Source organism: Ictidomys tridecemlineatus, chromosome 2 (genome assembly GCF_052094955.1).
Source record: "Ictidomys tridecemlineatus isolate mIctTri1 chromosome 2, mIctTri1.hap1, whole genome shotgun sequence".
Lineage (NCBI taxonomy): Eukaryota > Metazoa > Chordata > Mammalia > Rodentia > Sciuridae > Ictidomys > Ictidomys tridecemlineatus.
Genome location: NC_135478.1, coordinates 10,632,003 through 10,751,573, shown reverse-complemented (window position 1 = coordinate 10,751,573; position 119,571 = coordinate 10,632,003). Strand labels below are relative to the sequence as shown.

At 54.8% G+C, this 119,571-nt stretch overlaps 7 protein-coding genes, 1 long non-coding RNA gene and 1 other non-coding gene across 25 annotated transcripts; 5 read left to right on the top strand and 4 right to left on the bottom strand.

Moving 5' to 3' along the window:
• Positions 1-1,666: 1,666 nt before the first annotated feature.
• Positions 1,667-14,906, bottom strand: Clec17a (C-type lectin domain containing 17A). 4 transcript variants are annotated; one of them, XM_078037503.1, is made up of 10 exons: positions 14,070-14,906; positions 12,790-12,951; positions 12,666-12,707; positions 12,376-12,417; positions 11,826-11,969; positions 11,679-11,741; positions 10,492-10,587; positions 10,139-10,290; positions 8,201-8,310; positions 1,667-5,249 (listed from the first exon to the last, which is right to left on the bottom strand). In XM_078037503.1, exons 1-10 carry the CDS (start codon positions 14,104-14,106, stop codon positions 5,117-5,119), a joined length of 981 nt encoding a protein of 326 aa, XP_077893629.1. In that variant the 5' UTR covers positions 14,107-14,906; the 3' UTR covers positions 1,667-5,116. The 4 variants fall into 4 exon arrangements, 3 of the variants coding, with proteins under 3 accessions (XP_077893629.1, XP_040146290.2, XP_077893627.1); XM_040290356.2 differs by having other exon boundaries at positions 11,679-11,969; positions 12,790-12,840; positions 12,919-12,951; XM_078037501.1 differs by having other exon boundaries at positions 11,679-11,969.
• Positions 11,761-15,318, top strand: LOC144374802 (uncharacterized). The gene is made up of 2 exons (XR_013434090.1): positions 11,761-11,895; positions 14,903-15,318. It is a non-coding gene; the product is annotated as an uncharacterized LOC144374802 (long non-coding RNA).
• Positions 15,319-25,659: 10,341 nt separating this feature from the next.
• Positions 25,660-29,394, top strand: Ndufb7 (NADH:ubiquinone oxidoreductase subunit B7). The gene is made up of 3 exons (XM_005336260.5): positions 25,660-25,848; positions 28,821-28,989; positions 29,218-29,394. The coding sequence occupies exons 1-3, from the start codon at positions 25,737-25,739 to the stop codon at positions 29,339-29,341; spliced, it is 405 nt and encodes a 134-aa protein (XP_005336317.1). The 5' UTR covers positions 25,660-25,736; the 3' UTR covers positions 29,342-29,394.
• Positions 29,395-29,455: 61 nt separating this feature from the next.
• Positions 29,456-57,187, bottom strand: Tecr (trans-2,3-enoyl-CoA reductase). 2 transcript variants are annotated; one of them, XM_005336258.5, is made up of 13 exons: positions 57,028-57,187; positions 32,331-32,381; positions 31,764-31,815; positions 31,339-31,383; positions 31,140-31,243; positions 30,947-31,062; positions 30,762-30,867; positions 30,551-30,623; positions 30,408-30,451; positions 30,277-30,334; positions 30,110-30,198; positions 29,775-29,820; positions 29,456-29,691 (listed from the first exon to the last, which is right to left on the bottom strand). In XM_005336258.5, the coding sequence occupies exons 1-13, from the start codon at positions 57,040-57,042 to the stop codon at positions 29,564-29,566; spliced, it is 927 nt and encodes a 308-aa protein (XP_005336315.1). In that variant the 5' UTR covers positions 57,043-57,187; the 3' UTR covers positions 29,456-29,563. The 2 variants fall into 2 exon arrangements, with proteins under 2 accessions (XP_005336315.1, XP_077893640.1); XM_078037514.1 differs by lacking the exon at positions 57,028-57,187 and having other exon boundaries at positions 32,331-32,525.
• Positions 55,971-56,043, bottom strand: Trnav-cac (transfer RNA valine (anticodon CAC)). The gene has a single exon. It is a non-coding gene; the product is annotated as a tRNA-Val (tRNA).
• A 210-nt stretch (positions 57,188-57,397) lies between the features above and the next one.
• On the top strand, positions 57,398-69,523 carry Dnajb1 (DnaJ heat shock protein family (Hsp40) member B1). 3 transcript variants are annotated; one of them, XM_040290361.2, is made up of 5 exons: positions 57,514-57,531; positions 59,249-59,334; positions 66,139-66,268; positions 67,259-67,839; positions 68,122-69,523. In XM_040290361.2, the coding sequence occupies exons 4-5, from the start codon at positions 67,348-67,350 to the stop codon at positions 68,350-68,352; spliced, it is 723 nt and encodes a 240-aa protein (XP_040146295.1). In that variant the 5' UTR covers positions 57,514-57,531; positions 59,249-59,334; positions 66,139-66,268; positions 67,259-67,347; the 3' UTR covers positions 68,353-69,523. The 3 variants fall into 3 exon arrangements, with proteins under 3 accessions (XP_021589595.1, XP_040146295.1, XP_005336314.1); XM_021733920.3 differs by lacking the exon at positions 66,139-66,268 and having other exon boundaries at positions 57,398-57,531; XM_005336257.5 differs by lacking the exons at positions 57,514-57,531; positions 59,249-59,334 and having other exon boundaries at positions 63,983-66,268.
• An 8,940-nt stretch (positions 69,524-78,463) lies between these two features.
• On the top strand, positions 78,464-88,943 carry Gipc1 (GIPC PDZ domain containing family member 1). 3 transcript variants are annotated; one of them, XM_005336256.5, is made up of 9 exons: positions 78,464-78,591; positions 80,956-81,010; positions 82,181-82,258; positions 85,730-86,050; positions 86,483-86,668; positions 86,763-86,943; positions 87,623-87,735; positions 88,014-88,095; positions 88,194-88,943. In XM_005336256.5, exons 4-9 carry the CDS (start codon positions 85,763-85,765, stop codon positions 88,343-88,345), a joined length of 1,002 nt encoding a protein of 333 aa, XP_005336313.1. In that variant the 5' UTR covers positions 78,464-78,591; positions 80,956-81,010; positions 82,181-82,258; positions 85,730-85,762; the 3' UTR covers positions 88,346-88,943. The 3 variants fall into 3 exon arrangements, with proteins under 3 accessions (XP_005336313.1, XP_013218802.1, XP_077893626.1); XM_078037500.1 differs by lacking the exon at positions 80,956-81,010 and having other exon boundaries at positions 78,541-78,591; XM_013363348.4 differs by lacking the exons at positions 80,956-81,010; positions 82,181-82,258 and having other exon boundaries at positions 78,484-78,591.
• Positions 88,944-89,066: 123 nt separating this feature from the next.
• Ptger1 (prostaglandin E receptor 1) lies at positions 89,067-96,766 on the top strand. 2 transcript variants are annotated; one of them, XM_078037463.1, is made up of 3 exons: positions 89,067-90,860; positions 91,918-92,885; positions 93,385-96,766. In XM_078037463.1, exons 2-3 carry the CDS (start codon positions 91,935-91,937, stop codon positions 93,649-93,651), a joined length of 1,218 nt encoding a protein of 405 aa, XP_077893589.1. In that variant the 5' UTR covers positions 89,067-90,860; positions 91,918-91,934; the 3' UTR covers positions 93,652-96,766. The 2 variants fall into 2 exon arrangements, with proteins under 2 accessions (XP_077893589.1, XP_005336305.2); XM_005336248.5 differs by having other exon boundaries at positions 89,067-92,885.
• Pkn1 (protein kinase N1) lies at positions 94,227-118,983 on the bottom strand. 8 transcript variants are annotated; one of them, XM_040290358.2, is made up of 23 exons: positions 118,586-118,983; positions 117,890-118,018; positions 112,816-113,110; positions 111,977-112,128; positions 110,296-110,431; positions 107,397-107,542; positions 106,767-106,980; positions 105,807-106,001; positions 102,499-102,608; positions 102,273-102,416; positions 98,719-98,794; positions 98,506-98,647; positions 98,324-98,420; positions 97,657-97,736; positions 97,496-97,571; positions 97,320-97,411; positions 95,924-96,100; positions 95,720-95,782; positions 95,557-95,633; positions 95,309-95,451; positions 94,967-95,074; positions 94,754-94,834; positions 94,227-94,490 (listed from the first exon to the last, which is right to left on the bottom strand). In XM_040290358.2, exons 2-23 carry the CDS (start codon positions 117,935-117,937, stop codon positions 94,287-94,289), a joined length of 2,856 nt encoding a protein of 951 aa, XP_040146292.2. In that variant the 5' UTR covers positions 117,938-118,018; positions 118,586-118,983; the 3' UTR covers positions 94,227-94,286. The 8 variants fall into 8 exon arrangements, with proteins under 8 accessions (XP_040146292.2, XP_040146293.2, XP_005336311.2 ...); XM_040290359.2 differs by lacking the exon at positions 118,586-118,983 and adding an exon at positions 118,221-118,528; XM_005336254.4 differs by lacking the exons at positions 117,890-118,018; positions 118,586-118,983 and adding an exon at positions 117,526-117,748 and having other exon boundaries at positions 98,324-98,417.
• Between the last annotated feature and the right edge of the window lie 588 nt (positions 118,984-119,571).

The window sequence follows — 119,571 nt, the reverse complement described above, 5'->3', positions numbered from 1 at the left end:
CCCCCTTCTCCTGAGTCTCACTTCTCCCCCACCCCGGGGCCTGGTGGCGCTGAGATATGCTAAAGAGAGGTCAGTCGGCTTTCTCTGTAAAGGGCAAGATCAATATTCTAGGCTTTTCAGGACACAGGTTCACACGTAGGTGCACACATAGCTTATGGTGTTCAGTCATCCTCGGTATCTGCAGGGGGTGACCCCAGTACACCCCACGGACGCCAAAATCTGCAGAGGCCCAAATTCCTTGTGACAAATGGCATTGTGTTTGCATAGAACCTATAACTTAAATCATCTCTAGATTATTTTTAATACCTAATGCAAAATAAATTCTGTGAAGGAGTTCTTGTGCTGCGTTGTTAAGGGAACAATGATAAGATTTAAAAGTCTTCGTGTTCGTGTGGCTGTCACTTTTTTTCTGAATGGTGTTGATCAGCAGTTGGTCGGATCCATGGATGCAGAACTGGTGAATGTGGAGGGCTGCGTGTGAAGAGACGGGTGTACGTAGCCCTTCAGAAACTGACAGACTACTCCTAGCTCATTGAGGGGGAAAAAAAAAAAACAGGCTACAGGAAGGTTTGGGCTGTGTGTTAAACAAAGAGAAATGAGAGAGTCTGGGAGATGGCCGGCCAGCTTAGCATGAGTCCTTTCCCTCCACTCCCCAGCCTCACGTAGCTCCCCTTGAACCAAAGTCAGCTGGGACACAGGGCAGCTCGGTGGGAGTGGGGTTGGCGTCTCTGGGAGAAACCACAAAGGGAATCTGGGGGTTGAAATGTTTCCCCCATGCACCAGGAGCAGAGTCTTGAGTTAGGGTGAAGAGTATTCTGGGGTGAAGGTCCAGTACACTGCATTCTGGAAGCATCTGGCCTCAGGGATCCTAGAGTAAAGCGAACACCGTGTGTGTGTGTGTGTGTGTGTGTGTGTGTGTGTGTGTGTGTGTGTGTGTGTGTGTGCGTGCATTCTCTCTGGTCCCCAGGAACCTCAAGGAGATCCCTGCTCCTAAATGTAGGAGGAAGTAAAGAAGTTGTGCAAGGAGAGGCACCTCTACCCACCTGCCTGGTGCACACACCTGTCTGGTGGCACTGGGACAGAGAACCCATCTCCCTCCATCACCAGGGAAGCCGCTAGTACTGAATGCTCTCAGGCACCAGATCTGACCCCGAGAGGAACAGGATGACACAGGAGAAGCCCAGCAGCTGAAGGGAACTGTCCAACACACTCATGTAGACACAGAAAACAGGACCCTGGTTACCAGGGGCTGGGTTGGGAGATGTTGGTCCTGTGATACACAGTTTCAGTTTGGCAGGAGGAATCAGTTCAAGAAATCTGTTCTACCACATGGTAGCTATAGTTATAGTTATGTACTTTTTTTTCCTAACCCAGAGACACTTAACCACTGAGCTATATCCCTAATCATTTTTAGTTTTTATTTTGAGACAAGGTCTTGCTAAGATGCTGAGGCTGGTCTTGAACTCTTGATCCTCCTGCCTCCTGGATCGCTGGGAGTACAGGTGTGTGCCACTGCACCCAGCTGTATGTGGACTTAAAAATTGCTGGAATAATAGATTTTGCCTCTTCTCACCACAAAAATAATGGTAATAAACATCTGAGGTAATGCACCTGTATTTAGATCCATGCAGCCATCCCACAACATGTACATATTTCAAAACGTCTGTTGTACATGATAAATACATACACTTTTATTTTCTTTATTTAATATATGCAATTTTACATCAATTTAAAATAAATAAGTTAATAGTTTCCAAATATATATGAGATCTGGGACCCTAAATTATTTTGTACCTCCAATAAAATCTTAAGAAAAGGTAAAAAGACTATAAGGAGACTTCAGTCCAGCACCCACAAGTTCTAGTCAACTAAATTCGAAATCCAGCTTCTACCAACGTGTGCGTCACTTTCACACCAAGGAGAGGTTGACACACTGGTCAGTGGAGCCGCCGCCCATCGAGTGGTGGTTGGTTCGGAGGTGCTGGCGGGAGGAAGGGGGTAGGGAAACCAAGGAGCCTGGTAGGACCCGGGGTACAAGGCGTGGTTTTGAGCAAACTACAGCTTACTCCCTCCAGAGACCTCCAGGACCTATCTAGAGCTCGCTCTTTGGAGGTGATTCTCCTGGGAGGTGAGGGAGCCCGGGTAGGTATAGAGCAAGTCCAGGCTTTGGTTGAAAGCTGTTCCTGGGAGCATTTTTCCACCCTGAAAATTCCTCCTGGCCACGTGGCCAGTCAGGGGACGCTCATGGCAGATGCCGGCTACTAGAAGTCACTGAAAAAGTGAGGATCGAGGAGATCCACAGGGCACGACCTCATTCCCTAAGCACGCGACTCCATTCCTGAGCGGGGAGCAGCAGCGCAGGCCGGTCATCCCAGCGGCTCAGGAGGCTGAGGCAGGAGGATGGCGAGTTCAAAGCCAGCCTCAGCAATGGCAAGGTGCTAAGCAACTCAGTGAGACCCTGTCTCTAAGTAAAATACAAAATAGGGCTGGGGGTGTGGCTCAGTGGTCAAGTGCCCCTGAGTTCAGTCCCTGGTACCCCCCACCACCACCAAAAAAAAAAAAAAAAAAAAAGATTCCATTCTTGGGCTGAGGATGTAGCTCAGGGGTAGAGCACCTGCCTAGCATGTGAGAGACCCTGGTTTCCATTCTCACACACACACACACACACACACACACACACACACACACACACACACGATTCCATTCCTGACCCACCACTTACCAGATAAGAGAAGTTCTAAGAACTTCAGCAGAAGTTCATGGACTACCTCAATGCAGGCGGAGTTCCTAAGCATCTTTTCTTCCCCGTCATTGATAATTCCTGTTGCTCAGACTGAGAATCTAGGAGTCATTCTTTCCTCTTTCTCTCACCCTCCACCCCCGACTTCTAATCCATCAGCACATCCCAAAGGCTCTCTCTTCAAAATCCATCCAGAAGTCTCCAGACCGTCACAGGTGGCTCCCCGGTCCTCATCATTGTCAATGCAACAACCCCACAAAAGCCACAAAAACAACCATCACCTCACCCAGAATTCAACCCCTAGTCTCCTCTCCCGTCCCAGGGTGTCAGTTTCCAACCACATCACGCTGTTCAGTTTTCCCAAAATAACCAGCTGAGATGGGAGCTCCAAGGTCACGGTCCTCGAGGATAATTCAAGTTCACAGACAATCCCTTTGAAAGCTGCAGACGCTGCCGTTGGGTAAAATCCCGACTGTGTCATTTACCCAACGAAGGGTGAGCCACAAGACCCCTCTGGGTTCAGTTTTCCCCACTATCACGTGGGGTTGCTGACTATCCTGACCTCACAGTCACGGTGAGGCTTAAATACAAACGACTGATTCATGCTTGATAAACTATGACTATTATTATTTTAAATTCACCCAATCTTTGCTCCCCTGGACCCAAAATGGTAAAAGGAAACCTCTCTTCCATTTGTGTGTCTTCAACTAGAGAGTCATGAGAGTTGTGGAAGGGCCAGCACCCCCGTGGGCCCCCACACCCCCGAGCCACTCAAGAGATGTGACCACAGCCCCCTGCTTCTTCTTTTCTTAACACAATATTTTGGAGGAAACTCAAGTTTCCTCTTCTGAGATACGGGAACTTCCCCTGACCCCCAGATAGACAGTCACTGGGACCCAGGGTCCCCTGGGAGAAGGGCTGAGGACAGGACACCCGCCCACTCTGCAGGCTGTGGACTGTGCGGGGAGCCGGTGGGAGGGTGACAGGAGGAGACCAGAACAGAGGGACAGGAAGTGAAGCGGACCCCACCTCCCCCACTTCCTGCTCTCCTCAAAGCCACCTCTCTGCTCTCAACGCAAACAGGAAGGACTTTGCTACTAGGTAGGGGCACTCGGCGACCAAGAATTTGATCCATTCCATTACAATTCATGGGTTGTCCCAAAGGACCCCCGTGTTGAGTTCCTTGTGCTCAGACGGGGACAGCCCCAGGCCTCAGAGTGGTGTGTGTTGGGATGTCAGAATGACCAAAGGTACTTCTGGTACCTGATGGGTGATTTGCTTTCCCAAAAGATACATAGGTTGAAATCCTAAATCCTAGTTCCTCAGAATGGGATCGTGTTTGGAGGTTAAACAGGTGACTAAAAAGGTAATCGGGGTAAAACGAGGTCCTTAGGTGGACCTTAGGGCAACATGACTGGTGTCCTTCTAAGAAGAGGAGACTGGGACATAGACACCCATGCAAGGGAGACCCATCAAAGACACAGGGAGAAGGCGATCATCCTCAGGACAAGGAGAGAAACCAACCTAACTGACACCCTTGATCTTGGACGTACAGCCTGCAGAACTGTAAGAAAATAAATTTCTGTTTTTTAAGCTGCCCAGCCTCTGGTATTTGGTGACTGCAGCCCTGTGAACCCAACACCACGGGCCAGGACTACACAGTGAAGTCACGTTTTGAGAAAAGCACTAACTTTGCCAGAGTGAATAGCCCAGGAAAGTCCACCCATATGTGAGTGAACCCCTGCACCACCAAAGACCTTTGCAACCCACAAACAGCCTCCGGCAGAGGTAGACAGACCGTGCCATCACTGTGCTGTGGGTCTGACCAGGTCACGGAGTGGCCCAGCTGCACTACGTGGAGGTGGTCTTGTCTTTCTAGAAGTTCTATGGGCCAGGTCTTGCCAGAGATCCGATTCTGCCACGGAGCTTGTGCAAAATGACACCCAAGACGTTGAGCAAGTGAACGGTCAAGGCTCCCCGTGCCCCACGGCTTCCCAGAAGCGGGTCTGCATCAGCCAGGCAGTCAAGGAGCCCGGAGCCAGCTCACCCTGGTTCAGGGGAGCCGGGGTGTTTTACCCTGGGCTCAGCATCATGCTCTGAGCCCCCCAGGTTCAATGTCAGACTCGGCATCGCTTCTCAAGATCAGGAAATGGATGAACGTCCTCCACCTCTCAGAAATGGGAGGGCACCTACCACCAAGTCCCCGGCGTCCCTCCGGCTCACCCCTCTGCTTGAACCGGAAGGCCTGGCCTGCACCCCAGGGAAATGGCCACGTCCAGCTGTCAATCACGTCTTCGGCATACCCCCCGGTGACCGGGAATTCTCACCCCCAGCAGGGAGGCGCTGGGCCACGCACCTCTAGCTTCAGCCCCGGGTTCAACAGGAACATTTCCGCTCACAAATCCAATACGTAGTTTTGGCACAAGAGAGATCGTTCCAGGTGCCGCCGTTGTTCATGCTGGCGCAGTCCTCCTCGTAGATGTTGTTGGGCTCCTGTGGGGCCCAGAAACTGGAGGGAAGAAACAGTGGGCAGAGAGAGGCATGAGCCAAGGGACCCCAGGGGATTTTGCGGGTGCTGAGACTATGCCGCGAGGCTCTGCGGTGCCAAACACACGCCCCCCCCCCCCCCCCCCGGGCAGTGGCCACAACCCACAGGACGGCCAGTCACGGACGGGGACACACGCCTGGGATCCCTCCCGGAAACCCAGGAGGCTGAGCAGGGAGGAGCACAAGTTCAAGTCCAGGCTGGGAAATGTAGCAAGACCTTGTCTCAAAAAAAAAAAGTAAAAAAAGGTGGGGAAGGGGAGTGGAGGAGCAGGTCGGGGAGGAGAGGAAAGGGAAGCTACTGGGCGAATAGAATAGAATCATGTGACACGCAGGTGTGACGATACTGAAGCCCTCAGGGATGAATCATCAAAGTGCACCAATAGATATTTTTTTAAAAAGAGAAAAAAAGGAATAGATCAGAAGAGGGGGTAGAGCTCCGTGGTAGGGTGTCCCTGGGTTCAATCCCCAGGACCCACAAGACAGAAGAGCTATTGACTTTAAAGAAAGGAACGTGGTGGGAGAGGAAAGGCCATCGTGGTCCGAGGGTCCTTCCATCTGAATCGCTCCTTGCCTTCCAGATGACGCCGCATCATCCCTCCCCCCCAGCTCACCTGTCCTACCCAGCCCCGCTGGCCACGGGCAGCCTCTCCCACCTCCACCGCCCACCCCGAGCCTCCTGAACCAGCCTCCTCTGCCTCCTCCACTTCCCAGGACCCCTCCCTCTGCACACCCCAGTCGGATCCTCCCCACCTTGCAGGAAGTGCGCTATTTGGGGTCACACTCTTAAAGCAGGGTCTGACCCGGGGACTCGGGTGCATGGGGTACGTGAAGGGAGGTTCTACAGAAAGGAGAAGGAGCGGGAGCCGGCGGTGGACCAGGAAGGAGGAGCTGAGCCAGGCTGTGAGCTCCGCTGCGCACGGCTTCCTCCTGACCTGGAGATCGGGATGCCCCCTAGGGTCACCCCCACGGAAGCCATCTCTTAGGATGTCATTGGCCCTGGGCTGATCCCCGTGGGAGTAGGGGTAACCTCTTAGATGAGCAGCCTCCCATTCAGCTGAGGACACATTTCCAGAAACATCATGACTGTGAGCCCTTGGCAGCCAGTGCCTCCCGCTGGGGAATGCAGGCACACCAGGACCTGAGCTGTCCCCACAGTGCCATGCCACGCCACATCATTTCTTTGAGAGCCACGCCTCCTATCAAGAATCTCTAGCTAAAAAAAAAAAATCCTGCTCATCATTTTGAGAACTCCAAATCTTCCTCTCAAACCTGTGGCCAGTCTCTTTATTTTTCCAGCCATTGACCTAGAGGCTTGATAGAGTTGCAAAGTTGCGCTAAGTGGTTGAGATGTTGCAATGGAGGAAACCTCAAAGCCACATGTTAGGATTTGTCTGAAAGGTCCCCCAGAGTCTCACACGGTCAGAGGTGACGTGATCGGGTCACAGGGGTCTGATGGCATTGGCGGATCAGTAACTTGAGGGGGTTATTGGGAGGTGGTGGAAACGGTAGGAGGCGGCACCTAGCTGGAGGACGTAGGTCCCTGGAAGCAGATCCTGAGAGGACTTGGCTTGTCCCTGGCCCCGCCTGCCCCCTCCCTCCTTCCTGGCCACCGTGAGCTGACCCCTTTCCTCTTCCGTGGGCTCAGCCCCAGAGCAATGGAGCCGGCAGACAGGGACCTAACCCTCTGCAACCGAGCCAAAATAAATCCTGCCTCTTCCAAGTTCTCCCCAGGCGTTTGTCACAGCGACAAAAAGCTAACCCAGTTCAGGGACCAGAAGCCCTGCCATCATTAAAAAAAAAAAAATCACCCTTGTAGACCAGCCTGGAATTCCAGAGAACTAGGGTCCCAGGCCCCAAGGACAACACCACGCAGGGAAGAGGGCCTTCCCAGAGGGGGCACCAAAAAGATGACCAGGACCCGACATACCCCTCCATTCAGGGTCCTCAGGTCCCTCTGTGCCAGGCAGCAACCTTCAGTTAGGTGCTGTGGAGACCCTCGGGGGGTTAATGACAATTTACCAACCCAAAGAGAAATTTTTCTGTATTTAAAATCAGGATCCCTGTACCAGGAAGAGCCAAAGGCTTCAGCCATAAAAATATAAAATAGAATAATAGAGCCCTATCGTTTGTAGCAACATGGGTGGAACTGGAGGACATCGTGCTAAGTGGGATAAGCCGGGCACAGACAGAGTACAGCACGTCCACGTCCCTTATGGGGAAACTAAAAAGTCTATTCTAAGAGAAGAAGTGCCCACCAGGACCTGGGAAGGGGGACGGGGAGGGAGGGACGGAGAAGGGATGGTCACTGGTACAGGGGGGAAGCTGGATAGAAGGAATGGTTTCTAATGTTTTCTACCACGAGGGACTAACTGTGCTTGACAATAATTAATTGTGTATTTCAAAATAGCTAGTACAGCCGGGCGCGGTGGCCCACACCTGTCATCCCAGAGGCTTGGGAGGCTGAGGCAGGAGGACCACGAGTTCAAAGCCAGCCTCAGCAACCTATGGAGGCACTAAGCAAATCAGTCTCCAAATAAAATTCAAAATAGGGCTGGGGATGGGGCTCAGTGGTCGAGCGCCCCTGAGTTTAATCCCCAGTGCCAAAAAAAAAAAAAAAAACACACACACAAAGAAACAATGAATATTTGAGGTGACAGATTTGCCTGCTATCCTGATCTGATCCTCACACGTTATATATGGTGTTGAAATATAACACCGCGCCCCATAAATATGTATGATTACATAACAGTGTAACCAAATATATTGTATCAATTAAAAATAAAAGTGTATTTTTTGAAATTTTAAAAAAGAACCAGGACCTGACACCCTCAGCCATGCTCCCCACCTTCTCCTCTCCCCATGCTCAGGGCCCACAGAAGAGACAGACAGACCCCAGGAGCCACGGACACTTGCCTTAACGTGACAGGGGACCCATCCAGCCACCTCCAGTCCCCTTCTCGGTTCTTGTCATTCAGCCCCAACCAGTACACCCGTGGAGAGCCGTGCGCCTTGGCCACGAAATTCTGCAAATACAAACTGCATTCAGCCATCAGTCCTCCTAATGGCCTCTTTCCTTTATAAAATACCCAGCTTCCCGTATTTTGTTACAGCAACTGAAAATGGATTAATGCACATCTTGTGCCTCATTTTCTCCATTTGTAAAATGGGATGATAACAGGAGCTACCTCCTCGCAGGATAGGATTTGCATGAGGATAAAATAGGTTGATGTTCTTAAAGTGCCAACACAGTGACCGGCACCTAACAACGACCGTGACATCTTAGCATTTAATATTACAACATTTGAATAACGTTTTTTTAGCAATAGGAAACGATAGGAGGTTTTTCCCCTGGTGTTTTTCCACCCACTCCTAATCTGCATCTAGGCAGAGAAGTTCATGAAGAAAAAAAATGAAGGAGGAAGAGAAGCAGGGGAAGGAGCCTCCTGGTGCTGGTATATCTGGGCTTTGGGAAGAAAGGGAAGGGTTTATGTGGAAGACAGAAGCTTGGGAAGAACTATGGTTAAAAGCAACTGTTCTCCAGAAAAACTAATCCGTGGTTGCAGATGGTGGAAGGATCAACTAGACAAGGGATAAGAGAGGACTTTTCAGGGTGGTAGAACGTTATGAGTCTTGTTTGATTGGCAGTGACGTTGGTCAAAACACAGGCTTCAAATATGTGCCTCTTACTGTATGCAAATCACACTCCCACCTCGAGTCTCCAATATGCAGGCAGGGGAGATGGCAGTGGAAAGAAGTTTTGAATACGCAGACAAGGTCTGGAGGGAGAGGAGCCCTCCACCTCATCCCCAAGGACCCCTGGGAGGTGACAAAAAAAAATTGGGGGACTCTAAAGAGCAAAAGCTACCTGGACAGTATTTCCTAGTAAAAGCTCCAGGGAGGTTTCAAGAAACCAGAGCCAGGGGTGGTGGTGCACACCTGTGATCCCATGACTCGGGAAGCCGAGGCCGGAGGATGGCGCATTAGAGGCCAACCTCAGTAACTTAGCAAGACCCTGTCTCAAAACTTAAAATTTAGAAAGGTCTGGGGATGTAGCTCAGTGGTAGAGCACAGCTGGGTTCAATCCAGGATCACGCAAAAACATAATGCTCTGATGCTTATGATCAAGGTCATGGGCTTCGAAGACAGCTACCTGAGCCCAAATCCCAGCTCTGGAAGTAGTTTTGAGTGACCACAAGTGAGTTGCTTAGACGTGCTATGCTTCAGTGTCTTCAACCGTGAAGTGCATAAATCGTAATTTTACCTAATTGTAGTAGTATCGGGGCTCAGAGTGGGTGGGAAAATACCATTAAAGTTGTTTACAAACATTCCAACTTTCCTTCTGGATACACACAGGTGAGACCTTCTTTCCCCATCACCTCCAAGGGTAGGAGTGCTCATGTGACTTGCTTTGTGAGCATAAGCGAAAACTCGGAGATGATTTGCCTCCTGCGTGATCACTGCTGAGCTATGCAGGCTCTCTGTTACTGCAGCAAAACCTATCCTCTCCTGGCTGATACACGGATCTGTAGAGTCGTGACGACTGCATATGCTAATACATGCAAGACGTAAGGTGTTTGGAAGACAGGCACTATCTTAGAGAGAGTCATTCAGTTTCCATGGAAGAGATAAAACTGAGATTTGCAGAGGTTGAATAAACACCATCAGCACTTGATCTCAAATAAAACACATCTTCTTCCCTTTCACATTGAGAGTGTCTCAGCAAGAGCCTGCTATTAAGTTTAAATAACTCAAAAGGAATTACAAGTTCTCTCTATCCTGGTAAGAAAAAGGAGGGGTGAATCCTGCAAGCAATGCACAGTGGTTCTCAAGGGTTCGGCAGGGACAACTCACGTGCTCAGCAAAGGAATTGATGATGACCAAGTGAGAGTAATTCTCCTGGCAGAACTTCCGGGCTTCGTCCCATGACTTGGTGCTGGGAGAGAAGTAGTAACACCTGCCCTCAAAGGGGAGCCAGCCCTCGGGGCAGGTGATCCTGGTACAGTCTGGGGACAAGAGAGATGCTGTCAGAAGGCTCCAGAGTCTGTGTACCTAGTGTGCCACGGACAGTTGTTCAGGCTATGCGCTTCTCAGCTCCAGTCAGCACCGTTCTCATAACTTCACTAAAAATCATTTCCATGAAGTCCTGCAACCTGCTGCTCCGGCCATGTCCCCCATCTCGGGGTGGTTCCCCAAACCCCACTCACCTAACAAACCCCGAAGTTCCACCAGGGACTGGTTGGTGTCTGCTCTGACACGGTCAATGTCCTTCTTCAGGCCAGCCAGCCCCGCCATGCCAGTCACTGTCAGGAGAGAACAAGGGCTGGGAACCCAGAACCACACCCTCCTGCCCACCCACTACCCCCCACTGACTGCTCCTCACTGCATCCCGGGTCTCCTGGGAAACGGCAGAATTCAAAACCCACGTTCTCGGGGTCCAGGGGTCCTGGGGTGGCTTAGAGGGGGACTCACCCCTGGGGACTTGAGGCTAAAGGGAGAGGTGGGCTTCCTGGAGATGCGTTGGACATGAGGATGGGATTGGGGTAGGGGGTGGAGACGGGGCTCAGGAAGAGGGTGACCTGGCACTTGCCAGGGGAGGAGGGAAAACAGGCCGGCAGGGGGCGTCCCTCTTCCTTTAGACTCTGCTGTGACGTCCAAAACTCTGTATTCACTGGTAATGTGTGACTCATGACCCCCTGCCTGCGCTGTCCAAGGGAAAGTCAAAGTGAACCAAGCCACGTGGTTTTTTTTTTTTTTAGTTGTAGATGGACACAGTATCTGTATTTTATTTATTTTTCTGTGGTGCTGAGCATCGAACCCAGTGCCTCCTGCGTGTGAGGCGAGCGCTCTGCCACCAAGCGACAGCCCCAGCCCAAGCCACGTTTTTAAGCCAAAAAGAAACCGGTAAAATCAACCTGGATACTGTTTTCACTCGTCCCTCTGTATCCACGCTTACATTACCATTTCAATCTGCAGCCGGCGTTTTCAAAGTGTGGGTGGGATAGGTTCCATTCGATGTGGGAACAAGTCTTTGAAGTCAGTGTGTGAGTCACGGTGACAACACACACCCCATTTCAGGCCGGTCGCATTTTAAGTGCTCAACAGCCACCTGTAGCTGGTGGCTGCCATAATGTCCAGTGGAAGTCTGGACACGCACATGCACACGCACACACGCGCGCACACACACACACACACGCTCGCGCACGCACTCGCACGCACACGCCCTCCACAGGGAAAAGCACGTGACAAGGGTCCTGTCTGATGTGCTCTCGGTGCTGCACCCAGCACAGCGACTGGCAAAGGGGGCCCGGGGCCGGGGTCGGGGTCGGGGCCGGGGTCGGGGTCGGGGTCGGGTGTGGGGATGGTGCGGAGCTCAGCGTGGGGAGGCACTCACCGTTCACCTGCCAGGCCGCCTGCTGAGAGGTCAGCGCCCCCAGCCTCTCCACCACCTCCTGGTCTGTGAGGAAGATCCAGCCTGACCCCAGGTCCTCCCGGGCCCCGCCCCCAGCCTCTCCCCGCGGCCCGGCCCCGCCCTCCTCACACTTCGTCAGGGTCACAGTCAGACTGAGGCAGCTCAGGATCAGGGACGTCCCCAGCAGCAGCAGATACAGGTACACCTTTAGCCTCTCCTCCTGGTGACACCCAGGACTCTTGGACTTCGGATGGAGCCAGGGCACTGGAGTGGCTGGGGGGGCGGGGGAGGGGGGTGGGTGGGGACAGAGAGTCTCATCCCGGTGCTTCAGAGTGAGAGGAAGGGACCCTGAGCCTTTCTCCAGGAGCACAGGACAGAGGTGTGTCACCCTGTCTACAGGACGGTCCAGTGACAGACAGACAGACAGGGTCGGGGATGAGCCTCCAGCAGCTCCTGCCCACGCCCCTCCCACTCAAGGCGGCCTGCGGACCCCTGGGACATACAACAGTGTCTCCTCCGAGTCCAAAGGGACTTGCTGAAGAGTCCCCTGCAGACACCCTGGGTCCCCGGGGGCCCTGGCCGGGACTCCCCGGGAGGCCTCACCGTGGACCTGACTCAGATGCACTGTCCGCCCCGAGAGGGGAGGAAGGGAGCCGCCCGCCCGGGGAGGGGGACTCACTGGTTAGGGACGGCAGGACAGGAGGAGGCTCCCGATCAACGCCTGGGAGAAAGGGGGAGAGAGGTCTGTGCAGAAGTTGCCGGAAGATCCTGTCTTCCGCGATCAACAAGCGCAGTCGGGACCGACGGGTTGGTTGGAAACCCCCTCGCCTTCCCCCTCAGGATTCCTCTCTTCCCACATTTTTCATTGTGCACGCGGTTGTGCAAATGGCGGGATCCGCTGTCGTGTCGCAGGCGCACACGGCAGGACCCATGATCTGGCCGACACCCCCCAGCCCCCCCACTGCTCACCCAACTGATGAGACTTGCGGGGCACAGGCGGGAGGCCCAGGGCTGGAAGGACCAGAAAGACAAGGGTCATTCCCAGGAGAGTCTCCACCGGGAGCAGGAAGACCCCGCCCGCCCGCGGCCTCACCTGTCATCCTCAGGGGCTTGCTGGGGAGAGGAGGGGTCTCCGGTTTCTTTCCTGGGGAAGGAGGAAGGTTGCTCAGGCCCAGGTGGTGCAAAGGCACAGGGGGGGCTCTGGACCCCCAGCCCCACTCACCTGCCCTGGGAGGCCGCGGGGGAGCCATGGAATCTGAAGGAGAGAAGGTCAGAGTCAGGGTGGCATGACTCGGGAATGAGATCAAAGGAAGTGACCAAAACAGGGTGAGGGACAAAGCAGGGGCTGAGCAGGACTGGAGCTGGAGCTGGATGTGAGAATGGAACCGGGCTACAGGGAGGGGACAGGGTCACGGTGCAGAGACCAACCACCCCAACCGCCCAGAATTCCTCGTATTAAAACGGAGAAGTCCGTGTCCTGGAAACCCCTCCGTCCTGTGAGCCGGGACAGTTGGTGGCCTCGGAGTCACAGGGAGAGCTGAAGTGAGGACGGAGTTAGGTGGGGTTGGGGCTGGCTCTGGGATTGGACGAGGGCGAAGCTGGGGTGATCGTGGCGAAGGGTGTGGGAGCAGCGTGGTCACTCAGGACAGGGTCAGGGTACCGCAGAGTCCTTGCCGGGTTTGGGAACAGGTTGAAGGTCACGTTGTGGTTGGGCGGGGATGAGGGGATGCTGCGTTTGGGAGTGGAGTTGCAGGGATGAGGAGGGGCCATGTTGGAGGGAGGGGTGGCCCTGAAGGCGGGAATGCAGCTGGTCTTGGAGGAGGGGGGGGTTGAGGACCGTGGGGGCACAGCGCTGGCGTCAGAGACGAGACCGTCCCACGGTACAACCCAGCCCACCTCCTGCCTCACACGGAGCCACTCATGTCCCTAGACCTCAGAAACCGGGGATAGAGAGGCCCATTTTGCATAGGACGACCACTGCCCAAGGACACCGGGGTGGCACTACCAACCCCAGAAACCTCTCACGGCCTCCAGTTCCCTGGAGGGACTTCACTCAGGGACACCTCCCAAGCTCCCACGTTTCTGTCCACTCATCAGCCCCTCCAGGCTGGTCACCCACCACACCCAGGTGCCCTCATCGACTCCACCCCCTGCCATGGGGCAGAGCCCCCAGGTCCCCTGGGATTTCTCCGCTGCTTCGTCCCTTCCCTCTCGGTCGAGCTGGTGCCCAGAGCTCCAGGGCACAGTCCCAGTGCGCCTGTCATCGTGTCACCTGGCCTGGGGTGGGTCAACCCGAGAATGACCGGGTGGCTACAGTGTCCAGCGACCACCCCCTGGGGCCCTGCTGCCTCATTCCTGAGAGAGCCGTCTCACCTGGCTTGGGAGGAAGGTCCTTGTAGGGTGGCGCCATGTTTTCGTAGTCGTCACCGTCACCATCAGACTCCTCCACTGTGGTCCCTCCCAGAGAGAAGGCGAGTCAGAGTCCAGCCACCCTCCCCTCCTCCCCGGGGCCTGGTCTCTGGCTCCAGGTGGCCCCAGGATGGGGATGCGGGGTCCCCACCCCAAGCCCAGGCCTGGCGAGGGCCCTACCTGGTGGGTAGTGGCGCCCGGTGTTAGTGTACAGGGTGCTCATGGCTGCAGAGGACACCAGGACCCGGAGAGGGACGCCCGGTGCCCGGCAGTGCCTGACCTGTGTGCCTTCTGCTCAGGCCCCTCTCAGTTCCCTTTCTTTAGAAGTCAAATGCATGCAAATCCGTCTTGAGAGGAGCCCCTGCGACCCGCCTAAGCTGCTCTCTCTCCCCAGTTCAGATCTCCCACAGCTGGGCGCCAAGGCCAGGTGGAAAGTGGCCAATCTCCTCCCTCCTTGCACCTCTGACCTAAACAGGAGGGGCAATAAGCCAGTCAGGGGACACCGGGATGAGCCAGAAAAGGCTTGTCACACTTTATTCTCCATAGTGACCGCATCGTCACTCCATAGTGACCTGGAGGTGGTGACGTTTGCAGCCAGACGTGGAAATGGGGGGCCAAGTGCTCCCACATTCCATAACGAAGTGCTAGGACCCGGCACCAGTCATCTGCAGCTGTGTCCTAAGTCACCCCAAAACTTAGTGACTTAAGGCAACCGTATGCATGTGTCATCTAGGTTTCTGCGACTTGGGGATCCAGCGCAGCTCAGCTGGGTGGCCCTGACTTGTCGTCTTTTGCAGGATGCAGTCTAAACGTTGCCCAGATGCCCGTGTTCCTTAGGTGCTGAGAGGTGGGATCAGCCGAGGTGCCCCCTCCCCGGCAGATGGACGCACAAAGACAAGACCGAAGGCTGCGTGGAGAAGAAAGGGACTCAGACATTTGCAGAAAAATGTGTGGACCTGGAAGATCTCCCAGCAGAAGGAACAAGCCAGACACAGAAGGAGGAGCACCTCTCCTTCTCTCTCAAAGGCAGAAGCTAAAAAAGTCAACCCGAAAGTGGCCCAGTGATTTCTAGAGATGGGGAAGGTGTGGGGCGAGGGGAGGGTGGAAAGGAGGCGGGGTGTGCTCAGCGGGTGCTGGGTGCAGGCGCGGAAATACCAGGCGGAACCTCAGCCCCATACACAATTCATACGTCTTAATAAATTTTTTTCAAAAATTTTGAATCTAAAAATAAATGAACAGATACTTTGAAAGGGCCTCTAAGATAAAGCCTTAGTTGGGATCCCTGGGAAAAAGGCATGATGTGACATTCCATAAAACTTTCTTATAATGTTCAATGAATTTGTGGTATATATTCTAGAGTCGATAACTAGCACTAGTTCCTTTTTTTTTTTTTTTTTTTCCTGTGCTGGGAATGGAGGAGGGCCTTGTGCATGCTAAGCAAGCACACACTACCACTGAGCTGCAGCCTCAGCCCCAATAAATAGAACTTTAAATAGGACTTTTAATTAAAAACAAAAGTTGTCTCCTGGAGCAGCCTTTACCTGAAAGCCTGGCAGTACTGGAGATCTGCCTCTCTCTAGGACCGTGCACCCACCTGGCTCTGGACAGGAGACCTCCATCCTTCCCACAAGTCTCTCCAAAGGGATGACTGGGTGTCCCCACAGCAGGGTGGAGGCTCAGGTGGAAGCCACAAGCCTAGCCTCACAAGTCACACACTGTGTCTAGTCTGCGCTCAGTTCACCATGTGGACCAGACGTGGGTCATTGTGGGATGAGACTACACAAGGGCACAAATGCCGGGATGTAGGGGTCACTGGGTCATCTTGAAGCCTGGTACCACAATCATACCAGCTGAGTCTGCAAAGCCTGTAAGTTGTGTGTGAGTCCCGATGCACAGCCTGGACAGGACGGAAACAGAAAGGATTTTAGTTTCTTTTTCTTGTTTTTGTTTTGCAGTACTGGGGATTGAACCCAAGCACACTCTACCCTTGAGCTACATCCCCAGCTTTTTTTTTTTTTTAGACAAGAGTTAGTTTTTTTAGACTAAGTTGCTGAGGCTGGCCTCAAACTCGTGATCCTCCTGCCTCGGCCTCCTAAGTAGCTGGGATTATAGCTATGTGACACCATGCCCAGCTAAAAGTCCCCCAGAGTCTCCTGTTAAAGCCTTGGACCCCAGGTGGTGGAAGCCACGGGAGGTGGTGGAAGCCGTAGGAGGTGGGGCCTGGGTGAGGGAGTGGGTTCTTTGTCCCCCACCCTTGATTCCTCAAGGAAGTGGATTCCCACACAGACTCAAAGGACTCGCTCACAGGTTGCATTTTTAATTAGGAGGAAAGCTTCCTTATACAGATGGTTGCTGACACGGGGGTCCCCGATCCCATCTTAGACGCTTCTCTTACTGACTTCAGCAAAGTCCCTTTTGCCCAGATGAGGTCGGTTCCACCTCCTCGGGGTCGGGACTCAGACGGTTGAGCAGGGGGAGACACAATTCAACCCTCTACGAGGTCCCAGGACCGAATGCTCGGGCGCACGGGGATCCGAGTCGACCCTGGAGATGACGCCAGGAGCACAAGGAGTGCAGAGAAAGTGGTTCTAGAAGCTGGAAAAAACTGGAGAACAGGGCCCCCCCCCCCCCCCCCGCAGCGGCCAGGGGAACCGATTTGGGTCTTTTGAACTCCAGAACTGGAAGGAACCCAATCCTGTGGTTTAAACCATGGAATTCATGAGACGTGATTTCCGTTCATCTTAGGAAACTAAAACACACCCCCAAAAGCTAAGACCCCCCGCCGGACCCCTCTTTCGGGGCTTTCCACTAGGAATAAAAGGAAACGCAACTCAAAGTGGCTTAAACAAGGAGGAAAATCCTGCAGACGTGGGTCCGAGCTAGAGTTGAGTTTCGGAGCCTCAAAACAAGAGCAGCCCAGGAGGCCGAGGCAGGAGGATCCCAAGTTCAAAGCCAGCCTCGGCAAGGGTGAGGCGCTAAGCAACTCCGTGAGACTCTATCTCCAAAAAAAGTACAAAATAGGGCTGGGATGTGGCTCAGTGGGCGAGTGGCCCTGAGCTCAATCCCCGGTACCGCCCCCCCCCAAAAAAAAAGTGGCTTAGACACAATGGAATTTATGTTCCACTAAGAGTCTCCACCTAAACAACCTGGTCTCCGGATGGAAAGTCTTCCCCAGCACGTGGGGACGGGGTGGCCCCAGAGGGCAGCAGATCAGCTCTGCTTTCCACCGACAGCGCACCCCAGGGGCTGGGCTTCCCCCCGGGGGTGGGCCTAATGCCACAGGCCTCCCCACCTGCCTCAGGGGTGCATGTGCCCATTTCGGGGGGAAGGAGAGGCTTGTCTGAGACGGGAGAGCCTATCTGCTCGGCCAACCTGCTAAGCACCGCAGAGCAGCAGGCTCCAGATGGACGTGGACATGTCCAGGGGTCAGGCAAGCGGGTGAGAAGGACGGGCTGATGGCATCTCCGCACATCAACGGAGCTCACTGACGCGGCTGGGCCTGGAGCAAGGCAAGCCCAAGAAAGGCCAGTGGTCAAGACGGTGGACACATGGCCAATGCCATCCCTCTGGACCTGGCGCACAGTAGGTATTCGGGGACTGGTAGTGGAATCCAGGCACATCCCCTGAGTCTAAAATAAGGCTTTGGACCCTGGAGAACCCCAGCTCTGCCCCATGCATGCTGTGTGACCTCCGAGGAATAGAACAACATCTCTGATTGTTGGTCTCCTAACATGTCCAATTTGTTCATTCATCCATTCAACAGTTATGTGTCGACCACCTACTAAGTATTAAGCTGTGTGCTAGGCACCAAGGATTCATCCCTAAACAACAACGAAATCCCTACCGTCAGAGCGGTCACCGGTGGAAAGAAAGTGAGTAAAATGAATCACTACATAGTTCGGTGAGGTAGCGTTTTTCTCACACGCACAAGGCTGCGTTCAATCCTCAGCACTGCAAATAAACGAATAAACAAAAGGAGAGCCAGATACCTTCAGAAAGTCATACATAGAAGAAGAAGAAGAAAGAAGAAAGCAGGAGAAGGAAATCGGGGTACACGGGGGTCTCGATAAAAAGAACAACCACAGAATCGAAGTCCTGACGAGCGTAACTTCACAAACAAAAATAACTGGGAATCAGGGAGAGCCTGGGGAGGGGCTATGGGGAAGGAAAGACGGTGGATCCGGACGGACATCATCTCCCTAGGCACGGGGGTGACCGCCCGGGTGGCGCGTGTCTACCCCGTGTCCAGCCAGAGCATCGAAATGCCGCGCTCCACTCGGGTGCGATGCATTGAAGTGCCTTCTGCTGTCTCGGGCAACTAAGTAGAAAGAATGAAAAATCTTTAAAAACCTGGAGACCAGTGACAGTGGTAGCTGGGAACCCCCCACTGTGTGCAGATTGAATGACACCCACGGGTCCCAGAGAGTTCAGAAGTGGAATCGAAGAGACACTGAACTGAACGAAAGTGAAAACGTCCCAAAATCCGCGGACGGCCAGGCTGGGTGGTGGGTCGGGGGGGTCCTGGGTGCGTTGGTGCAGATACCTCGCAGCTCGAGCGGCACCAGCAGGAGAGGGATGCCGTGGCTGTGGTCTGAAGGTGCGTCCCTCCATGTGTCCCTTGCTGGGAACGCCATCCTCTTTGTGGTGATGCTAAGAGGTGGGGCTTCTGGGGACGTGACCAGGCCATGAGGGCTCTGGGCTCATGGACGGCCTTAATGCCCTTATGGACGAGGGTGCGGAGAGCGGCCTGGCCTGCCACCTCTGTGGCCCTGGGAGGGCGAAGCACTGATCCCTCTGCGGGGTGGAGACAGGGCGCCGCACTGGAAGCAGGGAAGTTGCCCTCCCCAGACCCGAGTCAAACTTCCTGTGCCTCCCGCTGGGATTCCCAGGCTCCAGAACCGTGGGAAAGAAATCTCCTTGTTGTGAATGATCCAATCTCAGGCATTTTGTTATAGCAGCATGAATGGACTAAGACGATCGTTAGATGCTTACATTTATAAAAGCTTCAGGCGCCATGGCCACAGTCTCCCCAGGGTGGGGAGGCGCAGAGCTATGGGTGGCTCCTGTCTCCCGTAGCATGCGGGCACCGCAAACATAAGAATAAAATTTTTAAGCACCCAAAATGGGTCCCAGTGGCAGACGCCAGCATTGGCCGGCCCCAGGGTAGCCCACATCCGTCAATTTAGGTTTTTGAAAGGGCAGAATATGCTGGCGGTGGGCTCTAGTTACAGACCCCATAGGGAATAGTGTCCAAAGCCTGGCCTTCGTCCCCAAAGAGCAGGTGAGTCACGGCCCACCCCATCTGAATATTTGATAAGGATGCGGAGAGAGGCTCAGCCCTCAGTTAAAATCGCCCAAACAGTTTCAGAAAGTAATAATAAAAACAAAAACAAAAATTTAAATGACACTTTACCTTTCAGAAGCAGAACCCTTCTGGAATCTCACCGTCCACATTAGCTTCACGGTAAGTCATAAGGAGCGTGCTCATGCGACCCTGGGACCCTACACACTTTATCAACTACCCTAAAACAGCCCAGCGCGGCCCCCATTTAGGGCCCCCTGTCCTAGCTGGAGCCCTGCCTGGGTTCCCAAATCTGACCATTCCAACAACCTAAGAAAAACAGCAAAGAGGGCGCGCACCCAGAGGTGCCTTTTCAAACTCCCCTAAGCGCCCGTGGAAGGAGAGCGAGCCCCTGGAATTCTCCATCCTTATCTAGGGGACCCACAGGGGGGGTTCCATGGAACATTCTATCCCCAAAGGGCAAAGGGGGGGGTGGATTACAAAGGGACAGGTGAGTGTCACTCAGCCCCAGCGGATGATGCCTGCGCCTGGAGCCACGCCCTGCCATCCCAGCTGGGGTGACGCCCAGGTGACTGCGATCTGGGCCAGGCTGAAGGCAGGAGTCGCTCAGAACCTGGTGCATCAGGACTCAAAGGCACTGCATCCAGGGCAGCTCCCGACAGTGGGGAAATTCTTGCTGGAAAGGAGGCCTCTAAAGACACAGGGGAAGCGGAGGAAGGGACTTGGAGGCTGTGCCCAGCCCCGTGGAGAGCACCCGCTGGTCTTGCGTCCAGAATCATCAGTGAGACTTTCCAGAACAGCCCCATTTAGAATTTCAAGATGTCCCTTCTCATATTCCCGAACCCAATTTTTCCTTCTTAACAGTGACCACCGTTTGGTTGCCACCAGACATTCTGTTTAGGTCACTTCTTAATCATTATTATTTTTTTGGGGGGGTGGGGGGACTCACTGGGGATTGAACCCAGGGGTGCTTGACCACTGAGCCCCATCCCCAGCCCTTTTTATATTTTATTTAGAGACAGGGTCTCGCTAAGTTGCTGAGGCTGGTCTTGAACTTGAGATCCTCCTGCCTTCAGCCTCCCGTGTTGCTGGGATGACAGGGGTGGCTACCACACCTGGCTTTCCCGATTTTATTCACTGCCCGTCTCCCCGCCGTTAGGAGCTCTGCTCTGCGAAGGCAGGGATCTGTGTCTGTCCTGTTCGCTGTGTGTTACTGCCTGCCATGTGGGAATGTGGTGCTCAGAGAAGGAATGAGTGACCGTCCTGCCTGCCAAGTCCTGGTTAAGACCACCCCCAAAGTCAGACCCCTTCAGGCTCACGAGTCTTTCAAATGCCAGCCGGGCTGGGTGCGGTGGTGCACATCTGTAACCCCATGACTCAGGAGGCCGAGGCAGGAGGATCGAAAATTCAAGACCAGCCTCAGCAACTTGGCAAGACCGGGTCTCAGCTTGGAATTTTTAGAAGGCTGGGATGTAGTTGGGTGGCACAGCCCTCGTCCAGCTGCTGTGAGATGCCGGGTTCAACCCCCCATACCACAAAATCAGTATCAAAATGCCACCAGCCACTCTCCAGGAGACCGCAATCCCCAGGCATTCTCAGAGCCTGGATTAGAGGCCAGAGTTCACCCCTTAGGCAGAAGCCAATTTCCCCCAGGGGCTTACCCAGAGCATCCCATCCCCCACCCAGCAGACCGTGCAGAGGGGCCGACACCACCCAGAATTTCCATCCCCACCCCGGGGGCCAGCTGAGGTCCTGGGGCTTTGGCCACAGAATACTAATAGACCCGGGGACGGCGGCAGAGGAGGAAGGAGGGGCCGGGAGCCCCAGGCAAGAAACCAGGCCCCGGGGAGCAGCGTGGGCGCAGGAAGCTCTCCTTGTCGGGTGACTGACAGAGGAAGACACAGGAAGAGCGTGTCTCATGGGTGACAGAGCCCCGACCCCTTCCCACGGGCGCACACACTGCTTTATGTCACCCTACCACAACAGCGTCACCTTCTCATCCCCAACCCTGGGTAAGCATGCGCTGGCTGAAACCCTGGAGCCCTGGGGCCTCGGGAACAAGGACCCCAGGCCCGCCCCCAGGGTCTTCCTGGCTGGGACCCCTTACATCTCCATGGCGGGGGCTGCTCACCCTGTTTGGCTTTCCAGTTAGACAATGTCTACTCGGAGAGTGACCTTCTAGTTACATGGTGACAGTAAGAGCGAGCACATATTGGGCACCTACTAGGTGCCAGGCAGAGGGAACTTTTCATGCAACCATCCGACTGATCCCCCCAAACGCCCTCTTCAATTATTCATTGGGGGTTTGTTTGACAAATATTCAGCCCCTTGAATCTGTCTGGTTTTTTTTTGTTGTTGTTGCTATAACAGAGTACCTGAGACCATGTAGCTTATAAAGTAGAAAGTTTTATTTAGATCATGGTTTCAGAGGCCAGAGGCTGGGGTGTCCAAGGGCATGATACCCACATCTGGGGAGGGCTTTTGGGCTCCATCATATCATGGCAGAGGGTACCCATGGTGAGATGAGCCAGCTCACCAGAGAGAGCTTGTTTTTCCAAACAAAGTCATTCCCTCCATTCACGAGGGTTCCTCCCCAAAACCAAATCACCTCTAGCTGAGTGTGGGTGGCCCCCGCCTGTCATCCCAGCAGCTCTGGAGGCTGAGGCAGGAGGATGGCAAGTGCAAGGCCAGCCTCAGCAACTTAATGAGGCCCGAAGCAACTGGGTGAGACTCTGTCTCAAAATAAGAAACAAAAAGGGCTGGGGACGGGGCTCAGTGGTCGAGAGCCCCTGAGTTCAATGCCAGGTTTCCCCCCCCAAAAAGAAAAAATTATTTTAAGTCACCTGTAAAGGTTTCCTTCCGTCTCTTCACCACCGTTAACATGACGTTGGGGTTCAAGTTCCCAACACATGAAATTTGGGGACACACTTAAACCCCAGCCTGCGTCTGTGGGCCTGCCCCATGCCAGGCGAGGAAGGAACACGTCAGTCAACCAGACGGACCACATCTGCTCCTGAGGCTGACAAAACCACACAAGGTCAACGAGTGAGATGGGTCCCCTTTAGACGGTGATGAATGTTAAGAAGAAAAATAAGACCATGAACAGGGTGGGGGCGCCGGGGGTTCCGGTCCCGGAACACTAGGGGGTGGGTACTACTGATTTCATTTCACAAGTGAAGGAGCAGAGTTTCTAAGAGAGGAAGTCACTTCTGGCAGTGGCAAAGGAAGTGGGACCTTAATTTGCCTTTGTGGATTTCCTTTCAGCTTTGATCTCTGGATGATCCACTAAAGCACAGGGAAAAAGAAGTCAGCGGGGAGGGGGGACACCCAGGACCCGGCAGGGCTGCCTGGGGCAGCTGTGCAACCCGTGCACTGCACAACTCCAGGAGTGCGGTCCACAAAGACCGCGCAAGGTATGGAGGCTGCACCCCCGGGGTCAGGAAGATCTAGCCCAGCGATTCTCGTGAAGTGGTCCCCAGTCCAGCAACCTCACCATTACCTGAGACTACGCCAGAAACACAGATTCTGGGGGGCCACCCCTGACCTCCGGATGGACCAAGTCCAGCTCTTGTTCCACATGAAACAGAACCATGGGAGGGTTCTGTTTCACGTTGGCAAGAGGTGATGGTGCCTCCGATGGGCTGGTGGCCAAGGAGAGGACAGGGAGAGTCACATTCTACACAGAAGTTAACAGTGCAGCCAATTTGCTGATGGCTCCTGCTATGATGGACAACGTCACCACTGTCCCAAAGCAATGGGGCCGAGTGACCACAGACTGAAACCAGGAAGAAAAATAAGGCTTTCCTCTTTATAAGCTGATTGCCTCAGGCATTTTGTCAGAGTGACACAAAGCTGACCCACACAGTAGGTACGAAGAAGAATGCACTTAACTGATGTCACCAGCCCAGCACTGTTATAAGTACTTAACACGCTTTGTCCAACACTGTTGTGACCGAGCTACGCCATTAACAGACCAAACACCTCTGTGTCCTTCCAGAGTCAGATGTATTGAATGACAACAAATCCGCCGAGTACACCTCTTTCAGCAGTTGCCATTCACCGAATACTTGTGGGTCCCCTGTTGTCATAGCGGAGCAATTACCAGTTCTTTTATTCCTGCCTGAACTACTAATATCTGTAAGGCTCAAGTCACACAGACAAATATGATACAGGAAACTCACAGGTTCCAGAGACTGAACAGAGAGCAAAGGCACAGAGCAGATACACATGCAAAGACTCAGTGTAGGTGATCTAGAAAGATCAGGAACCAGCCCAAGAACTGCGCAGAGCTGTCAAAGTGCAGGAACTTGTGGGGTGTGGTGGTGCAGGCCTGTCATCCCAGCAGCTGGGGAGGCTGAGGCAGGAGGATTGCAAGTTCAAAGCCAGCCTCAGCGACAGCAAGGCCCTAAGCAACTCAGTGAGAAACGTGTCTCTAAATAAAAGGGCTCCGTGGTTGAGCGCCCTTGGGTTCAATTTCCAATACAAAACAAAACCAAAAAAACAAGTGCAGGAACCCAATCTAGTCTAGGCCAAGGCCCTGATGGGTGGCAGTGTCAGGGAGCCAGCCTGAAGGGCCAGCTTGGAGTGGACCGGTGTGGTCATCACCAGTAGGAGAAACCGCACTCTGCTGAAGCCCAAAGACAGAGAATCAGAGGCGCATCGCTGTGGTGACTGTTGGGCAAGGCTCCTGACAAGTGACCAGGTGACCAGGTCAGGGTGCCCATCCCGTCTTGGGGTACGCCTCCTGTTATGGGTCTCGGGAGAGGGGTTGCTTCATTGGGTGGCCTGGATGTGGGTCTGACGTGTCCACGCATCTGCGTGCTTCTGATTAACTGGCTAAGTCACAGGTGGTCATTTTGTTAGGACATTTCATTTACCCCTTCGTGGGTGCCCTATGATGGGGCCGGGCAGATGGTGGCTGTCCCCTTGCGCAGACACAGCGCGGGGTCACCCCCCCTCAGCACTTAGGCTCAGAACGGAGCAACTGGCGCCGACTGCGCGCCTTGGGGACTACGGGCGGCCTCCCCACCACTCTCCCGCGGTCTCCTCCAGCATCCAAATGTCGCCAACCTGGCTGTGCCGCTGCCCAGGACCAAGCCCCAAGCCTGGACGCTGCTTTGGAGGGTAGAGGATTGACCCACGGGAGTTGAAGTAGGAAAAAGGACAAATGCCCTTGCGTGTTAGTTCACTGGTGTCACCCAGCGCCCCAACCAGGTGGCTGTTAAAAAACCAGATGCCTGGTGTGACAGTTCTGGGTGTTGGCGGCGCCCCCTGTGAGAAGGCTCTGGGGGAGCCGCCCTCGCCTCCCCAGCCTCTGGTGGCTTGTACACCCGCTGGGCCTCGGCCAACCTTGCGCCTCTGCTAAGGACCCGCCGCTGGACCAGGACGACCGCCGCGTGGGCATGACCTCGTTTTACCCTCATTACTCCGTGCAAAGACCCTGTTTCCAAAGAAGGTCACCATTCAGGGGCTGCTTCCTAAGGGGTCAGGGCTTCATCTGTGTTTTGGAGGACACGATTCCGTCCGCGGTGCCTCGTGAAATAAGATCTTTCCCTGCTTTCGTCGTTGATTGGTTTGGCAGCGCTGGAATGGAACCCAGCACCAGGGTGACTTGTGCTCATTTTAATTTGACTTTCTTTCATTAACAAATTTCTCTTAAATAACTTGATTTAGATTTTTTATATTCTGCCGGGCGCCATGGCATCTGCCTGTCATCCCAGCAGCTCGGGAGGCTGAGGCAGGAGGATGGCGAATTGCAAGCAGCCTCAGCAACAGCGAGGCGCTAAGCAACCCAGTGAAACACAGTGGTCAAGTGACCCTGAATTCAATCCCTGGTACCAAATAAAATGAAATAAAATAAAATTTTGACATTCTGGGCGGCTGTGCAGCTCCGTGGCAGAGCACGGTACCCAGCCTGGGCAAGACCCTAGGTTCCAACTCCAGCACCACAAAACAACAAAAGTCATATTTTTTATATTCACTAATGATATAATCAGTATGATTACTTCTTGATACAAAGAGAAATTCTAATGTTTTAAAATAAAAGCTTCTTTCTGGAAAATATGAAATGCAATTTTCATTTATGCTCCAGAATCAGGCTCAACCGCCCCTCCAGGGTACGACCATGTCCAGCGAGCCGGAGCCGCCCCGTCCTGCCTCTTTCAGGCCGCCAGGTGGCGCTCGCCAGTCAGGAAGTCCTCCGAGGGTTCCTCTCTATGATCCCCGCTGCGGCCTGGGCGACCCGGAAGTCCTGGGTGGGGAAGAAGGCAGTGCTTCCGGGTAGGAGTGAGGTGACCCCGGCCGGCGCTGGAATCTGCGGCGGAGCAGACATGGGGGCGCACCTGGCCCGGCGCTACCTGGGCGATGCCTCGGTGGAGCCCGACCCTCTGCAGATGCCCACCTTCCCGCCCCAGTACGGCTTCCCGGAGCGCAAGGAGCGCGGTAAGGCCCAGTGCGCAGGCGCGGCTGGCGGGAGTGGGGCGCGGACGCGGGACCCAGGCAACTCGGAATCCTCTGCGCGGACCTGGCCTCCGTGCGAGGAAGTCCCAGGCGCCGGCGACCCTGCCGAGTGTCGGGCATTCCAGGAAGGGGACCGACTCGAGCAAAGGCCCGGGGACAAGAGAGGCTGCCAGAGCTGGCCTTTGTCCTGGGGGCAGCGGGGAGCCTTGAGAAGGCTTGTCAGGGAAGGGACACGGTCTTTGTACCCCCGTGCAGGTGTCTCCTGTTCAGGTTTGCACAGGCGACGCAGGGCCGGCTCGCGCCGCGCATCAGGGACTAGAGATGCAGGCGCCGTGTTCAGTGACCTCCCCGCCCGGGAGGGAAGACGGCGGGACCAGGGGGATCTTGGGGGGCACAGTTGGCAGGTATCAGAGCAGCCTTAGGAGGCAGTGGGTAGAAGATGAGAAGGGGATGAGTAGGAGGTGACCGGGGGAGAGTCACGGAGAGGACAGAGCCCATGCTACTAACCAGAGGAGGGACACAGATTGGTGTGTCTAGAGGTTGCTGTGACTGCTCGGTGGACGTGGACTTGGGGTCAGAGAACCTCCAAGTAGTAGGGGTAAAGAAAGGTCTGTGTCTGAGAGCATGTTGGAGGATGTCCCCTCTCCAGATGGTCCTAAAGTCGCATCTGAGCCTGCATTCCCCGTGCACCTGCTTCCCAAACACCAGGGCCCCCTGTGCCTTTCTCTTGCTGGCCAAAACCGTGGTGGGGGGCCGCGGCCCCCTTTCCTTGGCATCTACCCCTGTGCCGGCAGAACATGATTGGGTGGGGGCTGCTGACGGCCTCCTGGGTGCTCCTCCAGTGGCTCGTTGATGTTGCCTGGCATTCCTGACACATCCCCAGACCGTCACTGTCTCTTCCTCCCTCCTCTTATTGAGAAAACAAGCCACCAAAAAGGGGCTCTCTTGGGCTCCCTGCCCCCATTTGCCCTCAGGCTCCTCCTCACCTAAGCCTCTGCTACAGATGAGCCCTTTATGGCCCCCATTCCATCTGCCCAGTCTCCTTCAGCCAGCCTCCCTCTCTGACACTAGTTTTCCCTTCATTGTTCCCCATTGTTGTACAACCCCCTGGCCCCACCTCCCCCTCTCCCCCTGCCACTTCACTTAAAGGGCTGTCACCGAGCCCCATTGTCGTGGGTGCCCACTTCTTACCTAACCTTCACCACTGACACCTCCTGAAAGACCCTCCTCACCTGGCCTCCAAGACTCAACCTCGCTTGGGGCTTCTACGCTAAATTCCTCTTGGCCTCTGGTGCCCCAAGGCTCAGGCCTTGTCCACCACTGCCTGGGAGGAAGTGTGGGTCTCCACCAGTGTCTTGGCTTCAAGCGTCTTCTGCATGCCAGGGCTCCTGAGTTTTGTCTCCAGGGGCTTTAGCCTACCCTCCCCCTCACAGCCCACTGCTGATGTTGATGGCGTCCTGCCACCTGGCCTCTCACCGCAAGCCCTTTACACCTGTTTTCTGAACACTCTGCTCCTGTACCCAACACTCCCTCTCCTTCATCCTTACCATTGCCAGACAGTCTGTGACACTGTGTCCCACCTGTCTGTTCTAACTCCCTCCAAGGGCAGGGACTTGTCTGTCATGTCCCCTGCTGTGTAGCCATGAATACACCATGCATGCAGCAGGTACCCCATAAGGCCTTGCTGGCTGATTATAAGTTCCAAACACAGGAGGAGTCAGATTGCTCTCTAAGCCCCAAGTGTAGGTGTCTCGGCGGGGGGGGATATAAGTGGATAGCTGAGCCTGGGGCTAGAAGATGTGTGCAGTTGGGGGACCAGATGGGGTTCCTTAACATAAAGGATGGAAGTTGCAGCCATGGATAAGGACCCACTCTAATCCATGAATGGCTCTCAGGAAACAAACAGTTAATGTTTGGGTTTGGGGCAGCCTAGAAATGGGCAGAAGCCCGGGGAAGGTGCCGCCTGGCATGATGGAGTAAAAGCCAAAAGAGGCAGAATGCAGGACAGGAGACGAGAAGCTGGCTGAGGGAGAGAGAATCGTGGCTGGGAAGCAGAGGGAGAAGCCAGCCTGAACTTGATACGTGGCCACATTGTGGTGTGGGTGGAGGGAGCCAAGCCCCAGACAGGCAGAGGTGAGGAGGGGAAGGCTTGGTCCCACCGATTTGGCAGGGTGCTCAGCAAGGAGGCCAGGGACACAGGGTCACCAGCCACTGTGAGCACAGGCTAGGGTGCACAGCCACAATTCCTCTTGGCCCCCGTCAGCCTCCTGAAGGTTGAATTCCCCTGGGGTCAGTTTTGCCAAGGGAGTGGGATACCACGACCACAGGATAGTCCAGCTTTCCTGAGGCCTGAGCCTAAGTACCATTCGTTATAAGCAGCTCCAGTCACCACAGACCATGTGACAGTGTGAAGCTCCATCACCTGTTGCTGTCTTAGTTTGTATAGTACATTCTGATGTTCACACAGTGATGAAATCACCTAATGACGCATTTCTGAGAACTGTCCTTGTCATTGAATGATATGGCTAGTCATTGGCTCAGGGAACTTCCATGCTGGAGGCTGTAAATCCTTCGTGTAGGAGGAAGGTGACAGTGGCCTGGCCAATGCAGAGCTGGGATTCCACCCTGCAGCCCTACCCCATACTGGGAAGGGGCCAGGGGAGCGCTGGGGGAAGCTTTTCTGAGCCCCAGACTGCAGTGGGGGCTGTTTGAAGGGTTATGACATCACTGGGGAGGGGAGGCAGGACCCGGTGCTGTTGATGAGGAGGTGGAGACCCGTCTCCTGGCGGGCCTCAGTGTCAGGGTTACCTTTGGACACACAGGGAAAAGACACTTCAAGGGATGGCTGTAATCCTTCTCCATCAGCATGCCACCATGTCCTCAGTGGGGACTGTCCCTGGAGTAGGGGCTTGGGCGGGCTGTCCACCCGTGCTGAGCCCTGCCGCTCCCCTCAGTGATGGTGGCCACGCAGCAGGAGATGAACGAGGCACAGCTGACGCTGCAGCAGCGTGACTACTGCGCCCACTACCTCATCAAGCTGCTCAAGTGCAAGCGCGACAGCTTCCCCAACTTCCTGGGCTGCAAGCACGAGCAGCACGACTGGGACTACTGCGAGCACCTCGAGTGAGCCCCCGACCCCACGCACGGCAGGCACCACTGGCCCACGCCTCAGCTGGCCCGGGCCAGCAGGGGGAAACGGGAGGGCTCCAGGTTGGGCAGGTGGCTGGAACCACCTGGGGTGTCACCGCCCAGCACCAGTCAAACAGAGGAATGGGCTCCCTCCTGAGATCAGAACCAGGGGCAGTGGACAGGGGAGTCCCGCCCAGAGCTGAGACCCTTCTCTCCCCTCAGCTACGTGAAGCGCATGAAGGAGTTTGAACGGGAGCGGCGGCTGCTCCAGCGGAAGAAGCGGCGGGAACAGAGGGAGGCCCGTCTGGCCAAAGCCCAGGAATCTACAGTGGACCCGGCTCTGTAGGTCACCCACCATCCTCTGGACCAGTCCAAGAAATAAAGCCTCCAGGCCCCTGAGCCACGCCTCACAGTGTGTCTGGTGTCCCCAAGCCCCATAAAGGAACAGTCCGAGTCCAGCTGGGGCAGACAGGTTTTAATCCAGATGCAGAGCTGCAGCCACCCCAGAATGATACTGGGGTGGGGATGAGAGCCCGGCCTGACTGAGCCCGGGTGGAGCGGAAGTGGCTCAGAGCAAGAAGGGGATGATGGGCATGCGCAGGGGTGGGTAGTCGCGGAACTCCTTTAGGTAGCTGCGGTGCTTGCCCTTGGCCCAGATGGTCATCTGAGTGAAGCCCACCAGGGAAAAGAGGGCCACTGTGGGACAGAGCAGGGGGTGTCAAGATGGGGCTGCTCAGCAGGATGGCAGGACACCACCAAGGGAGGGGTGACGGGCTCACCTGGGAGACACTGTGTCATGATGGCAAAGCCAATCCAGGACCCCACCTGTGGGCAGCACAGGTGGAGGTGAGGGCAAGCAGGCGGGCCACACAGGCTGTTCTGCCACCTCCCCTGTCAACCCTCTTCAGAGACAGTGACCAAGCTCCAATGTGGAGGGACCCCAGGTAAAGGAAGTGCTGTACAACAGGCCAGGCCACACGCCTCCCAGCCCCAGAACAGGAACAGCAGTCTCCATCTCCAGACCTCAAGCTTGAAAGTACCTTCCCCACCAGGCTGCCCCTCCACAAGGGACCCTAAACCCAGGAAGGAGTGGGGAGAAAAGGTCGGCCCTCACCTCGTAGGTATAGTTGGGACAGGACACCAGCAGGAAGAGCCACGTGAAGGGGTTCTTGGTAGGGTACGGGATCTTCCTGGTCTTGGACCCTGGGGGACAGGACAGGAGGAGCAGGTGAGATTCTCCCACCTGGCCCAACTACTCCCAAACCCCAGTAGACCACTCACCAGCTGGCCGCAGGTCCCGCAGAGCCATGTGGATGGAGAAGTTACCAAGCTGGCAGATCTGTCCGAGGAGGAGCAGGGTCAGCCCAGAGCCCCCAGGCCCCCCGCCCCCCAGCACTGTCCAGACTCCTTACCACAAAGATGGCCAGCGCCAGTTTAACCTGCTGAGCTCCATAGGCTGAGGAGGAAGCAGGGAGGGGAGGCCGTGAGGGGAGGACACTAGGGCTAGTGCCCCAAGGGCTCGCTCGAGGGTGGGGGTCAGGCTGAAGCCACTTACTGGGGGGCGTGTAGAGAGGGTGGTTGATGTAATAGGCCATCCATGCTGCGAAGCCCCAGTAGTAGGTGCAGTTCTGAAAGGAAGAGGGCAGGGATGGGCCGAGGGGTGAGAACCGGGGACGCAGGGCCAGACGGGTTTCCCGGGCAGACTCGGGGCCAGACGGGTTTCCCGGGCAGACTCAGGGCCAGGAGGGTGCGTGGCGGGCGCCCACCTTGAAGATGTTGCGCAGGGGCATGGTGCCATGGGAGAAGCGGTGCACGAACAGCGTCTCCAGCAGGCGCTTGACATAGTGCAGAGAGTGGCAGGTGCAGGCGAGGCTGGTGGGGAAGCAGGGGCTGGTCCAACAGGCCTCCTGTCCTTTGTCCTCCCCCCTCCCACCCACCTGACCCCACTCACTGCACCACTGTGTGCCGACTGGACGTGAAGTCATATTTGTGGCCATAGATGAAGGGCACCCGGAAGTAGAAGAGCAGGTAGATGAAAAGGGGCCCAGCATACTCTGTCAGGAAGACCTGAGGGCCCAGGGAGCAAAGTGAGTCTCCCGATGTGGCTGGTGGCAAAGGCGAATGGTGGAGGGGTCAGGACTCACCGTCACCCAGCTGATCTGGGCCCCCAGGTCCCGGAAGTAGAGTGTGGCTGTGGTACCCACAGGCAACTTCTGCAGCACATCCTCGTCCTTCAGGGACTTGCCCTCTGCAGAGAGGTGGGCCAGGACTCAGGGGCTGCCCCAGCTTTTCCCACTGCCACCCGGAAGCCACAGGGTGAGCCCAGCGGACAGCTGTACTCACTGGGGTCCAGGCGGAGGGACTGGCGGGCGGGGTACCACTGTGGATCTGTGGGGAGAATAGTGTCACAACCCTCAGCCTGGCAGGACCTAGCCTGCAAGCTTCCCACCCACTGTGCCAGCTTCTCAGTGTTGCCAGGGCTCAAGGACCCCCCAACTCCCAGGCAAGGCCTCTGAGCCTGTGTTGTTCCAGGACACAGGCCAGGATAGCACTGCCAGAGCAGGATTTTGTCCCTCCGAAAGCCAACAAGGGCACTCCTCCTGATGGCCATGTGGGGGCGCTGCTGCAGTCAGTCCCAGAGAGGTCTGGGTCACACGGAGGCATTTCTACATGTCTCCCTCAAGGGAGAAACACACAGGACCTGGTCCCACCCAGAGGACCCTGCCCAAAGGAGTGGCCATGCTCATTGTGGCACTCCTTGGACTCACGAGTCTTGGTGAAGAGGTTCTTAATCTCTGCAATGGTGGCCTGGGGCTCCACCTGGGGAAAGACCAGCAAGGAGGCATCAGCCCCAGGATGGAGAGGGGTCAGGAGAAAGGACTGGGCCGCGGCTACGGGCACAGGAGAAGAATGGGGTCCAGGCCCCCACCTACTGATCAAGGCAGGTACAGCAAAGGCTCTGCCAGTGTGAACTCAGCAGGGGTCTCCAGTGCCACCAGGAAGCCAGGATGGCCCCCAGCCCAGCAAGGCCAACAAGGCAAGTGGGGCCTGCTCCCCTGCTGCCCCTCTCTGCCCAGGATTGGTGGGGTCCAAACCCCTGCCCGGGGACTGGCCTCAGAGGAACAGGTCTCAGTGCAGACCATGGGCTCCACTGAGGTTGCCTTGCTTCCTCCCCTAGCCAGGAGACCAGCTCCCAGGCACACCCAGGGGCCACGACTGCCCACTCTGTCCCACACATCACAGCATTCCTCCTGGGCCCTCTGAAGGGAAGGGGTAGAGGAAAGAGCTGGAAGGAGCTGGGGCCTGTGGCCGTGTCACGGGCACTGCGGTCCTACCTTGTCCAGGAAACACAGCTTCTCCCGCGTCTTTGCATCTAGAATCTCCACCTCAAAAAAGAGAACAGCCTTTTTAGGTTTCTTGGTTGTCTTGGGAGGTGCAGGCCGGGGGAAGCCGTTGAGGCCAGGGCTCAGCCCCTGGCTGGCCTCCCGGGCCACCAGGCTCAAGCTGATATCCATACTGCCCGCCACCAGCCCGGCTGCTCTGCTCTGCCACCCAGGCTGCCACCCCAGCTGCCGGCCGTCAGCCCCCACCACGGACCTCCCCACGAGGAGCAGCTCTGGGCCGGGCTGGCGCGATCAAATTCTGCCGCGATGCTGGAAGAGATCCCGCGCCTGCCCTGGCTCTGCCGACTTGTGTGCCAGATGTAACCCGAGTGGCACCAGAGCCACAGCACAGCTAAATATAAAACTGTCCCAGACTGAGCCCACTAAGGAGTCATGCCACAGTCCCCTTGCAGCGGGGGCAAGGGGGTCCTGAGGGCAGCCCCTAGGAACCAGGTTGTCCTGAAGGAGGCTTTGGAGTAGACACAGTCCCCCAACAGCACCAGGGCAGCCAAGGCAATCCCTAGAGGCAGACGCCCGTCAGCCCCTCCCTGACCTGAGCAGAGTAGGGGCCTCCGGCCAGTGGCCAGAAGAGGGTGAGAAGCCGGCCCAGGCCCCAGCACCCAACTCAGGCATAAGCAGTTCATTGCGCTTGGAGAAACCCCAGCTATTTTGAGAATCCGTGAGATAGATCATCCATTTCCCCTTCTGAGCTGTAAAAGACACTCGGATTATTTTCCTTGTGCATTTGTGTTCCCAGGAAGGTGACAGATTCCACAGTTATTGGTGCAGAAAGCCTCTCTAAGCGGAAATGACCCGGAACAGGAAGTTGCAGGCAAGTTACAAGGTCCCGACCCCCTGCCTCCCGAGCCTCCCTCTCCACCCATTGCTCACCAGTTCCCCCCAAGCCTTGCTCAAGGCCACCAGTAGGTAGTCTTCCCATGGTTCAGCCAGCACACCCTCATCCAGGCCGGAAGCTCACACACAGCCCGGTGCAGAGGGGCTGCCCTGGGCAGGAGGGAGCACCAGGGACCAGCAGTTCAGAGAAGGCTGCTGGAGCAGGGGTGGGCAGTGCCCAGACTGGTCAGGAAAGACCTGAATGCCCCAGGGGGCAAAGTCATGGTGAGCAAAGCTGGAGGTCACCCCGAGCTGGCCCCTGCCGGCCCCTGCTGTGGACCCTCCCCACTCAGAGCTCCAAGGCCCCCAGTTACTTGCTGCCTGAGAAAAAGGGACTAGACACACTGCTGCAGGACCTGAGGCCCAGAGCAGGCCCATCAGGGCCGCTGAGGGGGTGTCCACCCACCCAGAGCCCACCTGAGGAAGGGGCTCACCTCACACACTCCTGACCACAGTGGCAGGGACAGGGCACACTGTGAGCTGTACCCAGCCCTGCCCTGCAGCCCAAGTGCCCTGGGCATGGCACGTCCCTGTGCCTCAGCTCAGGGGCAGGCAGGGTCTCCTGGGCCAGGGCACAGGAAGCACCAGCATGTCTGACAGACGGGAAGCAGCCATGACAATGGGTCCTGGGGACGGGAATGAGAGGTCCCCCAGGAGGGAGCCCTGCCCAGTAAGGCAGCATGGTGGCAAAGGGCAGCAGCCTGTGTTCATATCCTGGCTTCCAGCTGACCAGCAGGTCCAAGCAGCACTTGGGCCAGCCTGCCCGTCCCCGACATGCCTACCCCACGGCCTGGACCTGAGGGGAGGAGGGGACAGAGCCCAGGAAGTCCTGGCCAGTGCTGCCTAGTTGAACCGAATCAGAGACATCACCTGCTATCATCTCTGGGCTCTGCTTAGTCCTGTGGCCTTGGGGGGCAGGTTACTGAACCCCCACAGGGACAAAAATGGCCAGAGAGCAGCTGGCATATGGAGAGGCCTAAAAAAGGGAGCTGGTCATACCCCTCGGGGCCCACCAGAGACACGAGGAGAGGACAGCACTGGCAAGGGCTGGAATGGCAGGGCGCAGGCGGGCACAGCGCCAGCCCCGTGGCTGCAGTATATTAATAGTTCCTGGGCCCCTGGCGGTCAGTGCCCACATGCCTTCAAGCCGGTGTGGCCCACAGGAGAGCGGCAGTGTCCACCAGGACAGGAGGTCTCCGAGTTCCTGCTGAACCACTCAACAGCTTAAAATACAACCAGCCCCTCTCCCTGCCGGCCAGCTGCCGGGGGAGGGCTGAAACCCTACCTCTCCCCCCCACCCCCACCCCCAGCACCAGACCACAGCCTCGGAGGGGGGGCACCAGCCAGGCTGTTGGGACCCCAGCTGGCTGCTGGGAAAGGAAGCCAGGTGGCAGGAGGGGGCAGCTGGGAGAGGGGCCACAGTCACCGCAGCCACAGCAGCAGCGCCCAAGCCGGTGCTCGGCACCCAGAGGAGCTGCCACACTACAGAGAGGTAAGCCAGAGCCACAGGGCAGCACCCAGTGCTGGCCAGGGTGGGAGCTGCCCCAGTTCAGAGCCACCATAGCACGATCTGTCCTCAAGGGATGGCTGTGGCTTTGCATGTCCTGCCCGCACGCCCACGCCCAGCAGCCATCTTCTCCCACAAAGAGAACTGGGAGGCTCTGGTGGGTGCACGGGTGGGGGGTGGGGGACAACCGCCTCTACACTCTTTACCAGACAGAAAGTAAAATATGTTGTGTTACACAAGGGGGTCGGGCCGGTAAAAGCAGCCGGACACCGAGTTCCATATGCATATGAAATGCTCAGGGTAGACAGCAGACTGGGGTGGCCGGGGCTGGGGGCTGGGGTAGGTGGGCATGACTGCCCAGGGCTATCTGGTCCCCTCCTGGGGTGATGAAAAGGTCGTGGAACCAGGCAGCGGTGGTGGCTGCACAGCACTGAGCACGCACTGAATGCCACTGGACTCTGCATTTTTTCTTGAGACTGGGTCTCACTGTTGTCCAGGTTGGCCCCAAACTCAGGAGAAAGTCCCGCCTCAGCCTCCCAAGGGCTGGGACTACAGGCAGGCGCCCCACTGCACCCAGCTTGGATCCTACGCTTGTAAATGGTTCATTTTATTTTATGTGAATTTCACTTCAACAAAGAACTTTTTTTGTTGCTGAGACTGGAAGCCAGGCTCAGCAGCTCCACCTGACTGACCCGTAGGCAGCTGCAACATTTATTTTTTCCACAGAGGGTAACAAACTGGTCACACCTACCCATCAAAATGAGAAGCCCCCACCCTCTACCCTGAAACTGAGGCCTAATATGGGGAGCTCACCTCACTCTTCCCATCCCCCACCCCACTGCACCCCACCCCACTCACATGGCCTGCCCAGGCCTGAGGCCACCCTGGGCTGGTGGTTACCTAAGGGGCACAGGGCACAGGTGTCTGCTGAGCAGGGCCCCAGGCAGAGGATCCTGAGCACAGAGAGGCTCCAGGCTCAGACCCAGCCCTGGGGGGCAGCAGGGAGGGGAGGGAGACATTCCACGGATAGACAGGGACACAGGGAGGCTGCGAGGGGGATCACTGACAAGATCCCCACTCTGGTGGCAGGCAGGGGGTGTGGCCCTGTGTGGCAGGCACAATGGACAGGCAGAGGACAAGGACGAGGGCAGGAGCCCTGGCATGGGATGCAGGAGTGTGGCTCTGTGATGACAATTCCACTAGCCTGGGAGGCATTCTCACCCAGAGGCCCCAGATTCCAGGAGCCAGCCAACAGCATCCCGTGCTTCCACAAGGTCAGGGCACGGCCAAGGGCTGGCTTGGGGGGGGGGGCTGAAGCCCACCCTGCAGCTGTGTGGTGAGGTAGGAGGAGTAAATAGAGGCTCCCATCTTCCATCTGCTTGTTATGAGCTAGCACCAGTGCCTAGAGCCACCAAAGAAGCAGAGCTGCAGGGCTGTCCCCATCTGGCACTTGAGGAAACCAGAGTGGCAGAAAAGCACAGCAGTGCGATTACGGGAGGAGCAGGGTCTTTGCACTGGCCGCCCCCTCTGCCTTAGCTCTGAACCAGACCCCAGGCTCCACCTCCACAGGCCCTCAGAGAGCCTCTGGGCCTGGCCATCTATTTAGAGGACTGACCCCAGACATTTCCTAAACGTCTCCACTGAAGTGTGTGGAACTGCCCCCTCTGCACCCCACCCTCAGCCCGCCAAGCCCAGGCTCTTCCTCAGTTCCTCCTTCCCCATGCTGCAGAGGTACTGCCCAGCACCCTGCCCCAGGGCACAGGAGCTGCCTGCAGGAGACCACACTCCACAGCGCAATCCTGTGGGGCCCAGCACTCTGGCTACCCGGCCCTCCTTCATCTGCAAAGTTAGCTGCCCCTACATGTCATCTCATAGGGTTATTTTAAAAATTACAGAGAAAACAGTATCCAAAAAACTACGTTAACATTTCCAATCTAGAATAAATCTTATTAAGAATAAATATTATTGGTCAGGTGCAGTAGTACATGCTTGTACTCCCAGCCACTCGGGAGGCTGAGGCAGGAGGATCATAAGTTCCAGGCCAGTGTCAGCCATTTAGCAAGACCCTGTCTCAAAATGAAAAGGTCTGAGGGAGCGGGTGGTGGTAGAGCACTCCCGGGTGCAACCCAGGGCCACAATAAATGGATAAATGAGTTCTAGCAAAACAATTGTGGCAGTTGCAGAAAACAGTCAAGGCCCTGGCTGAGCACTCAGGCCCTTTCTCCAGAAATCCTGACCATGGCTGTGAGGGGGCCCAAGGTCAGAGAGCTTACGCCATGATGCCCCACCCACCTAGTGGCCTCCAGTCTAAACCCTAGCAACAGCAGGACACCTGTGTGTGGGAGAGACTAAGCGGTGGCCGCCTGCAGAGGCTGAGGCACTCTTCACTGCCCCCTTGTGGCATGACTGGAAAGGTACCCACTGCAACCAGCCCAAAGCCATCAAGGAGGTGGCTGGAGTGTAAAATGTCACAGAGTGAGTTCTAACCCTGACTCTCCAACTGACCAGTCAGAGACCTTGGGAAGCCACCGCCCCGCACTCATTTGCTCCTCCCTCCGTCCCCAATATCTCAGGCACAGCTCTCGGTCCTAGGACACAGCAGTGCACAAAGCCAAGCCTCTCCCTACCTTCATGGGGCTTGCACCCTAGTTAGGGAGGTGAGCAGAGGCGGACAACAGTGGCTTGACTTGTTTTGACACCAAGAATAGTGGAGAATAACAAGCTGAGAGAGTGGACAAGAGCGAGGGGATGGGCATTTTAAACAGTGGTCAGGGAAGGCCTCCCTGGGAAAGGGTGTCGGAGCAAAGGCTGGTGGGAAGGGAGGAAACCGCCTCGTGCAGCCGGGGGCCGGGGTGTCCAGGCAGAGGGAGCAGCAGTGCAGAGGCTGCAGGGCCGGGCTCTTCGGGGCCTGTCAGGAGCGAAAGGAAGCCAGAGCACAGCGCCCAAGGGGAGGGAGGTGACAGGTGACAGGAATAGACTGAGAAGGGCCATGGGCCTTGAGGGGGCCTTGGCTTCATGGGGGTAGGGGGGGCGCTGGGCAGGGTTCTCAAGCAGGAGAGGTGGCTTGACTCTTGTGTCAACAGCTGGCTGCTGCCAGGGGAGTAAATGGGAGCAGTGGGACAGACACTGGGAGGCCAGGGCGGGGTCACAGGAACGCGGGCAGCGACCACCTGGACAGGGCGAAAGAGGTGCAAAGAGTGAGGTTTCTGACTCAACACCAGCAGGGAGCACAGGCCCTGCCAGGCCCAGGCTGAAGAGCCGAGTGAGTGAGTGACACCGGGTGCCGCAGCAGCCAGCAGGCAGGCTCACTTGCAGGCCTCCCGGGCCAGGGTGTCCTCTTCACAGACAGCTGGGCTGGCGCTCCCCAGGCTCCTCCCTCTGTAAACAAGACTGGGTGGCCTTGCTAGCTGAGGAGCCCCCACCATGAGGCCAGACCCCCACCATGAGGCTGAGGGCCAGTGATGTTGTGGACCCCCGCCAGCCCATGAACCTGGAACTTCTGTGTGTCCTAAAACCCGCCCCATGGTTGCAGTGGGGACAGCAGCCAAGATTGCCTCTGAGCCCAGACCACAGCAGACTCCCAGACGCTTCTCACCCATGCCCATGGTGGCCCCAGGGAACAGGACAGGGGCCATCAGCTCCATTTCACAGACAAGGAAGCTGAGGTCCAAGGCTGAGGAGCGCAACCAGGTCACCTGGCAGTAAATGCCTCAGAGCCCCGACATTCTCATGTGCAAGGCCCCCACACCCCAGGCCTCCCTCTGGAGGCCCCACACGACACTGGTCAGTACCCAGCACACACAGCCTTCAGACAGGCAGCTCCAGCAGGCTCTTGGGCCTTGACAGCCTGGCCAGCACCTGCCTGGATGGAGATGGCGTGCTCCCTGCTCCGTGCCAGCCTCTCCGAGCAACCAGGGCCCAGGCAAGTATACAGACAGTCCAAAAGGTCCTTCCACCTACCAGCCCGGGAAACAGGTCCTCACATGGGACACAAGGGCTGGTGCACCCACAGCCTGAACTCCTTGGGGACACTGCCCAGCCCCAGGGTGGAGGCCTGGCCTGAGCAGCACAGACAGACACACCCCATCACCAAGGCAAAGAGGAGGGTGTCACCTGACGCAGTCAGCATTTTCGGCTCCCTTCCCTTTTACTTTCCAGAAATATCAAGTCACAACCCTGATGCCAGGATGGCTGAAAAGACCCGGGGCCCAGCGGCCAGGAAGCCAACAGGCCGCACCTGCTGGGACAGAAATACTTCCTTCCCTAGTGGCCTCAGCTGTGACCTCCTTTCTCCATGGTGCGGGAGTGGGGGAGTGGGTTGTGCCAGCCTCCCCCAGGGGCCATGTGGGAACAGAACATCACCCAGGGTGGGAAAGGTGAAGACGAGGACCTGGTCCTTGACCAAGCCACTCCCATCTGCCCTCTGCTAGCAAGATGAGGAGCCAGGGTCCAAAAGACCATGTCCATGCGGCTCTCAGATCTGGGGCCAGGGCCAGGTGCAGAGGCAGAGTAGGCCCAGGGCCAGAAGAAACTGGGTTGCTGTCCCAACCTGGCAGAGGCCAGGGCAGAGGCCCTGGCAAGCCGGCAGCACCTGCCTCAGAGGAGCTCAGCCGAGTGCTCACAAGCTCCTGAGCTGGTTGACGCAACCACTGAGATGTTAGAGGAGGGAGACACTGGATGGACGTGGCAGGGACTTGGGGGCCCCTTGGCCACAAGCCCCCTGGGCATTCCCAGGTGCAGGAGGCGCTGGCCTACCCAGGGCAGCTCTGCCCAGGCTGCTTCATCCAGGCGTGCGGCGGTGGAGACTCACTCTCCCAGGCAGCACCTTCGCCCCTGCACTGTGCAGAGGCTGCGCCTGTGGGGCTGGCCCCGCCTCCCCCGGCTCTGGTGTCAAGGACTGGGACCCGCTGGGCAGCTCAGAAAACTGGGGCTTGAAAATAAGGTCAACTTAACCCAAGGCCAGGAGCGAGCAGTGCCAGCGCTGAGACTGCCCCACAGGCCCACAGCCCCTGCAGCCCCCGGCTGCCCACTGCCTCTCCCGATGAGAGGGTCGAATGCCCGCAGAGCACGGGAAGGACAATCCCCAGACAACCAGAAGCCGGCTCACTGGCACAGCCTCAGACCCTGCTATCTGGGAGCCTGGGGCAGGAGGATCCCTTGAGCCCAGGGGTTCAAGGTCATCACCGGAAGACCCCATCTAAAAGGGGCCAGGTGTCTCTCCGTCGTGGAGTGCTTGCCTCGCACACACCACATGCGGGGTCCACCCCCAGCACCACACACACAAAATAAAACCCTGGATGTGTTCAGAGGAACCCCACCCACTCACACACCAACCCCAGCTCACCACCTGCACGTGTTCCAGGACACTGCTGGGGACCCCGAGGGCTAAGCCTCTCTTCTTGTCACCAGGAACCCCCATGCCTCGGCCTCTGCCCACTCAGCCTGGCACAATCAGGCCATACCCAGAGCAGAAGGTCTGTCACCTCCTGACACCATCCAAGGGACCTGGATAGGGTGGGACAATGCTTCCTGCAGGCTTCCCTGACACAGACGAAGGCAGCTAAGGCAGTGCTGCAGGGGGCAGTGTCAAGCGTCCTGCCCGTCCTGCCGGAGCCTCTGCTCCGCCCTGGGGTAAATGTCCCCAGGGGTTCCTACCTCTCAGGGATGCTTGGGAATTAGAGACAACCATTGAGGCCAGTCAATGGCTCTAAGCCGCCTGTCAGGCTCACCCAGAGTCCTGACCTAGAGCCCAGATCAAACACCCAGAGCAGGCGTGGGAGGCGCGGCTTCAGAGCTCCCAGGAGGGGGGTGTGGCCCAGGGGTAGAGTGTGCTTCGTGTGCCTGAGGACTCGGGTCCAAGCCCAGCACCAATAAATAAATAAATAAAAGTTTCCAGGGACAGATGGAGGTCCCTGTCCTTTGGACGAAGGGAAAGCCCTTATCTCTCCTGACAGGCCTCCGTCGACCCCAGGCCATCCTTGTTCCCTGTCCTTCCGCCCACTCTCACTCAGTGAGACACCTAGCTCACTGGCACCCAGGCTCATTTGAGTGGCACTGTTAACCCACTTTAAACATAAGAGTCCAAGGCTCAGGGAACACAAGTCACCCACCTGAGGACACACAGGCTACAAGTTCCAGGGGACAGAACCCACTTGCTTTTATTCCTTAGGACAGAATGCTCAGGGCCGCACCTCGGCGTTCTGCCTGTCACTCTCCTTCCATGCCCCGGGCCCCTGGGGGCAGCCCAGAGCTGCACCCCCACCCCTGCTGCCCTGTTGCAATGGTGACCACACATGGGTCTCTCTCCATCTCTGGGCAGGAAGGTGCAGTTAAGCCAAGAAGCTGGCAGAGGGCCAGAGACCCTGGACATGCTGACCGGAGGAGCAGTTCATCCAGCTGACGCCCGCCGTGCCCACTGCTCCTGGCCCAAGGGCAGCAGGCAGGTGAGTCCACCCCTGAGCTCAGTGTGCCACTAGCCCCAGCTGGGATCCCCACAGCGGGCTTTATCCTCCCACCGAGCCCGTCCTTAACACTGACTCCTGTCCTATAGATGAAGAACACCCAGGCACTCTAAGGGCTCTGAGGACTCGGCTGTGGAAGGAGAGACAAAAGTCCTTGCCAGGGGCTGGGTGTGTGGCTCAGCAGCAGAGCACTCGCCTAGCATGTGCCAGGCCCCAGCACCACTTCAAAACATATACGTTTTCTTGCATATGTGGGGCTGCCATTTGACTAGACAATGAAATTAATATTTTTACACAATATATTAGAAGGTGACATGTGGCAGGGAAAAAAACAAAAGGGGATGGGGAGTGGCTGGTGCACAGAACAGGTGCAGTTGTATACAAATTAATCAAGAAAGATCTTCCCAGGGGCCTTGAAGCCAAGGCCTGAAGGAATAAAGACCTGTCAGTTGTCTAGGGAGAGCATCTCAGGGAGAACAACCTGTGCAAAGGCCCTGAGGTATAGCATGGTCAGTGTGCTGCAGCCCATGTGGCAGGAGGGAGTGCACAATGGGAGGTAGGAGGAGATGCCAGCAGGTAGGTGAGGAGGACTTCAGCTTCCACTGAGTGAGGTGGGAAGCCAGGAAAGACTGTGGGCAGCGCAGGATGTGGCTGACGACTTTTTCTCTTTTTTTTTTTTTTTTTTTTGGCAGGACTGGGGATTAAACCCAGGGTGCTTTACCACTGAGGCACTCCCCAGCCCCCTACCTTTTTCTTTTTTGAGACAGGGTCTTATTAAGTTGCCCAAATGGCCTCAAACTTGGGATTCCCCTGCCTGAGCCTGCGAGTCCCTGGGATCCCAGGTGTGCACCACCACTCCCACCCTGACTTGAGTCCCCAAAGGTTTCCCTTGGACTAAAAGGAATAAGGGTAGAAACGGGCCCAACTGGAAGTTGAGGATACAACCCCAGAGTGGCCATGGCTTTCACGGTGCCTTTGTCCCCTTTGGAAGGCTGGCATTCTGTCTTTGTTGTGAAGCACTAGTACTAAGTTTGGTTTTGGTTTTGGTCTTTTGTGTGTTTGTCTCCACAAATATCCCCCACGGAGGCAGGCATGGTGGCACACATGACTTGGGAGGCCGAGTCAGGAGGACTGCAAGTTCAAGGGCAGCCTGGGCAAATGCAGCAAGATCTCCCCCAACCCCATCTCAAAAAACAAAAAACCCACAAAGATTTTAGACTAGATCTCAATTAAAGTCCTACAAATACATGTGTATGTTCTTAAAACTGCTCCTGGGCTGGGGGGGTGGAGCTCAGTGGTAGAGCCCGCCCAGCACAAAAAGAGGACACCTTTGACAAAGGGGTCTTTGACACAGGGGTCAGCGCCTTCCAGCCTCAGGCCATCTCTGTCCACCTCCTATCTTCATACAGCCCAAGCATGGCTTTTCTATGTTAAAATGGTTGTGGGGAAAGAAATCAAGGAATCCCATTTCATGACCCCTGAAAATGACATGAAATGCTAATGCCAGCATTTCATGTTAAGCAAAGCCTTATTGCAGGTGGCTGTACTCCTGGTGGCACATGGGTGGTCTTGTGCCACAATGGCAGAGTGGAGGAGGAGCTGCCGGGTCCCAGGCCCACAAAACCTGAAAAGCCTGGAGACTTACCGGCGGCCCTTTCCCGGCTTAGGCCTGGTGATGGGGTGAGACTGATGAGCAGGGGTTCAATTCCAAGTGTTCTCAAGGCTAAGCCCAGGGATTTGCTGACTTTGGGACATAAGAGAAAAAAACAATTAAACAACTTAGGGCACGGGTGACAGGGAGGCTGGAACTGCCGTTAAGCGGGCAGGATGGGTGTCTGGATGCAGGTGGGTGTCTGGAGCCAAGTTTGGGACACATTAAATCTGAAATGCCCACTAACCATCCAGCTGTCTGGGAGACTGGGGAGGAGGCGCAGTGGTCAGGCCCTGGCCCACCCTCCACCTGAATCACATGGAAGCATCTGCAAGTGACCAACTTATTCTCTGCATCATACTTTGTCATTTCACAAATGTTATGCATGTTTTGGTGGTGGTGGCATTGGACCCCTGGGCTCAAGCAATCCTCCTGCTTCAGCCTCCTGAGTAGCCGGGGCTACAAGCATGGGCCCCCTCACCCAGCTCCCCCAGCATTTCTTGTTCTGTTTATTTTTGGCTTTCGAAGAGTCTCTTTATTGCCCAGGCTGGCTCCATACTCCTAGCTCAAGGGATCCTCCTGCCTTAACCTCCCATGTAGACAAGACTGCAGGAGCTCACCACCAAACACAGCAGACCCTCAACTTCTTTTTTAATTTTTTAGTTGCAATATCTTTATTTTGTTTGTTATTTAGTTTATTTATTTTTATGCGATGCTGAGGATCAAACCCAGTGCCTCACATGTGCAAGGCAAGCGCTCTGCCACTGAGCCCCTGCCCCAGCCCAGCCCCCCAACATTTTCAAGCTGGCATCTAATATTTTTTACCTAAGCTTGAATAGTTAGCTTTTTTTTTTTTTTTTGTGGTGCTGCTGGGAATTGAACCCAAAGCCTTGTGCATGTGAGGCAACCACTCTACCAAATGAGCTATGTGCCCATGTCCCCAGCCCAAGAAGAGTTAGTTTTAAATGATGCAATTTCTGACCTATTGTAGATTACTGAAACTTTTATATCAAGGTTATGGGGCTCTATTTACAGTCTAAATACTTCAGTATGTCTACAGTTGGAGGCAGTGGCACAGTCTCCAGTCCCACCTACTCAGGAGATTGTGCAGGGGCATCACTAGAGCCCAGGAGTTCAAGGCCAGGGGCAACAGAGGAACTCTGCTGAGAAGGGGTGGGGAGAGAGGGGGAGAGGGAGGGAGAGCATGGAACAACTCTAACACTGGCTCCTTTTTGGCTGGAAGTTGAATTCTGCCCCCCTCCGCACAGCATCTAACCCTAACACATGCTTAGGTAGTTGTTACTAGTCTTCCTACCATATTGATCAAATTGAATTTTTTTTTCTTTTTTTTTAGGAGCTGGGGGTGGAACGCAGGACCTCCTGCATGTTAGGCAAGTGCTCTACCACTGAGCTCCATCCTCAGCCCTGAAGTTTGATTTTTAAAACACATTTCAGGGCCCTAAGGCTCTATATGTACAAAGAAAAATCCTTTAAGTTATTGCTACAGTATCAGCATAGATCATAAATCAACAGCATAGATCTATAGCAAACATTAATGAGTATCAAACCATAAACAGAAGGTTACAGTCACCACCTCTCCCAATGGGACCTTTCTTTCCCAATTAGTTAATATCCCTAAAATGAATATTTCTTTTTTTTAATATTTTTTTAGTTATAGATGGACACAATGTCTTAATTTCTTTACTTGAGGATAGAACCCAGTTCCTCACACGTGCAAGGCAGGCACTCTACCACTGAGCTACAGCCCCAGCCCTGAGACAAATATTTCTTATTGCTAGAATGGGACAGGGTTCAGCATCACTTTTATTCTGCCATTTCTTTATTATTCCATTTTTTATTTATTTGCTTGTTTCTTCGGGCGGTGCTGGGATCCAACCCCGGGGTGCCACGCATGGGAGGTAAGCACACTCCCTTCCGCTCCAGCCCAGCCTCTGTTATTCTCTTTTTTAATATAAACACTAAGAAGTGGTGTTCACATAAAAAAAGCAGATGGAAAATAGGTTGAGTTTTGTTAGAGCAAAAACCATCCAATGCTACAAACCTCCTCTGCTTGTACCGATCTTCCAGCTGACTAGGTCATGAGCCCCCAGCCCCCACTATTCTTCTTCTTTTTTTTTTTTAAAGAGAGAGAGAGAGAGAGAATTTTTTAATATTTATTTTTTAGTTATTGGCAGACACAACATCTTTGTTTGTATGTGGTGCTGAGGATCGAACACGGGCCGCATGCATGCCAGGCGAGTGCGCTACCGCTTGAGCCACATCCCCAGCCCCCACTATTCTTCTGAAAGCTAAGACTTGTCACCACCTGAGGTGCAAAAGGATGCTCACTTCCTCACCACCCACTAGCTGGTCACCAAGAGCCAAATAGCACAGTGGGCATTACCCAGCCAGGGTGGCCCTTCTGGGTCCCAACTCCTGATCGCCTCCCCAGAGTTCTGTGTAGCCCAGAGGAGTTCCAACCAAGTCCATCAAACTGTATTCAACACTGCACGGCTCAGCCAGCCATGACCCAGTTTCCAATTCTCCTTGGGGATGGCAGGTTAAGGCTGGAAAACCCTCAGGGCCCAGGAAGCCACTCGCTTCCTCCACAGAGCCCAGAGGCACTGCACCTGCAGCAGAGACCACGCAGCACTCAGCAGTGTGCAGGGTGCCTGCACTCCGCCAAAGCCTCTTCTACCAACTAGGCAGTTCTCATTCTTCATGTGCTCAGCAAACACTCACTGGGCTCCTCAATGTGCTGGATCTGTCCTAGGTGCTAGGCTCAGCGATAATTAGGACTTGGTCCCCAGTCAGAAAAAGTCTGAGTGACTGCAAGATGACAGGCAGTGTTTGAGGTGCTGGGATACGACAGAGAGTACAACATGCCCAGCCTCCTGAACTTGCTCATACTCAAGGGCAAAGCACCAATTACATACCACTAGGATGCACCCAATGCCATGAAGAAAAGCAAGGTAGCCGGGCACGGTGGTGCACACCTATAATCCCAGCAGCTTGGGAGACTAAGGCAGGAGGATCACGAAGTCAAAGCCAGCCTCAGCAAATTAGTGAGGCCTTAAGCAACTCACTGAGACCCTGTCTCTAAATAAAATATAAGAAAGGATTGGGGATGTGGGTCAGTGATTAAATGCCTCTGGGTTCAATGCCCAGTACTACTACTACTAATAATAATAATAAATAAAAATAATAAAATTCCAAAAGACATAAAAAAGAGTGTAGATGGCACAGAGCGGGTGGTCAGGAAAGGCACTGCAAGGGAAATGATGTCTGAGGCATGAGGGCCAGCACAAGACTCCTTAGGGATATGCAAAGGTCCTGAACATTCGGTGCTTGGCAGGTTCTCATCTGTAGTCAGGGGTCTGTAACTGACACACGATCACCGGTTCCACAAACACCCACTGAAACTGACCAGGGACCTGGCTGCAGTGCTCCATCAGAGGGTGCAGAGTGTTACACAGAAAAGTAAACAAAAGAAGTTACTTTGGTTAGAGGGAGATTATGAAAAGATGAAGATCTAGCTGAGACTTAATGGCAGAATTACCAGATAATCAGGGTGAGGTGGCACACACCGGTAATTCCAGCAGCTCGGGAGGCTGAGGCAGAGGACCATTGCTCAGGCCAGCCTGGGCAATGTGGAGAACTGCTGTCTCTAAATAAGAAATAAAGTCTGGAGAGGTAGATCACCAGTAGAGTGTCCATGGCACAGGGACTCCCCACCCAGGTCCACTGCCAGCTAGGCACCCAGGTTAAACTCCATTCTCTGCAACAAGTAGTATTCAAGCCACATACAGCAGCCCTCTGTATCTGTGGTTCCACATCTGCAGAGTTGACCAACATGGATCAAAAAACTTTTTGAAAACCACATCTAGGAGGCTGGGGTTGTGGCTCAGCGGTAGAGCACTAGCCTACCACACGCAAGGCACTGTGTTCAATCCTCAGCACCACATAAAAATTTAAAAAATAAAGGTATTGTGTCCAACTACAACTAAAAAGAGAACTTTAAAAAAACAAAAAACCACACACACACATCTGGAGCTGGGGCTGTAGCTCAGTGGCAAAGCACTTGCCTTGCATGTGTGAGGCACTGGGTTCAATTTTCAACACCCTATATAAGCAAATAAATAAATAAAGTTCCATCAATAACTAATACAAATATTTAAAACACACACACACACACATCTGGCCAGGTGTGGTGGTGCACACCTGTAATCCGAGTGGCTCAGGAGGCTGAGGCAGGAGGATGGCAAGCTCAAAGCCAGCCTCAGCAATGGTAAGGCACTAAGCAACTCAGTGAGACCCTGTCTCTAAATAAAATACAAAATAGGGCTGGGGAGGTGGCTCAGTGGCCGAGTGCCCCTGAGTTCAATCCCCAGAACCAAAAACACAAAAACAAAACCATCTGTATGAACCCATCCAGTCTCTTCACTGATCCCTCAGCAATACACTGTAACAGCCATCTGCACGGTGCCCTCGAGGACCTAAGTCTAGGGGAGGACTCTGTCGATCCTCTGTAACCACAGCTGTCTCTCTATAGAAGGGAGACCTTGAGCAGCCAGGGATTTTGGTGTCCTTGTTCTAGAGCCAATCCCCTGTGACACCAAGGGACAACAGTTCTCTTTTAGACTACATTTATGCCCCCAAAAGCGGCCACGTTCCCGCAGCCTTCCTCCCGAGAAGCACCAATGTGGCAGCTCTGCCCCCCCAGCCCACCTCCTCCTCCCCTCCTGTGAGCAGTTTCTCCTCCCCCTGGCCCTGGGGGCTCCAGCCCTGTGAGCCCCCAAGCTGCAGCCTGTTCCCTGGTGTTCAAAAGCCCAACGCCTGTGTCACCCTCCTCCCTCGACTTGGCAGGCCCACCCTGGGGACAGGCATCATTCCCATGCACCCCCCGAAAGGCTGCCCCAGGAGCCAGCACAAAGCCCTGAAGGCTGAGGGCTGTCTTGAATGGCAGTGGGTTGTGCTTACATAAGGGCCTGGTTGGAGCAGAGACAGGGAGGAACGGGAGTATGGCAGCCTGGCACAGCTCCTGAGAGGGCTTTGTCCCCAGTGGGACTAGGAAATGCTCAGGGCCATCTCCAACTAACCACGTGGCTGTGGACAGGGGAGTCCCAATCCTCCCACAGAGCCCCTCACCATCCAGAGCCCCTCTCAGAACAGGAAAACTGCCCTCTATATTTCTATTACTAATTTATAAGGCGAGTACCCTTCCTCTCAGATTTAAAAATACAACCCCCTCTGATAGTTAAACTTTTAGGTCAAAGCAACAGAAAAAGGGATTTTATTTCCCCCCCACCTAGGTCCTCTGGGTAGCTACAAAGCCCTGCCAGCCAGCTTCATTTTTTTTTTCGTTGTCAATGGACTTTATTTATATTTATGTGGTGCTGAGAATCAAACCCAGTGCCTCACACATGCTAGGCAAGCGCTCTACCACTGAGCCCCAGCCACAGCTCCATCTTTTTTTTTTAATTATTTTTCAGCTGTAGTTGGACAGAATACCTTCCTTCCTTTCTTTCTTTCTTTCTTTCTTTCTTTATTTTTATGTGGTGCTGAGGATGGAACCCAGGGCCCCACACGTGCTAGACACACGCTGAGCCACAGCCCCAACCCCTAGCTTCATCTCTTGACATGGGACACCCACAAAGCCTGGCTCTCAGACCTCTGTGCACACCACATGGTTCCCTCTGCCTAGAAGACTGTTCCCCTCGCCTTCCCCAAGTACTTCCTGCTTCAGCTTAGATGAAACAGCCTGGAGGGCAGAGGCCTGGTCCCTCGTCCTGGTAACCCTTGCATGATTGGTGTAGAGAAAAAAGTGTGGAACAAATCCAGGAATGGGTAAGTGATGGGCTGGACTGGCAAACAGGCAGAGCTCTGTGATAAGAACCCTGGCCAGCAAAACCTGTGTGGCGAGGGGTGGCCTAGAGCTGTGACAGCAGTCCCTTGTCAGCAGGCCACAGAGGAAGGAGCAGGGAGCAACACAGCCAGGGACAAGGTGGGCCCACAGCTTGTGGACCAAGGGCCACAAGCAGCCAGCCTCCCTGTCAAGACCGCTAAGGACTGGCCCCAGGCAGCCACAGCCCAAGGTGCAAGGCACAGGGCTCACCCAGGGGCTTGCCCAGTCCCTAGTGCGGCCCCCACTGGCCCTGCAGCTCCAGGGAGCCTGACGCAGGGAGGAAACGCACTGGCTCTTGTCCCAGACCAACACCAGGAGCCACAGAACAAGGCTCAGTCCCTGTGCTCACGGGCTCAGTCTGACTAGGTACCCAAAAGACGGGCCAGGGAGGGCACGACTGGGAGCTGCTGGGACGGGGCGGGCCATGCTGCAGGCAGAGGGTCAGGAAGGCCTCTGGGGTGACACTGAAGCTGAGCAGCATGTGAAAACTGAGGGCGGAGCATCCAGGCCTAGCACGGCATGTGCCCAGGGCAGGAGCCTCACTGTGGTGTCTGAACAATGGCAGTGTACTGGAACAGCAAGGGACAGATGAGGACGCCTCTGAGGGAGGGTTTGAGTGGGGGAGTGCGGAGATCCTCCCACTCGGTGGGAAAGGCCCTTAGGCTGCAGCCGGTGACAGCCTGGAGGGGGCAAGGACAGTGCTGAAGCGGCTGCACTGGGCACCAAGGTCCAGGCTGAATCCAAGGATCTGCTTCCTGGGGGGTTCTTTGTTACAAGAAGTTAAAAGTTGGCTGAGTGAATTGTGGGTGCTTGTTTTCCCCTTTTTCAATACTAGGGGTGAACCCCAGAGCTTCAGGCATGCTAAGCACAACTCTGCCACTGAGCCACCTCCCCAGCACCATGTGAGGTTCAACTCTGCCAAGGGTCTACCCATGAGGAAGCAGAGCTGACCGTCCCAAAATGTGACTTCCTGATGAATGACAGTATGTCAAAACCGTTAAATGGCATCTGGACTTCTCCCTCCATCTCCTGGGCTAATTAGCTAGCATGAGTCCATCTCTTGGAAGCTAAGGAGCCCTGGGGACTAACAACTTTTGAGGCCTTCAAGAGGGACTGAGTGTCCTCCCGAAGCATTCCAGATGTCCTGGAATGTGAATCTGTTCTTACCCACAATCTGTCCTTATCTGCCTAATGACTTAGACCTTCACTGGGTTCCAGGAAGCAATCTGGGGTACCTTATACTACCTTGTGGCCCACGGAGACAGGTGTCTTTATCCTGGTTTCACAAGTGATAAAATTCTAGCAAGTTAGTAACTGTCCCAAGGATGGGCCACATGGCCTCCAAAGGCCAAGTCCCTCACCACCGTCCTTGATTCCTTCTTGGTGCATGACCCCCTGGACCCACCCACAGGGAACCCACTATGCAGCTGAGAGAATCCCAGCTCCGTCACTTACTAGCTGTGGGCAGGTTGTTTCACTTTCCTTTGCCTCAGTTTCCCCACCTGTCAAGTAGGAATAAGAACAGTACCTACTTCACATGTTTATTACAAAGATTAAAGCACTTAAGGGGGGGTGGGGGTAGCTCAGTGGTAGAGGACTTGCCTAGCATGTATGAAGTCCTGGGTTCCACCCACAGCCAGACACACACACACACACACACACACATACACACACACACACACATGCAGTTAGGATAAGCATTAAGTATTATATTAGCAGTAGCTTTACTATGATTACTACTGTGCTCTGACTGTAGGGGAAAATGTCCCCAAATGTTAAAGCATTCTCAGCTGTCAATGTCAATGTCAGCAAGAGGGCATTAAGAAACAGCCTGGGGAAGGGAACATAGCTCAGTTGGTAGAGTGCTTGCTTCACATGCACAAGGCCCTGGGTTCAATCCCCAGCACCACAAAAAAAAAAAAAAAAAAAAAACAGTCTGGTGGGGTACGAGATATACACCTGTCATCCCAGCAGCTCAGGAGGCTGAGGCAGGAGGACCACAAGTTCAAAGCCAGCCTCAGCAACTTAGCAAGACCTTAAGCAACTTAGCAAGATCCTGTCTCTAAATAAAATGTAAAAAAAAGGACTGGGGATGTGGCTCAGTGGTTAGGTGGCCCTGGGTTCAATTGCTAGTACCAAAAAAAAAGAAAAGAACCAGCCTGACCTTGATCAAGCCCAAGGTCTCTGGCCTTTCTCACCCAGCCAAGCCTGCTGGTGAAACCCAACAACTTTATCAGAGCCAAGATCCTTCCAAGCAGGCTCCCACTCAGAGCTTCCTTTCTTTCTCCTCAGGAGCCAGTGAGTCAAGAGGCTCTGCTGGGCTCAGAGGGCCTCTATTCCTCATCGTTAGGCTGAAATGATGCCCAACTGATACCCAGAACCTACCTCTCAGCCAAGCTTGGTGGCACATGCCTGTAATCCCAGCAACTCCTAAGAGGATCACAAGTTTGAGGCCAGCCTCTGCAACTTAGTGACACCTTGTCTCAAAATAAAAAAGGGCTTAAGAGCTGCTCAGTGGCAGAGTGCCCCTGAACTCAATCCTACTGGAGAAAAGTAAATAAAACACCACTTACAGCCCCTCCTGCCCTCCTTCTCCACCTTGGCCCTGCCTCCTCCAGAGGCCTGGCTGCCTCCCGCCAGCGAAGAGGTCTGCAGTATTTGTTAAAGGTCTGCTCTGTGGTGCCTGGCATGGTGCTGATGCTAGCCACCAGCTCCAGCTCACACCTGTGTGTCATCTTAGGGAGGAGGAAACTGGCTCCAGAGGTTAAAGGACCTGCTCGTGCACCTGGCCCAGCCACACATGACTGTAATCCCAGCTACTCAGGGAGGCCCAGGAAGAGGCTCGCCAAGTTCCAGCCCAAGCTGAGAACTTAGGGAGACCCTGTCTCAAAATAAAAAATACAAACAGCTGGAGGTGAGACCTACTATGTGTGAGGCCCTGAGTTCAGTCCCTAGTGCTGCAAAAAATAAAAATAAAAAAATAAGAGAAGAGTCTTAATCAAAAGAATCTGCCAGCTATTACAATCTGCTCAGTACAAGAAGCTGAAAAGCCTGACACCCCCTCCCCACAAACATGGGCCTGGCCTAAGGCATGCTGGCATGGGCCGGGGTTCAAGCTCACCAGATCTCGGCTCTCACCTCCAGGACTCAGGGGCAGTCCTTCCAATTGAGGCCACCACAACCCACAACTCCCCACCCTCTGAAAAGAGAAGCTCTGAGCTTGGGAGCAGCTCAGCCACCAGCCACCTCAGTGCAGCCTCCACAGAGAAGACAGTGACAGGGACAAAACTGGAGCCAGATAAGCCAAAGAGCAGGCTCAGCTCCACGGCTTCCTGACACTATGACCTGGAGCAACTGAACCTGACTCTCTGGGCCACGTCTGCCCATCTGTAGAGCAGAAGCAGCCCAGGTTTCCACCTCATCAGGTGCTCACAGGGCTCATGGACGGCCAGCTGCCACCAGCAGCAACCTCTTCCCCCTCTGTGGCCCAGGCTCTTCTACCCACCGGGCACAGAGACCTGGTCGGATCCCACGAGGAGACCTCGGGGAAGTTCCTCGCCCTTCTGGGCCTCAGGTTCCTATGAACAAAGCGTACTGAAATCTCAGGGTCCTCGGAAGACACAATAAATGGGATCTGTCCTTGATATTATTTGCCAACAACAAAACAAAAGGACGGTCCTGGGGTGGAGGGGGCTCAGTGGTAGAGTACTTCCTCATGCGCTCACCACCAGTTTGGGAAAAAAAAAACAGAAGCAATTCCAACTCCCAGGTTTAACAGATATTTACATTTTCCTTCAGATTTACTTCAGATTCCTTAAAAAAAAAAAACAAATGAGTTAAAGCTCCCCCACTACTTCCTGCTCAAATAAGCAACAGCCCCTCTAACTACTATGCTATGACCATAAATTTATAAATTATTACAATTTATGCTTTTTTTATATATGACCATAAAGAATAGAAATCTCATTTGGTAGGATTTTAATTTGGGGGGGAGGGTATGGATGAACTCAAGGGCACCTGGCCACTGAGCCACATCTCCTGTCCTATTTTGTATTTAGAGACAAGGTCTCACTGAGTTGCTTAGCCCTTCGCTTTTTTTTTTTCCCCACAAAAAAATAAAAAATAAGAGAAAGGTCTCAACCAGGAGAATCTGCCAACTGAGTTACCATCTGCTCAGTACAAGAAGCTAAAAAGCCTGAGACCCCCCTCCAACAAACTGTGATCCTGGTAGGAGGCATGCTAGCATCGGAGGGGCATTCAAAGCTCACCAGATCACAGCTCTCCAGGCCCAATGCTGCTCTCACCTCCAGGACTCCAGGACTTGTGAACTGGAGATCCTCCTGCCTCAGCCTCCTGAGCCATTGGGATTACAGGCAGGCACCCATGCTGAGGGATTTTAAATTTTTTAAGTTTACAGGATCTTGGGTTGAGTGTGTATCTCAGTGGTAGAGTACTTGCCTAGCACGTGTGAGGTCTTAGATTCAACCCCCAGCAAAAAAAAAAAATACACACACACACACACACATATTTATATTTATAGGATCTTTTGCGACTTGCTTTTTTCCCATTCAACATGAAAACATGATATTTGGGGATTTATTAAAGGATTGTGTACTTTCAGGATTTTCTTCTTAGAGTGGATGTGCACAGCAGTTGAAATGGATGAACCTCTTTCTTCCTTTACACATAACCTTTACACATAGATATGTCTAGCCATTTCATAATGTTCTGCTGCTGCTTTCACAATCAAGTGAGTTTCAACCACAGAAAGGCATAGAGAGGTTAATTAATCTGAGTCAAATAACTATTTAATTAACACAATGCCAGGATTCAGCCCCAGGCCTGTCCAAAGTGCACACACCTATGAGACCATTATGTACAAGTTGTCTACTTTCTCCTTAACTGTCACCTTCCTACCCAATTTTCTGACTCCAAACAATTGCCCCTTGACCAGAACTCTGCTTCTAGAACTTTCATACTTATTTTCATGGAGAAAATTAAAGCAAGAACTTGCCTGAGGTAAGATATTAAACTGGTCTAGGATGACTTGCAAGATGGGTACCAAAAGCACTACCCTTGTCGGGAGATGGAAGATTCTAAATAAGGGCTTCCTAGCCTCCAGGTTCTGGGCTGCAGGAAATGGATGGTAACCTGAGCTCCCACAGGCTAAAGATGGATTGATTTCCCAGAATTTATAGGCTCATTTGTCAGATGCAACATCTGTTTTCCTAGCTGCTACTGGGATCATCTTTGCCTATAGTGGTGAAAAACAGCAAAAAAAAAAAAAAAAAAAAACTCCCATAGCCTAGGATAAGCAGTTCTCACCCATGCTCTGACCCCAAATAATCCCAAGGTCGGCTCTGCCTTTCCAAGGAGCTGGCTGCAGCTAAGGCCCAAGGGTGACCTGTGCTACGAGCTTCATCTCAACTAGGCCACACAAGGAACATTTTTTTTCCTCCTAGATGAGATTGGCAAGTGATATGAAATTTAGCAAAACAGCCAGGTATGGTGAGCACACCTGTAATGCCAGCAACTCAGGAAGCTGAGGCAGGAGGATCGAAAGTCCCAAGCCAGCCTCAGCAACTTAGTGAGGCCTTAAGAAACTTAGCAAGACCCTGTCTCAAAATAAAAACAGGCTGGGGATGTGACTGAGTAGTTAAGAAAGAAGAAATTTAGCAAACCAGCTACCAATCTCTCCTCCAGTTGAGACACTAACTGCCATGCATCAAATCCTGACCTGACACAGACTAGCTATAGGACAGTGAAGGAGTCCTGCACTCTGCTGAGCATCACTTCTATCACATGTACACAGCACTTCGGAGGTGTAGCTTAATGGTAGAGTGCTTGCCCAGCACACATGAGGCGAGGGGTTCCATCCCCAGTACCACAAACAGTAAAAAATAAATTACACTTCATATTCTCCAAGTTCTCTCCAGGGGCCAACCTGTCAGTGGACTGGAGGATGAAGGACAGACTTAGTCCCAAGCAGAAATATATTCTTTCACGTGGAAAACTGAAACCTCTTCTCAAACTGCTAAGTATGAGTGAAAGCCTCTCCTCTATTTTCATTGCTGTGAAGAAACACTTGGGAGTAAAACTAATCTGCCTGCCCAGAGAACTGGGCTGCAAGACAACAGCTCCTCAGAAACCTGTTTAGCTATCACCTCAGTAGGTTATTGGGCAATGTTAACAGAGAATGATAACAAGAACAACTGCCCCTCACCAGGTCATTGATTTTTATTTTGCTGGGGAATGAAAACAAGGGTCCTCCTGGCAGAGAAAAGTTTAAGTAGAGTCTAACATGTTTTCAAGTTCAATCTATGTGCTCAAGCTGCACCCAGCTTCCTGGAAAAAAAGTGCCCAAGCATCCTGACAGGCCTGCTTTAGCAGATTCCCATCTGCGTTTTTCCTACTGAACATGGCTTTTTCTCCTGGGTTAGACAGAGGGTTTGAGAGGGGAACCTACATGAGAAGAACTTTATTCTGGAATCCTAAAGATGAATAGGGCATAAGAGATTATCCACTCCTACCTCTTTGTTCTTGACATCATGTCAAAAATGAGGATTTCAATCAAAGGTTCCAAAGGATACTGGGCAAATTACCAAAAATAATAATAAAGGGAATGGGTAGAGGTAGTGATATCCTTGTATAAAAAACAAAAAGGCCAGATGTAATAGAGCATGCCTATAATCCCAGAGACTCAGGAGGCTGAGGTAGGGGGATCAAAAGTTCAAAGTCAGCCTCAGAAACCCAGCAAGACCCTGTCTCAAAATCAAAAACAAAGAAGGCTGTGGATGTGGCTCAGTGGTCAAGTGGTTCAATTCCCGGTAGCAAAAAGAAAACAACAATAAAAAAAGATCTCTTCTTCTTATTCCAGGTTCATTAGAGACAAGAATAGTGGGTGCCACAGGCTGGGGGAGCAGGGAATAGGGACTTATTGTTAATGGGTACAGAGTTTCAATCTTGAAAATAAAAAAAGTTTGGGAGATAGCTCATAGGGGCAGCTGCACAATAATGTGAATGTACTTGATACCACTGAACTGTATACTTAAAAAGGTTGAGGGTAAATTTTATCACAATTTTAACATTTGAGGAGGAGCGAGAACAAGAAATCTCTCAATTTGATACTTTTCATTTAACAATTTGTAACTGAACATCTTTTTTTCCTTTGTTTTGGTGGTACTGGGGATTGAACCCAGGGCCTTGTGCATGTGAGGCAAGCACTCTACTAACTGAGCTATATCCCCAGCTTCATTTAACAATTTGTATGGCAATTTGTAGCAAGGAATTATGACCCTGAACTCCTGATTTCTTCTGTTGGCATTTACTAGCTGGAGATCTTTGGACAAGTCACTTCTGAGACTTTCTTCTTCTACATGAGGGGAAAATAATCTTCTACCTCATAGGACTGTGAGGATGAGAACAGTGTAACAGAATCTCACTAGCACAAGAGTAAGCACTTGCAAAATTATTCTTCCTATGATGCATAATACAGTAGTTTATTATTTATGATAATTACTTAAGTCAGCAATAAATTATTAATATATTATCAGCTAGATCGATAAACACATCAGACGATTCGTTTTAAGAGAAAACGAAACCTAAAATTAAGAGTCAGATGACTTGGGCTTCAAGAGCGGCTTCGGGCATAAGATTTCTCCTTGGTGACAAGCAGGGATTGTCAGAAATGATCTCTTAGGTCACCAGAAAGTCCGATCTGCTTTGCTGCTCGGCAGGAACGGGCCGTGGAGTTGCATCTCCCTCACTGCCTAGGCTCTCAGGGAACTTGCCGGGTGAAGGATGGGGTCCAAGGTCATACAGGAGAGGACTGATTGCAGAGCCCCTTCCTGAACCCCAGGCGGTAGCACGGTGCAAGGTTTGGGCGAGACTCCGGGATTGAAAGCAAGGGTTCGCCACCTTCGCTCTTTCCTGGACAAACTCTAGAACTCGGCCCGCTGGCGAAGCTTCAAGGAAGCTTTTCCCACGCTCTATACAGACCCCAAGAGAAGGCACCCCCAAAACAGCCTGGGTTGCAGATTTATAAATACCATGCCCGCACATGCGCTCTGGGTTTTACGAGCAGCCTCGGTCGCAGCGCTCGCCCACTGCGCCTGCGCGTCCGTCCGGCTCTCGCCGAGGCAGCAGACGAGAAAGCGGGGATACCGTGGCCCCGCAAAGTAGAAAAAAGAATAGGTCTACGGGGCACTTCGGTACGTTTCCTCGTTTCTTACCTCATAATGCTTCATGGTTCCCTCACAGTGTGGCTCCTGCTTCTACTACTGCGGATACGGCTTTCTATCTCCGCGAAACACAGAGAACAGCCCCTCACACGCTCGCGACCGCGGCGCGAGACTGCGGCTCCTCAGCCGCCCCGCCCTTCCCTGCCGCGCGCGCCCTGTCCACCAATCAGTGAGAAGGGAGCACACCATGGCCCCCACCTCTCAGCCACAGTCCGAGCGAAAACCAGACACTCGTACCACAGGCCTGGCCAATCAGCTGGCGGGACCCACTGAGGCGGGGCGGAGCAAGGGCAGGAGTGGCTAAAAGAAGGGGCTTGGCCACCCACCAATCAAAAGAGAGTGACGGCGCCGCGCGCGCCCTTGACCCGCCCCTTAGTGGCGTAGCTGTGGAAACCGAGCGAAGCGACGGTTACGGCGAGGCTGGGGGCGGGAGAAGTTGAGTGACAGGGAGGGCAGCGTCCACATGGCGGACGGCGCAGCTAGGTGAATTCCAAGGTGGGCGGCCCTGGGGTACTGGGGCGCTTCTGGAGAGGCCTGGGGGAGTGAGGGCGCGGGCAGGAGAGCCGGGGTGGCACGGCCGCCGTGGTGAGGGGATTCCATCTGTCCTGAGTGGGAGGGAAGGAAAGGAGAAATGGAGGGGCTTAAATCTACCTCGAGTCCCCCAACCTGCAACTTGAACCCCAGCCCCGTTTCGGGGTTGTGTTCATTGCCCTTTTCAGTAACAGCCCCCGTCCCACCTTGCTCGGTCGTTTGTCCCTACCTGCGCAGTTGTCCAGTGTGGTTACTACTGGTCACGTTGGCTTCTGAGCTCCCAAACTGTGCCGTTAATGTTAGAATACAGATCTCAAACAGGATGACAGGGTGAATGTAGAGAAAATGTTTCATAATGGCTGTTTTGTTTAATGAAAAGATGGTTTTTATTTCCATCTTGAATGACTACCCTACCATTATTTAAATACATCTGAAAAAATCCTGAAAGAAATTAAACTGAAGGCAAAGGGCAAGTAAAAAATATTTAACTGTAAAATAAATGAGGGGCTGGGGCTGGGGCTCAGCGGTAGAGCACTCGCCTAGCACGTGCAAAAGGCCCTGGGTTCGGTCCTCAGCGCTACATAAAAATAAATAAACAAAATAAAGGTATTGTGTACAACTAAAAAAATAAATATTTTTTAAAAAATGATTAATTAAATAAATAAAATAATTGAGAAAATGCAAATATTTCCACTGTAGCAATAAACTATGAATGTTTCCATCACTAAGTCATAACATTTTATGATGATTACAGGTTGAAGTGATATTATTTTTGCTGCACTGGATTAAAATAAATGAGTAACCCATGATGTCCCATTGTCCTATGTAAAATTGAAAACTTGGGACTTAATGGATTAAAATTAAATTCCTTTTTTTTTTTTTTTGGTACTGGGGAGTGAATCCAGGGGTGCTGAACCACTGACCCACATCCTTGGCTGTTTTTGTATTTTATTTAGAAACAGGGTCTCACTGAGTTACTTAGGGCCTCCTTAAGTTGTGATAAAGTTGCTGAGACTGGATTTGAACTTATGATCCTCCTGCCTCAGCTTCCCAAACTGCTGGGATTACAGGTGTCCACCACCATGCCAGGCCCCTTGTTTCTTTTTACTTTTTTAAAACTAGCGTCCCCTTCCCAACTGAGAACTGAACCCAGGGACACATTACCCCTGACCTCATCTCCAGCCTTTTTATTGTTCTATTTTTGAGCCAGAGTCTTGCTAAACTGCCCATCCTCAAATTTGCAATCCTCCTGCCTCAGCTTCTCTAGTCACTGAAATTACAGCATAAGCCATTGCACCCAATTCTTTAATTTTTTTCTTACTTCTTTTTACTTTAATGATGTGCCTATTCTAACTTTTTTTCCCCTTAATCTTGTGGTGCTGGATTGAATCCAGGGCCTTGAGCATACTAGGCAAGTACTACCGCCGAACACCCCCATCCTCCTATTCAAGCATTTTAAATACCAGCTAGTGTTTGGTCTTCTCATAGTCTTTCTACTGGCGTTGCTAGTCTGGGGCCAATGGCATGCTTTTGTTCCCTTGATCATGCTGTCAGGAGCTACCAGGGAGATTGAGTACCAACACAACGGGACTCATGCACACACTGAAACCTTCAAGACAGGCTGAGGAGCAAACAGGACTTGTCTCGATTCACTTTTTCTCCTCCTTACTCCTGTCTCCAGATCCTACCCTTGAGCCTTCATCCACTGTTGAACCAACCCTTCAGAACTCAGGCCTGGCATCAGGGGAACAACAGGAGTCCTTACAGGTAGATCTCTGATTCACAGGGGAAGGGGTTGGGACCAGGGTGAGTCAGTGCTTGGAATTTAGTCATCCACATTCCATTCTGGAAACTTGTGAAACTATAGCCTTTGGGGATTCTCTTCTCCAGAGCAAAGGAAACCAGTGCTGTGGTCTTCAAAAACTCATCACTTTTTCACTGGGGTTAGCTGGTCAAAAACAGGTGAAAATGTTACCGCTGTTGACCGGTGACGAGTCCTTGCTTCCCCAATGTTGAAGAATAATACCAGAGAAGCACGCCAAGGCAAGGTCAGAGTAGAGATTAGAAGTTTATTAAAGGACAGCAGAAAAGACTTCTCCCGGAGGAAGAAGGGGACCCAAGAGGTGGAATCCGTGGAAGTACGCTGTCTCCCCTTTTTATAGTTCTTTCAGTGATGGAATGTAGGTGGGAAGGGGTGGGACACAGGTGAGCCAAAGAAGTCATCTGGGCAGGAAGGACTTCATTAACACTTCTCTGGGATGGGCTATCTCCAAATCTGTTGGGGGCTGTTTCCTGGGCTCCATTAACATTCCTCTGGGATGGACTTTGGGCCTAGGGCCTTTTCGGGACTTCGTTAACACTCCATGAGTTGTCCTGCGTTTCCCGGAATCATTCTCAGCATGGCCTCCATTTTAGATTTCACTCCATATTATACCCGATTTACCTAACTACACTGACTACCTAATTTTAAATCTGGCTCCAAAAACACAAAATTGTTTTATAATTGTGCTTTCAAAAGCAAAGATCTTTTTTTTTTTTCCCCCTGTTGGCAGTGGTAGGATCCACAGTATTGAGGCCCTTTGTGTCCCGACCTGAAAGCCTCTCAGCCCTTCTGGGGACAGGGAGGGGGTAATTTACTCAAAGGTTACCAGATATAACCTACCAAGTTGAGTTATCAAGGCTTTAACTGTGGAAGGCCAAGGAGGCAGGATCAAAACCCCTAAAATCTAGCCACATTTTGCCACTTCCCTTTTCTGCCAATTCCCTGCTTCTCTGATGTGATCTGAGTAGGTTAGTCTGTATATCTGGGTTCCAGTTAGGCAAAGCATTATGGTGTTCAAACAGATGTCATTTTGTGGAAATCTCACACCTAGTCCCATGAACTCAGAATGTTCTGGAAATTCCCTTTGGTGACTGCTTTTATGAACCCCACACTTACTCAGCAGGCAACAAATCTTTGTTGTGCCACCTACATGCTGGGCGCCAGCTAGGCATACAAATAATTTCCACCCCCTCATCACCCCCAAGAAGCTCATATCATAGAAGGGCAGAAGCAGCCTTGAGAAATAGAATTTTTTTGTTGTTGTTGTTTGGTTTTGGTTGGGGTGGGGGCTGTATGTGGTTCTGGGCAACAAACCCAGGGCCTTCTACAGTCTAAAGACATAGTCTCCCTCTGAGCTGCAGCCCCAGTGCCCCCTCTTTTTTGGGTTTTGAGATGTTGCTCAGGCTGCCCCTGGAACTCCTGTGCTCAAGTAATCCTCCTGCTCAGCCGCTTAGTAGCTGAGGCTTCAGCACCCCCACCATGCCACGCTTGCCCTGTTTTTGATGAGTGTTGCAAGCATGAGGAACCCCTTGTTTGCCTCATCTGGATTCCAGTAACCAATCTGTCAGCAGAAATCCAATTCACCCTCAGAAAAGAGGACTGGCCACTTTGTTCAAACCCCTGATGACACTGTCCTGTGGCCCTGACCATAGGGACAGTTAGACTCTAATTGTGTCTTCACATCCCTAGCACAGTGGCTGATGCATTCCTGATGGTAACTGGTGAAGGACCTGTTTAGTGTAGGCTTAGCCAGTTGTAGCAAAATTCCTACTTAAAGATTTTCAAGAGGGAAACTGCAGAGAGGTCTTAAGCTCTAGCATGGAAGGCTGATCAGAGCCTCAGGTTTGGGGAACCCAGGGTCATTCCGATGGCCAGGATCTAATGTGTTTGGTGATGTCTGTTTCACAAGCTCTTTCTGTATTTCCCGCATGCAGGTAAGGTAGGATGTGGATTTTCCCAGAACCTGACTTGGCTTGTTTTGGGGTGTGTGCCCCTGCTGGTTCTGAGCCTGTGAAGGAAGGCGAGGCCAGCCAGGGCAGGCCAGGACTGGTTAGCAACTTTCCGCTGTGTCAGGAACCCCAGATGAGGTTCCCAAGCTCTATCCTATCTTACCTGGCATGTTTGGGGTTTTTTATTTTTCTTTTCTTTCTTTTTTTGTTGTATTTTATTGAGCTATAATTTACACGCAGTAAAATCCTCCCTTTTAGTGTACAGTTCTGAACATATACAGTTATGTAACGTCCCCCACAATCAAGATATAGAACATTTCCATCATAAAAAATTCTCCTGCTCCATTTGCCAACCCCTGGCAACAACTAATCTGCTTTCTGTTCCAATACTTTTGTCTTTTCCAGAAGGTCACAGAAAATGGAATCACACAGCCTTTTGAGTCTGGCTTCTTTCACTAACATAATGCATTTGAAGTGCATCTGTATTGTTTGCTGTGCCCATAGTTCACTCCTTTTTATGTCTGAATAATATTCCATTGTATAGATGGATCAGTTTGTTTATCCATTCACCCATGGAAGGACATTTAAGTTTGTCGGGAATTTCTCATGTAGCCCTATTTGTTTCCTGGGCAGTTCTTTTCATCGCATAAGGGTATCCCACTAGGAGTGGAATTGCTGGCTCAGGTGGCCATTATGCTTTTGAAGATTTTTTTGATGGACTGGTAGAGTTGAAGAAGGGTATTTTTTAAATTAAGGCTTCATAATCATTTATGTCACATTATGAACAGGCTGAGTGTTTACCATAAACGCTCAGTGTGCTAAACACTTCAGCATTTTACTCATTGGGTGACCTTGAGCAAGTCACATGACTTCTTAGAGCCTCAGTTTCCCTGACTGTAAAATACGTGTAATGACAGTCCAACCTCTTTGGGTTGTTGTGATGATTAAATGAGTTAATAGGAGCTGGGGGTAGCCAGGCACAGTGGCACAGGCCTGTGATCCCAGCAGCACAGGAAGCTGAGATAGGAAGATCGTGGGTTCAAAGCCAGCCTCAGCAAAATTGAGGTGCTAAGTAACTCAGTGAGACCCTGTCTCCAAATAAAATACAAAATAGGGCTAGGGTTGTGGCTCAATGGTCGAGCAGCCCTGAGTTCAATCCCAGGTACCAAAAAAAAAAGAGAGAGAGAGAGAGAGAAAGAAAGAATAGGAGCTGGGGGTGTAGCTCAGTGGTAGAGCACTTGCCTAGGATACACAAGGCCTGGGTGCCATTCCCAGCACCACGGAAAAAGAAAATTAAAAAGAGTTAATATATGTTGAGCACTTAGAATAAGCTTTGCCATGTCAATGTTAGCTATTCTTTTTTAAAATAGTTTTAAATTGTAGATAGATATAATACCTATATTATTTATTTTTATGTGGTGCTATGGATCCAACCCAGTGCCTCAATTGTGCCAGGCAAGCGCTCTAACACTAAGCCACAACCACAGCCCAGTGTTAGCTATTCTTTTTTTGGGGGGAGAGGGGGCGTACCAGGGATTGAACTCAGGGTCACTTGACCACTGAACCACATTCCCAGCCCTATTTTGTATTTTATTTAGAGACAGGGTCTCACTGATTTGCTTAGCACCTCACCATAAGGCTGGCTTTGAACTAGCGATTCTCCTGCCTCAGCCTCACAAATTTCTGGGATTACAGGTATGTGACACCATGTCCAACTAAAGTCTACTCTTAGAGTATAGACGTACCAGGGATCAAGCAATTGTGTAATATCACACAGTGAATAAGTAAGTAGTGGGTATAGGGTTTGAACTGAGGCAAGTCACACCACACTCACCTGCTTATTCCAATATCAACAGAATTTTACCAAAGAAACAGAGTAAATGTCATGGGAGGGCAGAGAGGCAATTTATTTCAGGAGCTAGGGATGTAGCTCAGTGCTTCCCTAGCATGAACAAGGCCCTGGGTTCCATCCCCAGCACTGCAAAAAAAGAGAGGAGATTGATTTCAGTGAATTAGCTTGCATGATTACTGTAGAGACTGACTAAACAAGTTTGAAATCTGCAAGCCAGCAGGCTGGGAACTCTTGAAAAGAAGCTGTTGGCTTCTTCTGTGGGGATCCCTGATGTTTGCTTTTAAGGCCTCTTGACTGACTGAGTACGGCTCAATCACATCATCAAGGGTCATCTCCTATACTTACAGTCAGCTGATCATAGGTGTTAACCTAACCACATCTACAAAACTACCTTCACAGCAACACTAGATTCATGTTTAATTGAATAGATTCTAGAGCCTAACCAAGCTGATGCACTAACGCAACTTCTCAGAGTTGACAGTCCATATTTGTTGAGGTTTCTGAAAAGGCCATGTTCCCAGTCTGAAGTACCCAGTTCTTACCAGGTCAAAGCACCATAAGGGCCAGTGCGGTGGCACATGCCTGTAATCCCAGTGGCTTGGGTGCCTGAGGCAGGAGGATTGCAAATTCAAAGCCAGCCTCAGCAACTTAGCAAGGCTTTCAGCAACTTGGACCTTGTCTCTATATTTTAAGAATTAAATATAAAGGGCTTTGGTATGGCTCAGTGGTTAAGTTCCCCTGGGCTCAATCCCTGGTATTTAAAAAAAAAAAAAAAAACATAAACAGAGTCATTGAGTTGGCTTGGTGTTTTGGTAGTGGTGGTGGCAGTAGTGGTGGTGGTTGTTTGGTGCTGGGGATCAAACCCAGGGCCTTGCACATGCTAATAAATACACACTCACCCACTGAATACATTTCCACAGGCTTGGGAATTAACAGTTGAAATTTCCCAAATATGATCCGGACTTACTCAAGAAGAAGGGAGTACCAGCCCTAAGGTTGCCCCCAAATATGAGGATATCCCTTTTAGTAAGATGTTGCCCTCCAGTGTTACAAGAAATTTTACTACAACCAGATAGGCCCATCTAGAGCCCTTTCTGTAATTCTAAATTAAAGCTGTGCTATGAAATACTAGAGTAATCAGATGAGGAAGTCCACAGACTCTGGGTTTTCCCCCATGATGATGACTCTCTTGCTTTTTATTAATGTAACTTTAAATATTATCCTCTGTCCCTTGAGATTGGTCCAGGACCCCTCTACTATGCTGGGCTCCTGGGCACCCAGCCCCAGCTGGCCCCATGGTCCCGGTGGGCCTGTGTGCATCCATCCTAGTTCAGAGTCCTGACTGATTCTGTTTCCTCAGTGGGTAGGGAGAGCCAGAATTCCCCAGCTGGACAGCAGGAAAAGGCCATGATCCTCTTTCTCAGTAGTCCCATCCTGCTAAGGGCAGTGGTCACCAGAATCTTTCTACTATGGAGCTGCCAGAAAGGGTGTGGCTCAGCAGCCCACCACTAACAAGACAGTCACCCCTTAGACAAGGCTTCCTTTGTGTGAGGCCTGTTTTGAGCACTTTACAAATATTGACTCATGTAAACTTCAAAGGCTTCTTGAGGTGGGTACAGTTTCCATCCCCACTGTACAGAGGAGGAAGCTGAGCCCAGGGTGGCAGCTAAGTAACCAGCCCAAGATCACGCAGCTAGGGAATGCTAGAAGCAGGGGATTGTCTGGTTCCAGAGAGGCCTTGACCTTCCAGCCCTTTCGTTCAGGAGCATCTCCCCTTTGGGAACCACCACTGCTTACACCACTCCTGTAGGTCCTTCTCAAGTGGTGCCCCCTTCTAAGCCTCTTTTCCCTCATCATCAGTGTGGTGTCCTTGACCAGGGCCACCCCAGACTTTCAGAACCAAACAAGATCACTACGTAACCTACAGATGATCCCCAGATCATAAAGGTAGTGGGAAGAGAAAAAGAAGCACGCGTGTAAAAACCACTAGGTGTATTTATGAAGTGTGCGCTGCAACTGTGCCAGACCCTGCCGCAGGTACTGGAGACCCAACACGGGGGCCAGTGCCTGCCTCGTGGCAATCCCAGACTGGAGGAAGGTGACATTTAGCATGAAAGCCAAGAACAAGCTAATTTCAGATTTAGCTCTTTAGAAGACTTAAAATGAAAGGCCTGAAGGGCAGACTGTGAAGGTCTCCTCAGGGAGGTGAGCTTTGGTCCCGGGTCTTCAACTCGCTTGACGGGATAAGGCACAGTCTTGGGGCTCTCGGTTGCATCCCTACAGCCACGAGAGGAGGCCAGAGGGTACTTTTAGCCCGTGTTACAGCAGGAGAACCTGGGCGGAGAGGTCGGGTAGTGTGCCCAGAGCCACTGCCAGCAGTGAGAGAGCGCAGCAGTCAGACTGTCACCTTCCGAAGAGGCGGGGCAGCCTCGAGGAGTGGGGTCGCCTCAGGCCCCGCCCCTTCCCGGAGGTTCAGGAACGCCTCGTAACCTATTGGTAGGGACTGGACGCTAGACGGGCCCTGTTATCGGAGATACGGAAAGAAGATCGCGATTGGCTCTCTCTGGAGGGTGGGCGGGACTCCGTCGGTGTGCGCGCGCCACTAGGAGGCGTTGCCCAAAGCACAGTGGGAAGGGGCGTATCCCCGCGCGGTCGGCCGTTGGCGGCTTGGCCCCGCCCCGGATGTCGCGCGTCACGGACTGAGCACCGGCGATTGGCCGTCGCGGCGCGAGGGGCGGGGCGGAAGGTTCTGGAGGGGGCTGGCGGGCTCTGGAAGCTTCCGCCGGACGGGTATATAGAGTCCGGGACGGGGCGGCGGCGGAGCCGGGGGACGGCGACAGCTGGGCGGCGGGCCGCAGGTGGGGGCCATGGGCAAGGACTACTATCAGACGCTGGGCCTGGCCCGCGGCGCGTCGGATGAGGAGATCAAGCGGGCCTACCGCCGCCAGGCACTGCGCTACCACCCGGACAAGAACAAGGAGCCCGGCGCCGAGGAGAAGTTCAAGGAGATCGCCGAGGCCTACGACGTGCTCAGCGACCCGCGCAAGCGCGAGATCTTCGACCGCTACGGGGAGGAAGGTGCGTGTGCGCTCGCGCGCGGTGCGGGTGCGCCCCCGCCGTTTGACAGGCGGGGAAACTGAGGCACGCCGAATGCTCTCCGGCCCCCGGGGGACTAAGCGGGCCCGGGGCGGGTGGCCCCCGCCCTCTGGCCGCGCGGCCTCCGCCCTCGGATTGGCGGCCTCCGGGTGGGAGGAGGAGTCCTGGACGCGCCGCTCGCTCAGAAGCTTCTAGTAGGTCTGGGGCCGCCCCTCTCGGGGTGCCGCCCACGTCCCCGAGCGGCCCGGGGCGCGGGAGCCCGGGAGGGTGAGGGCGGCGCGGCGGGGCCCTGCGGCCGGGTGAGGTAATCCCTGCGAGACGCTGACCCAGCTCCGCGCCAGGCACGTACGGGGCGGGCCGCGAGGCGGCTGTCCAGGTGCGGGAGCCGGCGGCGCGCCTGGGGCCGGTCTGCGACCCTGTCGTCCGCTGGCCGCCGATGACTCAGACTGACCTCTGGGCTTGAGCCCAAGAAATAAACTGATGTTGTGTTTCGGGGTGATGGCGATTGATGCCAGAGAGAACTTGAAAACTGTCGGTGTGCTAACCTTCATTGATGCCTACTCTCGGCACATCTCCAGCCCTCGGGCGTTTGGAGTAGGCCCCTCTGAATGCTCCTCTGAATCGTGCCCTTTTTCTAACCCTTCTTTTAGTGAGTTTTTTTTGTAAAGCCTTGTAACAACTGGGAGGATGGGTCAGTCAATAAGTGGAAGGACCTGAGTGGCACCTGGAGGTGGCCAACTCGGAGCTTAAGCCCTTTGCCACTGACATGTCACAGTGAAGTAGAGTGGGTGGTCTTTTTATTGCTGCTGCTGCTGCTGAAAGTGGTAAAGCTTAGGATTCTTCCTTGACAGTCTTTAAAGAATTCTTGGTCCAGGGTTCCCAAGTTTTTGTTTTTGGTTTTTTTCTCCATTAAGGAAAGCTAGAGAGAAGCACCTGGTCAACCAACTGACAGACTCTGATTTTGCTTTTCAGGCCTAAAGGGCGGTGGCCCCAGTGGCGGTAGCAGCGGTGGTGCTAACGGTACCTCTTTCAGCTACACATTCCATGGAGACCCTCATGCCATGTTTGCTGAATTCTTTGGTGGCAGAAATCCCTTTGATACCTTTTTTGGGCAGCGGAACGGAGAGGAAGGCATGGACATCGATGACCCATTCTCCAGTTTTCCCATGGGCATGGGTGGCTTCACCAACATGAACTTTGGTCGCTCCCGCCCTCCCCAAGAGCCCACCCGGAAGAAGCAAGATCCCCCTGTCACCCACGACCTGAGGGTCTCCCTTGAAGAAATTTACAGCGGCTGTACCAAGAAGATGAAAATCTCACACAAGCGGCTGAACCCCGATGGAAAGAGCATTCGAAACGAAGACAAAATTTTGACCATTGAAGTGAAGAGGGGGTGGAAAGAAGGGACCAAAATCACCTTCCCCAAGGAAGGAGACCAGACCTCCAACAACATTCCAGCTGACATTGTCTTTGTTTTAAAGGACAAGCCACACAATATCTTTAAGAGAGATGGTTCTGACGTCATTTATCCTGCCAGGATTACCCTTCGAGAGGTAAGGGACTAGGTGGGGACCTGTGCAGGGAGGCAGCTGCTTTTTGAAGCCATTCAGTTTTTGTTCTATAAGTGTTTCTGAGCATGTGGTTTATGCCGGACTTGGGGGGCACAGAGCAAGACTGACCAGAGCTTGAGCTTCCCTGCTGGTGATATGGGCAGATTTGGGGCAGGGTCTTAGCTGCAGAGGCCTGATGGATCTGACCCTGCACCAAAAAACCTGTAGGCAAGAGTTGAACTTCCTAAGCTGTCTTTATCTAATGCTGTCCATTTGTTTTCCAAGGCTTTGTGTGGCTGTACAGTAAACGTCCCCACTCTGGACGGCAGGACCATACCCGTCGTATTCAAAGATGTCATCAGGCCTGGCATGCGGCGAAAAGTTCCTGGAGAAGGCCTCCCCCTCCCCAAAACGCCGGAGAAACGCGGGGACCTCATTATCGAGTTTGAAGTGATCTTCCCAGAAAGGATTCCCCAGACGTCAAGAACCGTACTTGAGCAGGTTCTTCCAATATAGTCACCTGCGTTCCCCAAGGACTAACCAGGGACCTTTCCACAGCTCAAGGATTTCCGGACCGTTCACCAGTTGTGGACAGAGAGAGGCGGGAGGGCCCAGGGAGGGCTTTCGTACTGCTGAATGTTTTCCAGAGAATATATTACAATCTTTCAAAGTCGTGCACTAGACTTAAGTGGTTTTTCGAGCGATAGAGCGGCAGGTGGTGGGCACAGCAGAGATGGGCATTACAGTCTGCCCTACTGGTTCCTGCAGCCCTCCTGGGATGGGCCCACCTTCTGCTCCTCCAGTCCCTGCCCAGGGGCAAGAGACAGGCCCACAGCTGGACTTGATCCCTCTGTAGTCCCTTTGCTTCCTGCTGTTAGATGGTGTCAACCTGCCATCTTGGTCACCAGACCCTGTGCACTCCTCAGTTTGTGTTGTATGATCGGTTTGTGTTTTATTCTGTATTTGTCTCCTACACCTTGCTTGTCCCCTGAAGAATTCTCTTTTCTCTTTGACCATCTCAAATTGAGAACCTAAATCAGTTCTGCAAAACTGCCTGGCTGGCACCACAGCAATACCTCGTTCCAGCAGGACCAAGGGAGCCAGCTTTCAGGGAGTGAGTCTCGCACCCACCTCTCCCCCCAGGTCCTAGTGGCCTGGCTGGAGCAGGGGGTCCTCCTGACCTCTGGCTCTGGTGACACTGAAAGTGCTGATTTATGGGTCACACTCTTTTCTTTGTCCATAAAGCAATCCTTTGGCACACCTGAGGCTTAACCAGTGGCCCAGGTAATTTTTTTGTTTAATGGACTCTGGACTCTTCTCAAAGGGATCTGATCCCTTTGAATTTTGCACAGCCCTAGATATAATCCCTTTTGATAAAAGGGTCTTTGCTTCTGATTACAGGAGCACTGTGGAACGTCTGTAAATATGTTTTTATAATTCCATGTAAAGTTGGTGTGCACTCAATTGAAAATAGTCCACGGCAGCTGCTGCTCTCTGTACAGAGCCAAGAATCAGAAGAAACCTTGGGAGTGGGAAAGTTGGAACAAAAAAAATGTCTGTTCTCTGGAGATCAGTCTGGTGCTCAGACCTTTAGACTTATTGTAAGTTGCCACTGCCGACACGAGACCAAAGTGTGTGACTTGTCATTATGCAGCGTGACAGCATTAAAGACTGATGCTAAACCTCAGGGGAGCGGTCCTGCGACTCTGTTTGAGGGCTCTGCTGGTTCTGGGGATGGGGTGGGGGCCTGGGCATCCCTCCAAAGGCAGGCAGGGAGAGGGCGGGGTGGGCAGGAGGCAGGAGGGGATCCTCTGCCGGGCAAAGATAAGTCTGCCTTGCTGGGTTAGGGAATGCTAACCCACCCAAACAGCAAGACTCAAGTACAGTGGATGCTGCTCATTTGGTGAAGGTTAGGGCCAAAGCTGGGGTAGGGGCTGGCTCCTAGATGTTCTTTCCTGTCTTCCAGGGAGGACTCTGGCTTTGCCTGGTGACCTGGTCACCGGGGCCAAGGAGAGGTGTGATCTGCATTTCTAATGCCCTGTCAGGCTTTCTGCCAGGGCAGGCTGTCTGACAGGCTCTGCCAAACCAGAACTAGAATTCTGGCCTCCCAGGAGCTGACCCCGCCCTGGGAAGATCCATTTCCTGCCTCCTATTTGTTGGCTACTGAGGCTTTTACTTTGTAACTTTTTAAGGAACTGGTTTTATTATAAGGTAAGTAATTATACAGGCTTACAAAAACATAATGCTATTTAGCTACAAAGTGGTACTTTGTTTTTGGCAATAGTGGAGGATAAAACCAGGGCCTCTTGTATGCTAATCCCTGCTGCCTCACTGAGCAAGGTGGGAGATGCTATTTAGTGTTTAAAAAAAAAAAAATCACACTGCTTGGGGCTAAGAACAGCCACAGTCTCAGCACTGCCCAAGGCAATTCTCCAATAGTGGGAACAGCATGAAGGTTAAGATAGTTGCAGTGCTGCAATCACAAATGAAGGGTTCAGCCACCATGTGTTTGTGGCTAGTGGCATCTGTTGGATGGTGCAGGTCTAGAGGGTTTTTTACCACGTATAATACCCAGGTAACTTCAAAGAACAGCTTCGTGCAACCAGGAGAGGCTCCCCCAGGTAGAAAGTGAGCCTGAGACTGGAGCCAAAAGTATTGAAAGCTGTTCACCAGCCCAGACCCCCGGGCCACATTTGCTACAGAACTGACCAGGCCTCCGTTGGGGGGGTTCCCCCCATACCCCTGCCAGAGTTGTCTTTCTGAAACAGGTCCCTGTGGATTTCATATTGAAGTGCTGCAGGTGACCACAATGTTCCTGAAGTTCTAGGAACTTCGACAAACAGTGTGGCTGAGCTGCCTGGTGACCTGGAGAGGAGGGTAGGAGATGGGAAACTCCTTGTAGTAAGGGGCGGGGTGTGTGGCTCAGCAGCAGAGCGCTTGCACAGCACCTACAGGGCCCCGGGTTCCACCCCGGCACTTCAAAAACAAATGGTATAACCCTCGAAATGTCCATGTGGTGGAGCTGAGCTCTGACCCACCCTTTCCCACTTCACCAGGACAGGCAGGCAGTAGTGCGACACTTTTTTGGTGTGAATCCAAGGGTGTGCTTACATAAGCATGAGCATAACTGCTCATTTTTGAGTTTGATTTTTGTGGCTGCACAGGAATAAAAACTGCAAAAGGTTCAGGGCGTAAAATCCTCCCTCAGCCGCGGCGTTCACCTCCACCCCCAGTGTTCCCACTTTCCCAAGTACCTTTCCTGAGGTGCCGCAGGGAATGCAGTTTTTTTGTTTTAACTCAAATGCTATGTACCCTACACCCCCTCCCGCCCCCCAAGTGATACGACACAGTAACGGAGCCATCTTGTCAACTCTACCCATATCGTGTGAAGTTTCAGTCCATCATTTTGGTGGCCCCTGATTGTTCTGCAGCCATTATTCCTGCTTCCAGGTTTGAACCTCGGCTTGATGACTTTCTAGCTAGGTGACCTTGTGCAAGTGACCTACCCTCTCTGGCCTTCATTTCTTCAGCTATAAAATGGGCATGAGATAGTACCTCTCTCCTGGGTCTGTAGAATGTCATGTCTACAGACAGGCATGTGCACACTAGGGAGGCACCGGCTAGAGCGAGCACTGTGTCCCAGTTCTTGTCATCATTCCTCGGGGATGTGAAGGGTTCTTGGCCCACAGCTTGTAACCCCAAAGAAGGTGAGTCTCGAGTCATTTGGGTCAGTGCTCTGCTGAGCTCCAAGAGCCAAATCAGCCAGCTTGAGGAAGCCCCTAAACTTAGCAGGCTCCCTCCCGAGGCCTCTCCTGACAACCCACTCATTCAATAGAAGAGCACTGGGCTCCAGAGCTCAGCGACCTGGGTTTAGATCCGGGCTTTATCACTCTGCTGCTGTGTATCCTTGGGCAAGTGACCATCTGATTCTCAGTGGCCTCCTTTCAAAAATGGGAGAAACCAAGGTCTTTTAGGGATGCTGTAACAACTAGTGAGGGGATGCATGAGGGAAGCACAGTGACAAAGCAGCTCCCAGGCGAGGGGTAGCCTAGCCGCACAGCAGGCTCTTAGCCTGCACAAGACCCTGGGATGGATTCCCCCCACCCCCGTGGGCAAAAAATAGCAAATATATCTAAAGTACCTTGCAGAAAACCTATCTTAAATATTTGTTGTTCTCATTGCTAATGACAGTGCCAGTCACTTAATTAGCACTCATCCATTTAATAAGCATTTATTGAGCACCTCTTGTGTGTTGGCCAGGTCTTGATTCTGGGAACACAGAAGTTAAAAATTTCTGTCCTTGGGCTGAGGTGCAGCTCAGTGGTAGAGTGCTAGCTTGGCGTGTGCCAGGCCCTGGGTTCCACCCCAGCACACACAAAATAAAATCCCTATCCCTGTGGAGCTGATGGTAAGTAAGGGTAAAAAGAAAATAAGCATAAATAAATAAAATGTAAAATGTGCTAGATAATGGAGAAATAGAAAACTAGTGGGTGGAAAGTGTTGGGTACATTTTAAAATAGCACAGCAAATGGCCTGCCAAAAAAGTGACATTTGAGTAGACAAAGGAAGTCAGGAGCAGCTGTGTGGATACTGAGGGAAGCGCATCCAAGAACAGGGAATAGCCTGTGCAAAGGCCCTGAGGCTGGGACATGCTTGAGTTGTTGACGGAGCCAGTCAAGGGCCCAGTGAGGTTGGAGCACAGGGAATGGTGTGAGAGTTGGAGGAGGAGAGGGCAGGGAGGTGATCAGGCAGATGATGCAGAGCCTGTTGGGCAGCCAAGCAAACTGTGGTTTTCACTCTGAGTGTGTTCAGAGTCTGCCAGCATTTTGAGTTTCTTTTGTTTTCCTTTGCATGTAGCAGGGGCTGAAGGAGGAGTGTGGGTGTGCATCCTTTTACACGATGACTTCAAATCCCTGAGATGGGTCATCGGTGTCTTGAGATCTCACTGCACCAAAATTCCATCTCAAAACAGCACAATGCGGACAATAAACATGTAGATTCTTTTCCATTTAGATCTAGGCTTTCAAGTTCCTGTACTCATTTTTTCTCCCCCAGATCTTAAAAATGCTTTCATGGTTGGCTAATTCCATCCCCGAGAGGCCTAGAGTTCTCAAACTCTGATTATTCAAATGCACATCTCCCTGTCAGGAGGGAAGGAGCGACAACCTCAGGGCACCACTCAGAAGGGCCCCTTCCAGAGTGTCCCTGAGGTCGCCAACCTCGTCCTAATGAGCTTTGCGTCGCCAGTGCCCAGAGTGACTCTGGTCCATCACTGACTCTCAGAGCGTTCCTTGACTGAGTAATTAAGTGACAAAGTGACTCTGACAAGAGCACTCACAACATTTGTCCCCTGGTCATTCATGTTAAGGAATGTGCAGAAGCAGCTCCACCAACCCGGGGCCTGCGGAAGTCCCCCATGACCCACATTCCAAGGTTTTTTCCTGGCTCAAGGAGAGCCCCTCTTTCTTGGGGACCCTGCTCCTACTTCCTGGTTCATGGATGAGTCACTGGGCACAGTTGTTGAGGAACAGCTCAGGCCAGACCTGGGAGACCCTTTAGGTAACAAATGGCCATCTTGGAGCAGCCTCAGAAAGCTCACAGTCTCCCGGGAAACACGGACCCGGAGATCCCAGATTCCCGTGGCTCCCGTCACAAATAACCACAAACCGAGTGGTTTAGAAACCGGAAATCTATTGCCTCGTGTTCTGGAGTCCAGAAGTGCAAAGTCAAAGTGTCAGGAAACTTACCCTCCTGGGAACTCTACAGGGGCATGCATCCCATGGCTGGTGGCTGCTGCAGACACCTCTCTGCCAACATCTTCACACGGCCCTCCCCTCAGTGTGTCTCTGTGCTCCTCCCTCTCTGTTTCCTACAAAGGCTTCTTTCATTGGATTTCAGGCCCAGCCTAATCCTGGACGGTCTCAAGATTCTTCACTAAACTGCATCTTCCCAGGCCGGCCTGCAGCTCAGTGGCAGAACACACGCTCAGCATGAGTGAGGCTCTGGGTTCTACCCCCAACGCTGTAAAGACAAATACATAAATGAACCGCACCTGCCCACACAGCCTTATTCCAAAGAATGTGGCACCCACAGGTCCTGGGATGGGGACATACCTTTTGGTGGGGAAGACGCAGCATTCAGCCCACTATGCCGACTGCTAGGAGCCTGATAGACCCTGCGCCCACGGGAGAGTCACAGGGGTTGGCCAGGGGTCAAGGATGGGCCTCCTAAGCAGATGGGGGCCCAATGAGGATCCCTCCCCCTCCCCCACCTCAGACCTGGGGAGCCTTAAACAGAGTGAGCAGGGCAGGGTGTGCCCAGAGATGACACAGGCCCGGCGTCAGGGTCCTGCTGAGGCAGGCCCTGCGTGCCTGAGGACCAAGAGAAGCCGGTTGTGAGAGTTTGAGTCAGAGGGGACACGGCTGGGGTGGCTTTTCCCTGGGAGGTGGAGACGGGACCTGGGCGGTTTGGGACCCAAATTTCCCCGGGAAAGCGATGCCGGGCATCTGTGCGGCGAAGCTTGACTCCGGGAGAAACCCTTCTGCTCACAGAGCCTTTCTGTTCTTGGAGGGCAGCAGGCTTGCTGGGGGACCCTCAGCAGAGGAGGGTCCCGATCTGATTCAGGTGCTCACAGGCGCCCTCTGGCTGCTGTGGGTGGAACAGGCTGCGGAGGAGCCCAGGCCCCAGGCGGGACGTGATGGAATTGAACCCAGGAGGGCTGTGAGGAGAGCCCAGGGCAGGATTCAAGAGGTGTTTTGTTTTGTTTTGTTGTTTGTCTTTGCCACTGAGGACTGAAGCCAGGGATGCTTTACCACTGAGCTACCTCCCCAGTCTTTTCTTTTAATTTTTGTTTTGTTTTGTTTTGACACAAGGTCTCACCAAGTTGCCAAGGCTGGCCTCTAATTTGCAATCCTCCTGCCACAGCCTCCAGAGTAGCTGGATTTAAGAGGTATTTGGAAAGTAGAGGGCTGGAGGTGAAGCTTATAGATATAGCACAGGTTTAGCGTGCATGAGACCCTGGGTCCCATCCCCAGCACTGCAAAAAAGAAAAAAAAAATATGGAACTGCAGAAACTAGCAACATAGGTGGATTATCAAGGCGCAATGCTAAAATGCACAGCAATACAGTGCTGAGTGAGGAAAAAATAATTCCAATATTATAACAGAACAACCATTGAAACAATGCACATTTTCAAGGAAACACACAACTGGAAAGATACACACCAAACCCACCAGAGGGTCCCCTCTGGGATGCGAGAGAAATGTAGGTATTTCCCACCCCCATGTTATTTTGCAATTTTCTTTTTTTTTAATATTTTATTTATTTTTTAGTTTTCGGAGGACACAACATCTTTGTTTGTATGTGGTGCTGAGGATCCAACCCGGGCCGCACGCATGCCAGGCGAGCGCGCTACCGCTTGAGCCACATCCCCAGCCCCTATTTTGCAATTTTCAAACCTGTCACAAACTTAAAAATATAAGAAAATGGGGCTGTGGGTGTGGCTCAGTGGTAGAGCACTTGCCTTGCATGTGTGAGGCACTGGGTTCAATCCTCAGTGCCATGTAAAAATAAACCAATAAAATAAAGGTATTGGGTCCATCTAGGACTAAAAATATTTTTTAAAACAGATTAAGAAAATGAATACCCACAGACCACCCTCCTGGTTCCAGCAAGGGTTAATATTTTGCCAAATTTGCTTTCTCTTTACCCCCACCATATATACATACTATAGTGTATTAGCTACGACATTCTGTACACACACTTTTTTTCTGAGTCATCTGACATATGCACTCATCGCAAGTTTACCCCAAAGAATCCTCCTCCTGAGGACGAGAGCATTTCACACAGGACAATGACGGCACTCAGGACACATAACACGGGTACGATGCCATTCTCCAACAGCCACTTATGATTCAAATTTCCCCAGTTGTCCCGAGAACATCCTTCATATCTGTTTTATCTTCTTTGGAACCTTTATTAAAGATCCCGTGAAAGGGAGCCTGGCAATCATGCCTCTCTGTTTCCTCCCATGTAGGACTGTCGCCTCAGCTTTGGTCCAGTCATTCATTCACATAGTGAATCCGTTGCTGATGCAGCCTACAGCTTTGATCTGTTTGAAGAGTCCAGGCCAGTGGCTTTGCAGAATGGCCCTGGATCTGGATGCATCTGATTGTTTCCTCATGATTAAGATTCAAGGTTGGGGCTGGAGTGGTGGCCAGTGGTAGAGCGCTTGCCTAGCATGAGTGAGGCCCTGGGTTCGATTCTCAGCACCACATACAAATAAATGAACAAAATAAAGGTCCATCAACATCTAAAAAATTTTTTAAAAAAGAGATTCAAGGTCAACTCTTCTGGGGGAACCATGTACTTCAAAGGCAATGTTTGGTTCTCAGTGCATGACAGCAGGGGGCATGTGAGGCTGGCACTTTGATCACCTAGCTCAGGTACCTAAATTAGCCTGGAAGGCTTGGTTAAAACAGTGACTGACAGGTTTCTCCTCCGTTCTGTGTGTGGCTCCTACTGAACGTGCATTGCTTTCACACCATCAGAAACCCAAAACATTGGAAGTCGAAACTTTGTCAGAGAAACACCCGTATATGTTCCCTTTTCCCGGTCCTGATTGAAAAATGTCATCTCTAGGGCTGGGGATGTGGCTCAAGCGGTAGCGCGCTCGCCTGGCATGCGTGCGGCCCGGGTTCTATCCTCAGCACCACATACCAACAAAGATGTTGTGTCCGCCGAAAACTGAAAAATAAATAAATAATTAAAAAAAAAAAAAGAAAAATGTAATCTCTGAGCTAATCCTTGATGTGTCTTTCGTTGAATCAATGATTTCTCTGGAAGCTGCAAATGGTGATTTTTCTAAAACAACCTTTGTCTCTGCATGTATCAGGGGCATTTCAGAATGGGATTTTTTTTTTTTTCCTCCAAAGGGACGGAGGTGACACTCAAGTTTGAGCTCCTCCCCAGTCTCAGTTTTCAGGAAGCCTCCTGAGCTGTAAACCCAGTAGATGCCCAGCCCTGTTCGCTGCCCTCGGGCCATCCCATAACCCTCTTCTCCGGGCACTTCCTTATCAGCCAACGGGAGGCAGGCAGATGGGGCTCAGGACTCTACAGCCTGGGTTCGCTTGTCCCTGAGGCCTCACATCTGCCCTCTCCAGGTGTGCAGGGGGGCAATTCTGATGCCAGGCTCAAGCAGGGCATGGGGCACAGGCCCAGCCAAGGCCACTCTCACCCAGTAGGGGTGGCAGAGGTCAGCAGAACAGGAAGGGAGGGACAGTGGCTGTGCCCATCGCCCTGGCCATGGCAGATCCTTGTTTGCTAGCTGGGTGGGGCCAGCCGGGAGGCTTTACAGCTAAGCCCAAGGCCCATGCTCCTGTTTCTCTCCGCCCTTCTCCAGGTCTGGTGAGGCTGGGATGCCCAGCAATTCCCCCTGGTGACTGCGAAGACCCTGTCATTCAATACGATTCCCTGAACACACAGCAAACTGCTGCTCCAGTGGCCGCCTTGGAACCAGAACGGAGGAACCTCATCTGTCCTGGAAACTGAGCGTCCTAGCCGGCTCCAGGTGAGTTGGTGTCTTTCTTTCTTGGATCTGAGCCCACCTGAGGGCTGATAAACTCTACCCGACTCATCCATCCACACGGGGTGGTTGAGATCCTGTTCTGGGCCAGCCTGGAGGGTGAAGCGTGTGGGGTGTGGGTGGGGGATGTGGTTGGCAAGGGACACTCAGCCTTGGCCCTCGGGGAATTCGGTTAGATGGAGGGGTCAACTTCCTGAGAGCAGAAACTGGGCTAGTTGGTTCACGCCTTCGATCTATCACATAGTAGGTGCTCAACTAACCAAAAGAAAACTTGCTTTGTCTTCTGTTCCATTCTGCCTTTCTTGGCCTTTCCTAGTGTGGTCCTCTCCCTGGCCTGCACCTTTTTGCTCAGGCTGTTCCCTCCACTGGGAGCACGTTCAGCCGTTCATTGATCTGTCTGTGGAGGTAGACCACGGCCTGGCACGGAGGAGGGGGCGCATTAAATATTTGACGACTGACTGAACGAATGAATGAATGAATGACTGCCTTTGTCCATTGTACACCCCAAGAAGCAGGGACACTCGGGACCCTCCCTATTCTTCTCTGTCCATCGTCCGCCCGCCGGGGATGAATGCATCTTTTCATTCGCTTGCAGGATGGCAGGGCTGGGGCAGAGAAAGCCGGGCGGGAAACTGGGTTGGGGGCTGTCACCTCCCCCGGCCTCCTCGAGGGTCTGCTTTTCTGGAGTTTGGGTCCTCTCCCCGAAACTCGGCCTGGGTCACCTGACTCCCACGGCCAGTCCCCCGCGCCTTAACGCCAGGGGCTCCCCAGACTAACACTCCGCCGACAGCACGCGGTGCAGGGGTCCCAGCTTTTTATTGGCCGCTTGTCTCCTTTCTCCCCGGCGATTGGCCGGAGCCCAGTCGCAGCTCCCCCCTCCGCTGCCCTGCAGTAGTACAGCCCGCCGCGGCTTAGGCGGGGCGGGATGGTCCACTACGCCGCCGCGCAGGGGGTTCGGGAAGAGCCGGGAGAGGCGGAGGGATCCCCCTGGAATGTTTCCGTCGGGTCCACCCAAAGCGGGGCAGCGCGGATTGGCCGCGGACGCAGGGAGGCGCCTCCGATTGGCTGCCTCTGGGCGCCGGCCCCGCCCCCTCGCCGCGGCCGCCGGAGAGGCCCGGGCCGGAGTTTGCGGAGGGCCGAGCCAGGCACGCGCAGGGCGACGGCGCGCTCAGGTGAGTGTCCCCCGCCCGCCAGGTGCCGCCGCCCCGTCGGGGGTGGGGTGCAGCGCCGACCCTGGGGTCGCGGACCCGCGAGGATCCAGCAGGTCGTGCGAGGCGGGGCCGGCTGCGTGGACGCAGCTGGAGGTCGAAACTGGGCGCGGGGATGCCCCAGACCCCTTCGCAGCGGGACAACTCCCTTCCGGCTGGTGGCAGGGGACAGCGCCTCCCGCCGCTGGACTGGGGTCTCCCGCCGTGCCCTTGCCATTCTTTGCTTAGCTGGATCGTCTGGTTCTGGTGTAGACAGGCGGGGGGTCGGTATTTCTGACTCTTCCCGGGATACCGTTCCAAAGCTGGGGGGACGCGGCGAGGACCGAGGTCTGGGTGATGATGGTGATGATGATGATGAAACTCACCCTGGCCAGCGTTTCTGAGACTTCCTTGTCAGCCATTTACTTGCGGATCACTGAATCCAAACACCTCATGGGAGGGGCTTTCAACTTCTTTCAGAGGTGCAGTTTCATGCCCAGAGAGGTGGAGTGATGTGCCCAAGGTCACACAGCTAGTAAGTGGCAGATCTGGGTCTCCCAACCGTGCCTTAGGGTCCAGAACTAGAGTCTCGTCCACTAGACCAGATGCCCAGTGACTCCAGGGCTTAGGTGTTCGTGACCAGCTCCTGAGCTCAGCCCCACCCCACACTCACATCTGGGCTACACCTGCTAGTCTACGCTTTCTGCCCACCCAGAGCTCCCAGAGCTCTCCAGACACCAGCACTCAAACAAGAAGCTGGCTCGTGTCCCTTCTCCCCTGGGCTGCAAAGGAAAGGCCTGAGTACCTGGGGGTCCTGAGAGAGACCAGCGTCCAAGGAAATGGGCAGGGAGCCAAGATGCTGGAGTCCCGGGCATGCAAGGCCTCCTGGCCTCTGGGCAGCCTGCGCCAGGACTGGGCAGTGGGCGGTTTCCCCGGAACCACTCAGGGGCCGGTTTTTCAAGAATGAATCAGAGGCCTCCTGCCTTCCTCCTCTCCAAAGCAATACTCTGCTGGAGGGGGGAGCCAGGGTGTGGTGTGCCCCCCCACCAGCTCACATGGGCTCCTGGGAACCCCTTCCCTACTTCCTGCTCCCCTCACTTTGCTTCTGGGTGGTCTAGTTGCTAAGTTTCAGGGCCTTCCCAGAGAGGGTGGGGGTGTGCTGGAATTTCGCTCAACCTGTTTGATGCCCAAAAGCTCCTCTTCATGGGTAATTGGTGTTGTGGGAACTACCTGGCTCACAGCAGGCACGTGAGGGTGGGGCCCAGGCAGTTAGGTGAGGCTATAAGACACACGTTCATTCATCCTAAGGTTTGGGGGGCTTTTCTGGCAGTGCTGGGATGGAAGCCAGAACCTCGCACATACGAGGCAAGTGCTGTACCTCGGAGCTAGATCCCCAGCCCTTACAAGTATTTATTGAACACCTACTGTGTGTTAGGCACTGAGGTTGGCTCCAAAGGATACCTATGGTGAGCACCACGAAAATCCTGCTTTCGGGGAGGGGCCCTCTAGTGGAGGCAGAACAGGCAACAGACAAGTTAACAAGAACATAGAGGAGATCACTTCAGGTCTTGCTTAAGTGCTATGAATAAAACATGAAGGAGTGGCATCATAGAGAGTAGCTGTGGGCTGGGGGTGTGCTCTAAGAAGGTGGCTTTTTCGGTGGCAGTGGGATGGAACCCAGGGGTGCTCTACCCCTGAGCCACACCTGCACACCCTTTTTGTTTTTTGATTTTGAGCTGGAGTCTACATTAAGTTGCTAAGGTTGGCCTTGAACTTGTGATTCTCCTACCTGGGCAGAGGATGGAGTCAGAGGGGTGACTCTGCGGGCGTCTGTGGGTCCGGGTGGCGGGTTTGTTGTGTGTGCTCTTTTCCCCCTGTAAGGTGGGATCCTGTTGTAAGATCTGAGGCAGAGGAGCAATGTCATCTGGTTTACGTTTTAAAATAGAGACACAAAGTTAAATAACAGCCTGATGCTGGAGGACAGCAGTTGTGTCAGGGCAGCATGTAATTAAGTCCGCAGGCCTGAACCGACTGGACCATAGAGGCTGGTCCAGCAGGCTAGAGCAAGCCAGGAAGGCTGCCTGGAGGAGGTGCTGCGAGTAAGCCTCAGCAGACACAGAGGACAGGGGTGTTACCCTGGGCAGAGGAGGGAAAGCCTTTGAACAGTAGGAAGGACAGCAGTGGCTGGGGTCCAGCTCCGGGGTGGAATGCTTGCCCAGCTCGCGTGAGGCTCCGCCAGCGATCCCAGCTTCCCTAGGTGGCAGAACAAAGTGCCAGAAGGTCACGTGCGAGCACACGCGCGGATTCCTAGAAGCACTCCCAGAGACAGGAATTCTGCCCGTTTTTCAGGTGAGGAAACTGAGGCCCCATGAAGTGAAGTGACTTACCCACGGCCGCGTGGCTGGTAAGTGGCAGGGGTGGGATTTGAATCCAGACCAGGATGCCTCTAATGGCCCCGTTTCCCTCTCCACCAGTGCTCCCCTTGCATAGGACACCGGGCTGGCCGACCCCAGGGCTGTGGTGTGGTCAGAAAGAGTCAGGAGGTTGGGAAGGGTGTGTGACACTTGGGAAGTGGGGATCCTGGAGATTGGTCTTGGTGACTGACTGAAGGACGGTATTGATGGAAATTGTTTAATAATCATCAATATTTATAGACCTTTATTATGTGCCAAGAACTGTTCCAAGCACATGCATAGTTTCCTTATAGCTCAGAGAGGTTAAGCTACTTGCCCCAAATCACACAGCTAGTGAGAGGGGAAGCCAGGTGCCAGACACATGTTCTCAGCATCCTACCTTCCAGCAGATGGATCGGGGTAGTGATGATGACAATTGGTGAAGGGTGGTTTTTTTTACTTTTTTCTCCATTCCTTTCCTTTTTCCTTCCTTTCTTTCTCATCATTAAGTTTTCGGAAATAACATGAGGGCGCAGTACTGTTTTATTCATTGAGATTTTTTTTTTTGGTCAAATATTTAGTGAGTGCCTACTGTGTGCTGGACTCTGTGATGGCTGTTGTGGACGAGAAATGAGGGGAGAATAAAAGACTGGTATCCAGAGTCTATAAAGAGTTCCCCCCGGGCTGGGGCTGGGGCTCAGGGGTAGAGCGCTCGCCTCGCACGGGCAAGGCCCTGGGTTCAATCCTCAGCACCACATAAAAATAAGTGAAATAAAGGTGTCGTGTCAAACTACAACTAAACAATAAATAATAAAAAAAGAGTTCCCCCAAATCAATAAGAACAGAACTAGGCCACACAGTTTAAACAGACCGTGCATTAAAGGGGAGGGGGCCAAGGCATAAGCAGGCAGTTCACCAAGGCCAGTCCCGAGGCCCAGGAAGTGTCTGGGAAGGTGTGTGCGCCCTGGTCCTCAGGGGGGTGCAAACAGACCCACGGGGAGGCTGAGGGAGATGTGCCAGGCAAACTGCCAGCAAGGGGCCGGGGAGCGGCCAGTGGAGGGCCAAGGCTGGACTGTGTCGGAGGGAGGGAGGGGGTGACAGGTCTGTGGGCCACGGGACGTGAGATCGGAGGCCTGGGAAGGGTGGCAGAGGATGGGTGTGAGGTGACATCTGTTTCACAGGTCATTTGGCTGCTGTCTTGACAAGGCTCTGCTGGGCGAGGGCAGACCAGAGGCCCCAGGAGGCAGCCTGTGGTGTGGGTGAGTGAGGGTGCGGCCAGGGGCTGGGGAGCGCCTGAGCAAGGGTGGACAGGGAGTGGCACCAGCCGGGCTCCCGAGAGTCCCTCCCAGGGCAGCAGACGGGCACCGACCCATGAGGTGGGTAGGACGTTCCCCTTGAGGATCAGCAGCCGCGGCCCAGGGAGGTGGAGCTGCTCGGGGGACAGATTCACGGTCGTGAACTTGGGTTTGGGAGTCAGACTGCAGGTGCCTCTTGGCTCTGCGACTTTGGACATGGGACTTAAAAGTAAAATCTAGCTGCATGCGGTGGCACTGGCCTGTAATCCCGGTGACCTGGGAGGCTGAGGCAGGAGGATTGCAAGTTCAATGTCAGCCTGGGCAATTTAGCTAGATCCTGTCTCAAAATCAAAATTAAAAGGGCTGGGGCTGAAGCTCAGCAGTAGAGCGCTTGCCTCCTACATGTGAGGCACTCGGTTCGATCCTCAGCACCACATCAAAATAAGTCAATAAAATAAAGGCATCGTGTTTATCCACAATTAAGAAAATCTTAAAAAGTTAGAAACTAGATATGGGATTAGAAATGATGGTGGAATGTGTTGGACATTACTATCCAGAGTCCATGTATGAAGACACGAATTGGTGTGAATGTACTTGTATACAACCAGAAAAATGAAAAGTGGTGCTCTGTGTGCGTAATAAGAATTGTAATGCATCCCACTGTCAAATATAAATAAAAAAATTAATTTAAAAAATGTCAAAACTAAAATAGAAAGGGCTGGAATGCAGCTCAGTGGTAGAGCGCCCCTGGGTTCAGTCCCCAGAACCACAAAACAAACAAAAAAGTGAAACCTGAGCCCTGCCCCAAATGACCAGGCGGGGGCTGCACGGGGTCACCTCTTCTCCTCTCACCTTCTCCCACTTACTCTGTGGCTCAGACCCCTCCCATCTCCTGAGATCCAGAGGCCCTGTGTGTTGTGTGCCCTGTCACCTCTCTGCCCTCCCCTCCCCTACGCTGACCCACACAGGCCTCCTCCCCATTCCCCACACAGGCCAAGCACGTCCCCACCTCTGGGCCTTTGCACCAGTTCCTGAACATTCTTGCCGCAGATCTTCGCAGGGGGCTTCCTCCTGTCCCTCACGTTCACCTTCACTTGCTCAGAGGCCCTCCTCGACCTTGTGCTCAGAATCAGTCTTGAGTTATTGTCTTCCTAAAACTATTAGGGCCACTTAGCGTCACTAAGTTGCTGAGATTTGGACTCAAATTTGCGACCCGATCCTCGTGCCTCAGTCTCCCGTGTCACTGGGATTACAGACATGTCCATGCCCGGCATACAGTCATGTCCACGTAACAGTGAGGATACTTCCTGAGACCCTCCTCATTAGGCAAGTCTGTCATTGTGCAATTAGCATATTAGAACTGACAGTAGGTGTTCCCACACTGGCCGGCTCTAGACGTGTTTTCTGAGGAGTATGATCAGAGCCCCAGCTAGCTTAAGTAGCTCCCGAATGTGAATGGGAAAAAGACCCGCCTTTCTCCTGGCAGACACCGCCACACCAGGTATGTAGTTTGGCAGACAGAAGGCAGACCGAAACTCAGTCCTGCCTGATACCTTGGTTTAGTACTTTTGCCCAATAGACAACCTGTAGAACTGCCCTGGTGTTCCTGCCCTGGTCTTATTAAAATGATAAGTGGAATGTACTAAGTACCCCCTCCAAATGTTTCCTTAAAGGGAGGGAGAAAGAGAGAAAGAAACAGGAAGAATAAAGAAGAAGATAGTCATATCCACTTAACAGTGAGGATACTTCCTGAGACACACATCATTAGGCAATTCTGTCATTGGGCAAACATCGGTTTCACTTACACAGACTATGATGCCCCTGGGTGATCTAATCTTGAGGGACCACTATTGTATATGTGTTTCTTTGTCCACTGAAATGTCATGCATCACATGACCATAAGTCCATCGGGACAGGTTTTGCTGCCATAACAAACATCCCCCAAATATTAGTGGTTGGACCAACCAAGGTTTAGGTTTTGTTCTTGCTGTGCATCCACTGGAGCTCAGCAAGAGGTTGTATTTATTGTAGTCTCCCAGAGCCTGGCTCACAGAGTTGCCACCATATCACATGTGGCCGATCACCCTGCCCGAGGCTGATGACCCCATGAATTAAATGCTCCAGCTCAGAATGTCACATATTGCTTCCTCTTATAACTCATTGGCCAGAGGCAGTCCTGTGCCTGTCCCATCCCAGGAGGATCAGTAAGTGCCATCTGCCTGTGTGCTTTGATGGGGGAGACCCCAACTTTTTGCACACCTCATTGATGACTGTGACTGATAGGAAGATGAAGGAAGGCCTCGTTTCCAGCCTCCGTTCTCCTCATCTGTTAAATGGACGTGATTATCACATGATGTGGTCTCTTCGTTGTAGTGTGGGGTGAGGATGAGGTCGCAGGCAGTTGCACAGAGTCGTGGTAGATACTAGCTGGGGTTACTTCTGTACAGTTCAACACCAAGTCGAGAATTCCGACCCAGACTCATCTGTGTTCTGAAGAGTCGCTCGGCCGTGTCTGTGGGTTCTACGTCCACCGATTCCACCAATAGTGGATGGAATACCTGGGGAAAAAGTTGGCGTCTATACTGAACAACTGGACACAGACTCTAACTTATTCCCTAAATAATATAATGCAACAAACTGCCAGGTGCCGTGTCACACACCTGTCATCCCAGTGGCTCTGGAGGCTGAGGCAGGAGTTCAAGGCCAGCCTCAGCAATTTAGCAAGGCACTAAGCAACTCAGTGAGACCCTGTGTCTAAATAAAACACAAAATAGGGCTGGGGATTGGCTCAGTGGTGGAGTGCCCCTTAGTTCAAGTCCTGGTACCAAAAACATATGTATATATAATGTAACAACTTTTTTTTGGAACCAGAGATTGAACCCAGGAGTGCTTGACCACTGAGCCACAGCCTCACCTTTTTTAATTTCCTCTCCTTAAGTTGCTTAGGGCCTCACTAAATTGCTGAGGCTGGCCTTGAACTTTCAATCCTTCTGCTTCAGCCTCCTAAACTGCTGGAATTACAGGCGTGTGTCACCACACCCAGCTGTAACAATGATTTTTATAGCATTGGTTTCTTGTAAGGTATTTTAAGTCATCTACAGTTGATTGAAAGTCTCGGGAGAGGCTGGGGTGTCGCTCAGCAGTAGAGCAGGCACCTGGCAGGCACAGGGCCCTGTGTCCCATCCCCAGCACCATAAATATAAAAATAAATAGTTAAAAATAAGATATGGAAGGATGGGCCTGTGCAAATAAACTCCATTTTATATCCCGGACTTGAGCATCCAAGGGGCTGGATGTCATGGAGGGGTCCTGGAACCAGTCCCCACGATACTGAGGGGCAAGTGCACACCATCGTCACTTGTCGGTGTACGGGTGGTACTCGTGGGGGGGTCACCCGAGTCCTGCCGGCCCCTGAGCCCTGCCTCCCGTCTGCAGATCTCCTGGGTGTACCCCCACTTCTCCCTGCTCATGCCGCTGGGACTGGGGCGGCGGAAAAAGGCACCACCCCTGGTGGAAAATGAGGAGGCTGAGCCCGGCCGTGGCGGGCTGGGCGTGGGGGAGCCGGGGCCCCTGGGCGGAGGTGGGGCAGGGGGGCCCCAAATGGGCTTGCCCCCCCCACCCCCAGCCCTGCGGCCCCGCCTCGTGTTCCACACCCAGCTGGCCCACGGCAGCCCCACGGGCCGCATCGAGGGCTTCACCAACGTCAAAGAGCTATACGGCAAGATCGCGGAGGCCTTCCGGCTGCCAGCCGCCGAGGTACCTGTGGAGGGCCGGGCAGGGCGCCAGGGTCCCCAGCGGTGAGCCGGGGCTCAGGTGCCACCGCTGTGGGTGCAGAGGTGGTGTCCCCCTCGATGGTGGGGAGCCGGGGTCACTGGTGGAAGCCACACTCCCGTCAGGCCTTTCCAGGTCTGTGCCCCCGGGGCTGTGGGGGCAGAAGAGAGGCAGGCAAGGAGACAGGTGGGCTGGGCAGTAAGTGGCCCCAGGCAGGGAGGAGGGGGTCTGCCCCTTGATTCACTCCCCAGGCACTCACTGAGTCTTTGTTAGGACAGATGTCCTAGAGCTCAGAGGGCGCCCAGGCCCTGGGGTGGAGACCCCTAGCCCTTTGCCAGCCCCCGCCCTCCCCCCCCCCAGGTGTTAGCAAAGGGGCCCGGGGAGGGAAGCCAGGGACGAGCATCTCCCACCCTGCAGGTGATGTTCTGCACCCTCAACACCCACAAGGTGGACATGGACAAGCTCCTGGGGGGCCAGATCGGGCTGGAGGACTTCATCTTTGCTCACGTCAAGGGGCAGCGCAAGGAGGTGGAAGTGTTCAAGTCGGAGGACGCTCTGGGGCTCACCATCACAGACAACGGCGCTGGCTATGCCTTCATCAAGGTGCCTGGGTGGTCGGGGCACCAAGTCCTGGGCCCAGGGCAGGCCATGGGCCCCAGGTAGAACCGCCAGGGCTGATGACCCCTCTCCTTCCCAGCGCATCAAGGAGGGCAGCGTCATCGACCACATGCAGCTCATCAGTGTGGGCGACATGATCGAGGCCATTAATGGGCAGAGCCTGCTGGGCTGCCGGCACTACGAGGTGGCCCGGCTACTCAAGGAGCTCCCCCGAGGCCGCACCTTCACCCTGAAGCTCACGGAGCCTCGCAAGGCCTTTGGTGAGGGGCTGCCTCCTGCCCCCCCGCCCCCCCGCCCGCCCTGACCCTGCTCTCGGCCCCCTCCGCCTGCAGTGCCTGGAGCCACCAGCAGATGGCGGCCGTGCCTGGCTGGCTGCAGGGGAAGGCGGGAAGCTCCGCCCCGCCCCAGGAGGGCGCGCTGGCTCCCCGCCCGGCCTGGGAGCAGGGGCGGGGGTGGGGGTGGGGGTAGGAGGAAGTTGCCCCCACACCCCGCTTTCAGGAACCATTAGCCCAGCCAAGCGCCCCCAGCCCTGAGAAGCCAGGCTTGGCTGCCCTGTGCCCGCACCCCCACTTCTCCATCTGGCTTCACTAACTCCCAGGAATGGGCCCCAGGCCCCTGGGGCGGGGGGAGGACTCTGAAGCCTTTCCCTGCGCAGACGGCCGGTCTGTGGCCGGCAGCTATGGCCCCCACCCCCAGGCCGTGGGGACAGTACTCAGAGGCCAGTTCCCATCCCCTCTCTATTCCTCGGGGAGGAGCAGTGGCCCCCTCTGGTCTCCTCGCTTTCTCCAGGCCTGGGCTCTGGCCCCCGACCTCGGGGTCCTGGAGAAGCTTGGAGAAGGTGGGGAGGGGGTTCGCTGAGGCCCGAAGGCTGGTCTCTGGCCAGGGCCTGCTGAACTCCATCTCCCCTCCGCCCCCTCGCCTCTTCCCTGCCTCCCACAGACATGATCAGCCAGCGTTCAGGGGGGGGCCGCCCCGGCTCCGGCCCACAGCTGGGCACAGGTCGAGGCACCCTCCGGCTCCGATCCCGGGGCCCTGCCACAGTGGAGGATCTGGTGAGTGAGCTACCCAGCTCCAGCCCCTGCCCTTCATGTCGGGTTGGTGAGGGGACTCTGGGCAGCCTGCCTGGATTCACATCCGCTCCTGCCCCCCCTGAACTCCGGGAACCCACACAAGTGGGCCTCGGTTTCCCCACTGTGAAATGGGAGTCATAATAGCAAATGTCATGGGTGAAAAGATATGTGAAGCCCTGAAAAGGGCACTTAATAAAGGCACTAAATAAGTACCGTGACAGTTCCTGTTATGATGACGTCCCTGTCCCTGCTCCCCCCAGCCCTCCGCCTTCGAGGAGAAGGCCATTGAAAAGGTGGATGACTTGCTGGAGAGCTACATGGGAATCAGAGACACGGAGCTGGGTAAGCGGCTGGGTCGGGAGGGCCCCGGCCTGGGAGGGTCTTGGGGAGGGGGCTTCTCGAACCATCTGTGCCTCCACCTCATCTCCTCCCCCACACAGCTGCCACCATGGTTGAGCTGGGGAAGGACAAAAGGAACCCAGACGAGCTGGCCGAGGCCCTGGATGAACGGCTTGGTGACTTTGCCTTCCCGGATGAGTTCGTCTTTGACGTGTGGGGTGCCATTGGGGACGCTAAGGTTGGCCGCTACTAGGACTCCACTGGACCTCATGTGATCACCTGGGCCCAGCCTGGAGGGATCCCCAGAAGGACACCAGGGCCTGGGCCCGAGTTCCCAGCCTGGGGCAGTAGCTCAGCAACCCAAGGACAATGCGGAGCAGAGGTGGGGCCTGCCCCGGCCCCAAGCCAATCGGTACCACCACTCTCCCTGCTTCCCAGCCTGGCTGGGGTCCCCAGCCTCCCTGTCCGGTTCCCCATCTACCTCAGCCGGGCCAGGTGCGTAGGAGGGATGGCCCAATTGGGCGGCTGCCCCTGCCCCCAGCAGTCCCCACCATGGCTGCCAGACTGGTCCCAGGGTCTCTGGGGCCTCAGGTCCTCTCTGGGGGCTGTGACCTCTCCAGGTTCCTGCTGCAGGGAATGCAGAAGGGGGGCACCCCCCACTGCCAGCAAATGCAATAATACCCTCCCTTCTGAGAGGAGCCCCTCAACCTGGATTCTGTTACCTCCGCATTTGAAGAGTCTGCTGTGAACCCCCACCTCCCCACACCCTCACGTCCAGGCCCCAAACCACAGCGGGAGGGAGGGACTTTGTATCTGAATTCGCGTCTGGAACATAAAGAATCTATCTGCTATTGGACCTGGTGGCCTCGGGTGGGGGGGAGGTGGGCCTGTTAGGGAAGAGCACAGCAGCTGAAATCTATCTTCCCCGGGCTCCAAATTGAATTAGGAGCTGGCCGGGCCGCCGCCCCCTCCCACTGCCCTGACGAGGCTCCTGGCCTCCAGCCACCAGGCTTCCAGGCAGTGCGGAGATTCCTGGCCTACTAGGGGCTCAGCTCCTGGCCCCCGCCCGCATCTCCCAAGCCAGTGTTGAGCCTGGACGCGCAGGGTCCGCAGGCCCATGGCACGTGACCCCTCCCACGGACATAAACCCGTGGCTTGTTTTGACAACCCACTTCATCCCAGAGGATTGAGGGGATCAAGGAAGGGGAGGGCGGGACCCTGGCCAGACCTGGAGAGAAGGGAGAGGGTTGAAGGAGGGGAGCGGGGCCAGAGGTCTCCGCAGGAATGTTTGGGGGTGAGCGGAGGTGCGAAGGGGGTGGGGAAGGAGCCACAGGGCAGGCAGAGGCACGGCCTTAAGATGTCCCCGGGCATTTGAGGACTCTTGGTGAGGCAGTGCCAGGGGACAGCTCCAGGGGGAGGGGTGTGGCTGGTCTTGGTTTCTGTCCGTGTTGATGGTTGGTGACCATGTTGAGCAGGACTGCAGGTGCACGGTATGGGTGGGGGTGTCTGGCCGAGCTGTTGGAGTAGGAGCTGGGAGGTGGCCTCACCGTTTCCAGGGGTGCCCCTCCTTGCGTCTTGGCATGTGCCTGTGGGTCCTCGTATTGCTAGGGAGTGTCTTCCCATGGCCTGGCCTGACAGGGACTCTCGCAGAGTCTCAGGTCCTCGACGCTAAGGGGTGTGTTGGAAAGGTCATTTCAGGGGGCTGTGTTTTGAGGTGTCAAGGAAAGTGGCTGGTGTCACAGGGGGTCAGACTTTCCTGCGGCATCTCAACGCCCCCATACATAACCGCAGGGACCTATGACGCAGCTCCCCTCCAGTCCTCTCCCCTCTCTCCAGCTCTGGCCGGGGTCCTGCCCCTCCCTCCCTTCCCCTCAGTCCTCCAGGAGGGTGCTGCAGGGGGGCTGGGTCTCAGGGTGAGGCTGTGTGGTGGGCCCCCAGGGGTGCCCATCTCAGGGCACGAGGTGAGGCCGCAGTCTGTCCAGGGTGCGTCTTCGTGCCTTGGGGGTCCCACATGTGCTCAACTCACCCTAAAGCAGGGTGCAGAGGCTGGCCTCATCTCCAGGCTTCCTGGCTCCCCTGGGCCCTCAGCCTCCTCCCTGTCTCCCAGGGTGTGACTCCCCGCCGCCCTGGCCTGGGCTTAAGCCCCTGTGTAAATAGTGGGCGGGTCCCCTGACCAGGCTGGGCCTGACCCAAGCCAGTCTGTCCAAGGCACTGACCACAACCACCCATCTTGATGCCCACAAAGGTTCTGGCAGGTCAGGGAATAGTTGCTGCCCCCCACCACATGTTAGATCAGCCCCCCAACCCTCAAACCTGGTGGAGACAGCACCACCCCTGCAGCCCGCCCAGTTTGCCCTGGGCGACGCTCATATTTTCCAGTGTTTAGATTTTATCCGCTTTATTAATGAGGCAGGCAAGAGGCCCGAGCCCGGGGGGAAAGGGGCTGCTCCCGCCCCACTGGGAGGAGGGGGTCACAGGAGACCAGGCCGACTCTCGGGAGCCTGCCTCCTCATAGAGGAGGAGCTGGGGCCCCCAGTGGTCTCCACCCATTGCCAGGAGGACAGACTGGGGGTCTCTGCCACTCCAGGCCCCCAGCAGGCGTACAAGGGGTGGAGCGGTCCCTGGAGGCCAGCAGGGCTGCGGGTGGAGGCGAGGAGCCGCCCCAGGAAGAGGGAGGGAGGGAGCGGCCGCCCAGAGAGCCAGGCGCAGCGGGCGTGGGCAGCCGGGCCTGAGCGGTGGGCCATGGGGACCCAGTGTCCCAGCGCTGGGTAAGAAGGCTGGGTTCAGGGTTGGGTTTGGGAATGAGGATGGGACCTTGGCTATTTTGGTTGATACTGCTGTGTTCCCTGGATCTCAGTCCCTGTGTGTCTGTCCTTGGGTCTTACTCTCTGTCCATCCACCTTTCCCTCTGGCCCAGGGTGAAATCCGGCCTTTTACCCCCCACCACCAGGGTGTGGTGGAGTGGGAGGGGGAGAGGGAGGCAGGATGTGGGTCTCCCTGAGGTCTCTGGGACAGGGAGGGGTCGTGGGCAGTGTGGGATCGTGGGCCTCCAGGTGAGGTGGTGGTCAGGGATGGTGCTCGGGTGAGACAGCAGTGGAGCCCAGAGACCACCGTGGAGGACCGAGTTGGCCATGGGCACAGATATGACCACAGGGCCCAGAGACGAGGTTCTGGGAGAGTGCCAAGGAAGCCAGAGATGGGACTGTGGGGACAAAGACATGACTATAAAGATACAGTGCCATCAAAGCAAAAAATGGGACCAGGCTGTGAGACACAGAGATGGTCCACAGACAAGAGATGGGGCTGTGGGGGGAGGGTTATGGGGACAGAGACAGTGCCATGGGAGTCAGAGATGGGTCCATGGGGACGGGGATGTCTGTGATAGTGAAGTTGGAGCTGGGGACATCAAGGATGGGACTGAAGTGAAGGTGACATGGTGAAGGTCAGTGCGGGCACCTTGGAGGAGCCTGTCCCTGGGGTCAGAAATAGGTGTCCCAGATGGGGTCCTGGACCAGGAGTTTGCTGTGCTGTAAAAATGGGAAATGGGGGTCAGAGGTGGATCTCTGGGGTGCAGAAGTGGGGCAGAGACCCGGGGGGCTGGTCCAGGGCAGCCTTAGAGTGGTGGGCATATGGGAAGGAGGCGGCAGAGTGGAAGGAGGAGCAAGAGATGGGCTAGTGAGGGGCATCAGAACAGCTAGGGTCATCTGGAGTTGCCACAGGCAAAAGGGCCTTGGGATCAGATGTGTTCTGGTGAGATGGGACAGTCAATCCGCGGTCTCCCACGGTGTCCCTCCAGCCTCACTTGCCTTCATCTCCTCTACCCAGCCCTCCTGGCGCCTGACATGAGTCTTTGCGGGCCCCTTAACCAGAGCCTGGCCGGCGAGGCTACCACGTGCTCGGCGCCCGGGATCCCCAACGTGTCGGCGGTGCCGCCCTTGGGTGGTACCGGCGGATCACCAGCGCTGCCCATCTTCTCCATGACGCTGGGTGCAGTGTCCAACGTGCTGGCACTGGCGCTGCTGGCTCAGGCCGCAGGCCGCCTGCGGCGCCGCCGCTCGGCCGCCACCTTCCTGTTGTTCGTCGCTAGTCTGCTGGCCATCGACCTGGCGGGCCACGTGATCCCGGGCGCACTAGTGCTGCGCCTGTATGCTGCGGGGCGCGCACCGGCCGGTGGGGCCTGCCACTTCCTGGGTGGTTGCATGGTCTTCTTCGGCCTGTGCCCGCTCCTGCTGGGCTGCGGCATGGCAGTGGAGCGCTGTGTGGGTGTCACCTGGCCTCTGCTCCATGCCGCGCGCGTCTCGGTGGCCCGCGCGCGCTTTGCGCTGGCCGCATTGGCCGCTGTGGCCTTGGCGGTGGCGCTGCTCCCGCTAGCACGCGTGGGTCACTATGAGCTTCAGTACCCTGGTACCTGGTGTTTTATTGGCCTCGGGCCACCCGGCGGCTGGCGCCAGGCGCTGCTTGCCGGCCTCTTCGCAGGCCTCGGCCTGGCTGCGCTACTCGCTGCGCTAGTGTGCAACACGCTCAGCGGCCTGGCCCTGCTGCGCGCCCGCTGGCGCCGCCACTCCGGACGTTTTCCCCAGGCCTCCCGCCCAGATAGCAGCCGACGCTGGGGGTCACGAGGCCTCCGCTCGGCCTCCGCCTCATCTGCCTCATCCATCGCTTCAGCCTCCCCAGCCCTCCGCAGTTCCCGGGGCGGAGGCTCAGCACGCAGAACCCGCGCCCACGACGTGGAGATGGTGGGCCAGCTCGTGGGCATCATGATGGTGTCGTGCATCTGCTGGAGCCCGCTGCTGGTGAGGGGCACAAGAGCCCCTCAAGTCACATGCCTTCCCCGGCCCCGCCCACTCTTCTCTATCCCTATAGACCCTCACCCAGCCAAGGCTCCACCCCTTTAAGACCCCACCTGCCAGGAAGGCGACCCTTTGCCTTCTCGTTGGCGTCCGTTCTCCCAGCCCCGTACTCTTGGTCCTTCCAGGGGTCTGTGTGAGCCGCCCCGACCTACACCAGCCCCCAAGCCCCTCTCCCCTAGCCGCCTCCTCCCTCTTTCGTGGCTTCCCTTTCTCCTGTGTGCTTGGGGAGACTTGGCCCTTGTATCCCTTCTGGCCGACGCCCCCACTTCTGGAGGCCTTTGCTTCTGCACCCCTCCTTCCACAGCTCTTTCCCACATAGATAACCATTTAAGGTCCCCATGACACTCTGCCCCTCCCCCAACCTCCTTCCAGCCATGCCCCACCCACCCCAGCCTCACCCTCCCGCCACCCATCGCACAGCTCACACCAGCTTTCCCCGCAGGTGTTGGTGATGCTGGCCATCGGGGGCTGGAACTCCAGCTCGCTGCAGCGGCCGCTATTTCTGGCCGTGCGCCTTGCTTCCTGGAACCAGATCCTGGACCCCTGGGTGTACATCCTGCTGCGCCAGGCCGTGCTGCGCCAAGTGCTTCGCCTTCTGCCTTCAAGGGCTGGCGCCAAGGGCGGCCCCGCGGAGTTGGGCCTAACCCGGAGCGCCTGGGAGGCCAGCTCTCTGCGCAGTTCCCGGCAGAGTGGTCTCAGCCACTTCTGAGTGCGCCCGAAGGCTAAGCCATCCAAAGTGCTCAGCGCAGCGCCTTTGAGGAACCAGAGTTTTGTCCCGTCGGGGCTGCAGCACACACTGGGGCCGCGTGGGGGCGGCAGAGGATCCGTGTGCGCCTCGAGACCGGTGCAGTTCCGAGGCTTGCCACGCGAGGGCGCAGACACCTGACGCTCAGTTGTCCAGCTGGGAATCCAGAGCCAAAGCCACAGGAGCATGCGCTCAACGCCAGGGCCCCAGCTCCGCAGTGACTAGAGCAAGAGTGTTTGGGGGACACTTTCAGTCACTGCGGCCGCCAAGACAGATTCTGTTCATTAGATCCTGAGCTCCTCCCAAACAGCCCAAGCCATGCACCATCATGGCCTCGAACTCCCAAAGCCTCCAACAGACCCTGACCCCCCTCCCATCGCAGCTCACCACTCCTTCCACCACAACAGCCCTGAGTCCCACCCTCCCCCGACCCTCTTCAAATGAACCCCCACCGATCTGCCCCATCACCTGGCCCTACCTCCAAGCATGTCCATCCCCCAACCCCCTCTCGGCGCACAAGAAGGGCCAGGATGCAGGGCTGGGGCAGACCCCGGAGGCCTTTTTAAAAACTAAGAGCTCGGGGCAGGGGCGGGGATGGGCTAGCAGCCGCTGGCCACGAAGTCGAAGTCCTGGAAGGCTGCCTGCTCAGCGGCAGTGAGGGGCCGCGCGTCGCGGGGTGGGCTCAGCGTGGGGGCCTCGCCGGTGAACTCCTCGTCGAAGTTGCTGACATCCGTGCGCCCCGACAGCGTGGGCACGAAGGGTGGGGGCAGGCGCCGGGCCAGCAGGGCTTCCCAGCCCAGTGTCTGGGAAGGCAGGAGAGGGAGGTCAGGATGGGAGGCTCAGGGCAGGCGTGGCTGAGAGGCCGGTCCTGGGTTTGTGGGGTCGGCACAAGGTGGAAGAAGAGGGGTGAGGCTGGGGCAGGGGGAACTGGCTCACCCGGGACATGGCCCACCAGGCCAGAAGGAGTGACTGGGCCTCCACGGGGCGTGTGGGAGGGGAAGGGAGGACACAGCCCGTGGCTACGGGCCCCCGGGGTGGGAAGGGCGACTGGCTCCTGGGGTCTCACCCTGAAGAATGGCTGCTTCTTCACGTCCTCTGCATCTCGCTCACTGGACCCCAACCTCCGCTCTGGATTCCTCCGCAGCAGCTGCAGGTGCAAAGCTGCGTCAGGTCTGTCTCCCACCGAGGCCCTGACCCAGAGCCCCTGACCCAGAGCCCCTGACCCAGGGCCCCTGACCCAGAGCCCCTGTCTGGGACGTCCCTGCCTGGGAGTCCTCACCCTCCGCATGATGCCGATGGCCTCCGCAGACAGGAAGCGCGGGTAGCGGACCTCATCGTTGACGATGCTGTCAAACACCTCCTCCTCATCATCCCCTGGGAATGGCGACTGGGGACAGGGGTGGGGTGAACGAGGCCCCTCTCCGGGATACCACACCCAGTTCCACCCGAACCACAGGGACTGGCTTGAAGAGGGGCGAGTATCCCATTTCACAGATTGGGCACTGAGGTCCAGGGGCAAAGCCACCTGTCCTCCTCACCCAGCTGGGGCGGAGGCAGAGTTGCGTCCTAGCCCTGGGCACAGGCACACTCCAGGCCCCGTGGGGGCGCCCTGGGGCCTCACCTCACCGACCAGCATCTCGTAGAGCAGCACGCCCAGCCCCCACCAGTCCACGGCCCGGGTGTAGGACGTGTCTGTCAGCACCTCGGGCGCCAGGAACTCCGGGGTTCCGCAGAAGGTGCTGGTCCGGTCCCCATAGCCCATGCCTGGAGCAGCAGGGCCAGGCGAGCTCAGCGGGTGGCCCAGCACCGCCACCGTGGTCCACACAGCCGGCCGCCCCTCCCTGTCCGACCCCAGGCTCCGCTCCTCACCCTCTTTGCAGAGGCCAAAGTCTGCGATCTTGACGTAGCCCTCAGTGTCCAGGAGCAAATTGTCCAACTTGAGGTCCCTGTGGGGTCAGAGGTACAGAGAGGGACAGGCTGGTGTGGGGGGGCTCTGGCTGTGCCAGGGCCGAGGCGCCCCCGCAGCACACACCTGTAGACGATCTTGTGCTCGTGGAGGAACTGCAGCCCCAGAACCACGCAGGCCGAGTAGAAGCTGCGGAGAGAGTGGGCGGGTCCTGGGAGCCTGGAACCCGCACCCTTGGGCCCCCAGCCCCCAAGAGCTCCCAGAGGCCGGGGAGGCAGGGCCCAGGGGTGGAGGGTGGCACCCGGGCTGAGAGCCTGGGCAGTGGCTCACACGGCTCGGGGCTCGGAGAACACGTCGCTGTGGATGTGCAGCATGAGGTCGCCGCCCGCGGAGTACTCCATCACGAAGCACACGTGCTCCGGCGTCTGGAAGCAGCCGAAGAGGTTCACCAGGAACGGGTGTCCCGCGCTGGTCACCGCTGCCAAGATCCGCTTCTCACACATCAGGCTGGGAGGGGACAGGCGGTGGGGGGCACAGGTCATGGACATCCCCAACCCCCAACTCCCACTCTCCCCGGAGTCCTCAGTCCACCGCGGATACAGCTGTGCACTTCGGATAAATTGCTTACAATCTCTGAATCTCAACAACCTGATCTGCTAAAGAGGCACCCAGAACCCATCTGTCTTCCCAGTAACTGCCCCATGACCTTCCTTTGGGGAACCACAGGCCTGGGCACAAGGCCCAGGCCACTGGGGTGCTCCAACTCTTTGGCCAGGGATTGGTTCAGGGATGGGCAAGCCTAATCAAGGGACTTGGATTGAGGTCCCTGTGGGGTCAGAGGGTACAGAGAGGGATAGACTAGTTTGGGAGGGGGCTCTGGCTGTGCCCAGTGGCTGAGGCGCCCCCACAGGGACTCTGCTTCTACCACTGGATTGCCAGGGTTTCCACTGGAATTATTAAGGAATGAAGGCTAAAGCTGGGTGAATCTCAAGCTGTTGGAGTACAGAGGTATCTTTGCCCTCTGGAGGGGACTGCAAGCCAAGCCCGCACACAGGAACACAGAACTGAGAAACCTCATCTGAGCACCTGGATACAGCCATGCCTGAAGGCACTCACCCCAGGACTTTTCTGGTCCAGCTCAATAAATTCTTTTGTTTGTTTAAAGCTTTCTAAGCTGAGTTCCTGATTATTATTATTGGGAAAGCTGGGGACAATCTCAGTGCCTCTGTTGAGTGTTTATAGGGATTAAGCTCTGTTTAGAGTACTTCAGATGAATCCTCTCATTTACCCTGCAAGAATGTTATCATTCCCCTTTGACAGATCAGGAGACTGCAGTACTGAAGGGAGAACTCAGGTTCTCCAAGCACATCCAGCAGAGCTGGGATTTTAACCTGGGGCCCTGACCCCAAAGCAGAGGCAGTGCAGTAGCACCAGCTTCGGAGCTGAGGCCCTAGGTTCAAAGCTGGACCTGCTGCTTACTGGCGTGTGACTTTGACAAATTGCTCGATCTCTGTGTGCCATCAGCAGAAAGGGACTATAACAGTATTTACTACTTGAGAGAATAACTGCTCTTTAAATTGTCACTATTATCTTAAATATAAGAGTAATAAGTTCCTGTGGCTGTTATGAGTCACTCTCACTACGGCTCCACAAACAGGATGGCTCTGTCTCTCATTTCCCAGAAGAAAAGACAGAGGTCCCCAGAGGGTCAGAGCAGGGTTCTCACCTCTCTACCTCGTCTCGGGCCACAATGTCCCCTTTCTTCAAAGCCTTGATGGCAAACAGCTCCCCGCTGGACCGGAATTCAGAAAGCAGCACCTGGAACCACAGGTAGCCTGAGTGGCCAGCCCAGGACCCAGCCGGACAGGACCCCCAGCCCCCAAATCCTTGCCCTGCACTCACCTTCCCAAAGTGACCCCGGCCAAGTACTGCCAGGAACTTGAAGTCCTCGAGGGTCAGAGGTGACTTCCTCAGAGGGCTGTGGAGAGAGGGCACTGGTGGGGACAGGGACGGGGGGGGGGGGGGGGGCAGGGCTGGGAGTGGGGACTGGAGAGAGGCGTCACCTGCACAGGGCGGGGCCTGGGGTCTCCTGGGTTTCCGGGGGCAGCTCAGGAGTGCTGACAGTTTCCTGGGTGGGGGAACTCTACGGAGGAGAGAGGAGGTCAGGTGGGGGGCGGGATGCCCCTGGCCCTGACCTGCGCCACCTGACCTGGACCCCTCTGTCCCGGCTTTTCCCACACCCGCCTTGCGCACACCCCGCCAGCTGCTTGGCGTCCCTGCCCTGCACACACTGGGCACACTGTGTGTGCCTGCCAACTTCTGACCTAGAGCCAGACCCAGGACAATGCCGTCACCTTGGCAGGCTCCCCTGTCACTCTTCTGTGAGTGACCCCTATCTGGCATGGCAAGATCCTGACCTCTGTCATCCACAGGAGCTGTGCAGGGCCCAGAGGCGAAGCTACTTGGCGCAGGACATGCAGCAATGAGGGGGAATGCAAGCAGCCGGGCTCCCCATTCCCTTTTTTTTACGGCTGGGGATGGTCCCCAGGCCTTGCAAGTGCTCTGCCACTGAGCTACACTCCCAGCCCCTGAACGCAAGGATAGAAAGCCAGGCTCCAGTTCTCCTAGAGACACGCTGTGCCAGCCCAGGGAAATTCCTGGCTGTCTCTGATAGTGGACCAGGATGCCCAGCGCAGCTGGGGCCTGGTGGGAGAGGGGACAGACGCCTACCAGGCTTGACGGGCTGGAAAGAGGCCCCTGGAGGCTCTTCTGGGGCGAGCTGTCCGAGTCGGCTGCGAGGTTCAGCTTCTCCACGGAGATGTCACTGCTAGAGGGGAGGAGGGTGTGTGGGACCCGGCAGCGGCTGCGGCTGCGCAGTGAGAGGCGGCTGGGAGCCCGGGGCGCCTCCTTACCCTGTGGTTCGGGCCTCGGACCCTGGAGAAGGCCCGGGACTGAAGGTGCCCGTGGCGGCGGCGTTGGGAATGAGCCTCCGAAGCAGCCGCACCCACGTGGCGACGTCGATGTTCATCTGCCTGGCACGCTGGAAGGCCTTTCCTGAGACAAGACCAGGGGCCGTCACTCCCTGGGACCTTCCGGGCCGCCTCCCCGCCCCAGGCCAACCTCACCTTGCTGCTTGGAGAATATCTTCTTCTGCCGCCGCAGCCGCGGGATCCTCTCAATAACGGGGTTGCGGAAGGTGACCTGGGCGGGGGAAGGCGAGGACCCCTGCTCACTGAGGGCAGCCTGGTGAGGACCCTCAGGAGACCAGCTGTGTCCACCGTGCTCTGTGGGTTCTCATCACCATGCGCTCAACCGCAGAGAGCCGGGTGACAGGGCACCGGCCGTCCCCACCTGCCTCCTGCCTGGAAAGGGAAGGAGCAGGCGACCAGGCCCCCAGAGGGGGAGGGTCCGGCCCATGGGACTGACATCTGAGCCAGCCACCTGAGGTCCGGCAGCACCCACTGCCCTGATTCCCCAGGTGTGGCCCAGGCCAGCTGACCTGGTGGCACCGGACACTGTGGTCTAATCTGGAATGGCCTGTGTTAAAGGCTGGTCCCGGGCCTGTGCAGTACTGGGGGGCGGAGCTCCTGGGAGGCGGGGCCTGGGTCAAGGCCATCAGGCGAGGGACACGCCCAAGCCTGGGACACCAGGGCCCCAATCCAGGACACCAGGGCCCAGCCCCAGCCCGTTCTGCTCTCGCGCGGGGCTTCCAGCCGCCATGAGGAGAACAGGACCGTCTACCACGTGCCCCTGGCAAGATGTGCCGGACCCCACAGGCCCGGAGTAACGGTGCCGAGCAGCCGCTGACCAAAGCTATGAGACAAACACCTCTTTTGTCTTTTAAGTTGACCACCACAGGTATTTTGTCACAGCGGAAGAGTTGACTAACACCTGGGAACTTGCTTGAAATACAGACTCTCAGGCCCCCATCATGGACTACCGAGCCAGAAGCACTGGGGGTGAGGCCCGCCAGGAGGCCAAGGTCCTCCCACACGGGAAACCACGGTTTGGCTCAATCTTCCCAACTCCAACAGCTTCTCCCGGGTTCTGAAGTCCAGAAGCACAGTGTCCTACACGGTCACCACACATGGTGACTTAAATTTAAATTAGTTGAAACTTAAGTACCATTAAAACTTTGGTTCTCAGTCACACTGCCACGCTTCAGATAGGAACACTCCAGCCACAGCAGAATCCAGTGACTGTGGCTCTGCGACAACAGAGCGGCAGCAAGTTCTGTGGCTGGAGCTTAGGGGCCTCCGACACAGACAGACACAGACAGACACAGACAGACACAGACAGAGGCAGGCGGGGAAGCCTCGCCCGTGCGCTGCCGCCAGCCCCTCCTCCTGGTGTTTCTCTTGTTTGTTTGGTTTTGGGGGAGCTGGGGATGGAGCCCAGGGCCTCTCCACTCAGGGAGGCCCTCTCCACAGGGCCTCGCCCCAGCCCAGAACCATTACACTGCCCACCACCAAAATGGCCTTTCCTTCAATGACCAGGTTACATAAGAGTGTCCAGGTGAGAGTGTGAGACAGGAGACAGACTCTTGTTTTTTTGTTTTGTTTTGTTTTTTGCTATGCTGTGAAGGGACCCAGGGCCTCACTCATGTTAAGCACGAGCTACCACCGCGTCCCATCCCGGCGGGTCCCATCCCAGCTCCTTCACTACTTCTTTTTTTTGGGGGAGGGTACCGGAGATTGAACTCAGGGGCACTCAGCCACTGAGCCACATCCCCAGCCCTATTTTGTATTTCATTTAGAGACAGGGTCTCACTGAGTTGCTTAGGGCCTTGCTTTTGCTTTTGAACTTGCAATCCTCCTGCCTCAGCCTCTGGAGCCGCTGGGATTACAGGCCTGTGCCACTGCACCCAGCTCGTTCCTCTACTTCTGGTGGAATTACACCCCAATATGAGGTTGAAATGTCGTAAGCTACAATGCACTGAATGCCCCCAAACATCATCCTCTGCCTCGCTGCCAAAATCCTGCCAGAACTACCCGCCAACCCCACGCCTGCAGTTGAGCAGAACCATCCACCGCACACCTATTTAATCAAAAGGCATCGACTAGTTGAGGTGATTTATTGACTATGGTACTGAGGGTCAAGGTCAGTACAGCTATGCTAGCAGGTGACACAGGGTTTCTACTGCATGTGTTCTCTTTCTCCCAGGGTCATAAAGTTGAAAAAACATAAGTCCATGCTGGGGGTCACTCAGGAGCAAAGCCCCACCAGAAAAGAAGAGAAAAGGGATACACACGTAGGTGCATATAAAAAGAGTTTTTGAGGGGATGGGGTGGGGCTCAGTGAAAGTGCTTCCTTGCATGGGTGAGGCCCTGGGTTCCATCCCCAGCACCACAGAAAAATGAATAAAGATCCTGTGTGTTCATCTACAACTAAATGAATAGGAACAAAAAGTTTTTGAGAAAAATCTGGCCAATGAGGGGGGTCAGAGACTTTCCTTCTCTGTGCCTGAGTTTCCCCCTCTGTCAAATCCAATTAATAATGGTCCTCTGTGGGGCTGCTCTAAGATGTGACAAGTTCACACCAGCAAGGTCTCAATACGAGTCTGGCTCCACGCTCCTGGGATCTGCTAATTCCACCTGTTCTCCACCAGGGGCCTCCTGTCTGGATAGATATGTGCTTTTTTTGTTTGGTACTAGGGATTAAACCCAAGGACACTTCATCACAGAACTACATCCTCAGTCCTTCTTATTTTAAGAGACAGGGTCTTTGCTGAGGATCTTGCTAAGCTGGTCTGGAACTTGAGATCCTCCTGCCTCAGCCTTTGCCTCCCTAGTCACGGGGATTAAGGCATGTGCCACCACGCCCTGATGGAGATATTTTTGACTGTCAGAACTGGAACAGGCCTGGGCAAGGTGGCACACCACGCCTGTTATCCCAGTGGCTTGGGAGGCTGAGGCAGGAGGATCAAGTTCAAAGCCAGCCTCAGCAAAAGCAAAGCGCTAAGTGAGACTATCTCTAAATAAAATACCATTGTATATTTTATACAAAATGGGGTTGGGGCTCAGTGGTCGAGTGCCCATGAGTTCAATCCCTGGAACTGAAAAAAAAAAAAAAAAAAAAAAAAAAGCGCCCTACTCTGCTACTGTACACAGGATGCCCTGCCACAGAGAATGAGGAGGATCCAGCCCCCAGTCAGCAGTGGCAGGGAGGGACCTTGCTTTAGACCCTAACCTAAGGCATCTGTGGGAGGAGCCTCCGCCTGCCTGTGAGGCTCTGGGGCAGGCTCCACCCTTGCTTTCTTTGCGGGCTTGATAAAAGTTTGTGATTTTCTTCCCCGCTCAGTGCTGGGGACGGCACCCAGGGCCTCCTGCACACCAGCCAGCGCTCCCCCCGAGCTGCACCCCCAGCCTTTTTCAGAGAAACAGACATTTCCATCCCTATGCAGACGCCGTGAGAGCACTTCACACAAAAGATGGTAAAATCAGGAAAAACCACGCAAGGTGGCCACGTCATCACTGAGCGGTGTCATCTTATGGGGTCCCCCTTGTCTACGTGGTCTGTCCTCTGCCTCAGAACCGAACCAACCAGCATCACTGATGGGACTGAGTAAGGGGCCGAGGCCCATCCAAAGTGCGTCCTACCCTCCCAGGAAACGGGGGGGGGGGGGGGGGGGGCGGGGGGCAGGAAGGATTTTCTCGGGGTCGGGGTCAGGGGGCTGTACCTCAGCCACCAGGCAGCCCTGGGGCTCCATGTCCAGCTGCACCTCGTGCCTCTCGTTGTCCAGGAAGTCCTCCAACTTCAGGAACTTGAGGGCACACAGGCCCCGCTGGTCCCTCCAGAACACCGCCAGCTCCAGCTCCCGCGCCTCGGGGGACAGGAACAGGGCTGTCACCTGGGGTGTCCGGAGCCCAGAACTCCGCTGACCCCATCTGTCCAACACAGCTCACCCTCTCCAGCTCCAGGGTGAAGCTCTGGTCCCAAGCGTTGGGGCCACACGGCTTCCAGGAAGTCTGTCCCACCACTGTGTTGTCAAGCTTGAGCACGGTGCTGACCTCACCTGCAACAGGGGAGCAGGTCAGGAAACCGTGGGGGGTCTCTAGGGTCTTCTTAAAGAAATCCCAGTAACATTCTGCTTTACTATATTGGCAAAGTTCCAAGTTTTGCCTGTCATGTTAAAGGCTTTGATCCAGTTGACTTTTTCATATGGTGTGAGGTAGGGATCCAAATTCACTTTGTGTGGGTACGGTACTAGGGATGGAACCCAGGGACACTCTACCACTGAGTTACATCCCAAACGCTTTTAAATTTTTTTTTTTTTAATTTTGAGACAGGGTCTCAGTAAATTGCGCAGGCTGGCCTCAATTTGCAATCCTCCTGCCTCTGCCTCCCAAGTAGCTGAGATAATAGCTGTACACCACCACTTCCAGGCAGATTCACTTTTATTCTATTCAGAAGTGCCAGCAGTATACTCCTACCCTAGGTAAATGCTTTCAGGCATTATACTTCAGGAGATGCATACATATGCTACTTATATAGTAGACCTAAATCAAGAAATATCTTACTGTCCATTAATAGGAGAATATAGGTTGCATACCCCCAATATGAAAATCCCAAATCTGTAATGCTCCAAAATCTAAAACTTTTTGAGCACCAACCTAACCTTCATTTTTGAACTTAGTTTCATGTCCAAGATCACTAAAAATATATAAAATTACCTTTGGGCTATGTACATAGAGTATATGAGACATAATGAATTTTGTGTTTTGACTTGGGTCACATTCCCAAGATATTTCATTATGCAAATTCTCCATAATAAAAAAAAATCTATATTGTTGGAGACAAACAGGTGCTAAAACTACAAAGGAAAACAAGGAAAGGAAATTATAATCGTAAGCATCAGAAGGCCAGCTACCTGAGGCTGGGGTTGTGGCTCAGTAGTAGAGCGCTTGCCTAGTATGTGTGAGGCACTGGGTTCGATTCTCAGCACCACATATAAATAAATAAATAAAAATAAAGGTCCATTGACAACTAAAAAATATTAAAAAAAAAAAAAAAAAGAAGAAGTCTAGCTACCTGAGGGTAAAGGGATTAGAATTGAACAGGGGAGAGGAATTCTGGAAGGCTAGCAATATTCTATTTCTTTTTCTTTCTTTTTTTGATATTAATTGAACCCAGGGGTGCTCTACCACTGAGCCACATCCCCCAACCCTTTTTAATTTTTTTATTTTGAGACAGGGTCTTAGCTAAATTGCTAAGTTGCTGAGGCTGGCCTCAGACTTGTAACCCTCCTGCCTCAGTTTCCAGAGTCGCTGGGAATACAAATGGCAACAGTCTATTTCTGGGCCTGGGAGGTGGTAAGATTTGCTTTATTGTTATTCTTTTGATTTCTCTTGTTTTGAGTTCTTGGGTTTTGTTTTTGCAGTGCTAGGGGTGGAACCCAGGCCCCTGAGCTAGGCAAGCACTCCCCCACTGAGCCACGCCCAGCCTTATACTCACGTTTTTGTACATGGGTACATCTTTTTTCTTTCTTTCTTTTTAAATTAAACCAAAATGCACATCAAATTCACCACCATGATCACTGCTGAGTGGGCAGCTCTGTGGCACTGAGCAGTACCACCACCACCACCACCACCATCTCCAGAGCTCCTTTTCATCTAACCCAACTGAAACTCTGTCCCCACAAACTCCCCACTCACCCCTTCAAGTCTCTGGTACCTGCCTTCTAATTCTGCCTTTAAGATTAGACTCATGGGGAAGTCACGCGGTGTTCGACTGTGTGACTGGCTGACTTCACTTAGAACGTTGCCTGAAGGTCCTCCATGTTGTAGGAGGGGACAGGATCTCCTCTTTCTAAGGCTGAACCATGTTCCCCGTACGGCTACAGCACACTGTGCTTCTCCACTCATCCACCAGTGGACACCTGGATGCTTCCACCTTTTGGCTACTGTGAATAATGCTGCCATGGCTGGGCAAGGTAATGCATGCCTGTCACCCCAGTGGCTTGGGAGGCTGTGACAGGAGGATCACAAGTCCAAGGCCAACCTTAGCAACTTAGGGAGGCCCCATGACACTTGGTGAGATCTTGTCTCAGAATTTAAAATAAAAAAGAAGTGGGAAGGGCTAGGGTAGTGGCTCAGTGGTTGAGTGCCTTCCTCACATGTGGGAGTCACTGGGTTTGATTCTCAGCACCACATATAAATAAATAAAATAAACGTCCATCAACAATTTAAAAAATTTTTTTAAAAAAAGGAGTGGGGATGTAGGAAGTACTTCAGTGCCCCTGGGTTTAATTCCTGGTACTAAAATATAAATAAATAAATTATACTGCTGTAAATGTGGGTACACAATGTCTCTTGACGATCTTGTTTGATATGCCAGGTGCAGTAGCAAGCACCTGTAATCCCCATGGCTTGGGAGGCTGAGGCAGGAAGATCGAAAATTCAAAGCCGGCCTCAGCAACTGAGCAATTTAGGGAGACAATCACACTGTACAAAATAAAAAAGGGCTGAGGATGTTGCTCAGTGGTAAAGTTCCCCTGGGTTCAATCCCAGTTACCAAAAATAAAAAAAATAAAAAAAAAAAAGAAATTTCTTCTAAGATCTTATTTCCAATTTTTAAAAAATTTTTGTTGATAGAATTTTATTTTTATTTATTTATATGTGGTGCTGAGAATCAAACCCAGTGCCTCACACATGCAAGGCTAGCGCTCCACCACTCAGCCCCAGCCCCAGCCCTTGTTTCCAATTCTTTTGGATGAATACCCAGAAACAGAATCACTGGACCATATAACTTTATTTCTTTGTGGCATTGGGGACGAAACCCGGGACCTCACAGGTGCTAGGCCAGTGCTCTACCTGAGCCACCGCCCAGGCCATGCTCCATGTTCTGAGGAGCCACGGAGTTCTCCACAGTGTGCCCTTCACATTCCCACCAACTGTGCACAGAGGTTCCAGCTTCTCCAGGTCCTCACCAACACAACACTCTGCTCTGTTGTGGCTGTCACTGCTGTTGTGATAATAGATGAATTGGGGGGAGGGGATGTTGGTTGGTTGTTTTAGTGTTTTTTGGGTTTTTTTCCTTGTTTTGGCTTCTTTGCTTTGTTTTCTGGAGATGGGGTCTGGCTCAGGTATTCAGTTGGCCTCCCACACAGCTGGGGTTACAGCCGTGTGCCACATGTGTACTGTTTAAAGTGTCACAAATGTGGGGTGTCCAGGGCCCCATCCATGCCCCACCCTCAGGCCCGGTGCCCACTCACTCGTGTTCTCAGCTTCTGCTTTGAGGCTGCTCCGGCCGCTGAGGCTTCCACTTCGGCTGTAAAGGCCCCGAGCTGGGCGGCTCAGGAAGGTGGTACGGCTGTCGGGGGTCCCAGGTGCCCCCATCGAGGGCGAGGGGTTCCAGGGGATGGTCTCTGGGAGGTCTCTGCAGCCCACCACACGCACCTCCAGGGTTCCTGCAAGAGGGGCAGGATCATCAGGGGCCACTGCAGGAGCAGGCTATGGGGCCCATACGAGAAGGGACACATCCCAGGATACAAGTGGGAGCCCATAAAGGACCATCGGGGTGGGGCAATCGATGGCTGTGGCCAGATATGAGAATAGGGAGAGGTACTCTAGAGGGTCTCGAGGAACTCGCTAGGACCCAGGGGTCTGGGGTAGGATCTGGTGAGCTGATTTGAGGTTTGAGAGGGGCTGAGGCAGAGGTTAGAGGTTCAGGGCTGAGGGGTTTGTTGGGCCAGGAGCCAGGTGGAGAGGAGGGGATGGGGCAAAAATCTAGAATCAGAAAGCAAAGTGGGGTGGGAAGCCAGGCTTGGTAGTGCACGCCTGTAATCCAGCGACTCCCTGTAATCAAGCTGCAAGAGGAGGGCTGCAAGTTCGAGGTCAGTTTCAGTAACCTAGCGAGGCCCTAAGCAACTCAGTGAGACCCTGTCTCAAAATAAAATATTAAAAGGGCTGGGGATGTGGCTCAGTGACTAACGTCCCTGGGCTCAATCTCCAGTACCAAAAAAAACCAAACAGGTGGGAGCCCACGTGCAGAGGGCTGTCTGGCCTGCGGACGTGGGGTGCAGGATGAGAGAGACAGGTGGCAGGGAAAGGGAGAGGACAGAGGGACAAGACTCTGATTGGAAAGCCTGGATCCAGTTCAGTGGTCTCAGGGCTGGGGCAATATAAGGGGTCAGAGGCCCAGAGCCGCCAGGGCAGGGCAGACAGGGGCGCACCTGTGAGCGGCGCAGGCTTGCACAGGGTGCTGTAGTGCATGGCGGGGAAGGGCCCAGTCAGGAGCGCGCTGAAGGCGGCGGACGAGGCCACAGCGAGCTCCTCCCGCAGCAGCCGCCCCTTGGGGTGGTCGGCAGGCAGCTCCGTGAGCCTCCGCTCCAGCGCCTCTCGAAGCAGCCCCAGCTTCTGGTTGGACTCGGTCAATTTCTCCTGCGCCTGCAGTGGGAAGGCAGGGCTGAGGGCGGGACTGGGCGGCCTACCCAAGCACAGATCTGGGTACTCCCCCAGCTTGGGTTCCTTCTCTAGGGGTTTAAATTTCAAACCACTCTTCCTGCCCTTGAGCTCCCGGTAGACCAGACCCTGCCCCTTACTAAGGCCCATCCCTTGCAGAGGCCACACCTCTTACCAGTTCAGACAGGCCGAGGCCCCGCCCCTCACCGAGGCCCCGCCCTATAGTGGCCCCATTCCTAGTCCAAGCCCCACCCACTGCTGAGGCCCCACCCCACGCTAATGAACCGCCCGGCTGAGGCCCCGCCCCTCCCTCACCGAGGCTCCACCCTCACCAGGGCCTGTTCAAGTTGTCACTGCCCCTCACTGTAGCTCCGCCCACCGCTGACGCTCCAACCCCTCACCTCCCCAAGGGCCTTGCGGTCTGGGGTCTTGGCCGCGCTGAGCAGGCGCAACACATTTTTGGCACCCTCGGCCACCGCATGCTCCACTCGGAAGTGATGTCGTAGCTCCTCGATGCGGAGCTCTACTGCTCCCAGGTCTGGGTCCCCTGTTGAGATGGAACTTCGGTCAGTGAGGCTGACCTGCAGGTCCCCGGGCAACCTGGCCCCAGACACAAAGCCATGCAGAGGCACAGGCGCTGGCCACAGACATAGCACCGCCAGGACGCATCCCGCTTCTCCCCAGGGGCAGTCACGTAACAGTCACGCTGCCACTGGCAGGCAGGCCACACTCAGCCAGACTCAGTCACTCTTATCCAAACACCACCCCTCACAGAGAGCGTCCTAAGGACATAGCAGGAGTCACTGTAATGAAACACAGGCACGCTGTCAACCTGGGCTTAGGGACAGTCCCACTGTAATTGCTGGTCTTCATTCCAGAGAGCAGCGGGGGACAGGCATGCAGTAATCCAGGGCAGTCACAGAATTAGCTAGAGTCAGTCACTGTCATCCAAATAAGACATTACATTTTTCACCCAGGGACTGTCACCCACAGGGACAGGGACATAAATCATGCTGTCATAAGGTGTTGACACACTTCACTCCCCAGTGAACAGTCACCATCCTGCTGTCACAGGGTCACCTGTGGGCATTTGGACAGCCACAGGGATTCAATGACACTGCACTCACGACGCTGGAGCAACAGCCATCCTAAGACACAGAGTCCTGGATGCTCCGACCCCCATGGGGCACGTTGGAGCGGGGGCCTTGGGAGGTGACAAGGATGAGTGGAGTCGTGAGGGACACTTGGGATAGCACTGAGGCCCTCAAAGGAGAGAGACCCGGGCTGGGTGCAGCCCAGTGGTACAGCACTTGGCTGGCAAGCTGAGACCCCATCCGTCCCCAGCATGGCCAAAGAGACAGAGGGACAGAGACCAAGAGCCTGCCACGTGTGCTCACTTGAGCACCTGCTGCCTTCCCCTCCTCCCCACCTCAGGACATGGCCAGAAGGTGGCCCTCTGCAAGTCAGGAAGAAAGCCCCTGCCCACCACGCTGTCACCCTGATGTCACCCCAGGACTGTGGGAAAACAAATGTGTTCATTTCAGCCTCTGGTTTGCAGTCCTGCGACGGCAGCCCAGCCCAAGGCGGACCTGCGGGCACCCTGTTGCCCACAGGGACAGAATGCCATCACCACCTGTCACCTGCAGTGGAACATATAGGTCACAAAGACACAATCACACTGGCACACAGGGACACCAACACAACAGACTCTGTCACCATACAGACACAGGCCATCAACTTGGCACAGGGACACACCATCACAGGGGCAGAGGGACCTGGTCAAAAGACAGGAATGACTTTATGCCCAAGCCCAGAGCCAAGAAAAGGGACACAGTTACACTGCAGCAAAAACCCAGGAACTAACTCCAGCCCGGGAGTCACAGAAGCATGATCACACCACCACAAGGGCAAGGCATGGGGACAGCCAAGAAATGCCACCACACTCCTCAGAGGCGGGGCTGTATCACTGAGCCCACAGAGACTCAGTGTCACAGAGAAAGACTGGGTGTCAATGCAGATGAAGGCACAGGGACAAGCCACATCCCAACACAGGAAAGATCCACCCAATGGCTCGAGGAGCACATCCTGTGACACAGGTGTAGGAATCTCATCACTCACAGGCACGGGTCACAGCTCACTTGGCTATGGCTGTCAGTCGCTAGGATGGTCCTATAGTCCTGGGTAATGTCCCAGCTCAGACCCTCACATTTTATCACAGAGCCCGGTCAGTCACACTGTGCCTACAGGTGAGTGGCGCTCTCCTAGACAGGAACTAGTCACAGGGATGCTGATGTTCACAGCATGTCATCTTACAGTCACACAGGGGTTCCCAGGCATGCTGGTGCACGATGCTCAATATGCCACAGAGACTCAGGGATAAAACTACAAGCCACTCACGGTAACAACACCCAGAGGCAAAGGGCCACAGCACGTCACCGAGAAGCACACAGACACACCACAGATGCACACAGGCCCCAGACACACATGCTGCCACCAGTCACAGGCCAACAGCTGACCCTCCGATACGTCTCCTGTGACACACTAGACATATAGTTGTCCCTTGATATCCACAAGAGACTGATCCCAGGATCCTCCTCTGGTACCAACATCAAGTCTCATTTATAAAATTGAGTAGCATTTGCATAGAACACACACACATCCTCCCGTAAACCTCAAAGCACCCTTGGGTGGCTTAAAATTCAATGTGAATGCGGTGTACATAGATGTCACCCCGCGTCATTTACAGACTAATAACAAGAAACAAAGGTCTGCACGTGTTCATCAGAGGCACAATTTTTCCTCGAAATATCTTCAACCTGTATTGGCTGAATTTACAGACAGGGAACTCAGGGATATGGGGGGCCAACTGAACATCAGCTCCTGGCCCCCATCCAAGTCACATTAATGCTGACCCACATCAGTGGTACAACCACCGCACACAATACAACAAGACCCTGCCTGCGCTTGGGGCTGGCAGTCTCAACACTTCAGCTCATTCGTACCTGCAGACCCAGACATGCAGGCTCATGCACAGACACGTGCGTGTACACACACACACACACACACACACAAGGATTTGTCCTAAGGGTGAGAGTTGACTGATACCTGATTTAGTCCAAATTTTAAAATGGGACAAAATTTCAAACAGACCCAGAGAAGGTCAGGAACAGGTAGGTTACAGTCACACAGCAGGGTCATGGTACCTGCCTCCTTGCCCCAGAAAAGAATGCTTTGTGGAGCTGCAGATTGAAGCCTGCAGGGTGGAATGCAGGCCAAGCTATCTCAGGATGAGGGACTTGCCTTGGGCCTCCTCTGGAGCCACCTGGCTCTCCAGCTGGCCAGCCTGCAGTGCCCGGCGGAGCTGCATGCGGATGATGTCAATCTTGGTCTTGCTGTCCTGCAGCATCTGCTGGGCTGTCAGCAGCAGCTTGCGGTCCTGGAGGCAGAGAGGGGTTGTGAGAGGAAGGCTGGAGAGCTGCTTCTGTCCACACCACGCAGACCCTGGAAGGCTGTGTGACAGTGAGTGTTCACGTGTAGGTACAACAGCGCACACTCCCATAGAGTCCTGGGAGGTGATTAATATAGTCCATGGGGTTTGAGTCCTCACTCTGCCACTCCACCTCTCTGGGCTCCAGTTGCCTTATCTTCAGAGTACTAACGGCACTCGTCTCCACTGGCCCGATGACTGAAGGAGCTGGTCTGTGTGCAGAGCGCAGAGCCAAGCCCGCTAATGTCTGCATTAGCCCTCAGAGTGACGGGCATGTGGGGAGGCGGTCCCCCAAGGCCACGCACAAAAGGCTACGCATTGTATTTATGTGAAGCATCCAGAACAGGTGTCCATACACACAGAATGGAGATTCGCTGTTGCCAGGGGCTGAGGGAGGGCAGGGGGGCTGACTACTAATTAAGACAGTTTCCTTTTAGGGTGCCCCCTGAAATGTTCTGGAACTAGACAGAGGTGCTGGTTGCACTACATGGAGTGCACATAATGCCACTAACCTGTGCACTTTAAAATGGGTACCATGGTGAGCTGGGTGCTGTGGCGCAGGCCTGTAATCCCAGTGACTCAGGAGGCTGAGGCAGGAGGATTACAAATTCAAGGCCAGCCTGGGTAACCTGGTGAGACTCTGCCTCAAAATAACAATTTTTTAAAACGGGCTGGGGATGAAGTTCAGTGGTAGAGTACTCTTGGGTTTAACCTCAAGTATCACAAAAATAAATAGGTAAATATATAAAATGGTTTAAAAAAATGATGAATGCCTGGACACTAGATGAGTTTTTGATTGTTTGTAGTACTTGGGGGAACCCAGGGCCTTTCACATGCTAAGCACATGTTCTGCAACTGGGATGCACCCCAAGCCCCAGGGTGATTTCTACTATGCTGTGCTTGGGGTCTGTCCTTGTGAGACTCAGTACAAAACAATCCTGGCACCTCCCCTGGTCTCCCCCATGTGACCTCTCAGGTGCCCGGCTGCCTCCCCTTACTGTTCTGCCATGAGGTCCTCCCCAGAAGCCGAGCAAAAGCCAGGCCCACGCTGCACCTCCAAACTGACCTAAAGTCATTTTTTTTTTTTTAAATAAATTATCCAGTCTGTGGTTTAGCCAGGTTCAGTGGCGCACACCTCGAATCCCAGGGGCTAGGGAGGCCGAGGCAGGAGGATCGCAAGTTCAAAACCATCCTCAGCAACAGTGAGGCACTAAGCAACTCTGTGAGACCCTGTCTCTAAATAAAACACAAAGTAGGGCTGGGGTTGTGGCTCAGTGGTCGAGGGCCCCTGGGTTCACTCCCTGGTACCAAAAATAATAAATAAGCAGTCTGTGGTTTTCAGTTATAGCAACTGAAAATGGAGGAAGAAAATGTGTGTGATCGTGTGTGCACACACATGCAGGTGTGTCCGTGTGTGAACGTGCAGGTGTGTGCCCGTGGGGAGGGTCTGCGCTCGTGAGTGTGCACACAGGCCCATGTGCACCCGACGCCCACCTTGGTGCTGCCATTGCTGTAGGTCTGGATCATGTTCTCCGCCCCCTGCTTCACCTTCTGCTCAATGGCCAGCTGCTTCTCCAGACCTGCCACCAGGCTCAGGTTGGTGGCCGAACAGGCAGGGCCGCCCATACCTGGGGATTGGGGGCCATCTGGAGGGAACAAGAGGAAAAGCAGTTACCACTCCTGTCACCTAGCTCTGTCTAGGACACGTTGCCCCAGCCATGAGCATCCATCCTCAGCCCACCTGGGACGTCGGATGTTACCCAGGGGCAGAGGGGCAGAGGAGCTGCTGCCACCACACAGAGGGCCAGACACCAGGGCCCAGAAGTCCTGTCACCCAGCTCTCCCCAGGAAACCCCTTAGGACTGGGGTCAGGACCCAGAATGAATGAAGATGACCCACATCCAGGTGAGTGCCTGCCTTTGGGGTTCACTGGTAGAAAAGGCCCCCAGGTGTTCACACGGCTGTGGGTGAGCCCACGGGGTGAGTGTGCTTATGTTGGTGAACCGCAGATGTCACCCCCAATGCTGGCACAGCTGTGAGACACTGGGAGACCCTGGTGTTGGCTGTTCTGTCCACGACACCACTCTGTTTGGGTGTGCAGGGCTGGTGTCTGGGGCGTCTGCATGAGTCTTTGAAGGGTGGTGGGACACAGGCATTGGAGCTGCAGAAGCAATTGCGTGGGATCCGGGTGTTGGCTGAACTCTGTGCCTACATGCAGGACACGGTGACAGGCTCTGTGCGTGAGGTGCTGGGCACTGGTGTGGGAGTGTGCGTCTCTCGGTCTTGTTTGGTCACAGATGTCCCTCTCTGGCTGCCCTGTGTCCCCGCCTCACCTCCAGCAGGGTCCGGCAGCACCACGTGGGCGTGCAGCTCCTGCAGCTGCTGGTGCAGCAGGTCCAGGCGGCGCGAGGAGCCGCGCAGCAGCAGCTCCACAGGGCCCAGGCTGCGCCCCAGGTCGGTGGTGGCCCGCCGCAGGTTCTCGGCCCCCTCCTTTAGCTTCAGCTCCTTGCGGATCTCACGCCGCAGCCGCTCCCGCTCCAGCTCCAGCTGCTGCTGCACCCCGGGGGCCGCCAGGTCTGCCCCAGCCAGGCCCAGCTGCTCCAGCAGGGACCAGCTGCGTGGCTCGCTCTGAGGGGGACACAGCAGGCGGGGGTGAGGGGGACTCTGGGTGCAGCCCCCACCGCACAGCCGCCCTGGCCTATGTCCACCCTCAGCAGCCGGAACCTTCCAGCACTTACCCCACCTCTGACCCCAAACTGCTTCCTGTCCCCCAAACTGAACGTTGGAGAGCAGGTCAAGAGCAAGGCCTTCCTCTCTCCCTGTCCCCTAGACCAGGGGACCCCAGGTGCAGTCCCGCTTCCCTTCACCTGTCCTATAGGCAGTGGGGTCCAGGGGCAGTCCTACTGCCCCCTGGAGGGGCCTGAGGGAAGATGCCTTCTCCCCATGGCTGCACCCCAACTAGGAGGTCCTGAGGAAGGCCCGGTGTTCCCTCTCCTGAACCCCAAACTAGGAAATCCCAGGGACAAGCCTCACATGCTAATGTACCCCCAAACTAGGAGGTCTCAAAAGCAGACCCTCCCTCTGCCTCCTAAAACTGGGACTCCACAGAGCAGAACCCGTCTCCTTCTTCCTGTCTCCCCAACCTACGAGCCCTGGAGGCCCCAGATACGTTTACCCTCCGCACAGAACTGACAACCACACCGCGTCCCCTCCACAGTCCCCAGCCAAGAGGTACCCAGGGCAGGGCCTCCAGCTGGTGTCACTCGGGGTCCCCTTCCACACACACCCGCAGGGACCCCAGCTCCCACCTCCAGCTCCTGCTCCTTAGGGAAATCAGCCTCCGCCATCCTGGGTCCAGGCTGAGGGCCCCGCCCTCTTCCTGAACCTCAGCCCTGCCAGGGCCTCTGGGCCACCACTTCCTCTTTCCTGCCAGCTCCCAGCACCCCCTGCGCCAGGCCAGCCCAGGGGCATCTGAGAGGCCCTCAGGGTCATGCCTGCTGTTTCAGGGCACCCCAGAGACAGCCCTCGCTCCCTACAGATGTCCACAGTGTGGATACCCAAAGTGTGCACATGGCAAAAAGGTTCCCGTGAGGGCACACAGGCTCCAGAGAACAATGGGTATGCGCATGCTTTCATACATCTAAAGGAAGGTGCACACAGCACAGGGTCACAGATGCACACACTTACAGGTCTGCAGGTGTGTACATGGAACACAGGCGTGTACATGGAACAGCAGTTACTATAGGCCCTCAATGGGCTGGGGCTGGCCTGGTGCTGGCTTGCCCAGCATGCAGAGGGCAGCGGGTTCCATCCCCAACATCACACACACACACACACACACACACACACACACACACACACACACACACAACAGGTTCACAAATATGTGCAGGCTCACAGGTACACACATGCACCCCTATGTATGTGTGAATAGGACAGGGCTCATAACTATGAGCACACTTCCCTTCCACACCTTCAGGTGTGCGCCCAGGCTCACCTGTGACACTCCTACTCCCACTGCATGCACACTCATATGCAAATGCCTATGAATTCTTATCTGGGTCACTCCAGACCCCACACGATACACACTCCACCTGCCCAAGTGCACACAGCTCACATGCTCACACCACACGCACACTTCCCCAGGCACCACGGCCTCTAGCCCCAGTACTACCTACCCAGGCATACCCTCCCACCGGCCTTGTGTCCCCAGCTTCCCCTTTGGGGTCAGAACAGGCAGTCCTGCAGAGGCCAGGCCCCCTTCCTGCAGACAGGCTGTCCTGACTTCCTGCTTCCTCCCTGTCCAGACAGCAACTGCTGCTGGCCACAGCCCTGAGGCCTAGGGGTACCTCCCTGAGGCCAGCACCATGAGAAAATAGCACTGGGGGGCAGGGACAACAAGTCCTCCAAACAAGCAGCCCACAAACCACTTGCTGAGCACACGGTAAAAAGCTCACCTATCCATAATAGATGCAGGCTGGGGCGGAGCTGGTGGCCGAGCGCTGGTCTACCATGCGCAAGGCCCCAGGTTCCATCCCCAGCACCACCAAAAATAGCAACAGCAGATACTACGAACCTCCCCCAGGTCTCAGCTAGCACAGTCCTGTGACATAGGTGCTATTATCAACCCATCTCCAAGATGAAGAAACTGAGATCCAGAGCACTTGCCCACAGTCAACAGGAAGCAGGGCCAAGATTTAAAGAGCACTCAGAAACCCCACGAGAGTTGGAGGTCCCCACTGCATTATATCCCCTGGCTCTGGGACTCTTGTTTCATAGGTGAGGAAAGTCCTCCTTGGTACCTGACCTCAAGGGCAGCTGCCCCCAGGATGGACCATCACAGGCCAAGAACTTAACTCCATGACCCTACCATCCCCCAGGACACCCCTGAGCTGCTGCCATTGCTCCCCCATTTTACATCGGAGGAAACTGATTTTGTCCTCACCCCAGGGGACACGACCCTTGGCAATGTCTGGAGACAGTTTGGGTGTCACCTCTGGGGGTGTGGAGGTGGCATCTATCCATGGTGCACAGGATAGCCCCCACCACAAAGAAGGGCCCAGCCCCAAAGAAGGCCTCTGCCCACCGAGTGTGGCCCCTGCCTGTCTCTCTCTCCGGCTCTCTAGGCCCGCCTCCCCCTGGCAGAATGGAGGCTCCGAGAAGGGAAGGCATTTGGTGCAGAGCACCCAGTTAGGAAGGGACAGTGCTGGAATTGAAACCTAGGCACACCTAATACCACCCTGGCCCAACTGGGCTCCACCCACCACCCTGCTGCCAGCCCCACCCTGTCCCCAGCAGGCACAGCAGACATAGCCAGGAGCAGGGCCAGCTCAAATGGGGGAAGTCCAGGCAGAGAGGAGGAGTGACCTCCCTAGCCCCACCCCCAACAGCTGAGGCCTGAGAATATGCAAAGCAGGGAGGAAGCTTGGGAAGGAGGGAGACCGGGCCTCCTGGGTCCTCCTACCCTTGGGTGACTCACTGCTACCCAGGGGCAAAGGGTCACCTGAGGGCCAGAAGGGGAACCCAGGAACCAGGCCTGGCATGGCCTCGGAGAATCCCTACTCCTCCACCTCTCACCCCGGAGCAGGAGACACCAGACCCAGAGTTCCCCCCTCCCAGAATTCCCCTCTTCCCAGAGCAGCCAGGGACCTAGACCCCCACGTCCTGAGATTTCAATGCCTTGGGCGGTTCAGGAATCTGAACAGGACATCCGTTCGCCGGACACAGAACAGACAGGCACACATTGGGACGGAGGGACAGGGCAGCAAGCCCAAGCAGCCACAAGAAAGGGATGACCAGGAAGGGAAAAGAAAGTGGGCAAGTGGCAGGGACAGGGACCAGGGCATGGGTCCAGCCTCATTCCAGGAATCACAGCCTCCGTGTGGGTCATGTGTGGCACACGCCAAGCGCATGCATGCGCCAGGGGACTCCTACACAGCCCTTCCTGGCCTGTGGGTGGAGGCAGGGACCCAGGCCCATCCCAGCCCCGAGGTCTGACCTTGTGTGATCGGCAACACCAGATACGCCCAGCTCCTCGGCAAGGCTGGCAGGCCATCAGCAGGACTGGGGGGAAGGGGGCACAGGGAAGACACAGAGGGGACGGAGGCAGGTATAGAAGATGAAAACCTGGTTACACAGCAACCACAGGACAATGGACTGGATGGTGAAGCACCAGTGGAGGCAGAGCAACACACACTTCTCAGATTTGGGTCCTTGAACCAAGAGGGTCAGAGGTCACCGTGGCCCCAGATTGTGATGGGAGGGGAAGGTGAGTCCAGGGCAGTGATGCCCACCAAGTGGCACCAGGCAACCTGGTTGAGCAGCAGACTGGTGCCAGTCACTGTGTCTCCGTGTGTAGGGGGTTCAAGGGTGACCCAGCAGTGCCACCCATGCATATGTGTAGGATTCTAAGTACGGGAGCATCCTGGTCCGTGGATACGGACACTCCCCATCTGGGATAAGGTTCCAGCAGGCAGCCTCTGGCAGCCTGAAGGATGGGTGTTGGGGTCCCCAATCCCCGAATCTAATGAAGTGACTCGGGCACTTCCGCCAACAGGTGCCTATCCTCAGTCTGGAGGCGGGGTGGCTGGAGCTTTGTTGTGCGGAGGAGGGGCACGAGCCGGGCAGCCTCCTCCCCTCAGGGGCACGGCGCCAGACACCTGTCCCAGGTGAAGCGGCACCTGCCAGGAATCGAATGCTGAGGAGGGGGATGAAACGCGGACCAGAGACACCAGGATGCACAGCCAGCCACAGACACCCAAGGGGGGGTCTCCACTGCGCCCCCACAAATTCTTGGGAGGGGTCGAGATTGGAGGTGCGGTAAGAGCCTCTGGGCCAGCACCCCCTCCACGGACCACGTCTGTGCCTCCACCTGCCAAGAAGGGGGCCGCGCTGGCTCTCCGGTCCCGGCCAAGGGAGAGGACACCAGGCGCTAGGGGGGTCCCCGCCCTCGCCGCCCACGTCCCGGGAGCCCCCGCAGCTCCCGGGCGGGGGTCCCCAGCGCCGTCCCGCCGCCCCGGGGGTGCGGACGCAGGTGCGCCTACCTGCACGGCGTCGCTGGCCATGTCCTCCTGCCGCCCGCCAGGGGTCCCCGCGCGGAGGGAGGGGCGGCGAGAGGAGCGCGCGTGCGCCCCGTGCGGGGCGGGGAGGGGGCGGGCGCGGGCGCGGCGCGACCCTCCCCAGGCGCGCGGCCCGCTCTGGCCTGCTCCACTCCGGCCCCGCCTGGCCAGGCCGCCGCGTCCGCGCGCCGCGCCCTCCGGCCCCAGCGGCCGCCGGGCCGGGTCACGTGACCGCGGAGGTCGGCGCCCGGGGAGGGGGCGGGGCCGAGGGGCGGGGCTCCCGGCGGCCCCCGGGGCTGCGGGGTCCCCTTCCCTCCAGCCCAGAGCGCCTCCTTGCACCCCTGCTTGCCTCCTTCCGGATCCCGCGGAGACCGCGCTCTGCGCAGGGTTCCCACATCCAAGCGCGCGGGAACCCCAAAGAGATGGATGGGCCTCGTTAAAGCGGGCTGTGCAGAGGCCTCTGGGGCTCCCGGGACCACTGTAAAAGCAAAAACGCCCATTTATCCCCCAGCATTGCAAGCTCAGGCCGCCTGAACCCACGGTCCCCGGTCGGTGGTTGGAAGTTTCCCCATTGCCTGCGGACGAACTCTGGGCGGGTCTGAGTTCGAATCCCAGCGAACGATGTCGAGGGAGCCCCAAAGCCGAACGCTTCGTGCGTGAAATGGGAAGGGTTTACTCACCTCTCGGTAAAAATTAAGTGCCAAGTGCATGCCAAGTGCTGAGAACACAGTAAGTGCTCAGTAAGTGTTGGCCATCGTCACTTTTAAAGCTACTGTCACCATTATTCAAAGGGATTCGAGTCGCAACGCGGCCTCGGACTGGCTGCCACTGTGAACCTCGGGAGCGTCTGAGCTTCGGTTTCCTCCCCCCCGCGGTGAAGTGGGGACCGGGCTCTTTTTCCGTAAATGCAGATTAGTACCCAAGCGAAATGTGGAGGTTTCTGCAGAATTTCTCCAAGGTGCTGGAGTCCCCCGGGGAGTGCAACTTGGTTTGTGGCCGCCGCCGGCCCCCTCTCCCCCTCAGGAATCCCGTGAAGAAGCCAAACCTTGGTGCCCGGGGCTCCTGGCGGGGAGCGCTCCCTGGAGGCGGTGCTCGCACTTCGGCGCCCTCCCGGGACCGGCCAGAACGCGGGGTTGTGGGTATCTTGGTTACCAGCCGCGCAGCTCTACGGGTGTCTGTCGTCCCAGAGATCAGGCTGCGGTGTTTTCTCTTGTTTGCTTCTGGGCAACTCTTCGGAGGATTTTAACAGAGAAAGGAGGAGCAGAAGCGTGTTGATAGAGAATCTGCTCACTTCCAACCTCCTGCCACCCTCTCCAGGTCCAGCCTTCACACCACTCATCTGGACCAGTAGTTGCCTTCTCCCTCTTCTCAAGGCCTTGTCCTCATCCCCCACAGTCTGTTCTCCCAAGGGATCCCGTGGACACCTGAGTTGGGGTATATCTCTCTTCTGCATAGAACCTGGCGCCCAACTCACCAGAAACGAAACAAAACGCAGCCTACAAGACCCTGCACAATATGCCCTTATTTCCTCCTCCCATCTCTCCTCTTCATTCCCTCCAGCCAATTGGCTTCCTAGCTGTTCCTCGGATGTTTGTTGAATGAATTCAATAACTCTTCAAGCTAGTTATTTTGCTCCTAGTTATTAGCAGACAAAAACAAAAACCCTGAGAAGCCTCTTACTCTAATAATCAAGATAGGATATTTGCCAGGCATACCTGTAATCCCAGAACTCCTGAGGCTGAGGCAAGAAGATCACACGTTCAAGGCCAGCCTTAGCAATTTAGCAAGGCTCTAAGCAACTTAATGAGATCCTGTCTCAAAACAAAACATAGAAAAGAGTGGAGGATATTGCTCAGTGGTAAAGTACTCCTGGGTTCAATCTCCAGTACTGAAAAAAAAAAACACAGGATATTTATGATCCTTGCACTGATGGACATAGCATCTCTATCTAGTTTTCTCCCACCCATTTAACAGAAGGGGAGCCCAAGGTAGAGAGGTTTCCAGGGAGGCCAAGGATGATTGGCAGAAAGC

Excerpts from the sequence above, each read along its gene's own strand:
- Pkn1 (XM_021733915.3), bottom strand. The coding sequence starts at position 116,537 with ATGGCCTGCCAGCCTTGCCGAGGAGCTGGGCGTATCTGGTGTTGCCGA. Across the intron at positions 96,101-97,319 it reads GCCCGAGACGAGGTAGAGAG|CCTGATGTGTGAGAAGCGGA; the intron begins GTGAGAACCCTG and ends GTCCCCTCCCAG. Across the intron at positions 95,075-95,308 it reads ACGAGATGCTGGTCGGTGAG|TCGCCATTCCCAGGGGATGA; the intron begins GTGAGGCCCCAG and ends CCCTGTCCCCAG.
- Gipc1 (XM_005336256.5), top strand. The coding sequence starts at position 85,763 with ATGCCGCTGGGACTGGGGCGGCGGAAAAAGGCACCACCCCTGGTGGAA. Across the intron at positions 86,051-86,482 it reads TCCGGCTGCCAGCCGCCGAG|GTGATGTTCTGCACCCTCAA; the intron begins GTACCTGTGGAG and ends CCCACCCTGCAG. Across the intron at positions 88,096-88,193 it reads AATCAGAGACACGGAGCTGG|CTGCCACCATGGTTGAGCTG; the intron begins GTAAGCGGCTGG and ends TCCCCCACACAG.
- Ptger1 (XM_005336248.5), top strand. The coding sequence starts at position 91,833 with ATGTGTTCTGGTGAGATGGGACAGTCAATCCGCGGTCTCCCACGGTGT. Across the intron at positions 92,886-93,384 it reads TCTGCTGGAGCCCGCTGCTG|GTGTTGGTGATGCTGGCCAT; the intron begins GTGAGGGGCACA and ends CTTTCCCCGCAG.
- Dnajb1 (XM_005336257.5), top strand. The coding sequence starts at position 66,058 with ATGGGCAAGGACTACTATCAGACGCTGGGCCTGGCCCGCGGCGCGTCG. Across the intron at positions 66,269-67,258 it reads CGACCGCTACGGGGAGGAAG|GCCTAAAGGGCGGTGGCCCC; the intron begins GTGCGTGTGCGC and ends TTTGCTTTTCAG. Across the intron at positions 67,840-68,121 it reads CCAGGATTACCCTTCGAGAG|GCTTTGTGTGGCTGTACAGT; the intron begins GTAAGGGACTAG and ends TTGTTTTCCAAG.
- Tecr (XM_078037514.1), bottom strand. The coding sequence starts at position 32,510 with ATGGATATCAGCTTGAGCCTGGTGGCCCGGGAGGCCAGCCAGGGGCTG. Across the intron at positions 30,452-30,550 it reads CCCTCTCTACACGCCCCCCA|CCTATGGAGCTCAGCAGGTT; the intron begins GTAAGTGGCTTC and ends CTTCCTCCTCAG. Across the intron at positions 29,692-29,774 it reads CATGACACAGTGTCTCCCAG|TGGCCCTCTTTTCCCTGGTG; the intron begins GTGAGCCCGTCA and ends TCTGTCCCACAG.
- Clec17a (XM_078037501.1), bottom strand. The coding sequence starts at position 14,106 with ATGGCGCCACCCTACAAGGACCTTCCTCCCAAGCCAG. Across the intron at positions 10,588-11,678 it reads GGCGGCCTGGCAGGTGAACG|TGACTGGCATGGCGGGGCTG; the intron begins GTGAGTGCCTCC and ends CTCTCCTGACAG. Across the intron at positions 10,291-10,491 it reads GGAACTTCGGGGTTTGTTAG|ACTGTACCAGGATCACCTGC; the intron begins GTGAGTGGGGTT and ends TCTTGTCCCCAG.
- Ndufb7 (XM_005336260.5), top strand. The coding sequence starts at position 25,737 with ATGGGGGCGCACCTGGCCCGGCGCTACCTGGGCGATGCCTCGGTGGAG. Across the intron at positions 25,849-28,820 it reads CCCGGAGCGCAAGGAGCGCG|TGATGGTGGCCACGCAGCAG; the intron begins GTAAGGCCCAGT and ends CGCTCCCCTCAG. Across the intron at positions 28,990-29,217 it reads GACTACTGCGAGCACCTCGA|CTACGTGAAGCGCATGAAGG; the intron begins GTGAGCCCCCGA and ends CTCTCCCCTCAG.